Source organism: Azolla caroliniana, unplaced genomic scaffold, assembly GCF_043228905.1.
Source record: "Azolla caroliniana isolate FFs.n. ecotype wild unplaced genomic scaffold, voAzoCaro1.0.p SCAF_3, whole genome shotgun sequence".
Taxonomy (NCBI): Eukaryota; Viridiplantae; Streptophyta; class Polypodiopsida; order Salviniales; family Salviniaceae; genus Azolla; species Azolla caroliniana.
The window spans coordinates 7683414-7827592 of record NW_028230438.1 but is presented as its reverse complement, the minus strand read 5'-3'; the positions used below and the strand labels follow the sequence as shown (position 1 = coordinate 7827592).

The following is a 144179-nucleotide window of genomic DNA, read 5'->3' as shown; positions in this document are numbered from 1 at the left end:
GCTCTTAGAATTCCCAACAGAGGAACAAGCATTTTTCAGCAATTTTTCTTCATTAAAAACAACATCCCGGCTGCGTACAATTTTTCTGGACTGAGGTAACCAAATCCTATAGCCCATTTCACCTTCATCACCATAGCCCATAAAAATGCCCATGGTGGACTTAGCATCGAGCTTATTTCTCAGCTCACTTCTAATGTGTACAAACGCATCACAACCGAAAATTCGTAAATGGTCATATGAGGCTGGTTTGCCAGACCAAACCTCCTCAGGGATTCCATTTTTTAAGGACTTGTTGGGAGAACGATTACATATATGAACCGCGGTTTTTAATGCTTCTCCCCAAAATTCATGAGGGAGATTAGTTGTGGACAGCATGCATCGTACTCGCTCACACAAGGTCCTATTATACCTTTCTGCCACCCCATTTGATGAAGGGTTATATGGAACTGTAAGCTCTCTTTTAATACCATGTAAGTCACAATAAGACTTAAATTCTGCAGATGTAAACTCACCCCCATTATCTGTTCTGAGACATTTCAGTTTTGTCCCTTTTTGAGTAGTCACAAATGCATGAAAAGATTTAAATGCATCAAATGCATCACCTTTTCTTTTCATCAAGTACACCCAAATCTTCCTAGAATAATCATCGATAAAGGAAATAAAATATGCAGCACCGCCCAAGGATTTTACAGGCATGCTACATACATAAGAATGCACCAAATCTAGCACATTTGGTTTACGAGAGATACCAGAATAATAAGAATTTCTCACTTGTTTGCCAAATAGACAATCATTACAAAAACCCAGCTTTGATCCTTTAACATCAAATCTTTTTAAAGCAGAAAGGACTTCAAGTCCTTTTTGGCTCATATGTCCTAATCTCTTATGCCAAAGCTCTAAACGAGAGTTGAATTCAGCAATAGCAAGAAACTTTCCAGGTAAAGCTTTACATTGCAAATAGTACAAAGTGCCCTTTTTGCAACCTTTCACAATAACCATAGATCCTTTCTTTAGTTTCCATAATCCACCACTGAATGATGTGGTGTAACCATGCAAATCCATCTGTCCTACAAATAGCAAACTTTTCTTAATGCCAGGTACATACCTAACATCTTTGAGCACAAGCTCTTGACCATTATCCAAAGATAAGTGTATGGTTCCAATACCATCAATATTGCAAGCACTATTGTTACCAAGATAAACTTTTCCATAACTGCCTGCATCAAATGTGGTAAAGCACTCCAAACATGGAGTAACATGAAAAGAAGCCCCGGAGTCTACTATCCATGTCTATGTCAATCCATCATCGATTGACAATAAAGCATCAATAACATCTGTTTTGGTGATTTGCATGTCTTGAACATGAGCTATAAAGGCATCACCTATAATACAGAGTACATCACCATCTTCACCAGATAGGTCTTCAATGATAACATTTGAAGCCATATTAGCTTTCTCTGTTGTATTAAACTTATCATCTTTGTTTTTCTTCTCTCCTACATTCTTCTTCCTTTCTAGTTCCATCTTCCAATATCTACAATCAGGTTTCTTATGACCTTTACGGCCACAATGATAGCATGTGATATCTTGTTGTTTTCCTTTCCCTCTACTCTTACTTCTATTTCTTTGTCCTACATTTGGGTTCCTCTTATCATATCTCCCCCTAATATTGTATGTTGAACCACTACCTTCTCCGCTAGATTGTCTTCTAATCTCTTCACTGAGAATAGAGCCCCGCACACCATCGAAGGTCAAGGTGGGGCTATTAGATAGTAAAACAACTAATGTTTCCCACGAATCCGGTAAAGTCATAAGTAGGAAGATAGCTTTGAGCTTGTCATCAAAAGCTGGTAATCCTGAATCATGTAGTTGGGAGAGAGTACCTGTGAATAACGATAGATGCTCTGTTGCACCTTTCGACTCATCAAGCCTCATACTGACAAGTTTTCTCATCAAATGCACCTGATTCATAGGAGTAGTATTCTCGTAAGTTTTCTTAAGTTTCTCCCAAACTTGATGGGCAGTAGTCAAGCCCTTTACATCTACAAGAATTTCATCAGAAACAGCCATTTAATATATGTAATGGCTTTCTTATTCAGAGTGTTCCAAGCATCATTTTCCATGCTCTCTGGTTTCTTTTCGACGAGAGCATCTTTACAATCTCTTAGAAAGAGGATGCCCAGCATACGCTCTTTCCACAATTCGAAACCTTTTCCATCAAATCTCTTGATTTCAAAGAGGTTTTTCACTTCAGCTGAAGTGGAGGGCATTGCTCCCAAGATTTATGACAGATGCCTTCAGAAATTGAGCAGAATACCAATAGGAAAGGGTCTGACAGATTTTATTTTTTATTTTTTTAAATCTGTGTTTTCTGCTGATTCTGAATCTAAAGAAAAACAGCAAAGCAGAGAAAAGAGATTTGGCTCTGATACCAGTTAAAGGTAAAGAGGAATGTTTGACAGATCAGCTATTGAGAGATGACGTTCAGCAAACAGGACTGTAGTAGAGATGAGAGTAGAGACACGCAGATCTTTGGTGTACCCAACCGCCTTGATTGGTACACAAGAAAAAAAAAGGTTATTATATTAGTTAACCTTACAAAGAAAGTGGTGTGTTCACATTACAAAAGGAGGTGTCTTGTCCAGGTGAACAATGTGTTCACATATATGAATAATTACCTAATTTGTGAACTAAGGGCCTTTACACCTGACAGAGGGTGATAGAGAAGTTGGCATAGTGGAAGTTTGTAGCAAATCAGATTGTCAATCTAGCATGGTGTCTGTCCTTGTCAATAATGAGCTGAGCTCATTGGATGAGGCAATGACAGATCCATGGTGGAAAGAAGCTATGGAGTCTCAGCTGAAGACTATATCTGACAACCAGACTTGGGAGTTGTTGGATTGATGAAACAAGAAGATCATCAGATGAAGATGATTCTGGAAAACTATGTTCGTGTCTGATGGGTCTTTGGGTAAGTACAAAGCAAGACTCGTAGCAAAAGGGTATGTGCAGTGGAAGGAGCAGATCTTGAGGAAACATTTTCTCTAATTGTAAGGTAAAGAATGATTTGAGCGGTCGTCTGCAGCATAGAATTGGCGAGCATACCAGTTGGATGTCAAATCTCCTAGGTGGCTATCTGATGGATGTATTTTTGGAGCAGCCATCAGAGAGTAGATTGAGATGTCCAGCAGATGCTGCACTCTACATAAAACAGAAAGTGAGCAGACATTGATCTTTGTACTTTATGTGGATGATATGGTTCACACAAGCACTGCAAAAGAAGATTTCGATTGGATCAAGTGTGTTACGGGCATGACCATATAATATCCCGTGGTAAGTTTTACCGTAGTATTCAATACACGTGGATAAAGTGTGAGGGTTAAACGAGAGTGTAAAGAAGGGAAGGATTACTTTTAATCCTTGGGATTGAGACAACCCATTAGGCCAAGTGTGAACTTGCCTGGGGGCCTTAGGTCTGGCTATAAATATGAGGCCTAGCTACCCTCATATGATACCTTATCGACTATCTCGAGACTTCGTCTGTGTGGTGGGTCAACTCTTGTAGCGAGCGCCAGTACCAGGTACAACTTGATGCCACAACGGTGGTATTGGACGCCGATCGAGGCTCGAGTCCGTCTCAATCCCTTCACTCGGGGGTGGTCGGGTGGATCGGCACCCCTCTTTCTCTCTCTTCTCTTATTTTTCTATCTATATTATCCTTATCATATGCTTACATTAGTAGCTAGCTCTAACAAAGTGGAAGCTATTTTTTGAGTTGAAGATGATGGATCTGGGTCTTCTACACTTCTATCTAGGAGCAGAGTAGTATCAAATAAAAAAGGAGATATTTGTAACTCAAGACTAAGAATACCTGGCTAATTTGTAATACGTTTGGGATGGAAAACTCATTTGGATGTGAGAACTCATTGAGGTGTAAATTGAAATGTTGATTGAGGTGTTCCTTTAGAGGACCAAGAATATTGAGATTCAGTGTCACTTCATGTGAGAATTCATTTTGGATGAGGAGGTGACGTTGGAGTATTGAGAACAAGTGTGCAGATCTCTTTATGAAGGCTCTGGGATCTGAATTGATTAAGAAGATGCTGCAAATTTTTCAAGCAGTGAATACCAGACATGTAAAGGAAAAGGTCTAGCCGAATGATGTGGAGTTTGCAAAGAGGATGGAGCAAGAGGTTTCTATGCAAAAGCGAAGTCTGATGATGTAGGATTCCATGGTGGATGATATAGGTCACATGGGAATGTGTTATATAAGATAAAATGGACTTGTGATCAAATTGGATGATGTGGTTGTTATGGGTAAAGCACTTGTAAGGGAATGCCAATGTGAATAAGTGCCATCAATCTGCTCATGGGTGCTAAACAAAAGAAGGGGAGACTTTAATATAGTATAGGAGTTAATTCTTAGGTTAACAACCTATTTTACATAAGTCCTTTCTGGGTTAAGCCATTAGAAAATTCACCATCAAATTGTATTTATATTTGCTCATTTCTGAGCATATGACCTATAGCATTTGTGTCTTACTTCTTCATTGTATGCTCCATCAAATCAGTTGCTTGAGCACTTGTAATTTCCACAGTTAATATGTGTCGGAAAGGCCCCTTAGGGTGTGATCTTAACATCTGCCTCCCTACCTGTATGCATGGACATTATTCTCTTTGGAAGAGAAAAGCAACCCCTCTCAATGCTGATGTGCTCTGTTTAGTGGTTTCCTTTTATATGAACTTCTTTGGAAAGGCCTTATGTTCTCTGAACCCTAGATGTCTTTGTAATGACGATGTGTTTGTGAGAAAAGTTGCTAATAGCAGTAGTGGAACAGTTGTTAGAACAAAATAGACACAGCCAAGCTGTGAGAGTAGAAAAAATGGTTGCAAAGAGTGGAGACACAGCCAAAGAGTAGAGCTTGTTTTGTAACTAGCAACAGAAAATAATCTAGTTGCAAAAGAGGCTGGTAGCCTATTTATACAAAATTGGTAATGGTTGTTTGGTAGTTAAGAGACTCTTATCCTACCAAACAGGTACAATAAACTAGGAATAAAAGGGAATATCTTGGAAAAGATGGAAGATTAAGAAGGCATTTAAAGCTAGAGAGAGAAGACATTTAAAGAGTTGCAGATTCTGGAGAGAGAAGAATCTAGGAAGAGAGAATGTAAAAGAGAGATAATATTGATGAAAGAGAGTGCAGGTCTGGAGCTGGAGCTGATGGAAAATAATCGACACTTTCCAAACTTCACCTCTCGGCCACAACCAAGGAAACACACGAATCGTTGTTGCAGAAAATGGGAAATGCAAAAGTAAATAAGTGGACACACGATTTAACGTGGAAAACCCTGTACGGGAAAAACCACGGGAGTACAAGACTCCGAACCAAAACTATGCACAGAGAAATATACAATGGCGAGCTGCAAGGCGACGACCTTGAGCTCGCTGTCCTCGCCACAGGTGGCGGAATTACACAGAGGCGTCGACCTCTTCGTCTCTCACGCTCTATCTCTCTCACGGCTGCTCTCTCTTCACTCCTCTTGAGTGGAAAAACAGAAAAAAATGGGTAGCAACTTAAAACTGTTTGCCCTAAGTCATATTTATACACATATGACTTTAGGGCTATTTACAACTATAGCCTCAAGGGCCCTTGGCAAACATATTCACAGATATGTCCCCGCATCCGGATCTCTCTCCGGGTACATTCGTCATCCGGCTCCGAAGCCGAGGTCTTCATCATCCGGTTCCGAAACCGCAACCGGGCTTGTCGTCATTCATCTCCGGACATCCGACCATCCCATCCGGAGGGACCGTAATCCCAACAAACTCCCCCTTCACTTCGGCATGGGATGTCTCTCCAATCCGATCCTCTTCCGGCATGCTTCCAGCTTGTCGGGTGTGAGCACCTTGGTCAGCATATCCGACCCGTTCTCGTCCGTGTGGATCTTCGTCAGCACGAACTCCTTGTCTTCTATCCTTTCCCGGATCCAGTGATATCTTCGCTGGATGTGCTTCGTCCGGGAGTGATAGGCCGCGTTCTTCGCAAGGTGGATTGCACTCTGACTGTCGCAGTAGAGTCAGTACTCCTCCTGCCGGATACCGAGCTCTCTAATGAAGTCCTTCATCCATATTATTTCCTTGCCGGCTTCAACAGCCGCCATGTACTCCGCCTCCGTGGTTGACAACGCAACCGTCTTCTGCAGCCTCGACTGCCATGAAACAGCTCCCCCTGCATACGTCATCACATACCCTGATGTGGACCGGCTGGTATCTGCATCAGCCGACATATCCGAATCGGTGAAGCCGTCGAGTTCGGGCTTACCGGAGCCGAATCGGAGGCACACGTTTGCCGTGCCCTTCAGGTATCGGAGTATCCACTTGGCCGCGTTCCAATGCTCTTTGCCGGGATTGCTCATGTACCGGCTCACCACTCCGACTGCATATCCTATGTCCGGTCGGGTACACACCATTGCGTACATCAAGCTCCCGACGGCAGAGGCATATGGTACTTTCATCATGTCCTCCTTCTCAGCCTTTGTCTTGGGGCTCTGCTTGCTGGACAGCTTGCAGTTTGCCGGGAGTGTTGACCCGACCGGTCTTGCTTCCGACATGTTGAACCGGTGAAGCACCTTTGTCACGTACTTCTCCTGTGACAGCCACAACTGCTTCTTCTTCCGGTCCCGGATGATGTGCATCCCTAGTATTTGCCTCGCCGGACCCAGGTCCTTCATTGAGAAGGTTCAGTGAAGAGCCTTCTTCAGCATCCGTATCTTGACCTGGTCTCGTCCGACGATCAACATGTCGTCCACGTACAGGAGGAGTATTAGAAAGTCTTCTCCTTCGTACTTCTTCACAAACACGCAGTGATCGGACTGCGTTTTGTGGTACCCTTCGTCTGTCATGAAGGAGTCGAACTTTCGGTACCATTGCCGGGGAGCCTGCTTCAGACCGTAAAGGCTCTTCTTCAACCGGCATACCAGGTGCTCCTTCCCTTTCTTCTCGAATCCTTCCGGTTGCTGCATGTAGATCTCTTCTTCGAGGTCACCGTGAAGGAATGCCATCTTCACGTCCATCTGTTCTATCTCGAGGTCCATGCTTGCCGCTATGCTCAGCACCGTCCGGATGGAGGTCATCTTCACTACCGGGGCAAATATCTCGTCGAAGTCGACGCCCTTCTTCTGCTGAAACCCCTTCACCACGATCCTGGCTTTGTATCTCGGGGGGTTTCCGGCATCTCCCGGTTTCAGCTTGAACACCCACTTGTTACGGAGTGCCCGTTTTCCTTTCGGCAACTCCACAAGTTCATATGTGTGGTTCTCATGCAGGGAATCCATCTCCTCCTGCATGGCACTTAACCACCTGCGGCTATGGGTGTCATGTTTCGCTTCTTCAAAGCTCTCCGGCTCCCCCTCGTCGGTTAGCAGCACGTGCTCTGGTTCCGGAAATCTCCGGGGAGCCCTTCTCTCTCTTAGAGGATATCTCCGTTCCGGAGCTTCGGTAACCGGTTCTTTCGATTCTTCTTCATCCGAATCCATTTCGGGATCGGGGCCAGTTCCGGTATCATTTTCATCTTCTTCGGCCGGTTCTGTTTCTTCACCGTCTTCGGCCGGATCTTCGAGTGTTAACTGGTCCCTTGCCGGTCGGGACTGCTCCTCGTAGAGTTTATCCTCACCGGTCGACTTGGAGCTCTTCATCTTCTTCTCCGACTCCCAGTCGGCGAGTGTCTTGTTCTCCATGAAAATGATATCACGGCTCCGGAATATCTTCTTGTCGACCGGGTCCCATACTCGGTAGCCGAACTCGTCATCGCCGTAACCGAGGAATATGCATGGCCGGGTCTTTGGATCTAGCTTTCCTCTCCGGTCCTTTGCCACATGCACGTATGCGAGACACCCGGACACCTTCAGATGCCGGTAGGATACTTCCCTACCGGTCCACACTCTCTGCGGCGTGTCTCCGTCCAAAGGTACTGAGGGTGATCTGTTTATCACGTATGTCGCCGTTGACATCGCCTCAGCCCAAAACCCCTTGGGTAATTCCGCATGCGCCAGCATACTCCGGACCCTCTCCATTATGGTCCGGTTCATCCTCTCGGCCAGCCCGTTCAGTTCCGGCGTCTTCGGCACAGTAAACTCGAGCCGGATTCCCTTCGAGCGACAGTACTCCGCGAACTGCCCCCGGTATTCCCCTCCGTTATCCGCTCGTATCGCTTTCAGCTTCTTGCCGGATTCCCTTTCCACTCTCGCGTGGAGTTCTTTGAAGACGCACAACACTTGGTCCTTTGTCTTCAACGGTGCCGTCCACAGCTTCCGGCTGTGATCATCAATGAATGTTACGAAGTACTGGGCTCCGCCATGTGACTTCGTTTCTACCTGACACACATCAGTGTGCACCAACTCCAATGGTGCGCTACGTCTCGTCGGTGGCCTTGAGTGGAAGGAGGTTCGGTTCTGCTTACCGGCCAGGCAATCGGTGCACTTCTCCAGGTGCACATGCTTCACTGGAATAAGGTTGTCTTCTGCAAGCCTCTTCATCCCCTTCTCACTCATGTGGCACAGTCTCTTGTGCCACAGCTCACCGGCAGTGTCGGCTGCCACGTTCAACTCTTCCGGACACAACCAGGCATTCATAAGGTACAGTGTGTTGACTTTCCGGGCCCGAGCCACTATCAGGCTCCCCTTGCTGAACTTCATTACGCCGTTCCGGATGCTACCTGTGTAGCCTTCATCGTCTAGCCTCCCGGCCGAAATCAGGTTCAATCGAACCTCCGGAACGTGTCGGACATCCTTCAGCAGCATTTTGCATCCGGTCGAGGTTGTCGACCACACGTCTCCTATGCCGGCAATCCGGCACGTACCTTCATTTCCCATCCGAACACAGCCATGCTCACCGACTGTGTAGGATGAGAAGTATCTTCTCTCCGGGGTCAGGTGGAACGATGCTCCGGAATCGACCACCCAGGTCGTCTCATCGCCGGCAATGTTTAGTTCACCTTCTTCGGTGATGAGCATGATTTCTTCCTCACTTGCCGCGAGTGCCGTCGTTCCTTTCCGGTCCTGCCCTCGCCGATCCGGACCTCTCCGGTCCGTGGCTCCCCGGTATGCACCGTTTCTCTCCGGTGACTTCTTCGAATCGGTGTCGTCGGCTCCGTTGTCCTTTCGGTAATGCCGACAATTCTTCCGGAAGTGCCCCGGCTTCCCACAGTGGAAGCATGTGGGTCTTCCTCTTGACTGCGACCGGGTCCCCGACTTCTCCCGTCTTTGCGGACTCCGGTTCCATTGTCTTCCCCGTTCCGATTCGGTAAGCAACGCCTTCGAGTCGGAGGCCGGTTCTTTATCTCTCCGACGCGCTTCTTCGTTCAAAATACTTGTCTTTACCGTTTGTAGGGACAAGTTATCTTCCGTGCAGGAGGTTCTGAGAGTCACCACCAAGTTCTCCCAGCTTTCCGGCAATGTACACATCAGAATGATGGCTTGCATTGCATCCTCCAGCGGGAACTTGATCGCCGCAAGCTGGTTCACGAATCCCATGAACGTGCTTACGTGTTCCACCATACTCTTGCCGTCCCGGTACTTGAGGTTCACTATCTTCCTCATCAGGGAGGTCCGGTTCAACGCATTCTTCCTCTCGTAGAGGCCCGACAGCTTCCGCCACATCTCATATGCGTTGATGTCGTTCGCCACATGTTGTAGAACGCTCACGTCGACGTATTGCCGAATGGTTGCAACGGCTTTCCGGTTCAGAAGCCTCCATTCCGACTCAAGTACCCCCTTCGGTATTTCCGACCTGTCAATCGGTTCGTACAGGTCCCGAACAATCAGAAGATCCTCCATCTTGATCTTCCAGTCGGCGTAATTCTGCGCATTCAGCACCATCATCCCCGGCTGCCCGCTGCCGCCGCCTTCCATTTTCTGCAGCAACCTTGCTCTGATACCAAATTGATGGAAAATAATCGACACTTTCCAAACTTCACCTCTCGGCCACAACCAAGGAAACACACGAATCGTTGTTGCAGAAAATGGGAAATGCAAAAGTAAATAAGTGGACACACGATTTAACGTGGAAAACCCTGTACGGGAAAAACCACGGGAGTACAAGACTCCGAACCAAAACTATGCACAGAGAAATATATAATGGCGAGCTGCAAGGCGACGACCTTGAGCTCGCTGTCCTCGCCACAAGCGGCGGAATTACACAGAGGCGTCGACCTCTTCGTCTCTCACGCTCTATCTCTCTCACGGCTGCTCTCTCTTCACTCCTCTTGAGTGGAAAAACAGAAAAAAATGGGTAGCAACTTAAAACTGTTTGCCCTAAGTCATATTTAGGGCTATTTACAACTATAGCCTCAAGGGCCCTTGGCAAACATATTCACAGATATGTCCCCGCATCCGGATCTCTCTCCGGGTACATTCGTCATCCGGCTCCGAAGCCGGGGTCTTCATCATCCGGTTCCAAAACCGCAACCGGGCTTGTCGTCATTCATCTCCGGACATCCGACCATCCCATCCGGAGGGACCGTAATCCCAACAGGAGCTGGCACCCTCCAACAGTCTTGTCCTCTCACATTCTTCATGGATGTGTTGAAAATACTGAGTTGTAGGTCCAAATTACAATGTATAACATTTTTTTCTAGGTTCATACCTCTGAATGTGTATTTGAGAGGCATACATGACGTAACATCACAGGAGGCTGGTTTGGTCTTCTTATGAAGAAGCATTATACACTTACTCTATTAATTCGTGCATATATCTCATTGCATTTAAACTAATGATTGGGAGTTTAAGTCGGAGCATGTTGATGACATATTACAAGTGCATCAGCAGTTTCTGTGAGACAATCATACTTTACGAGGAAAGAAATGAGAAAGATTTTATATTGAGTATATCAGACAAAGACCCAATGTTCCTCGTTGTGCTGATTCCCTTGCCTTTGTTCCTCCTACTAGGAAAGAAATGAGAGAGATTGAGCCAGACTATCACACAAACACCCAATGTTCCTTCTTGCACCAATTCCTTTGCCTTTGTTCCTCCTAGTGGCAATTCCCCTGGTTTTGTACCATGTGACATGGTTCTCACTGTGAACATTTGGGGAATGATTGTTAAAGGTACAGACACAAGAGCAGGCTAGTCAAGCTCCGATAGTCATTACAGCACATTGGCAATCTGTGGTGTTTTGTTCGCATGCCTCCCCCTCATGTGGTGATGGCAGGTGCCCCTGCTCCTCTGTTCATGTGTTGAACATATATAATCTTGCTAGCCAATTTACTGATGCTCTTGCTCACCCATGCAAGGTTTCATAGCTGGCTTATTTCTCTGGGCTAATGCATGCTTTAAAAATCTTACAATGCTGTGATACTTATATTCCAATGCATGGGTCAGATGAGTAGGAAAGGCAGTGAATGCCAGCCTTGAGTTAATCAGAAGAATCATGTTTATGACCCTGTGCCAACATGAATTTAGAGAGATTGTATACCAATGTCCCTGTCAAGTTCTGGTACATATAGACTCTTATACTGCTGATGCAAACATTTATTGTATTATTTTCTTTGGGTTTCTTCTCCGTTTGTATTTGTTAGCAGTTTATCTCGTTTTGGGCATCATTGCTTCTCTATCATGTAATGATCACGTGACTTAAGAGTTTTACACTTTTATAACAGCTTTTTGTATAAAACAATTGTAGAATCTTTTGGGCTTCTTATCAGTATAGAAAGGTTAACTGTTATTCCATTTCAGGTATCATTGCCTATCTTTTAAGTATTGATAATGTGACCTGCTTTGCATTTTTGTAACAACTTTTTTTATAAAACAATCGAAAAATATTTGGGGTTCTTATCAGTTGATGGGTGCTAGCACTTATCTTGGTCTCCAAGAGTGGTCATGTGATCTAGTGCTGTGCATGTTCGTGGCAACTTTTGCTATTGTACATAATTCGCTGTAGTAGAGATAGGAAACTACAAAATCTCTTAAGAGTGCTACCATTGTTTCAGGTATCTTTGTGCATAAGACTTTTTTTAATAACTTTTTGTATTGTACATAATGTACTACAATACTTTCATGATAAAGCTAGAGAGAGAAAATAGATGTATTTTTTTGTTTTTGATAGGTTACATCCCCATATGGTAAAACAGTTTATTCTCAAGAACGGGTCAGCGAAGGGGAGTTTGCATTCAATGCCAACGAGGCAGGTGATTACACTGCGTGTTTCTGGATATCTGATGCATCAAGAGAAAGCAAAGCCACGGTTGAGTTAGATTGGAAAACGGGTATTGGAGCTAAAGATTGGGATAGTGTGGCTAAACGCGAGAAAATCGAGGTAAGATGTTTTGAATTGCTCTACTTTTAGCATTATTTCTTTTTTCCTTCCCCATTTTATAAGCATCCACAACATCATGGAGTAAGAAGAGTATTTGGGGTTTTATTAGTTTTTCATTGAAAGAACCATCACAAAGGAACTATTAACACACTATTTAGTAATGAATAATACTATTTCCAAGTATCAGTCAAAATCGAATTCCAATTCTAATTTATCAAGTAGTCGGATCAATTATGAATAACAATGCCGAAGTAAGAAATATGGCAACAACTTAATATATCAAGGTTTTGCCTAAACTGTTTGAGATGAGATTGACTAGGGCAAAAGTCAGATAAATTCATATTTTTGCTAATTGTATAGGGCGTGGAGCTCGAATTGTTGAGACTGGAAGATGCCGTGAAGAGTATTCATGACAATATGTTGTACCTGAGAGACAAGTAGTGTATTTGGAATTCTTACTAGTGTTTGTTTATGAAATAATGGTATTCTTAGTAGTGTTCCTTTATGAAATAGTATTCTTAGCAGTGTTTGTTTTCTGCTACTTGTGCCAGAGAGGAGAAGATGCGGCATGTTAATGAGCTCACAAACTCTCGAATGGCATGGTTCAGCATCTCTTCACTTTCTCTATGCTTAGTATTGGCGGCTTTGCAGCTATGGTATCTAAAGAGCTTTTTTGTCAGAAAGAAACTCTTGTAGTCTCATAAATATTATTATTCCTCGGCCTCATTATATTTGTAATATCGGCTTGCAAAAAGGTGAATTTCTGTTTTGACATTACTTTTTCTATGTGAAATGCTACACATGGAAAAACAGAGTAGTCTTCTTTTTAAGTAGTTATCACTCTCGTTTTACATCCATTGGTGGCAAAATTTCATCATGTTTCTGGACGATTTGTCATGAGATTGGACAATATGCTACTTGCTCAGTATTTGGAAAATTCCTTAGATCAGTATAATGCTACTTGATGCTTCTTGTGACTTAATGAGAGTTTAAAGAGGGATTGATGCACAATCAACAAGAATGCTATTTTTTTAATGCTTCCTAGGTGATAAACATGTATGTTTTGTATCCCTTTTTAGATTGTAGATCATGGAAAGTTTCTAATACCTACTCAACTCTTTAACAATATCAAAGTTTTTCTCATCCATTGAACACACCTTCTGAGCTTTGACATATTTTCCCTTCAAAGTTATGATATCCATGATGGCATGGAATTGTAGAACATAAGATGACTAGTTCTTGAATTGGTTCAAAACTTGAGCATGAACAGTCTTTAAGGTCAACCTCAAATGTAAGTGGTGACTTTGGCCAAATTGTATATGGCAATGGTCACATCTTCTCGTACTACATGTGGTTACAAAATGTCAAATTCAAATGGTCTTAGATAGCATTGAGAATGGTGAAACATGATTGTTTACTAATTAGGAGTAAATATTAGGATTTGGATAAGTAAAGTGCAAAATACAAACATTAGTAGAAATGACCTTAGTACTTCCCATCAAGCACTGGTGGTCTAGTGGTAGAATAGTACCCTGCCACGGTACAGACCCGGGTTCGATTCCCGGCCAGTGCATTCTATTTAAACATTGTTTTTATTACGGTCGTCGTAGGTTCTTTACTCTTAGAAAAACAAAAGGAACAATGTTTAAATAGAATGCACTGGCCGGGAATCGAACCCGGGTCTGTACCGTGGCAGGGTACTATTCTACCACTAGACCACCAGTGCTTGATGTAGATAATTGTCATAAAAATAAATTTATTTTATAAAATACTACTAAGGAAAGGTTTTTAATGATTCACGCTAATAGTTAATTGAAAATGTAGAATGTGACTTACATTAACTAATATTAGGGATTAAATTTGTAGCATTGCAATAACCAAGGCTCACCAAACTAGCATTTCGAAATTGAAAATTCTTGGCTCAAATCTAATAAACTGCACTCATTATTTGTTGTGACTCCATTGTTTTGTTTCGAAATGAAAAAAACCCCATTCATTTTTGGGCTTCTCCTTCATTCTAGAAGGTTTTGGAATGCACTTTGTGCAAGCAACCATGACACGTACACACGATGGTAGACTCAAGTGATCTATGCATATTGTTTGTCCTTTAAATTCAATTCTACTTAGTATATTGCGAATCCATGTCCATATTAGAACCAATTCTATGTTCATCAACAATCCTTGGATTCGATTTTACAAAAACAAATCACACATTCCTATATAAATCTAACACGTAATCATATATTGCCTTAACCACAATCACACTAGTTAAAACAATAATGATCTGGCAAAAATGTTTGCATGTTCACCTTCATGCTTAAACATTAAAGCATGAGCAATAGCTAGATTCTGCAAACATACATCCACATATTTTTATGGTGTTATCATTATGCACACGAAAAGATATGTTTTTCAAAAGCATATATGAGGTTGCTCCTTTTAAGGCGAGCTTTCAAAGCATTACTAAAACATTTTATTCTTGGTCTCATGTGTTATATTTGACCTACAAAGAATGAAAATAGAATCTCTCTTTTTTTCACAAAGTCCTTGCCTTAATATATGGGCGAGGTACATGAAACCTAGTTCACAATACCCTAAAGGCTATGATGTGCTACATAAATTATCAAGCCAAAGTTTTCCATACGATCAAATCAAACTTGAGACTTTCTTTTCCATCGAAACACAATATTTGTGCAGATGTGAGCACTTTTTTTAGTGGAGAATTGCTACATGTATGCACTTTGGCAATTGTAACTTTACCAATATCAAATTTCATTGGTAGGACAACACTAAATGTTGAACCATAATAGATTCAAATTGTAGACTCATTTGCACATGCATAGAAGAATTGTTGGCTGACAAAGTACAACAAATTAAGCAAGATAAAATTGCTTTACCTTTGCGATGTGAAATAGTAATGCTATATTGTCCATAAAATGAGAATGTCACTTAAATAGTGCACATTGCTATCTAAAAGAGGCAACCCCACAAACAAAAATAGGATTTCCTTTTCACTAATGATTGGTAGTGTAGTTTTTCATTAATTAGTGATGTGAAGAAGTTGTAGTTGACCAAAAACATACTTTGATTCCCAATATTATGCAAAGAATTACAATACATAATACCAACATGAGAAATTCCGCCTTCCACATCCTAAAATCACATAAACACATTCCAAATCCTAGTATTCAATATGCCACTCAATTAGGACCATTCCAGAAAGGGATGGGCTTTGAGAGATTAACAAAACTATTTATGACAATTTATGAAACATATATGTTAGAAACAAAAACATTACCTTAGCACCAATATACATAGAAACTATATAGAACCAATAGATAGAAAGTTTCTTCCTCTCCTTTCTTCCCCAAGACGAGAACCCCCAAAACAACTCTATAAGCACCATTTTTGTATGCAAAACGATTTCGTGCTCTTTTGCCATTCAACCCAGAGATATCGAGGCGAACACGTGTTTCTCCTTCGATTTCACACATACACACAAGTTCACAACCTTGGAAAAAAGACAATCACATTTGAATGGATTGTCCAGCTACCGATGAGTTTTGTCCGTATATGTGCTATCAAGGATTTCAAAAAGAGATACTACCACACATTAAGAGGGATTTTGTGATTCACAAGGAGTAGATAATTGCCATTGTCTTGGAAGGATGAGGATTCGGTCCTCCAAATATCGAGTACAAAAATAAAAATTTAACCTCGGGATGTTAACACATTGTCAATGCATCAATCAAATCATGTACAATTTGGGCCGACATCTTTGTAATAAATTTCGAGTACATCAATCATTCAGATTTTGAGGCTATATTTTACAGTTTTACAATGTACACTTGTCATTACTTCATACAGAAAACCCCGCTGAAAACCAAGGTATAACATATTATCACCAAGTGTTCTGAAAACATTCAAAGTTATCAGGTCCCCATCCTTTTACCATGAAGCATTAAGGAGCATAAAGAGAATGCATTTTGAAACTTTCAGAATTAATAAGGATAATTCATCCCTAAGTTCTAACTAAGCCGAGCCTTCATGAACGAATCAAAGCATACATATGCCCTACGTCTTAGGCTATAAACAGAACCCAAAAAAATTCATTGCTCGATTGATGTCGAGCGAGAACACTACATACATGTACAAGTGTTTAAGCATGTGTCCATGACATACAGAAATGCAAATGGCACGAAGGCTTACATAAATCAGAGCAACTCAACAAACATTTGTAACCAGTGTCTATGTTTTGGTGATAGCTAGTAAATGGAGGGAAGGGAGGGTTTTGCATCCAGGACAGGCATATATGGTTTACAAAAATGGAGGGAATTGGTAGAAGAATATTGACCAAGGGCCCTGAATTGAACACAGATCCTAGCTGTGATGGAGACAATGAGAAGAAGAAACACTACACCTCAACAATATAATGTTGAGAGCCTAAAGTGAGATGGTCAGGCCAACTGTTTGGAGACAATGAGATCATTTGCTTTGACACATTGATGTGGAAATTTAGTCAATCGGTAATATTTTGTGATCAAACATCCCATGTGGGGGGGTACGGATCTGAGCTCTCTAGCCTCCTCAACTGCATTGATAGATAGATAGGCTAGCAGCATAGCACCAAAAACATAAAGAGAATTACTTCTGGAGGGAGGGGAGACAAGAAGGAAGAAGACAACACAACAGAAAAGCAATCAATCAATCTTGTCTCTTTCTTTCCTTTATAATATCATAAACTCATTTGGCAGTTACAAAGTTGTCGAAATCCGTATGTATAAATATATATAATGTAAGATGGATACTACACAAGTAGTAGACAATGTTATCTTTGCATACACAAAACATTAGAGTAAGACAATGCATGGAAACATTGACAAAACACTTTAAATTTTGCAACTGAAAGACAGGGCCCAACAGACGTTTAGACATCATGCTGCTATTCTGTGTTTCATCCCCAAATACAAAGCAAGCCTGTAACATATTTGTTACAAGGAACTACATAATAATATAACATTAAACACACTATTGTTGTTCATTGCAAATGATCCAAAGTGTCATGTATGTATATATACAAGTCTGTGAAGAAAGATAGAACATCCCATCTTGCAAATCCTTATGACTGACTACCTTTTTCCAGACATACATACAGTGGACCTCAACCCTTCAACCTAAAACTAACCAGGGGACCTCATATATCTGTGGAGATCACACCTAGCTAGTAATGAAAACAACAATATGGCAGTTAATACCTATGTACATCTCACTACTCAGTGATCGCTCGTAAGGAAAAATGTCATCACTAATATCTCTGACAAAATACCTACATAAATGATACTACTACTACTACCTACTACTATTGCTTTTACTAATCTGGAGATGTGGCAAGCTTAGCACTCAGAAAAAAACCTATAGCTTGTAGGAGTTCACCTGAGATGATCAAAGGGAAAAAATAAGACACAAAAGATAAAGAATGAATTTGCTGGCAAAGTCGTATCAAATTGAACCTTAATTCTGTTGCAGTTGCAGAAAGAAGGAAGGCATGTGAGCTTCACTGTTCAGTGAAAGGACATCATTCTGCAGAATTCTTGGAAATCAACATAGCCATCACCATCTGTGTCTACCCCACGTATCATTCTGCCACAGTCTTCTATAGTACACACATCTCCAAGACGAATTAAGACGCGGTGAAGCTCCTGTGCAGAGATTTTTCCATCTGAATCTGCATCAAACACCTGAAATGCATCACGTAGACCCTGGTCGCTTTCCATCGAAGATGAAGAAGATGAAAAAGATGAGTTAAGAAAAACGAACTCCTCTAGATTGATAAATCCATCTCCATCTCTGTCTACTTCTTTCACCATGAGGAAGAGTTCCTCATCACTAGGGTTATCTCCTAATGATCTGAGCACAGACCCGAGTTCAGTAGCAGAAATTTTTCCATCACAGTTCACATCAAAGCGTTGAAACGCCTCCTTTAACTCCTGGTAAGGATCTTGCATCACAGCGATTCCATTCGTGATAAAAGTTTCAGTACTCGCATAGATGTGATCTGTACTCGAGGTCTTGGAAGAGACAGAGTTTGTCTGGGCCTCCTGGTGGAAGGAAGTGTTTGTCCAAGAGCTTGTATGAGAAGAAGGCACACTATTGTGTGCATCTGGGGACATAGTTGAGCTAAGAGACGAGGAAAGGTTAACACTCCCCGAGTTGGGAAGGGATCCAACCATGGCTTGCAAAGACGCAGACGAACGACTGGATCTCCTGCGCTGCATGAAGGCAGGGAGATGGATCTTCATGGCGTTGGGAGGGTTGATAAAGTCTCTGCTACCTATCCCTCTCTCTCTCTCTTTCTTCGGTAAACTGTAGGTGGAAACTTTCCTGCACAGGAAAAGACAATCATAACAAAAAGAATGGAGATTCTCTGCGAGAAAAAAACGTAAAAGGACAAGAAGAAAGGGAGGATGATTTTCCAAAGAAAAAATAGTGTGCCATGTTTTTTTATTAAAACATAGAATTTTTTTCCTACATATAAATGCAGGTAGAAGAAAGCTCGAGGAACGTCTGCAGAGAGAGCAAGGATTTTCCAGCAAAAGAAAGAAAGAGGATTTACCGGTATGAAAATTACAAGTAAAAAGAAAGAATGAGAATTTTCCTGCAAAAAGAAATGAGTGCATAAATCATCGACGATGGTTTCCTGAAGCAAACGGCAGAAAGAAGGAAGAAGGGGAAGGATTGTTTGCAGAGAAAGCTTATGAAAATCAAATGGACGCCAGAATCAAGGAGAGAGAGAGAGAGAGAGAGAGAGAAACACACACACACACGAACTCGTCTGTAACAGAAGGAAGTGATGTTAAAATTTAAGAAAACGAATGGCTAACTCCTACTAAGCAAGAGAAGCTGTGGTAGCACGTTAGATCCAGCGTTTGGAACAAGCTGAACATGGATGAAGACATGGATGCAAAAATCATGTAGGAGAGAGAGAGAGAGAGAGAGATTTACTTGCAGTAATAGAAAGAAGTAAAATGGAAGGAAAACTGGAAATTTCTCAGGAAGAAGAAGAAGAGAAGAACGCCATGGATACTTCCCGTGACTTACCAGTTCAGTTTACACAGATAGAGACTTACTTGCAGTAATCGAAAGAAGTACAATGGAAGGAAAACTGGAAATTTCTCAGGAAGAAGAAGAAGAGAAGAACGCCATGGATACTTAGCAGTTCAGTTTACAGAGAGAGAGAGAGTTACTTGTAGTAATCGAAAGAAGTAAAATGGAAGGAAAACTGGAAATTTCTTAGGAAAAAGAAGAAGAGAAGAACGCCATGGATACTTCCCGTGACTTACCAGTTCAGTTTATACACACACAGAGAGAATGAGAGAGAGACTTACTTGCAGTAATCGAAAGAAGTAAAATGGAAGGAAAACTGGAAATTTCTCAGGAAGAAGAAGAAGAGAAGAACGCCATGGATACTTCCCGTGACTTAACAGTTCAGTTTCCACACACACACACACAAAGAGAGAGAGAGAGAGAAAGGTACCTGTGTGGAAAATTAGGTCAACAGGAAGAAGCAGGCGCCATGGATTAGGATTGGGAAGCTTCTCGTGACTGTCAGTTCACAGTTCAGTTCAGTTCAGTTCAATTTGAGTTTCTTTTCGGTGGTGGTGTAACCTAAAGCAAGAGTTTTTATAATCTAACGTATGAATGTATGTATGTATGTATACGCGTATTTTGAATGCGTATACCGTATAGAATGGATGTATATACATGTACCGTAAACCGTATGTGCATATATGGATGGATGGATGGTATGTATGTATGCATGGCATGTGTGTATGTATGTATGTATGCATGGCATGTGTGTACGTATGTATGTATGTATGGATGCATGCATGTGATGTATGTAATTTAAAATAAAATAGAAAGGCTTGAACCGCTCATACACAACCACCGCTTTTAAAACTCGGATTGGGGGGGAACGCTTCTCTCTCTCTCTCTCTCTCTCTCTCTCTCTCTCTCTCTCTCTTAAAAGTCTCTAGTTTCTCTCTCTCTCTCTCTCTCTATAATCTCTACTTTCTCTCCCTCTCTCTCTTAATAGTCTCTAGTTTCTCTCTCTCTCTCTCTCTTAATAGTCTCTAGTTTTTCTCTCTCTCAAATAGTCTCTAGTTCCCTCTATCTCTCTCTCTCAATAACCTCTAGTTTCTCTCTCTCTCTCTCTCTCTCTCTCTCTCTCTCTCTTAATAGTCTCCGGTTCCTCTATCTTTCTCTCTCCTAAGAGTCTCTACTTTCACTCTCACTCTCTCTCTCTCTCTCTCTCTCTTAAGAGTGTCTATTTATCTTCTCACACACACACACACACACCGTCTCTCTCTCTCTCATCCTTCCCATGGATTTGGAAGTTGGGGTCCTTTCGTGTGGATTTGCCCGCCCGCCTGCCCGCCTGCCCGCCCGCGTGCTTCCATCTTTTCTTTCTATTTTACCCCCCCCCCTCACATTCACGTTCACGAGCATTTGCATCCCACACACCATGTTTGCCCATTCGTGTCGTGTCCCTAACCCTGCCTGCCTTGAGAAAAAAGAAGCAAAAAACAAAAGCTTTAAACCCAACTTCATTGATCAAATGCGTGCGCACAGACACACACATATGAATTTAGGTGTGTGCGTGTGTACGTGCGTGCATGCGCTTGCTCGATGTCTCTTTTTATTGTAATTAGTTTATACTAGTGGTAAGTCGTTACACTACTAGCACTACATCTTGGGTTCGAAACCCAAATTTCTGACCTCTTTATTACTCCATAAGTATCTCTTATTTCACTAGATGTCACTATGGAATGTAGGGGTTGAAACCATGACCACCTGGTCTCCATTGGGCAACCTTAACAACTAAGCTACATCCATATGGGCTCTCTCTTTCTCTCTATAAGACAAGGCATTGGGGCACAAGTGATGAGAGTAGTGGAGTATGCACTCTTTGCTCAAAACAAGTTCAGGAGTCTGAGTATCACATGCTTTCATACAATGCCCTCTGATTTTAATCACATTCAATTATGCTTTCCACATATCTTCCACCAAAACCAATCCTTACACAAATTTCTCACATTCACAATGTGCACTCTCAATTGCAACATTTCATTGGTAAAGTTCATGAACATTTCATTGGTAAAGTATGACGTGAAATATAATATTTTTTGTCTCATTGATCATATTTAACATTTGAATACGAAAATAAAGTCTCTCTCTTGTAACTAAGAGTCGACTCGGTTAACCGGTTTGGGCTTAGTTAGGGATGGCTCGAACCAAACATAATTGTTTTGGGCTAAACCTATTCTAGACCTGGTTAAGACTAATGGGTTTGGTTAAACCAGCTCTTAAACCGGTTTAGGAACTGGTTTGGTTCAAGTTTGAAAACTCCCAAAGTGGTTAACGCTTAACAAGTTTGGTTTAGACAATGCCAAACCAGTTAAGCTAAAATTGAACCAATGCGGATTCCTACTTGTAACGCTACGTATATCCTTTTACCAAGCTTTTCACATACTTGTGGTGTTGCTTATATCTATTCAAATTCCACACTCTACCACTTCAAATTTCACTTATGGACATCTATAATCACAACATGTTGATAAAGTGGTTTGTCATCAATCTAATCCTTTAATCTTCTGATCTCCATTAACTAGCATGTCATCCCAAAATCCATCCAATTTTACCAAGATTTATTAGGAAATGGCATTGTTTCCAATCCTTGGGTTGTGGAAAGTTATTTGTGGCAATTTATTAGTTGAACTAAGAAGTTAGACATAGAAACACAACCTCAAGGATGCAACACATATACTTCAGAGGTACTACCTTAATGGTATGGTTTGGGCATAGGCCTACATTTTGTGAGTGCATAAGGTGTTAACTATCGCCCAATTTGTATTTCATGCATTATTACCACACTCCAATTTATGGATCCACTCCATACTAGTGGCAATTTATGAATTGCTAATTGTATTTGCCCACAATGAACTCATGGTCATGTTATTGGGATAATATGGGATGTGTCCATGCCTCAAGTGGCATGTTAACAATTGAGGACTTGGGAAATCCTTTGTGGCTATGGAGAAAACTAGACTTGTACATGCCTTCTATCGATTAATCAAAGTTTCATAGGTGATATCCTTCATGTATGATTTGAATATTCCTTCATGTATAAATATTAGTTCATTACTAGTTGGGTTTTCCCATATAACCTTTCTACATGTTGCCTTTATTAGATACATCATTTCTTTGTCCTCAAAGATAAAAATGGCCTATGGGATTAAAGCAAACATTTTCAAATAATGTGTATCATGCATTCATTTATATTACAAATCAAACTAACGATGACCTAAGAGATTAAGGAGAAGAATGGATTGAGGTGCTTAACCACATTGACCACCCTTTGAGCCAAGGACATGAGATGAACATAAAACATCATTGATGTCCCATATCATTGAGTGTTACCTTATGTTATACCTTGGTTGTTGAATAATCGGTATAGAGAAGAGAGCTAAGCCTCACCAATAGAGTCTCAACAATGTCTCAAGATGTTGTAATGAAACAGGTAGCTAGACCCATTTATATGGCTCAATACCTAAGGCTCCAAAACTACCATGTGTTCCCACGTATCATAGGTCCACACGAGTTTCTCCCAAATCCTTGGATGACCAATTTCCCAAATATCCTACCATTATTCGATTACAATTAACTATAGAATTGGTTCAAAAGGTTATGCCTATAACAACTAGGAACTCAATATTGTGCTTCTATTTGTCGTTCAAACTCTTTATTTGCTTCTTAGGTAGTTTCCAAACATCAAATAAGCATCAAAGCATGTACTTTATAACCCTCTCAAGAGCATGATCTCAATTGGGAAGTGATTCTTGTCTCAAGAAGTAGTAGTATGATTTTGTATCTTCATGCAAAACAACTTCAAACGGATTCAAGTTTTTTTTATTGGAGTTAGAGATGATACAACCCATAGAGAAGCATCAACGTTAGAAAAAAGCAACAAAATATATTTATTGAGAAGCCAACATTTTGTTTTTTCTTCAAGTCCTCTTTATTGCTTTGAAGTGGTGGGTGCACATACACTTTATTTGTATTTCAGGATTCGAAAATTTCATAATTGATTGTAGTGTTTTATCTTTATTTTGAGTCTTCACAAACATGACTTTTGTTTTAGAGATATGGACACAACTTAAAACGCGTAAGCTTTTGTTTCGCATCGCCGAAGTATAACAAATTCATGATGAATGAAATTTCCATCATAATGGTTCAATGCCTTATCATTCACAGAGAAAATTGTCAACCATTTGTTCCAATCTATTAATGGATAAACCAAAGAGAGTTTGTGGGAGTGGACATCCTTATTAACACTAATAGTGACAGAGAAAAATTGCAACCATTCATTTGACTTTGATTACGAAGCAATGGAAGCATCATACAAAAAACTTTTGAGGTCTACGAAGCAACATATAATCCATTACCTTTTAAATGGTTATTGATCATTGGGATTGGAGCAATGACAATATGATCAATGGTGCTATGGTGATTTCAAAAACTTGTTTGTCCACATGCACTCCTTCCATCCTCTTTTACCCATGCACTTAACTTTACTTCCATTATGTATATAAAACTTCACTATAAGAGAACCAACCATTATTTTCTAGTTGTTTACATTATTTATATCTCCCTCTTTATATATAGGTTTTATCCAATTTGTACTCAAATAGTGAGACATACCATGTTGTAGTGCAGATTAAACAAATAACTTATCAAACATGTGTTCCTATTTCCATTAAAGCATTAATTCAACTTGAAACTTTAAGGATCTCTTGCCTTGTCAGTGGCCATTTTTGTAAGCCCTTTGCATATATCCTCAGTAATAAAGGTGTATATGGATTAATCTCAAGTTGTACAACATAATTGGTGTTCTTTATTTGCTATGGAGGGTTTCTAACTTTTAGATATCGTCATGCTTTTTGATGCCTCACTTCGGACACTTGAATACTACTTCAAAAGAATCAATATTGTGTTTATTTTCTTGCTAGCTCGATTCGTTTGCTTTACACATAATGTAATCGGGGAAATGTTTAAGGCTTGAATTAAAAGTCAATGAGCTCTTAAAACCAAAAACATGCCAATCGTAACCAATGCCCATGTTGGTTTTGATGGAATACATGTAAAATGCAAGATTAATGATAACTTTTTCTAGTTATATGCACTCACTGGTTTTTTTGTCTGCAATTATATGCATGTACATACATGTATAAATAAACAAATTATAACAACTATGTGGATGTGACTAAGGGTGAGGTGAATGGGAGGACATTATGTAGAAGGTGATGAAGGGGAAACAAATGGAGGAGATAGTCCTCTTTTGTTTAGGTCATATTGCCTCTTTAGATTTAGTTAATTTTCTTAAAGGTATTGGGCACCATTATAATATATATATATACATCCACGCATAGTATGATGCATACGTATCATTTGTGCATTCGCACTCGCGAACATTCTTATCATTCGCGTATGAAAAATACCCTTGAAGTATGGTAAATACCATACTTTTGCACTCATTATTTATTATAAGGTAAATTTTTTTTAGGGTTAGAAAGTTAAGGTAAAAAGTGTAAAAAAAAACACAAGAATGTTTTAATAACATACGCATTCGTTTGCAGATGTATGAAAACGAATGTTTGGGCTAACGGACACGAATATTACGTACTATGCATCCAAGTGTTCATATCCTCTTTAGACCATACTTTTGCACTCATTATTTATTATAAGGTAAATTTTTTTTAGGGTTAGAAAGTTAAGGTAAAAAGTGTAAAAAAAAAACACAAGAATGTTTTAATAACATACGCATTCGTTTGCAGATGTATGAAAACGAATGTTTGGGCTAACGGACACGAATATTACGTACTATGCATCCAAGTGTTCATATCCTCTTTAGACCCCATCAATACATGACGTAGTGGATTTATTTAAAAGAGATGATGACTCTCTAAATTATGTTTCACAAGTTAGAAATCTATTAGAAGATATTATGATTCAATTAGCTTTATTCATTCTAAATCATGTATACCTATAGAAACCTTCAATTTCCCTGGGTTTTAATAGAGGTTAACTAATCAAAAGTCTATGTTTTTTGTAATAGACTTTCCTAATATTTTAGCGTCTTTACTTATTTTATGTGAACTTAGTTGTTTGTATGACTTCATCTTACTTAGGTTTGATAATTTTTTTCCAATACATAATGTTATTCAAATATACTTGGGTGTTTTTGTTTTTGTTTTTTTTTTCCAAAAAAACACTACTTCGCATTAGTTAGCAAACAAAATTACATCATAGAACACCCAAAGTTCCTCTCACCAGCCCTCACTCTGGCCTTCCCACCAAAGTGGACATAGTCCCCACCTCATTTTCAACAAACGTATCCAAACAACTCCAATAACCTAATAATTTGTACCATATCTATACAGATTTACAACACCTAGACGCTGTTGGAAACCGGAAACAACCATCGGGGTGCTTGGTAGTTCCATTGAGGCCTTGATGATGATCTGCCCACCATAGGAGAATTACCCCATTTCAGCAAGAACTTTGATGTATATCGAATATGATTATGCTTTTAGAAGACAACATTGTCTCTTCACAAAAGGGTCATCTCGACATACTTACATCATAAATATATTCCCCTTGAATTTATTGGAGCTTTATTTTCTTGAATGTTTGGAAATGTCGCTCCTATCATAGATGCCATTATCAAAGTAAATCTTAGTAATTGGAAGGAGTTTGGTTTGGGGCCGAGCTGAATTGCAAAACCGCTCCTTCATGGCTTAACTTGTTCAATTTGATTTTCTTTCCATTTCAGAATTTAAGGAATTTATAATTCATTCAGTTTGGTTTGATTTGAGCATTTATCAACTTAATGGCTTAACGACTTAGATGAACTTAACAACTATGATGATAGGAATGGGTTAAATGAAATACGTGGCGCTTGCTAGGGAATATCACACAAATAATGTAGAAAGAAGGGCACTAAGAAACAAGACCACAATGGTGGTATGCTATTTTCTCTTGGAAGATGTTATATATCGATATGAGTGTGTAGGGAAGATAATAGTGGATACAAAGGAATTGAATGCCAATAAAGCTACGGAACTGTTCAACCATAGGCGTAGTTTGGATGTCCTTGGTACTCATCGCGTTCATCATCATGTCCTTCACATTGAGTTGCCATACTTTGGTCCTCGTCCTTTACATCGAGTAGGTCTTGTTCATTGTCATGCTTTCTACCCCTTCAAACTCGGCAAGTTGTGTACGTAGTCCAAGGCTCATTGAGCATTGTCGTAGCTTGTCAACTCCAAGTGCCTTAGTGAAAATGTCAACAGGCTGAATGCTAGTGTCGATATGTTAGAGATCAATGTCTCCTTCTATAATCAGTTCTAAGTTGGTGGTTATACATCTCAATGAGCTTAGTCTAGGCATGAAACATTGGATTCGTGCAAGTGGGATGCTACTGTGGTTGTCACAATAGATCATTCGTAGACCAATTCATTTAGATCCTTCAATAAAATCTTGAGCCAAATGACTTCACAAGTAGCTATGATTGCTCCCCTATATTGTGCTTTCGTGCTTGACAATGCAAATGTCAGTTGCTTCTTATTGCCCTAGGAAACTTCTTCGATTACAAGTGAAAACACAAATCTAGATGTCAATTTGCGATCCGTGGCGTTTCCGGCCCAATCCACATAAGTATACCCTTCGTGTCAAATAAACACGCCCTTCTTATAGAAGACTCCTTGATCAAGGGTGTTGTTGACCTATATAATACCCATTTTGCACAATTCAAGTGAACGTCACTTTGTGTCTGCATGAATTGGCTTAGAATTTTGACCATATAGCTCAAGTTGGACCACATGATAGTTAGATAGGTGAGACTTCTAATTATTTTCCTATATTGTGTAGGCTCGCATGTGTTGCTAGAGTCTTCATGCAATTTTAAGTTCTGATTAATGGGGTTAAAGATGGGCTTACACTTGGTCACGTTAAATTCAATAGGTTCAAAATGTAATGGCGTTGCATGAGTAAGATCCCATCGGGTCTTCAGAAGACCTCGATTCGTAGGAAGTAATGGAACTAGGTCATCAACTTACAAGATGATAAAAAGGGGGCCTTATCAAATATTCGTGAACATGTAGTGAGTTGTCAAATTTCAATTGTTTGAAGCCAATCCGGTGAAGATATTGTGTTATCTTTGAGTCCCATGCCCTTGGAGCTTGTTTCAAGCCATAGAGATAGGGATAGTTGATGGCTCGGCTCAAGCCTAAACTGGTTTAAAAGGGCTTAGCGGTTTAGAGGCTTGGTTCGGCTCGACTTAGGCTTGAGCTTAGCTAAACGGTTTGAGCTCAGTTTAGCTTGGCTTGAGCCTTGACAAACCGGTTAAGCCGTTTATGTGGTTTACTAGTTAGGTTAGAGGAAAATTTCAAATGTTAAACTTGAGACAGAGAGACAAAATCACCGAGAGGAAGCCATAGCCAAAGGCAACCACTATTGAATCAGAGACTACACAGACATGAGGGAGGGAGGGAGACTAGACAGGAGAGAGAGAGAGAGAGAGAGAGAGAGAGAGAGAGAGAGAGAGAGAGAGAGAGAGAGAGAGAGAGAGAGAGAGGGAATTGGGCACAAAGACAAGTGTTAGAAAGCCCTCGATTATAGCTTCGTAACGAGATATAACACATTAAATTTGGTGGTTTGTACGAGAAGTAGCAATGGAAATAAGGAATCTTGTGTTATCGGCATCCACATACTTAACACACATTGCGGGTCATCTATTGTCTTCATCATCTTCAACCTCTTCAATCGGTGAGTTCCGGTTGTCTCTCTGGTTCATGGAAATTTGTTTTTATCCTAGATCGATATCACCTCAAGAATAATGGATATAAACATGAATTCCTCACAAATTGTGGGGGACATCGATATGGAAACAATTGATTTGAAAATGAGTAATGTGATGGTTGAATGTAATCGTGAAAAGGAAGACATTGGAAGCCCTAAGAGGTTTAAGGGTGTTGAAGAAATTAATGAGAAAAAATTGATATATGCCGAAGTAATACATGTACATGAGGTTGACAAGGATCATTGTAATTGGGATAATTTATGGGGAATTGCCAATACCTTGTTGTCTGATATTGTGGAAGAAAATGAAAATGAAGCGAAAGAATGCATTGATGAGGATGTGCATGATGTGGAAATTGATGCTAAGGTAGTGTTGCAATCTTTTGATGTATTCTATGATCGTGCGGTTATATTATTTTTTACCGGGAAACTCCCATACATTAATTGGATTAAACAATGGTTGAACACAATTGTGTCACCAAATTGTGTTAAAAATATATATGCAGGACCACAAGGGTTTTATGATGTAGTGTTTCTGTTGAGAATCAAGCTCAACTTGGTCTAGTGTGTGAACTCACCTTGAGAGTGAATAGACACTCCAACGGTCAAGCGTCACCATTATGTCACCTCTTTGTATTCTAGCATTTAGTATGAGTCATAGAATCATATTCTATGACACATAACTTATGAGCTTTCACATTCCCCATGCTCCATGAGTCTTGTAGTTAATGAAGAGAGAGGGTGACTACATAAAGCACCCTCCGCCCACCTTGTATAATGTTTTTTTGAGTCTTTTTCCTTTGTTAATATAATTTACCTTGCGTATACTCTGTGTCTTACTCCTTGTCTCTCTCACTCACTCACTCACTCTCTCATACACACACACACACACACACACACACACACACACACACACACACACACACACACACACACACACAGAGTTCACACCTATTCCGCTACACAAGAATCATATCTGATTCTTTACATGGTATCAGAGCGATTTGGTAGCTTGATCTAGCCCATTCGCTTCATCGTGATCGTGTGTTGTGCTCCACATCGACGACCAAGAACCGGCTCATCGCTATTGTAGCTTCGCTACATAGTGTTGGGAGACAGGTCCCTCCGGATGGGAAGGGAGAAGAACAGTGCTGATGAGCAAACTCGGCCTCGGCCGAAACCGGATGAGGAGTACCCAGCTATGGAGAGCTGGATGGTGTAGACTCGGACAGAACCGGATGGGGAGAACCCGGCTACGGAGAGCTGGATGGTGCAGACCTGGTGAGAACCGGATGAGGAGAACCCAGCTACGGAGAGCCGGATGGTGCAGACCTAGTGAGAACCGGATAGCAAGTAGTCGGCAAGTGCCGGATGATGTAGGCCCGGTGAGCAGTGCTCACCGGATGAAGAGACATATTCATAAATATGTTTCTGAGAGTCCATCGAGGCTATATTTGTAAATAGCCGAAAAGTCGTATCAGTATAAATATGACTTAGGGCAAACTTATTGATTGTGTGTTGTTATTCTTGTTTGCGCAAGATCAGAGCGTGTAACTGTGTACAGAGAGAGAGAGAGGAAGAGGTCGTTGCCTCTGTTGTAACCGCCACCTGTGGCGAAGATAGAAAGCTCGAGGTTGTTGCCTTGGTGCTTTACTGTTGTACATTGTAACATAGTGATAGTTTGCAGCCTGTGGGCTGCCGTGGTTTTTCCCTAGTTTGGGTTTTCCACGTAAACATCTTGTGTGCTCTTCTCTCACTTTTGTGTCGTGCATTCATTCCCGTTTTCTGTGTTTGATTCTAAGCTCGGTTGTGGCCAAGCGTTGTTCATAGGGGAGCGTATAGTTCCTGTCACATAGCTCGCATTTGAAGAGAGAAGAAAAAGAAGAAGAATCGACACAATGAATACTCAAATGGGGAGTGCTGTCCCTACCGAGAAGTTGGATCGAAACAACTTCGCATCTTGGGAGTACAAGATGCGCCAATACCTTGTCAGACAAGGCTATTGGAGCTACATCAAAGGAGTGCATGAAGACCGACCCGCCGAAGCGGCTCCCGGATACGCGACATGGGATCAAGCCGCAAGCCGCAAGCCGCAAGCGCGTGATGTATTGCTTGGCGACATATGTTCACGATCACATGCTCGGCTACATTTGTGAAGCCAAGACGCCGAACGAGGCATGGGAAAATCTATGAAAGATTTTCGCGGGGAACACAACCGCAAGAAGGCTTCAACTCCGCCAAGAGTTGAACAACATTCAACAAAGGGACATGTCCATCACGACATACACCTCGAAGATCAAGGAGCTTTGCGATTCGCTCGGCTCAATAAATGTAAGTATCGATGATGATGAGATGGTGCAAATATGCCTCGGCGGCCTCGCACCATGGTTCAACGTGATGCGAACCGCCGTTCTAGCAAGGGAGAAATCTCCCTCCTTCTTCGAGCTCCAATCAATGCTATTGGTCGAAGAAAACCACATGCGTACAAGGAGCAATGAGTCGGAAGGCCACATGCTCTACACGCACTCAAACGAAGGAAGAGGATATGTACGAGCGAGAGGCCGATTCGGCCAAGGACAAGGCGGACGAGCTCCAACCTACGACAACAACTCCCAATTTCAGCCGCAAAACGGAAGCCAACGAGGAACCTTCGCAAGAAGGGGGAGCTTCCACTCTGGCCCGAGCCGTCAAAACGCAACTAAATGCGGATATTGCGGAAAGCTCGGCCACCACGAAGAAGAGTGCCGAAAGAAGATGCGTGAATCGGCTTCCACAAGCCGACAACTCACGAATTACGCGCACAATTCCAACTACGAAGAGTATATCGGAATGTACGGGCATAACTCCGACTACGAGGATCGTGGCGGAATGTACGCATACAACTCCGACCATGGCAGAATGTTCATGATGAAACATAGAGCAAACTCTATGTCGGCCTCTACCTCAACTAGTGCCCTCAATCCGGAGGACATATGGTTTGTTGACTCCGGATCCTCAAACCATATGACATCTCATAAAGAATGGTTTCTTGAACTTCGAGAGCCGGAGCGACCCGGTTATGTTGAAACCGGAGATGGCACTACACACCCAATTCGGCACATTGGCAATGTTCCGTTCGGAAAAGAAGGTAAGCAAAATTACATTAAAAATGTCTTGCATGTACCGACCATTACGAAGAATTTGGTCTCCGTCGGTCAAATTGTAGAGCAAGGGATGCAAGTTCGATTTAATCAAGGCAGTTGCTTCATCGAAAAAGAGGGCCGACTCATCGCACGTGGACGAAGAGAGGGCCGAATGTTCATTCTCGACTCACACGAGATGAAATCGGCCATGTTCGCAAAGGGCATGAAAGCCGACTCCGACATAGAGTTGTGGCACAAGTGAATTGGCCACATCAATCTCAACAAACTCAAAGCAATGAAATCGAAAGGAGTCGTCATCGGACTCCCAACATTCAAAGAGAAGGAGATTGAAGGTGTATGCGAAGCGTGCCAATTCGGCAAGCAACACCGACACCCATTCCCGAAAGAGCGGAACGTGAGCAAAGGTCTACTCGACATAGTTGATTCTGATGTATGGGGACTGGCGCAGACGGCTACATTCGACGGATGCCGATATTATGTGCTCTTCATCGATGACTTCTCCAGGCACACTTGGATCTACCCGATGCGGCAAAAGAGCGAAGTGTTCAGACACTTCCAAACATTCAAGAATGAAGTCGAGAAAGCCACATGCCGACATGTACGTTGTCTTCGATCGAATGGCGGCAAGGAGTACTTCTCGGATGATTTCACGGCGTATCTCCGAAAGGAAGGAAATCGGCGAGAATTCACGTGCCGACATACTCTGCAACAAAACGGAGTAGCCGAGTGCAAAAATCGGCACATCCTCAAAGTAGCGCGGGCCATTATGAACGAGAAGCATATGCCCAAGTCATATTGGGCCAAAGCTGCAAATACGGCCGTCTACCTAATGAACCGGTGCACAACATCCGGCGTGCACGAGGTCACTCCGCACGAAAAATACTTTGGAAAGAAGCCGAACTTATCGCACACCCGGATATTCGGCGCAATAGCGTATGTGCACATCCCCGATGAGAAGCGTCAAAAGCTTGACCCGAAGTCGGAGAAATGTATCCTCATAGGATACTCATTGGAGCAAAAGGGGTACAAGTGCTACAACCCCTCAACTTGAAAATCTCACATAAGTCAAGACATTGTTTTCGACGAGTCCGCATCCTGGTACGCACCAAAGACAACTCCGACACCGACTCCGCTCAACCCGGAATCCGCCGAACAAGAGCTAGAGGATGAAGATCGACTTACGCGTATATTCAAAGAAAGTCCGATCATGACCCGAATGAGTGGACCACAAGAGCCTTTGAACGATCAAAGCACATCATGGCCTAGCCCGAAGATGGACAAAGGCAAGGCGAAAATGGCGGAATACGCAGACGATCACTTCAACGACGATGACTCGACTCACTCACTAGACAGTGAGTTCGGCGGTTTCGAGGTACCAATTGGAGCTAAGAAAGCCCTCATCTTTGCAAATGAAAAGCTCCGCCGATCCACCCGTGAAAAGAACCCCGTAAGCCGATTCGGCAACAACGATTATATGGCGTACCATTACGGCTTTATGATGAAGGTGGCAACAATATGCGAGCCAGAAACATTTTCTGAAGCAACCAAGGATCTGCGATGGATCGAAGCCATGAACGAGGAGATGCAGGCACTACGCAAGAATGAGACGTGGGATCTTGTTCCCACCTCACTGCACAAAAAGGCGATCGGATGCAGATGGATTTACAAAGTGAAGTACAACGCCGATGGTTCCGTCAACCGCTACAAAGCGCGACTCGTAGTGAAAGGCTACGCCCAAACACACGGAGTTGACTACGAAGAGACCTTTGCCCCGGTGGCAAAGATGACGACGGTACGGACCGTAATTGTGCTTGCTGTGGCGAAAGGGTGGCACCTCCATCAAATGGACGTTAAGAACGCCTTTCTACAAGGTGAATTAGAAGAGGAGGTGTACATGATACAACCACCTGGCTTCAACTCGAGCACTCATCCGAAAGCTGTATGCCGATTCAAAAAGCCACTCTACGGCCTCAAGCAAGCACCGCATGCTTGGAATTTGAAGATAACTCAATATCTTCATCAAATCGGCTTCCGTATGTCAAAATCAGACAACTCCCTCCACATCCGAAGCGATTCCGCAAGTTTGATCGTCATCATCTTATATGTGGATGACCTAGTCATTGGAGGTGAACATCTCGTTGAAATCAATAAGGTCAAATCCCTCCTTTCCGACAAGTTCGAGATGACGGACATGAAGGAGCTCCACTACTTCCTCGGCATCGAGGTAATTTGGGCTCCGGCCGGAATCATTATCTCTCAATGACACTACATCCTCAACTTGTTATACAAGTTCGGGATGGCTGAGTGCAAATCCGCGGCAACCCCGCTCGATTGCAATCACAAACTGGATGCGAACTCCGGCACCAAAGCGTGTGAGCCGACTCAGTATCAACAACTCATCGGGAGTCTCATCTACCTCACGATCACACAACCCGATCTCAGTTATCCGGTCGGTCTCCTTAGCCAATTCATGCAAACACCGCGTGATACTCACTTGGATTGCACTAAGTGAGTTCTATGATACGTGAATGACACAATGGATTGCGGCATACTCTACAAAACCGCGATGCCAATACGTCTCGAGGGGCACACAGACGCCGATTGGGCCGGCTACAAAGCCGATAGAAGATCAACCTCCCGATTTGTTTTCTCCCTCGGCAGTGGAGCAATATCTTGGAGTAGCAAGAAGCAGCCTACCGTCGCTCTTTCGAGTTCGGAGGCGAAATACAAGGGTGCAACCGTAGTTGCGTGTGAAGCCGTATGCCTCAAGAGGATTTTGAAGGATCTGGGTGTACCCATCAAGGATCCGACTTCCCTTTACTGCGACAACATGAGTAGTATCTATCTGGCTCGGAACCCGGTGTTCCACGCGCGGACAAAGCACATCGAAGTACACTATCACTTCATCCGAGAGCGCGTTCTAGCTGGCGATGTCGACCTACAACACATTAGCACAAATCTTCAAACGGCCGACATCTTCACTAAAGCCTTAGGAGCCGACAAGCTGTGGCAATTCATGACCGATCTCGGATTGACGATCCCTGACCTACCAAGCTTGAGGGGGAGTACTGAAGACATTACGCAATAACGCGTGGATTTCGCAAACCGCGCACATTACGCAATAACATGTGGATTCCGCAAGCCGCACACACTACGCAACAACGCGTGGATTACGCAACCACGCAACGAAGCCGCGAATAGCCGATCTACCGCACAAAGCCGCGAAGAAAGACGCAAGACGAAGCACAAACTTCGCAACTACGCACAACGCAAGTTGGAGCACGGATTCCGCAACACCGCATAAATGTGAGTCGACGCGAGTTGAAGCGGATTTTGGATACCGTCTGAAACCGACCTGACTTGAGCTTGAGGGGGCGTGTTGAGAATCAAGCTCAACTTGGTCTAGTGTGTGAACTCACCTTGAGAGTGAATAGACACTCCAACGGTCAAGAGTCACCATTATGTCACCTCTTTGTATTCTAGCATTTAGTATGAGTCATAGAATCATATTCTATGACACATAACTTATGAGCTTTCACATTCCCCATGCTCCATGAGTCTTGTAGTTAATGAAGAGAGAGGGTGACTACATAAAGCACCCTCCGCCCACCTTTTATAATGTTTTTTTGAGTCTTTCTCCTTTGTTAATATAATTTACCTTGCGTATACTCTGTGTCTTACTCCTTGTCTCTCTCTCTCACTCACTCTCTCTCTCATACACACACACACACACACACACACACAGAGTTCACACCTGTTCCGCTACACAAGAATCATATCTGATTCTTTACAGTTTCGTTCACCAGAACATCGAAGTGCATTGTTGGCTAAAGTTCATGTGTTTTTTGATAAACGATTGGTGCATGTAATGCAATGGTCCCCCATTGTGGACTATCATGCTTTGTTAAAACAAGAATGCCCTGTTTAGGTAATAGTGGATTGTAAGCATGCTTTTTTATGGTCACTTTTACCAGAGTTGATGAGTCAAATGGGTAAGGTGTTGGTATCTCCACATGCAAATGGTACAAATAAGTGTAGATTTTGTGTGTTATGGGATACAAGCCGTAAGAGGCCAGGATGGGTGCATATGAACACACCTGGTATGAAAAGACTTTGTTTTAAGTTGAAGTGGGAGACATTTGCAGGTCATTGTTTTGGATGTGGTGAATGGGGCCACTTTATGGAGGAATGCCATCGTCATTGTCCTTCAGCTATAGAGGTTCCTAATGAAGGGAATGGCAAGGAAGGAGTTGGGAGAGATGTCATTCTAGCAAGATCCATAGTTCATTTACGTGGATATTCATCATTCTATGCAGGACATCTTAATAATCATTATTCAGGTGTGGTATTAATCGTGCGGGATAAATATTATCCTCAAGTGGTGCATAATGATCCTTATGGTTGGTTTTTGGTTCTCAATCTACGTCTGAACATTCAATCATGGATGATCTTGAGCAACTTGCTTGGGATGCATTGACTATGGAGGTTCTCAAGTTGGATGTTTGGACATGGTTGCATGGGAATGATCCAGGTTTTACTTTCCAATCCGCTGAACATAGACAAACATGGAGTCGGTTAGATAGAATGTATGTGATGCACAATGATTCTTTTTTACCGACATCACTTCGTATGAAAGTTCTACAAGATGTAGGAACTTCAGATCACTTTCCTATTTGTTTGGAGGTTTGTAATCATGCAATTGACATGTATAAATCCTTATTTGGAAAGTCTCCATTACGCTTTAACTCTTCTCTTTTGCTTCAACCTCACTTTAATTCTCTCATGGAGCAAATTTTGGTAAATTTTTCACAAGAAGTGAATCTTAAAGGAGTCAAAGCATGGGATATCACATTACGAAACATTAAGATCATTCATCGTATGTATGGAGTGACTAATGCTCAATGAAGAAGAGGTCTTCTTCGACAATTCTCACATGTTCTCTCCTGGTGTAATGCATTATTGATACATGCACCATTAGATGAGGAGCTTTTGGATATCCAAAGTCAATTGCATGTTATTATTTCTCCGTTGCAATGCCAAAGTTATTGTTATGCGAAGATGCGACAACTGAGGGATGGGCTCATAGATAATCAATGTCAATCTCATTTGTTTTTCCAAGCATTACATCCTACTTATGCTCGATCTAATGTGGTACATGTGAAACAAGGGGATGAATGGATAGTGGATCCTACTACAATAATTGATATATGTGTTTATTACTTTAAAGAGTTGATTGGCCCACAATTGTTAATGACAAATGAGGTGAGTAGAGCACGTCATGAGTTTTATGATGTGGTTGGATGTATTGTGCATGATCTCATTAGTCATGAATTGGATGCAGATTGCATTGAGGATGAGGTGGACACAGTTTTAAGGTATCTTCCTAATGGTAAGAGCCCTGTTGGGATGACTTGACCAATGAAGTTTTTAAGCGATATTTGAACATTTTAAAGGGGCCCTTAACTTTGATGTTTCAACATTCTTGGGATTCTGGTCGTATGCCTCAAGCTTGGAAGGTTGGTCTAATTAAATTAGTTCCAAAGGTGACATCTCCCGAGTCATTTAATCAATGGAGACCTATTTCTTTGATGGGGGGGTTGTATAAGATATTTACAAAGGTCTTGGCAAATAGATTACAAAAGTATTTGCCAAAGTTGATACATCCTGCCCAATATGGTTTTATTGCAGGTAGGAATATATTGCATAATGTGTTGAATGTTCAAATGGCCATGCATTATGCTCGAAACACTCATCAAGAATTGATTATTGTGCAATTAGATTTGGAGAAAGCTTATGATCATGTTAATTGGTCCTTTGTTTCTGGGTTAATGCATACAATGGACTTTGGACCTCGTATATCTCGCCTCATATTTTTATTAGGACAAGATGCGGTGTCTCGAGTAATGCTTAATGGGGGAGTGACATTGATATTGCCCTCACAAGATCCGTTCGTCAAAGATGCCCTCTTAGCCCATTGTTGTTTGCTATTGTTACTCATCCCTTGTTAGTGATGTTATCAAGGCTTGCAACAAATGGTGACATTGTGGGTCTACACCTTCCGTTTGGAGGGCAACTAGTAGCACAAGCTTTGGTTGATGATTCTTTCATGTTTTTACAAGCCTCACGGGAGAATCTTGAGAAGGGGATGCTTGTATGGAACCAATTTGCATTGGCTTCCGGATTACATATTAATTTGAGGAAGTCTAGTCTCATATCATGTACTGAAAGGGATTTGGAATGTTTAGGATGGCAAGGATCCGTGGTGAAGAAAGACTCTATTTTTTCGACACTTGGGCTATCCATTAGGAATGAATGTTACAAATGGTCAATTGATTGAATGGATGTCTAGTAAGTCGAGGGATAAGTTCATGTATTGGAAGTCACAATCTTGGCCATTTCATGTACGCTTTAAGGTTGTGCAATGTATTATGGAACCCATGATACTATATTACTTGTCATTGTTGCCATGGACAAAGAAGCTTTGCATTCTATTTTATAACCTCTTCAATATTTGTTGTGGAAGAAGAGGGATAAGATGGGAATCACTTGGGTTGCATGGAATCATCTAGCAACCCCTAAGCGCTTGGGGGGAGTTGGAACATTGAACTTATCTAAGCATATGATGGCTCGTAGATTTTCATTATTACAAGACATGTGTTCAAACTCACAACCATGGATATCTATTGTTCAATATTTCATTGAGAACAAGGGTTTAACACATGGGAGGACAACGATTAAGGCTTCATGGTGGCAATTACTGAATGGATGTATTTCACTTAGGATTCCAGGCGCAAGATGTGTTCAATACTTGGTTACCTCATGGCAAGAAGCACTCTTGTTATGTGTATGGAAACCATCACCTAGTAGAGAGCATTGTAATTCTTTGCAAAAAGAGTTGATTGTGTCTTCTCGATTATTATGTTGGCCAGGAAAGGACAGATTGCACTCTCAATTTAATCATTTGTTTCTTTTGGGGGTCAAAGAGGTGGGAGATATAGTTGAGGCTCCATCTCAAAGAATTTTGGAGTTTCTTGAAGCGCCCCAATTATTACGCATTCCACCTAATTATGGGTTTATTTGGGAACAACTACAAAATATTCCATTGATGCAAGGTCCCTTACCTCTACAAACAGGAGAACAACCGTGGATTGATTGGTGTTGAAAGGGTCAAACGTCGTTGTTACAAGGGACTACTAATCTTTTGTATCATTGCTCTGTCGATTCTCTTGGATGGTTACCATCTAAGGCTGAAGAAGAATGGGGAATACACAAATCTGATCATGGGTGGTGGCAGATCTTACAACGTAGTTGGCATTCTAAATTGCCACTTGTAGCAAAGGTCTTCATTTGGAGAGTTTTGATTGGAGGACTGCTGTTGGGATTAGCTCTAAAGTGTCGTGGACTAGCAGCAGGTAATTGCTTCTTTTGCACTGTTCAAATGGAAGATAGTACTCATCGATTTATACAATGCCTGATTGCTTGTCAGATTTGGAATTACATTTCTCAAATTTTGCGAGTCTTATCACGGTGTTATATGACACCTAGACAATGGGTGTTTGCACAATTTACATAGGTTGACCCAAAATCAGAAATGGAGATCGTTTTTCTATTTCTGAGATATTGGGGATTACGTCATAATTGGAATATGTGCAACGCTTTTATATTCGATGGTAGACATGGAGTGAAAGCATATCTACAAAAGTTGAATGGAGTACTAATGTGGCAATTTTCTTTATTGGAGCAAGTGGAAATTCTTTCCTCGGTGGAGTGTTCGTCTTGCCTATTGGCAATTCAACATGTTCCACTACCCATGTAGTGTAGTTAGTGGGTGACCATACTCCATTGTCACACCCATTGTAAGTAGTATTTTTACACACATTTATTAATATAATTGTGTGTTTTCACTAGAGAGAGAGAGAGAGAGAGAGAGAGAGAGATCATCTTAGGTTAGTTCTCTCAATCTCTATTAGGATGGTTGACACAACAATAGGAAGTGAGTTGATGATTGTTGATGGATGTGGTAGTAATGATGGTTGTGAAAAATGACAAGAGGCAAAAGTGTATCGATTCTATAGAACATGAGAAAACATCATATGCTGCTATTCTTGGTGGGAAAGATGTTATTGGAGATGATTATAATATTGATAGTCATTATGATTTTGTTAAGGCTTTGCTTTCCGATTTTATGGAAAAAAATGAGAAAGATTCTAAAGATTGTGTGGAGGAGGATGTTGTAGAGGTGGTGATGGAGACCAAGTCTATGTTAGCAACTTTTGACAAGTTTTATGATCGTGGTGTTATTTTGTATTTCACTAGCAAACATCCTTTGGTATCATGGATTAAACAGTGGTTGAATTCATTCATAATGCTTAATTATGTTGATGATGTCTATGTGGGTCCAAGAGGTTTCTATGATGTGTTTTTTTGATTGTCAGAACACCGTACGGCTTTGATGGCAAATGTACGAATCTTTTTTGATAGAAGATTAGTGCATGTGATGGAATGGGTTCCGGTGGTGGATTATAAAGATTTAGTAAAACAACAATGTCCAATTTGGGTGACTGTTGATTACAGTAACTCATTCTTTTGGGATTTACTACTAGGATTCATGTCTCAAATTGGTAAAGTTTTGGTTGCTCCTCATGTTAATTTGTTGAACAAATGTAGATTTTGCATGTTATGGGATACAAGTTGTAAACTTCCAAGATGATTGAGTATAGATACACCTCGATTTGGTCGATTTTGTTTTAAGCTTCAATGGGAGACTTTTGCAGGACATTGTTTTAAATGTGGTAAATTGGGGCATTTTATGGCTGAATGCCAATATCATGGTGAACTATCCCTAGAAAATAATGTCAAAGGGAAAAATAAGGAAGATGTTGAGAATGATATTGTCTCAATGGTTGATATGGTCATGGATGAGGGAACATCTCATGGGTTCATGGGTTATAACGAGATCCTAAAGTTCATGGTCATGTTAGAGGTGTTGGGGAGGAGAATGGAGCATGCATTAATGATGACCCAGACGTTGAAGATGGAGAGTGGCATCAAGTGAAGCATAAGATAAAAGGGAAGGGTGTTGCAATACAAAGGGACACAAAAAATACTAACGGTAAGGCATTACCAAAAGATAATTTGAGATTGAATGAGGGATTTAAGAAAAATCCTTGACAAAAACAAGTACGAAATCAAAGTTTGTCCAACCAATTAAAATTCGATTCTTCAGGAAGGGTGGTATGACCTCAATTAAATCAAGGACTTCGTTCTCGTGGAGCTAGACAACAAAACCTTAATATTGTTGGAGGGGATGTAGTACACACGAATCCTTATGCAGCTCTTGAACAAGTAGTTAGTACATTCATGAAGAGCAAGTTCTTACTAAAGGTTTTAAATGAAAGTGGTATCATGGAATGTGCGAAGGGCATCTTCTCCTCATAAGAAATATATATTATGGAAAACTTTATTTGATAAAGAATGGGATGTTTTATGTGCAGTTGAACATAAGTGTCATGATTTAGCAATATTTGTGTTACATTTGCGTGGATATTCCGCATATTATGTAGGATAGTTATCACATCATTACTCAGGGGTTTTCATGATTATTCGTGATTTGTTTTGTCCACATATAGTCTATAATGATCCATATGGACGTTTTTTGGTGATGGAAGTCAAGTATTTTGAGGATTTGATATGGTTGGTAGGAATCAATGCATTGAGTTATGGTCTTCAATGTATCCATGATTATTAGTGGGTTGTGTTGATGCCTATATGCAACAAATTTTTAGTATGTTTTTAGAACAAGTTATTTCAAAAGGATAGCATGCATGGGATACAACACTACAAAACATCAATGATATTCATCGTATGTAAGGTTGCCTAATGCTAAAAGACGTAAGAAATTGATTGATAAGTTTTCATATATTCTTACGCGATGCAATGTACTATTGATGAATAATCCGCATGATGAAGAGCTTTTGGATGTTCAAGTTCAAGTATAGGACATTGTGAAGAATTTGTTTTGTCAAAGTTATCAACAAACAAAACTACATCAATTAAAGGAGGGATTTATAGATAATCTATTAGAGATATGATCTAATGTAAACGTATGATATGGAGAAAAGAATGATAGATAGATAGAGATAGAAAGGAGAGAGAGAAAGAAGGGTGTTGATCCACTCGACCACCCCCGAGTGAAGGGATCAAGACGGACTCGAGCCTCGATCGGCATCCCATACCACCGCCGTGGCGTCGAGTCGTACTTGGTGTTGGCACGCTCGCTACAAGAGTTGAACCACCACGAAACAGAGTCTCGACGTAGTCAAAAGATGATGAAATGAGGGTAGCTAGGCCTCTTATTTATAGTGATACCCAAGGCCCCCAGGCAAGTTCACACTTGGCCTAATGGGTTGTCTCAATCCCGAGGATTAAAAGTAATCCTCCCCTTCTTTACACTCTCGTTTAACCCTCACACTTATCCATGTGTATAGAATACTACGGTAAATTCTCACATGGGGATATTATATGGTCATGCCTGTAACACAATCAATCATAATCTTATATGTTTTTTCAAGGATTAAGACCACCATAGGCTTGTTCAAATGTGGTACAGATTAAGATAGGGGATGACATTGTTGTAGACCCAATCAAGGTTATTGAGTTATATGCTATTGATTTTAAGAATTTGATTGGGCAAGAGTTGATTATTAATGAGGATGTGTTGAAAGCATGACAATAGTTTTATAATGTAATTGGGAGTGTCGTGAATACAAATATTTGTCAAGAATTGGGTGCTGATTTTGAAGAAGTTGAGGTGGAAAATGTATTGTTACATCTTCCAAATGGTAAAGCCCTTGGTTGGGATGGTGTTACAAATGAAGTTTTTATGAAGTATGTTGGCATGCTTAAGAGTCCATTCACACAAATGTTTCAACAATGTTGGGATTCTGGTTTCATGTTTGAGAGCTAGAAGGTGGGCTTAATCAAATTGATACCAAAGGTACCATCTCTGAAGTCATTTCATCAATGGAGGCCTATTTCATTGATGGGAGGGTTGTACAAAGTGTTTGCAAAGATATTATCCAACAGACTTCAGAAGTCTTACCTCAATCTCAATATGGTTTTATTACAGGTAGAAATATAATGCATAATGTTTTGAATGTTCAAATGGCTACAGATTATGCTCGACATACACATCAATAAATGGTTATGGTACAATTACATTTGGAAAAAGCATATGATCATGTTAATTGGTCTTTCCTCTCAGGTGTGATGTATAATATGGGGTTTGGTCCTCGTATGTGTCGACTTATCTTTTTGCTAGGGCAAAATGCAACCTCGTGTGTGATGCTTAATGACGGAGTTACCCTGAAAGAACATTTGTGTCAGTTGCTACATCTACTTTCAAGATGGGGCCCTCTAAACACGCAACAACATCAATAGTTTCCACACCGCTATCGGTCTTAGGAGCAATAGATTCAAACACCAACATATTCGCACTCACAAAGTAGCTAACAGTCTCACAAAACAACATAATGAACATGAAATAATCTACAACAAAATAATAATATTATCTTAATACCCATCATAGAGTTCCATTACATAATGTGGATCAAGCAACAACCAATCTGAGGTTTTACTTGTCCAAATAGATCATAGAAAAACTTCATAATTTTCTAGGAAATAGTTAACAATCATATCCCACACATCCAATTCAAGAGCCCCTTGACCGAGTAACTGGTCTTGTCCCCAATCATGGCCCCTTCTTCAACCTTTTTCTAGAAGGTTGCCCATTTGGCCCCCATTTAGCCTTGCTTCTTTCACCCATTGTGCAAGTGTGTCCTCCTCCAACAATCTTTCCATCGCCTCAACAACAGTTTGCACGCCAGCCGCGTCTTGCGCTAACTGTTCAAGTAGAGTGGGATCTAGTGGGACATCATCAACAATTGGGGCTCGGTGGGGTTCAATCAAGGTTTTGGGATTCGAAGAAATGTTGCATCGAGTGTACAAAAACATTGTTGTTATGAACCTAGATTTACATGTTGGGTCCAATATTTCATGGCTTTTCACAACGTTGCCTAATTCAGTGCAATCTTCCAAAAGAATAGGGTGGAACTGATCTGAAGGAGATGTGATAGTAGGACTCTTACTTTCAACCACGTTGCTAGGTATCTCCTCATCGGTTGCAACGTCATCGGCACCAGACACCTCATGCAACCTCCTTAATCCACGAGATTCTACAACATGTCAGGTAATTAGCGGCTTCTCTTTAGCCAGTACTTTTGGTAGTTAGGTGTAGCTACTTCGATGAAGTTATTTATCCACTACACTTGTGTTTTTCTACCACCTTAGCTGACAACTAAACATTGGCAGTAACTAGACTATAGATTGACAGTTGCTAATTAGCTACATGTTAGTTAATTAGCGGTCACTCTTGATATTGTTTGGTACTGCTAATTAGCTACCACTCTTGATACTGCTTAGCTAATTAGTTATGAGATGTAGCTAATTAGCTACTAGACTAATACTAGATCTATTCTCCTTAAGTATGGTAGTAGCTAATTAGCTACCACTCTTGATATTGCTTAGCTAATTAGCTATTCTACTGAAGTATGGCAGTAGCTAATTAGCTACCACTCTTGATATTGCTTAGCTAATTAGCTATGAGATGTAGCTAATTAGCTGCTACACTATAGATTGGCAGTAGCTGATTAGCTACATCTTAGCTAATTAGCTATTCTACTTGTGTAGGATCTATGTATCGACAGAGTTAACTCCTCGATGTCATTTGCGGAGCTCGGACCAGCGTATACCCTTTTGATGACGAATTGGGCGGAGATGGTTGTTGGACACCTCCGAGCCTCACACTCACTTAACGATTAATAGATGATTAAGCACGATATCTCCCTCACCCTCTCAAGCTCGCTCACATAGAAAATAGGGTAATGAATATAGACAATAAGAGTAATGAATATGTTTATTAACCCTCTTTGCTAAGAGTTCTAGCACCAACAAGGAAGAGAGATTAGTGTTCTCTAATGAAACACCTCACTAATCTCTCTTAAGCTTAAAGGTTACAAGAAAGAGGAGAGGAAGCTTGAGCTCTTAATCAATAGGGAGATCTTTACAAATGGAAGAACCCTTACAAAGCCACCACAATGTGGTTTATATAGCATTTACATTTAGGGTATGGCCCTTTCACACTTGGATGTCCCTTAGCCCTTTTTCCTCTTGCCATTTCTTCTTCATAGGTCCTTTAGCCATACTACGCCCTTGTTGATGCACTCTTCTGCATGACCGGATGTGGTGCAATCCAAGCGCTTAACATCCCCCCCAACCTAATGAGTGCACACCCCTGGGTGCAATGTGGGAGGGGAGCTTGGGACGTCAGGGGCGAGAAGGATAGAGTAGGGGGGTTCGTCGGCAGCGAAGATGGTGGCGAAGACGTCTGATGTTGAGGGGCGGTAAGCGGATTTCTTGCATTTGATCGGTTGTTGTGAAGAAGTCCTTCTTGGGGCCAACTATCCACATGGAGGTGTTGTAGCCGGGGAAGGGAGAGGGGGGGGGGGGGGGGGGGGGGTTTCTACCAAAACTGATGTAAGCGGGAAAGAAGCGTGTGTCTATCATGGTTTCAAAATCCCGTTTGTAGATGGCGGGTAGCACGCTGACACGGGTCCAGAGGCCAACCAATTGACGACGTGTGGGGCCGTTATTCAAATCAAACGCAAGACCCCACGTCGGGTGGTAGTATTGCTTGAACACAGGAGTCTCGTAAGGGCCAGAGTCGAGGAGAATGAGCAACAGTTGCAAAAAATGAAGGTTGTCTTGAATGTCGGGGTCAGGGACGTCAAGGTATGTATGGAGGAAACGCAGCATGACATGGATCATTCCAGCTTCGGTCGGAGATGTGCGAAGGGGTGGTGGAAACACGTGCCAGTTGAACTAGAGGGTGGGTAACCATTCCTGGGCTACCTGAAATTCATGCCACGATGTTATGGGCATGACCATATAATATCCCGTGGTGAGAATTTACCGTAGTATTCTATACACGTGGATAAGTGTGAGGGTTAAACGAGAGTGTGAAGAAGGCGGGGATTACTTTTAAATCCTCGGGATTGAGACAACCCATTAGGCCAAGTGTGAACATGGCTGGGAGCCTTGGGTATCGCTATAAATAGAGGCCTAGCTACCCTCATTTCATTATCTTGTTGACTACGTCGAGACTCTGTCTTGTGGTGGGCCAACTATTGTAGCGAGTGCACCAGCACCAGGTATGACTTGACGCCACGACGGTGGTATGGGATGCCGATCGAGGCTCGAGTCCATCTCGATCCCTTTGCTCGAGGGTGGTTGGGTGGATCGGCACCCTTCTTTCTCTCTCTCCTTTCTTTCTATCTACCGAGATCTATCCTTATCTAATGCTTACTTTAGTACATGTCTCTAATATTTGGTATCATAGCCTATGTACTAATGTTTCTTTTGTTGGTCTTATCTTCTTGATGGATGGCGATCGATCGTTGTGCGGTTGGCCTTCATGCAGACAAGGATCAACAAGGAACTTTGGTAATCTTTCTTGTTATTTTTTGTCTATTTAATCATGTGTATGGTTAATATGTAGATTATTTTCATTAATTAAATGATGTTGTAGTGATATTTAATTGGTTATCTAAAATGCTTACATGTGTGCACGAGGTCAATACCTCGTTTGACATATAAATAATATGTGATGAGTGTCGTATGCGTACGAGGTTAATACCTCAATTACGTATTACATTCATGAACATATGTTACGTTTGCGTATGAGGTCAACACCTCGATTTTATTGTAAATGATATGCGTTTGGTCTCGTATGCGTAAGAGGTCAATACCTCAATTGCGTATTACGTTGAACCCTTATTTTTGGATGTCTCGTGTGCGTAGAGTTATATGCCTCGATTACGTATCTCGATTATGTCATTTTTGGCTATTAAATATAACGATTTCTTTAATATAGGCATATGTGGTCACGTGTATACATAGTTGATCGTATATATGTGATAATATACATATGTGTATATAAGTTATTACGTGATTTTAAATCAAATGTTTTCTTTTACGGGGAAAGGTTCTTGGTGGCCGTCCTCACATTTTTGTGAGAATCGTGTTGTTACCGTCCCTTTTTTTCAAAAATTTTTATTGTTGAAATCCCCGTTGGTGACTTCGATATTTCGTTACATAAAGAAACACCAATAGCCATAATGATGTTGAGTACGTAGGGTTTGACCCACTTCATGTGAGGTCGCTCTTATGACACACGTATCCAACATCCCTCCCTCATTACATGGATACGATGCCACCATGAGATCATTCTTACGAGAGGCATTCGTAATGACGTGACCATGTGATGGGACACGTGGGCCTACTACAAAAAGAGGGCTCATTTGGCTTGACCATTAGGTTGCACTTTGGTGTATGCCATTGTAATTACGAGACTTGAGGTTAGGTAACGTACCAACATAGTTCTAGTAAATGATGGCGAAATAAGGACTCTTGACATATATGTTTCTTTTAAAAAAACATATATGGGCAAATGCCTTGCATATCTCTTATACGCATGAAACATTAAACATTCAAAAAGAGCAACTTACTTGGTTGGCTCAAATGTTTAATGCATTTGTTCTCGAGGTCTCGAGTTTAAATATGACCAAGACCATACACCATCGTTGATACATATGATTATAACACATGTTTAGACTTGAGGTCTAAGTGCAGTTCGGGGTCCTCGTAATAGGACTTAAAGAGCCGAAACCACATATGTGGGCAACGAAACATAGTTTATTGTTAACATTTTTTTCGTGTATAACTATTCATGACGCGAACATACATGGTTGAGCCTTGAGGAGCCGCCATGAAAAAATCGATATAGAGATCAGGGAAAGACATTAAATTGTCTTCACCATGGTTTTTAAAACACCTTTGTGTTACCATAGTAACCTGATCTTGAACCTTATCTCATACGTCTAGAGGGGTATTGACGTGAGATCATGATATCGATTAATGTTTGCCCATGATATGTTTACATCACGACATGATGTTATGACTATCTCTCTAACCTTATCCTATTTCTTTTCCAGAAATAATCATTTAATGGGTCAAAATAATGACCCGATGTCATCCGCTCAAGCGGAAGGAACTCAAGGGAATCCTCCTGGACAAATGTCCATTGAGATGTATTTTTCGCAAATAACCCAATACCTTAGTTTCACCGCTCAACAGATGACCGAACTTAGGCAATCTCAAAGTGCTCTCGAGGCACGTGTCATTAGTCTACAACGTGAGACTAATAGACCTGATGAGCGACAGGGTGAACCATCATTTGTCGTTAAGCCATTTATGGGAGACAAAAAGGAATGAACCGAAGAAGCAATCTACACGTGGCTGGGCCGATGGGAGTCTCATTTTGAGCTCTATCCCACGCTAGATAGTACGAAGATTGCATATGCCGGTCGAGAACTAGGGGGTAAGGCCGCCGCCTGGTGGTGTGGGCTCCATACTTTGGGGAAATTGCCCGATACCTGGACATATTTTGTCACAGTTTTCAAGGGCCAATTTCTCCAACCTCCCTCTTCAACCGAGGCAGCACAAGCTTTAATGAACCTCTCTAGCAGGAAGTTTTCCTCGCTAGAAGACTATGTTCACCATGCTAGAATCCAAATCCAAAAATCGGGTCTAGAAGGGGACAATTGGTTAATAACTTGTTTTGTCAATGTCATCCCCAATTCGGACTATCATTGGATAGTGCACGATAAGGATCCAAAATCCTTCGAAGAGGCCGTTGAAATAGTTCTTCGCTATCAACGCACTTCGAAGAAGGACCACAACAAACCCAACGAAGCGCCTGGGACTAAGCAGTCACAATTCGCTGGGAAACGTAAGACACCCAACGAATTCATGGATCGCGATTGTAAGCGACAACATCCTTTTTGCGTATTCTGCAAAAAGAAGGGTCATACAAAAGAGCAATGTCGAAAGCTCCAACGGAAAGAGCATGACAACAAAGCTAAGGCTGCAGACCATAAAGGTTAGATTCCTAATGTCCTTCAGGTCTATACACATCATTTAAGTAATTGTCAATGTTCTTTCTCTCACTATGTATTGGGTACCAATGATTTACTACGTGCAAATGGGTATATCAATGGATCCCCCATACAATTTTTATTTGATTCGGGAAGCTCACACAACTTTGTGAATGATCGTTTGGTTCAGATATGGGGAATCCAACCCACTATAAGTGAGCACACCTACACGGTGCACTTGGCTGATGGAAGAGTACAATACATCAACGACGCGATTCATTCATTAGGAATTTCTATTGACACTTATATAGAGGAAGTAGACTTCCATGTAATGAATCTTTGTACCACCGATGTAATACTGGGTTATCCCTAGTTTTATAATAAAAACTCTTCTTTATCTATTGATTGGGTTCATCATTCAATTACATTTGTACTGAACGATTGTACTCATTTTATTCAATGTTTAAAAAAACAATCCCTCTCGATTGTTTCCTCGTGTCCATCAATATCCGAGTTGTCTTGTTCTACTCTATTTTATTGTGTACTTGATCCGGACATTCACGTTTACAATATCGATAATGTCTCAGTTCAATTAACATATTTTCAACAACAACTTGATGATATCTTAAATGATTTTCGTGATGTTTTTCCGAGTGAACTACCAGATGGTTTACCTCCTAAACGTAATATAGACCATCGTATAGATATTGTACATGGTGTTGCACCAATAAGTGTACCTCCTTATCGCTTAAGTCGATCTGAAGAGTATGAGGTAGCTAAGCAACTCAAGGACTATTTACGAATGGGTTATATACGTTGTCGTGAAGAAAACCGGCCATAGGCGGAATCAGACAAAAAGGCGCATGAACCGGCTCTTACACGGATGGACGCGTGAATTGATATTTTGATATTGATTCATAAATGGATCGGCTGATGTAAATACTAAGTAGTACACATTTATTGGCTGATTGTGCGTATCTCTGTCAGAAGGGACAGGGAATAAAGCGATTTGACTAGGGAAACAGGGTACCCCCTTTTGGGAACTATTTAAGGAGAGGAGAGAAGGAAGAGAGGGGATCGCGCGTTGGCGAGGACGAAGTGCTGCTGCAGAACCGAGTGCCGAGCTCTCTCTCCTCTGATCGTCGTTCTCTGCGGGTGTCTGGAGTTCGCTGCATCTGCTTCATGGACAAGCCGTGTGCTTCCAACAGAGTCTCTCTCCTCCCCCTTTCCCCCTTCGTTTCTTCGAGTCGTGTGGCTGTCGTCGGTGTGCGTGAGTAGGACCCCGTGTCGGGTCCATTACCGGGTTGCCGGTTGTAAGCTATTGACTATAGTAATTGGATTCCTATTTTCCTTGCTCTTAATCTCTCTCTGTGTACTTCTCTCTCTCTCTCTCTCTCTCTCTTTTGGTCCGAGACCCTCGTGGTCCTGCCTCTTTATATACGCACACGTGTAATAACGCGACATATTTGGTGAACCCAACGTGAAAAGGCGGAAAAGGAGTCGAAAGATGAGGGGATCGGAGCTAGCAGAGGCAATGGCGGTAGCGGTCGACCGGCTGGTAAGCGCTCGTGAGGGGATGGGTACCCTCGACAGAGCCGTTGAATCGATCGTCGGCACTATAGGCCAGTTCGGAGGTAAAGACGCCACAAGTTATTTGGAGGCTTACCGGGCCGAAATGATCATGAGGGATATCCCGGTGGACAGGTGGCTGTCCGGATTCCCTCAGGTGGTGACGCTGAGCATCCACGCGGAGGTGCTCGAGGTGCTGGCCGAATGCTAGACTTGGGAGGAGTTCAAGCTGCGGCTCCTCGAGAAGTACGGGTTTGACGACTCGCTTCGGCTATTGAGGCGGGACTTCATGGCGTGGGTGGAAAGCCCCGGAAAAGGGAGGAACATGTCGGTGCTCCTCCAGGAGTTCGAAAAACGGTTCGCGCGGTTGTCGACGCTGGACCGGATAGTGCTCGAAACGAGTCGAGTACTATTGTTCGTCAAGTCGGTGGACGCGCTCGATAGGGAAAAGGTGGGTCCCCTATTGGAAACAGACAAAGGGCTCACGGCAGACGGCCGTGGTAAAACGGGTTTGCAGCCGTTTCGACAAACGGCGCGATTGGAGCGACAGAAGTGACAGGAACTGTACGCTCCTTATGCGCAATGCTTGGCCACAACCGAGCTTAGAATGATACATAGAAAATGGGAAATGAACACACGACACGGTGAAGAGAAGAGTACACAGGATGTTTACGTGGAAAACCCAAACTAGGGAAAAAACCACGGCAACCCATAGACTGCAAACTATCACTATGTTACAATGATTACAAAAGTGAGCTCACGGAGGCAACAACCTCGTGCTCACGATCTTCGCCACAGGCGGCGGTTACAACAGAGGCAACAACCTCTTTCTCTCTCTCTCTCTCTCTCTCTCTCTGTACACTGTTATGCGCTCACTCTTCTTGCACCAACAAGAATGACGACCTTACTATCACACTGTTTGCCCTAAGTCATATTTATACTAACATGACTTTTCGGCTATTTACAGATATAGCCTCGATGGACCCTCAGAAACATATTTACGAATATGTCCCTTCATCCGGTGAGCAGTTCTCACCGGGCCTTCACCATCCGGCTCTTGCCGGGTACTCCTCATCCGGTTCCCACTGGGTCTTCCGTAGCCGGGTACTCCTCATCCGGTTCACACCGGGTCTTCCGTTGCCGGGTCTTCCTCATCCAGTTCTCACCAGGTCTGCCGTAGCCGAGTACTCGTCTTCCGGTTCTCACCAGGTCTTCCTGACGGGAACTACAACGTTGGGAACTACAACACTCCCTCTACGCAACGCTCGGCCACAACCGAGCTTAGGATCATACACAGAAAACGGGAAATAAAGAACGACACAATGGAAGAGAAGAGTATGCAGGATGTTTACGTGGAAAACCGAAACTAAGGGAAAAAACCACGGCAGCCCACAGGCTCCAAACTATCACTATGTTAGAATGTACAAAACAGTGAGTTCACGGAGGCAACGACCTCGTGCTCACGATCTTCGCCATAGGCGGCGGTTACAACAGAGGCAACGACCTCGTGCTCACGATCTTCGCCATAGGCGGCGGTTACAACAGAGGCAACGACCTCTTTCTCCCTCTCTCTCTCTCTGTACACTGTTACGTGCTCTCTCTTCTTCTTCTTGCACCAACAAGAAAAATGACAACAACAGTAACTAAAAGTTTGCCCTAAGTCATATTTATACTAATATGACTTTTCGGTTATTTACAAATATAGCCTCGATGGACTCTCAGAAGCATATTTACGAATATGTCTCTTCATCCGGTTCTCACCGGGTCTGCACCATCCGGCTCTCCGTAGCCGGGTACTCCTCATCCGGTTCTCACCGGGTCTGCATCATCCGGCTCTCCGTAGCCGGGTACTCCTCATCCGGTTTCGGCCTCGGCCTATCGGCCTCGGCCGAGTTTGTTCATCGGCACTATTCTTCTATCTTCCCATCCAGAGGGACCTGTCTCCCAACACTTCCCATCCGGAGGGACCTGTTTCCTAACAAACTCCCCCTTCACTCCGGTATGGGATGTCTTACTAGTCCGATCCACTTCCGGCATGCATCCAGCTTGTCGGGTACCAGTACTTTGGTCAGCATACCTGACCCGTTCTCGGCCGTGTGGATCTTCGTCAGCGCGAACTCCTGGTCATCTACTCTTTCCCAGATCCAGTGATACCTTCGCTGGATATGCTTCGTCCGGGAATGGTAGGCCGCATTCTTAGCAAGGTGGATGGCACTTTGACTGTTGCAATAAAGCCGGTATTCATCTTGCCGGATACCAAGCTCTCCAATCAAGTCCTTCATCCATAATATTTCCTTGCCGACTTCCACAGCCGCCATGTACTCCGCTTCCGTGGTTGACAATGCAACCGTCTTCTGCAGCCTCTACTGCCACGAAACAGCTCCCCCTGCATATGTTATTACATACCCGGATGTAGACCGGTTGGTATCTACATCAGCCGACATGTCCGAATTGGTAAAACCGTCAAGTTGAGGTTTATCGGAGCCGAATCAGAGACACATGTTCGAAGTGCCCTTCAAGTACCGGAGTATCCATTTGACTGCGTTCCAGTGCTCCTTGCCGGGATTGCTCATAAACCGGCTCACCACTCCGACTGCATATCCTATATCCGGTCGGGTACACACCATTGCGTACATTAAGCTCCCGATGGCAGAGGCATATGGAACCTTCATCATATCCGCCTTCTCTGCTTTCGTCTTCGGGCTTTGCTTACTGGATAACCTACAGTTTGCCGGGAGTGTCGATCCAACCGGTTTCGCTTCTAACATGTTGAACCGTTGGAGCACCTTTGTCACGTATTTCTCCTGTGACAGCCACAACTGCTTCATTGGCCGGTTCCGGATGATATGTATCCCCAACATCTGTCTTGTTGGACCCAAGTCTTTCATTGAGAAGGTCTGGTTGGGAGCCTTCTTCAGCATCCGTATTTTGGCTTGGTCCCGTCCGACGATCAACATGTCATCCACGTATAGAAGGAGTATCAGGAAGTCGCCTCCTTCGAACTTCTTCACAAACACGCAGTGATCGGCTTGTGTTTTGTGGCACCTTTGATCGGTCATGAAGGAATCGAACTTCTGGTACCACTGCCGGGGAGCCTGCTTCAGTTCGTACAGGCTCTTCTTCAACCGACATACCAGGTGCTCCTTCCCTTTCTCCCCGAATCCTTCCGGTTGCTGCATGTAGATATCCTCTTTAAGGTCACCGTGAAGGAATGCCGTCTTCATGTCTAGCTGCTCTACCTCGAGGTCCATGCTTGCCGCTATACTCAGCACCGTCCAGATGGAGGTCATCTTTATTACTGGGGCAAATATCTCGTCGAAGTCCACGCCCTTCTTCTGTTGGAACACCTTCACCAACTTGTACACCCACTTGTTACAGAGTGCCCGCTTTCCTTTCAGCAACTCCACCAATTCGTACGTATGGCTCTCATGCAGGGAATCCATCTCATCCTGCATGACACTTAACCATTTGCGTCTGTGGGTGTCATCCTTTGCTTCTTCGAAGCTTTCTGGCTCCCCCTCATCGGTCAGTAGGACATGCTCTGCATCCATAAATCTACGGGGGGGCCTTCTCTCTCTGAGAGGATATCTCCGTCTTTGGGCTTCGGTAACCGGCTCCTCCACTTGCTCTTCATCTGAATCCGATTCGGGGTCTTGGCCAGTTCCGATTTCAGCTTCCTGTACTTCTTCTTCAGCCGGTTCGGTATCCTCACTGTAACCGGCTGGTTCCTCGAGTGCTAACCGGTCTCTTGCCGGTTGGGTCTGCTCATTGTAGAATCGATCCTTACCGATCGACTTAGAGTTCATTATCTTCTTCTCCGACTCCCAGTCGGCGAGCATCTGGTCCTCCATGAAGATAATATCTCGACTCCGGAATACCTTCTTGTCGAGCGGGTCCCACACTCGGTAGCCGAACTCATCGTCGCTGTAACCGAGGAATATGCATGGCCGGGTCTTCGGATCTAGCTTTCCTCTCCGGTCCTTAGCTACAGGCACATACGCAAGACACCCAAATACCTTCAGATGCCAGTAGGACACTTCCTCACCGGTCCGGACTCTTTGTGGCGTGCCTCCGTCCAAGGGTACTGAGGGTGATATGTTTATCACATATATCGTTGTCGACAGTGCCTCAACCCAAAACTTCTTGGGTAGTTTTGCATGCGCTACCATACTCCGGACCCTCTCCATTATGGTCCGGTTCATCCTCTCGGCCAACCCGTTTAGTTCCGGCGTCTTTGGCACGGTAAATTCGAGCCGTATTCCCTTCAAGCGACAATACTCCTCGAGCTGCCCCCGGTATTCACCTCCGTTATCTGCTCGAACCATCTTCAGCTTCCGTCCGGTTTCTCTTTCCACTCTCGTGTGGAGCTCTTTGAAGACAGATAGCACCTGATCCTTCGTCTTCAACGGTGTGGCCCACAACTTCCGGATATGGTCATCTATGAACGTCACGAAGTACTGCGATCCTGCATGTGACTTCGTGTCCACTTGACACACATCAATATGCACCAACTCCAGTGGTGCATTGCGTCTCATCGGTGGCCTTGGTCGGAAGGAGGTCCGGTTTTGCTTACCGGCCAAACAATCAGTGCACTTCTCCAAGTGCACGTTCTTCACTAGAATGAGGTTGTCGTCTACAAGCCTCTTCATCCCCTTCTCGCTCATGTGACACAACCTTTTGTGCCACAGCTCACCGACAATGTCAGATGCAATTTTCACTTCCTCCAGACATAACCGAGCATTCATCAGGTACAACGTGTTTACCTTCCGGGCCCGAGCCACAATCAGGCTCCCTTTGCTGAACTTCATAACACCGTTCCGGATGCTACCCGTGTAGCCTTCATCATCTAGCCGACCGACTGATATTAGGTTCAGACGAACCTCCGGAACGTGTCAAACATCCTTCAGCAGCAGCTTGCATCCGGTTGGTGTTGTCAACCACACGTCTCCTATGCCGACAATTCGGCATGTACCTTCATTCCCCATCCGGACAAAGCCGTGATCACTGGCTGAGTAGGATGAGAAGCATTTCCGGTCCGGGGTAAGGTGGAACGACACTCCGGAGTCGACCACCCAGGTCATCTCGTCGCCGGGCAAGGTTTAGCTCACTCTCCTCGGTGATGAGCATCAACTCTTCTTCACTTGCCGCGATTGCCGTCATTCCCTTCCGGTCCGTTCCCCTCTGGTCTTTACCATTTCGGTCCGGTGTCCGCTTCGAATCAGTACCGTCGGATTCCTTGTCTTTTCGGAAATGCCGACAGTTCTTCTGGAAGTGTCCCGGTTTGTCCCCCTTGACTTTGACCGTGTCCCCGACTTTTCCCGGTTCTGGAGGCTACGGTTCCTTTGTCTTCCACGTTCCGATTCGGTAAGGAGCGCTTTGGAGTCGGAGCTCGTATCCTTATCTTTCCGACGCGCCTCCTCATCTAGCAAGCTCGACTTCACTCTTGCTAGAAATAACTGTTTCCCTTCCGGCCCAGCGTTGCCCAAGGTGACAACCAACGTCTCCCAACTATCTGGGAGGGAACCGAGCAGGAGTAGTGCTAGTTGTTGGGGATGAGGTCGTCTATGCGGAAGATCAAGCAGCATTCGATTGCTGTTGAGTACCTGCGTATAACAGAATCATAGATCGTGCACAGAGAGAGAGAGAGAGAGAGGCACAAAAGAGTTTCTTATTGCACAACGTAATGATACAACACCCAACCTTACAAAAAGGTTGCAAGGTCACTATATATAGTGACCGACTTAGGGCAACTACCCTTTATGCTAATTACATAAATGGCCAAAACGAGATAGTGTGAATACGTCCATTATACACATGTATTCGACACTCCCCCGTAATGGGCGTATACATGGGTTATCTAAGATTACAGGTATAGACTTAGGTTCTCGGACATATCAGCTTTGTTCGAGTCGGCAGGGTCCGAAGGCAGAAGACCGAACTGGTCGGGTCGGAACGGTTGAAGCCGATCATTAAGGAACTGATGTCGGTTGTCGGGAACCATCCTGCTCTGTGTCCGGCTCTAACCGGACTGGTTTGTCGTTACGCCCATCTGATGCCGAAGAGACCGAAAACGGTCTGCCGAAAGACACTTGGTCATTCCATCTGCGACATTGTCGGTTGTGGATATTTTCTCTAGACCGATTATCCCTGAAATGACGCAGTCCCGAACGAAGTGATATCGAACGTCGATATGTTTGGAGGCGTTGTGGTGAACCGGATTTTTCGACAAGGCAACAACACCTTGACTGTCGCTGTAGACAACTGGAGCCGAGTCATGGTCGACTTGTCGAAACGTGTGCGCCAGCCAACCGAGCCACAAAGCTTCTTTTGCTGCGTCGGACGCAGCTACATATTCTGCTTCGGTCGTTGAGGTCGCTGTGCACTCCTGAAGTTTCGACTTCCACGAGATTGCTCCATTGCCGAATTTGAAGCAGTATCCGGTTGTTGATTTCCGACTGTCTATACAGCCGGCGAAGTCCGAGTCGGTGTAACCGACTACGCCTGAGGTTCGGTTCGGACCGAAAAGAATGCCATGGTCTTTTGTGCCAGCCAGATATCTAAACACATGCTTGACTGCGTTCCAATGCGATCGGCCAGGATTGTGCATAAATCTGCTAACGACTCCTACGGCATGAGAAATATCAGGCCGTGTCGCGACCATCAGGTACATAAGGGAGCCGACTGCCGGTGCATACGGTACCGACTTCATATCTTCCCCCTCCGGGCCGGATGTCGGGCAGTCTCGCTGAGAGAGCCGAAGATTCATTGGGAGCGGGGTTGAAGCAGATTTGGCTGATTGCATGTTGAAGCGTTCCAAGACACGTCCGATATAGTCGGTCTGAGACAAAAAAAGATGTCGTTTATCGCGATGCCGACTAATCTTCATGCCAAGGATGTGTCGTGCCGGACCGAGGTCCTTCATGGCAAACTTCAACCGCAGTTGCCGAACGAGATCGGCAAGTTCGCCCGCGTGGCGTCCAGAAATTAGCATGTCGTCCACGTAAATGATGAGGAAGATGGGTGATCCATCTTGAGCTGTGTTGGTGAAGAGACAATGGTCCTCATCGCTTTTGGAGAAGCCGATCGATTGGATGAAGTCGTCGAACTTCTTGTACCATTGTCGTGGTGCCTGTTTGAGGCCGTATAGACTCTTCCTGAGTCGGCAGACTAGATGTTCTTGGCCAGTTGCCACGAAGCCTTTTGGCTGCTCCATATAAATTTCCTCTTCAAGATCACCATGGAGGAAGGCTGTTTTGACATCTAGCTGAATCAGCTCCAAGTTGTCGGCTGCCACTACGCCGAGTAGGAAACGGAGGGTTGTCATTTTCACCACTGGTGAAAAAATCTCGTCGAAGTCGACGCCATATTCTTGTCGGAAGCCCTTCGCAACTAATCTGGCCTTGTACTTTGGGGTGGTCGAATCAGACGTCTCTTTTAGTCGATAAACCCACTTGCAAGGAAGAGCACGTCGGTTCCTAGGTAATTTGACCAGATCCCAAGTCTTGTTTGCCCGAATGGAGTGCATTTCCGACTCCATCGCCAGATGCCAGGTGGCGGAATCGACAGATGTCGATGCTTCTTCGTAAGACGTCGGTTCGCCGGCGTCGGTGAAGAAAATTCCAGGAGAATACCTCTCCGGAGGTTGCGACAGTCTCTCGGATCGTCGAGGTATGATTGGACTGGTCGCATCGGGTATCGAGGTCGGATGGTCCGAAAGCGGATTGTTCTGCTGTGCCGAGTCGGAGTTGTCCGAGTCGGTAGTGTAAGGTTCAGCTACCCGTGAAGCTGACCGTGTGTTGAGAGCGGGGCCTTCTTGAAGGGTCGGCACATCGGAAAATGTTACCCTTCGGACTTCGATCGGTTTTTCGACTGATGGAGTCATAGCCGACTCGTTGAACACAACGTCCGAACTTCGAACGATTTGTCTGCGTTCGGGGTCCCAGAGTCGGTATCCCATTTCGCCGTCGGATCCATATCCAAGGAAAATGCATTTCCTGGACCGAGGTGCAAGTTTTCGGCGATCATCTTTCGGAATAAGGGCGTACGCCTCGCATCCGAAGATCCTCAGCTTGTCGTAATTCGGCTTACTGCCGATCCATAGTTCCTGAGGAATTTGAAGTCCTAGAGGTCTACTTGGCGACATATTGATTATGTGTACTGCCGTGAGTAGAGCCTCTGCCCAGAAGCCATCCGACAGTCCGGAGTGTTGGAGCATGGAAACTATCCTTTCTTGGATTGTCCGATTCATTCGTTCTGCAATCCCGTTTTGCTCCGGACTGTGTGGTGCCGTAAATTCACGTCGGATGCCGCGTTGTCGGCAGAATTTGACGAATTCATCGGATTTGAACTCTCCCCCATTGTCGGTCCGAAGGCATTTCAGCTTTCGGTCGGTTTGATTTTCTACCATAGCGAGCCAATCGGTGAAGATCGAGAAGACACGATCTTTGGTGCGAATTGGATAAGCCCACACCTTTCGAGTCGAATCGTCAATAAAACTGACGAAGTAAGAGGCACCGCCAAGAGACTGATGCGGCATTGGGCCACAGACGTCCGAGTGGACTAAATCGAGAGGTCTCGTTTCTCTTGGTGCTGATGTCGGGTGTGATGCGGTTGCTTGTTTGCCATACTGGCAATGCTCGCAGAATTGATGGTCGGAGAAGAAGAGTTTGGGGATGTATCCGGCTCTAGATAGATGCGTGATGCCGGCCTTGCTGAGGTGTCCTAATCTTCTGTGCCATAGTGATGACACAGGAATATCCACCAAAAACAGGTTACCCTCTCTGAGCGTAACATGTAACGGATACAGGGAGTGTATCTTGGGTCCTCTAGCAAGCAGGAGGTTCCCCCAGTGGAGTGTCCACCCTCCCGAAGAAAAACCGGCACGAATGCCGTCTTCATCTAGTTGTCCGACTGAGATCAATGGCCTTGAGAGCTCGGGTACATGTCGGACATTGTGGAGTACAAGTGTAGAGCCACCTGCAAGGTTGAGCTCTACTGTGCCGATTCCGATGATGTCACAGTGTTGTGAGTTGCCGACTCGAACTGAGTCGGAGTGACGGATCGTATATTGCCGAAATTGGGATCTATGAGGAGTCACGTGAAATGACGCGCCCGAATCCAAGAGCCATGTGCTCGATTCTTCAGTCGTGAGCAGAACTTCTGATCCGACTGGATTTTCGATTGATAGTATATTCGGGTCGTCCGGTAGTACATCCGCTGAGAAGCTGACGTAATTGATCTCCTCATGCCGGCCACTCTTCTTGTTGTTCTTGTTGGGAATCAACGCTTGGATTCACCTTCACCACTCGGCCACAACCGATTAATCGCGGATCAATGTAGCAGAAAACAGGAAATACAGAGAAAGACGCGATACACAGGGATTAACGTGGAAAACCCTATACGGGAAAAACCACGGGAGTGCGAGACTCCGAACCAAACTATGCACAGAGAAATATACAATGACGAGCTCCAAGGCGACGACCTTGAGCTCGCTGTCCTCGCCACAGGCGGCGGAAATACACAGAGGCGTCTACCTCTTCCTCTCTCGCGCTCTATCTCTCTCTCTCTCTCACGGCTGCTCCCTCTTCACTCCTCTTGAGTGGAAAAACAGAAAAATGAGAAGCAACGAAAAAACTGTTTGCCCTAAGTCATATTTATACTTATATGACTTTGGGCTATTTACAACTATAGCCGTCCCTGCATCCGGATCGCTCTTCGGGTACATTCGTCATCCGGCACCGAAGCCGGGGTCTTCGTCATCCGGATCCGAAACCGAAACCGGGCTTGTCGGCATTCATCTCCGATATCCGACCATCCCATCCGAAGGGACCGTAATCCCAACAAACTCCCCCTTCACTTCGGCATGGGATGTCTCTCCAATCCGACCCTCTTTCGGCATGCTTCCAGCTTGTCGGGTGTGAGGACCTTGGTCAGCATATCCGACCCGTTCTCGTCCGTGTGGATCTTCGTCAGCACGAACTCCTTGTCCTCTATCCTTTCCCGGATCCAGTGGTATCTACGCTGGATGTGTTTCGTCCGGGAATGGTAGGCCGCGTTCTTCGCAAGGTGGATGGCACTCTGACTATCGCAGTAGAGTCGGTACTCCTCTTGCCGGATACCGAGCTCTCTAATGAAGTCCTTCATCCATATTATTTCCTTGCCGGCTTCAACAGCCGCCATGTACTCCGCCTCCGTGGTTGACAGCGCAACCGTCTTCTGCAGCCTCGACTGCCATGAAACAGCTCCCCCTGCATACGTCATCACATACCCTGATGTGGACCGGCTGGTATCTGCATCAGCCGACATATCAGAATCAGTAAAGCCTTCGAGTTCGGGCTTACCGGAGCCGAATCGGAGGCACACGTTTGCCGTGCCCTTCAGGTATCGGAGTATCCACTTGGCCGCGTTCCAATGCTCTTTGCCGGGATTGCTCATGTACCGGCTCACCACTCCGACTGCATATCCGATGTCCGGTCTCGTACACACCATGGCGTACATCAAGCTCCCGACAGCTGAGGCATACGGCACTTTCATCATATCCTCCTTTTCAGCCTTTGTCTTGGGACTTTGCTTGCTGGACAACTTGCAGTTTGCCGGTAGGGTTGATCCGACCGGTCTTGCTTCCGACATGTTGAACCGTTGAAGCACCTTTGTCACGTACTTCTCTTGTGACAGCCACAACTGCTTCTTGCTCCGGTCCCGGATGATGTGCATCCCTAGTATTTGCCTCGCCGGACCCAGGTCCTTCATTGAGAAGTTCGGTGAAGAGCCTTCTTCAGCATCCGTATCTTGACCTGGTCCCGTCCGACGATCAACATGTCGTCCACGTACAGGAGGAGTATTAGGGAGTCTCCTCCTTCGAACTTCTTCACAAACACGCAGTGGTCGGACTGCGTTTTGAGGTACCCTTCGTCGGTCATGAAGGAGTCGAACTTCCGGTACCATTGCCGGGGAGCCTGCTTCAGTCCGTAAAGGCTCTTCTTCAACCGGCATACCAGGTGCTCCTTCCCTTTCTTCTCGAATCCTTCCGGTTGCTGCATGTAGATCTCTTCTTCGAGGTCGCCGTGAAGGAATGCCGTCTTCACGTCCATCTGTTCTACCTCGAGGTCCATGCTTGCCGCTATGCTCAACACCGTCCGGATGGAGGTCATCTTCACTACCGGGGCAAATATCTCGTCGAAGTCGACGCCCTTCTTCTGCTGAAACCCCTTCACCACGATCCTGGCTTTGTATCTCGGGGGGTTTCCGGCATCTCCCGGTTTCAGCTTGAACACCCACTTGTTTCGCAGTGCCCGCTTTCCTTTCGGCAACTCCACAAGTTCATATGTGTGGTTCTCATGCAGGGAATCCATCTCGTCCTGCATGGCACTCAACCACCTGCGGCTCTGGGTGTCATGCTTTGCTTCTTCAAAGCTCTCCGGCTCCCCCTCGTCGGTTAGCAACACGTGCTCTGGTTCCGGAAATCTCCGGGGGGCCCTTCTCTCTCTTAGAGGGTATCTCCGTTCCGGAGCTTCGGTAACCGGTTCTTCCGATTCTTCTTCTTCATCCGAATCCATTTCGGGATCGGGGCCGGTTCCGGTATCATTTTCATCTTCTTCGGCCGGTTCTGTTTCTTCACCGTCTTCAGCTGGATCCTCGAGTGCTAACCGGTCCCTTGCCGGTCGGGACTGCTCCTCGTAGAGTTGATCCTCACCGATCGACTTGGAGCTCTTCATCTTCTTCTCCGACTCCCAGTCGGCGAGTGTCTTGTCCTCCATGAAGATGATGTCTCGACTCCTGAATATCTTCTTGTCGACCGGGTCCCATACTCGGTAGCCGAACTCGTCGTCGCCGTAACCGAGGAATATGCATGGCCGGGTCTTAGGATCTAGCTTTCCTCTCCGGTCCTTTGCCACATGCACGTATGCGAGACACCCGAACACCTTCAGATGCCGGTAGGACACTTCCTTACCGGTCCACACTCTCTGCGGCGTGTCTCCGTCCAAAGGAACTGAGGGTGATCTGTTTATCACATATGTCGCCGTCGACATTGCCTCAGCCCAAAACCCCTTGGGTAATTTCGCATGCGCCAGCATACTCCGGACCCGCTCCATTATGGTCCGGTTCATCCTCTCGGCCAGCCCGTTCAGTTCCGGCGTCTTCGGCACAGTAAACTCGAGTCGGATTCCCTTCGAGCGACAGTACTCCTGGAACTGCCCCCGGTATTCCCCTCCGTTATCCGCTCGTATCGCTTTCAGCTTCTTGCCGGATTCCCTTTCCACTCTCGCGTGGAGTTCTTTGAAGACGGACAACACTTGGTCCTTTGTCTTCATCGGTGCCGTCCACAGTTTTCGGCTATGATCATCGATGAATGTTACGAAGTACTGGGCTCCGCCATGTGACTTCGTCTCTACCTGACACACGTCAGTGTGCACCAACTCCAATGGTGCGCTACGTCTCGTCGGTGGCCTTGAGTGGAAGGAGGTTCGGTTTTGCTTACCGGCCAGGCAATCGGTGCACTTCTCCAGGTGCACGTGCTTCACTGGGATGAGGTTGTCTTCTGCAAGCCTCTTCATCCCCTTCTCACTCATGTGGCACAGTCTTTTGTGCCACAGCTCACCGGCAGTGTCGGCTGCCACATTCAGCTCTTCCGGACATAACCGGGCATTCATCAGGTACAGTGTGTTGACCTTCCGGGCCCGAGCCACTATCAGGCTCCCCTTGCTGAACTTCATGACACCGTCCCGGATGCTACCCGTGTAGCCTTCATCATCTAGCCTCCCGGCCGAGATCAGGTTCAATCGGACCTCCGGAACGTGTCGGACATTCTTCAGCAGCATTTTGCATCCGGTCGGGGTTGTCAACCACACGTCTCCTATGCCGGCAATCCGGCACGTACCTTCATTTCCCATCCGAACACAGCCATGCTCACCGGCTGTGTAGGATGAGAAGTATCTTCTCTCCGGGGTCAGGTGGAACGATGCTCCGGAATCGACCACCCAGGTCGTCTCATCGCCGGCAACGTTTAGCTCACCTTCTTCGGTGATGAGCATGATTTCTTCCTCACTTGCCGCGAGTGCCGTTGTTCCTTTCCGGTCCTGCCCTCGCCGATCCGAACCTCTCCGGTCCGTGGCTCCCCGGTATGCACCGTTTCTCTCCGGTGACTTCTTCGAGTCGGTGTCGTCGGCTCCGTTGTCTTTTCGGTAATGCCGACAGTTCTTCCGGAAGTGCCCCGGCTTCCCACAGTGGAAGCATGTGGGTCTTCCTCTTGACTGCGACCGGGTCCCCGACTTCTCCCGTCTTTGCGGACTCCGGTTCCATTGTCTTCCCCGATCCGATTCGGTAAACAGCATCTTCGGGTCGGAGGCCGGTTCCTTATCTCTCCGACGCGCTTCTTCATTCAGAATACTTGTCTTTACCGTTTGTAAGGACAAGTTATCTTCGGTGCACGAGGTGCTGAGAGTCACCACCAAGTTCTCCCAGCTTTCCGACAATGTACACATCAGGATGATGGCTTGCATTGCATCCTCCAACGGGAACTTGATCGCCGCAAGCTGATTCACGAATCCCATGAACGTGCTTACGTGTTCCACCATACTCTCGCCGTCCCGGTACTTGAGATTCACTATCTTCCTCATCAGGGAGGTCCGGTTCAACGCATTCTTCCTCTCATAGAGGCCCGACAGCTTCTTCCACATCTCGTATGCGTTGGTGTCGTTCGCCACATGTTGTAGGACGCTTACATCGACGTATTGTCGGATCGTCGCTACGGCTTTCCGGTTCAGGAGCTTCCACTCCGACTCAAGTACCCCTTTCGGTATTTCCGACCTGTCAATCGGTTCGTACAGGTCCCGAACAATCAGAAGATCCTCCATCTTGATCTTCCAGTCGGCGTAATTCTGTGCATTCAGCACCATCATCATCGGCTGCCCGCTGCCGCCGCCTTCCATTTTCTGCAACAGTCGCTCTGATACCAGTTTGTTGGGAATCAACGCTTGGATTCACCTTCACCACTCGGCCACAACCGATTAATCGCGGATCAATGTAGCAGAAAACAGGAAATACAGAGAAAGACGCGATACACAGGGATTAACGTGGAAAACCCTATACGGGAAAAACCACGGGAGTGCGAGACTCCGAACCAAACTATGCACAGAGAAATATACAATGACGAGCTCCAAGGCGACGACCTTGAGCTCGCTGTCCTCGCCACAGGCGGCGGAAATACACAGAGGCGTCTACCTCTTCCTCTCTCGCGCTCTATCTCTCTCTCTCTCTCACGGCTGCTCCCTCTTCACTCCTCTTGAGTGGAAAAACAGAAAAATGAGAAGCAACGAAAAAACTGTTTGCCCTAAGTCATATTTATACTTATATGACTTTGGGCTATTTACAACTATAGCCGTCCCTGCATCCGGATCGCTCTTCGGGTACATTCGTCATCCGGCACCGAAGCCGGGGTCTTCGTCATCCGGATCCGAAACCGAAACCGGGCTTGTCGGCATTCATCTCCGATATCCGACCATCCCATCCGAAGGGACCGTAATCCCAACAGTTCTTGTTCTTGAGTGCGCGGCAGTCGGCTTTGATGTGTCCGGGTTTCTTGCAATAGTTGCAGATTCGGTTATCCCGTGATTGGCTCCGTCTTCGCTGATTGTTCGGCGGCCGTGAGGAATCTCTTCCTCGTATGTTCGATCGGTCTGTCGAACCTTGTACTACGTAAGCGTCGTCTGTTGAGTCTTTGGCGAAAGACTTTCTCCGAGCTGCTTCGGTCAGGATTGCGCTCGTGACTTCGGAGTATTTAACAGCCGTGGTTGACGCGTTGCACACGGTTGTGACGAAAGTTTCCCATGATGAGGGAAGGCTACTCATGAGTATCATTGCTCTGAGTTCATCCTCGATTGCCGTCCCCTGTGACGAGATTTGGGAGCTTATGCTTTCGTACTCATTGAGGTGTGCTTGGACCGAATCGGATTCTTTCATCCGCAAGTTGTAGAGGCGCCGGATCAGAAACATCTTCGTTGCGGCGACCTTCTTTTCGTAAGTGTCCGACAGTGTTTTCCACAGTTCGAATGCTGTCGTACACGATTGCACCGTAAAGTATACCGATTCCGATAGGTGCATCCGAATCGTGGCGCGGACGATTCTGTCCAGCTTCTGCCACTCAATTGGTTTGTATCCTTCTGGAGGTTCTTCATTTTCGATGGGGTCGATTTGCCCCTTGACTATGAGATAGTCCTGCATTTGTTCCTTCCAGAAGTTGAAGTTCGATCCATCGAACTTTCGTAGACTCATTTCTGACGAGCCGGATGTTGACGCCATCAAATTTGGTTTCGGTTGACGAAGCTCGGTTCGGAGTTGACTACGAACCTTGTTGGAGTGCAGCCGGTTGGCTCACCCGATATCGTTCTAGTCGGATTTGAACCCGAGTCGGTTCGGCTTCGGAACTTGCTCGAATTGACTCCGGTAGCTTGAGGGACAGAACCGACTGGTCTTCCCGAATGTTGCCGAGTCGGAGTGAGCCCGGTTCGTTTCGGATATATATGCCGAATACCGATTATTGAAACCGATTATCTGGACCGATTCTGCTTCGGTTGACTGCAGCAACGAGAGAGACGGATCCAACTGATCCTCCCGAATGTCGATCAGCCAGATGAAGCACGAATTTGGGGTTGTTGTCTTGAGACCGATCTGCACCGAGTGGTTACAACGAGCAGCGTTTGATTACCTCTTCGGATGCCGTTTAACCGAATGGAGCACGATCGTGTCAATGATGCACAAGGGGATTTCACCTCGAGCGGTTACGATCACAAGGAATAGAGTACAACCTGATGGCTTACTCCAAGCAAGAGGATCTAACGCGATGAGGTGCAAACCTCGTTTTTGTTCTTCTTCTCTCTTTCTTCGAATGACGCGAATACTGTGCAGGCCGTGATGAAGTGAAGAACCGAATGCTGTGCAGGCGGTGATGACGGCCGAACCTCTGCTCTGATACCAGATGTTGGGGATGAGGTCGTCTATGCGGAAGATCAATCAGCATTCGATTGCTGTTGAGTACCTGCGTATAACAGAATCATAGATCGTGCACAGAGAGAGAGAGAGAGAGAGGCACAAAAGAGTTTCTTATTGCACAACGTAATGATACAACACCCAACCTTACAAAAAGGTTGCAAGGTCACTATATATAGTGACCGACTTAGGGCAACTACCCTTTATGCTAATTACATAAATGGCCAAAACGAGATAGTGTGAATACGTCCATTATACACATGTATTCGACACTAGTACCTCGTCGGCGAGAGGTACTTCCAATGATGTTGCCTGGTGGATCAGCCCCTGGAAGGCATTCGTGTGCTCCGCCATGCTGGAGCCATCTTGGTACCAGAGTCTTACTAGCTTCCGGAATACCGAAACCTAGTTAACAACATTTTTGTTTTGAAACATAATGGTGATCTTCTCCTAGAGCTCATGAGCCTTGCTCTCTTCATTGAAGTTGTTGTATAGGCTCATGTTGATGAAGCACCGTATGTACGCCGTTGTCTTCATGTGCATCACCTCCCATATCGCGGCGTCGATCTTGTCCGGTCTCTTGTCCCCGAATTGAACCGGCAACCAAAGATCTTTAACCACGAGCATGTCCCTCATCTTCGACTTCCACACCGAATAGTTGGAGCCGGTGAGCTTGAACATACCTCCCAACGATTCATCCATTTTCTGTGTCGTTTCGCTCTGATACCACTTTGACAGGAACTGCACGCTCCTTATGCGCAACGCTCGGCCACAACCGAGCTTAGAATCATACATAGAAAATGGGAAATGAACGCACGACACAGTGAAGAGAAGAGTACATAGGATGTTTACGTGGAAATCCCAAACTAGGGAAAAAACCACGGCAGCCCACAGGCTGCAAACTATCACTATGTTACAATGATTACAAAAGTGAGCTCACGGAGGCAACGACCTCGTGCTCACGATCTTCGCCACAGGTGGCAGTTACAACAGAGGCAACGACCTCTTTCTCTCTCTCTCTCTCTCTCTCTCTCTCTCTGTACACTGTTACGCGCTCACTCTTCTTGCACCAATAAGAATGACAACCTTACTATCACACTGTTTGCCCTAAGTCATATTTATACTAACATGACTTTTCGGCTATTTACAAATATAGCCTCGATGGACCCTCAAAAACATATCTACGAATATGTCCCTTCATCCGGTGAGAACTTCTCACCGGGCCTTCACCATCCGGCTCTTGCCGGGTACTCCTCATCCGGTTCCCACCGGGTCTTCCGTAGCCGGGTACTCCTCATCTGGTTCTCACCGGGTACTCCTCATCCAGTTCCCACCGGGTCTTCTGTTGCCGGGTCTTCCTCATCCGGTTCTCATTGGGTCTGTCGTAGCCAAGTACTTGTCTTCTGGTTCTCACCGAGTCTTCCCATCCAGAGGGACCTGTTTCCTGATAGGAAGCTCGTCGGGGTCAGGGCCGGTCCCGGGGAGGAGGCTCGAGGAGCCGGTATCGGTGCCGGCCGATAGGAAGGAAGAGACCCGAATCTGGCCAGAGTCGGGGTCGGCATCGAATGACGTGGTCAGAGGCCCATCCGGAGGAGCGGTTCTGGAGGAGTTGACACAAATGGTGCGCGACCTATAGATCACACAGGCCCAAAGAGACAGCGGCGAACAACCTCTCGACTGGAGGCCGCCGGCTGGGCAGCGGTGCATGTGGTGTGACGCAATTGGTCACATTCGGAGGGATTGCGCGGATTTCACCGACGCGCTCAGGACCAATGTGGTGTACCTCTGGAACTGGCGGGTGCACGCGAGCGAGACCCGGAGAGCCCTAGAACTGAATACGGGGTGCGGTGGAATGAAGAGGTTGATGGAAGAGGCCGCGGCACGACATGTTGAAGCCGTTAACTACTCAGTGTCGGCGGGAATTCGGGTCGGGGGTGATGAAACCCGGAAGGCGAAGGACTCTGGATTCTGGCCGCTAGTGCTAGAAGGCCTCTCCGGAGTTCGGCTGAAGAAGGAAGATGCGGACCGCGCAGAACAACGGGTCTAGGAGGTCACCGGTTGGGACGATCCGGTCGAAGAGAAAACGGGCTTCATAGAAGCCGCTTGCCAGAACTACGAGGTTCTGGTGGAAGACAAACGGGCAGGAAAGGCCGGAGGGATCGGTCCCCCACAGAGGTATGAGATCTGGTTCGGACCAAAATCGATCGGTGCCGACAACCCGGGCGCGCCGGACGGAAGAAGCAGGCGGGGTTTCGGTTGAGCACCGAAATCGAAAGGACCACAGACCTGCGAAAGGTCCTGGAGGAACGTATCCTCGACAACAAAGTGGAGCGGTCGCTGAGGGAAGTGCTCGGGATTGCCAAGAAGGAGTTCCACGACTCCATCGTAGACTTGGTGAAGAGGAAAAGGCTGTCGACGGAGCCGGAACCGGAGAAGCCGGTGGAGGTGCGGACCACGCTCTTGGAAGATGCGGCCCTAGCAGACGAGTTGGCAGAAAGCCATTACACGAAGCCGCATTGGGCCAGGGCAACTACGGAAACCCCTGTACGGATCGGCAATGTTCCGGAACCGGTGGTGGCCTTGGTAGACCATGGATCCAAAATCAACCTGGATTCCATGGATTTCTACAAGAGGGGTAAATGGCCGATCAACACCAAGCATGGCTGGAAAATACAGGCAGCGACGCGCACCATGGAAGAACTACATGGAGCGTACGGGTGAAAATCGGCGATGTCGAGATCGACCAACACTTCTTCATGCAGGAGACATCCTTGCATCCGGTTATACTAGGAGAGCCATACATCACGGCGGCACAGATGGAGACCAAGGTGCTAGACAACAGTTCAGCCTATGCAAGAGTCAAGAGTCAGGACGGGCGTCACTTGGTTCAGTTCTAAACCCCACAAATGTACAATACGGAAGAAGACCTATACCATAGGTATGAAATTTTGGTTCTCCGACAACGGCGGTTGTACTATGGCCGGCGTCAACGGCTGGGAAAGGAAGCGAGCAGAGGAGCGGCGCAGGGGATGCGGAGTCCTCTTCCCCGACGAAGACATCAGCGGCCCCGTGGAGGCGGTCTCTTTTGACGACACCTTGGCAAGTTGTGAAAGGTGATAGGTGAAGACCTTAGAGAAGACCGGACCGTTCCAGTAGGTTCGATGGGAATGTATGAAGTCATCGCGGACTTCGGGGAAAGGATCGGGTCGGATCGGACGATCCGCGTGGATACAAAGTACAAGACTGTGGACTGGAAGGTGAGGCCAGTCGTGGCACCCTTGCCGGAGGGCAGCAAGGAGCGGATAAAAGGGGTCGCGTCGGACCCGAGTTTATGGAATCCAGCTGGCATAGGGCACCGGTTCACCGACATAACGCTACGGGAGCTCAAGGTTGGTGGGGGTGGCTTTCTACTGCCGGCGGAGGAGAACAGGTTTCAGAGAATGCTCGGAAGGCATGGGAAAGCCTTCGCGTTCTCGCCGGAGCAGATCAGGTGCGTGGACCCGACGATCGTCGAACCGATGGTGACCTTCACGGTTCCGCATGTACCGTGTAATCTCAAACTGATTCCGGTGCCATGAGCTCACATCCCGAAGTTGATGGAGCTTCTAAAGCAAAAGGTAGAGATGGGCATCCTCGAACCGTCGAGTGCCCCGTATTCGAATCGGTGGTTTACGGTGCCGAAGAAGAACGGCACGCTGCACTTCATTCAGGACCTGCAACCGGTGAACAAGGTGACCATCCGTAACGCAGGAATCAGACCGACCATAGACGAGTTCGCGGAGGCCTTCGTTGGAAGGTCGATCTAGTCGGTTGGTGACTTATACTCGGGGTACGACCAGTTCCAGTTAGCCGTGGAAAGCAGGGATATCACGATGATGTGAACTCCTCTCGGCCTAGTACGGATGTGCATCCTACCACAAGGCGGGACAAATTTGGTGGCGCATATGGTGAACGCAATGAACAAGGTGCTAAGGGACTGCATCCCGGACTCACCATGTCATTCTTGGATGACATCCCGATAAAGGGGTGTTCGGTGAAGCACGCGGACGAAGCTGTCAGGCTAGACGAATGCTGGAGGTTCATCGTGAACCACATCAACGACTGCGAGAAGGTGCTGCAAAGGCTCAAAAACGCACGACTCACCTTCTCCGGAGAAAAATTGGCGTTCGGGCAGTCGGAGATCTTGGTGGTCGGACACCTGTGCGGGCCCTACGGTAGGAAACCGTCTCCGGCCAAGGTAAAGGCCATCTCAGCGATGAGGGACGATTGCGGGTCGGTCACGGAGGTCCGCAGATTCTTGGGAGCATGCGCGTTCTACCACATCTGGATTTCGCACTACGCGCATGTTGCGGAGTCTCTCTACGGGCTATTGAAGAAAGGGCGTGGGTTCGAGTGGAGGACGGAGCACACGGAGTCGGTCCGGAGACTAAAGGAGGCGCTTACGGTAGCACCGGCCCTCCGTAAAGCGGTTTACGGCAAGGGTGTCCCCATTTGCATGACGGTGGACACGAGCCCGACCGGGATCGGGTGGGTAATCAGTCAGGAGGACAAGGACAGAATACGATTCCTGATCCGGTTCGGGGCGAAGGTATTGAGCGAGTGGCAACGAGGATACGCCCAAGTTAAGCGCGAGCTTTGGGGTATCGTTTCGGCAGTCAAGGCTGACAAGGACTATCTGATCCGAACAGAGGTGATCATCGAGACGGACTGCTTGCCGATACTCGGCATGGTTTCCGGATGCACAACGCCGGACCTAGCAATGCTCCGGTGGATAGCATACATTAAGTCCCTGAACCCGGAGATACAACACATCTCCGGAAAGGACAATGCCATGGTCGACATGCTTTCGAGAGCGAGGTTCAACGACGAAGACGACATGGTTTCGGATGACGAAGAAGTCGGCGAGGACTTCTTCAGGTCGGCTAACGTAACACCGAGGAAAATGGACACTCCGGCGCTTAACGAATTTGACGAAAGCAGGTACGACGGGGAGTGGCTCCAAATCGGGAGGTTCCTATGGACGATGACGCCGGACGCATCATGGACGAGAGAAGAGGCGAGCCGGGTACGGAAGAAGACGTACTGATTCTTCCTGCGGGACGAGTGCATATGGAGGCACCCAAAGAAAAGAAACGGCGTCCCGCTCCAAGTAGTGGCAAAGAAAGAAGAACAGGAGGAACTACTGGCGGCATTTCACGAGAGTTCCTAGGCCTGGCACTACGGAACGAAGGCATACGGAGGACGGCGGAAGAGCCGGGGACAGCACCACTTCGACCAGTGGGTAGCATCGGCAAAGACCCACCGGGGTGCGACGAAGGCGTTCCGGGAATTCGAGCGAAGACTTGCTCGGCTCCCAGAGCGGGAACAAGGTTTGGTGGGGGCAGACAAAGTCCTTTTGTTCGTCAGGTCGATCGACCGGGCGGAACGGGAAGCCATCGGGATTGAGCTCGAAGACGATGATGGAGCGAATGGGCTTACGGAGGACTCGTCGAAGGTCGGAAGGGTGTGCCAAAGGCTAGACAACGAGCGAGCCGATAAGGCTAAGAGGAAGGTACGCGACGGCGTGCCATCACAGCGGGAAGAGGCTGAACGGCAAAGAGAGTCGGCAAGGGTCGGCGTTGGGGCCAGGATTGCGGAGGCGTACGTAGCGCTCAAAGCAATGCTCGAGGAAGAGGGGGGATCGAGGCCAGAAGCTGAGACCGAGGAGACGGACTTGCCTCGCGCGACGGTGGAAGATCGGTACCACGGTACCACGGGAGGGGGTGCGGGACGAGTCACCCTCTCGACATGCGGAGAAAGATCGACCGAGGACGAGGTCGAGGACGGTGAGGCGGCGATCGCCGATTTGAGCGGACATGAGGGAGGTCGGGCACGGAGGCCCGAAGCATCGAGCGGGGAGAAGACTTGCGGTGGTGCCGCGACCTTACGCACATCGGGCCTAGAGACTCCGGCAACCGGCCCGAGAGCCGGTGTGAGACCTAGAGTGACGGACGGTGGTGGCAGCAAAACGGGCGACCACGACGGCGACGATGTGGGAGAGGGTGTGGAGCGAGCGACCCTCTCGACTTGTGGAAAGAGGACGGCCAAGGACGAGGTCGAGATACAGATTGCGGAACCGGAACGTTGGGACCAGCGGTTTCGGGCGTGTCAGCCCGAGATCCCGGTCATTGGAGAATCAAGCCCAGACGGGGCTTGCGCGATCAGTAAGAAGACCGCCGCTGACCACGAAGAGTCGGTGGCTACGGACGGGTGATTCTTTGTGTCTTCCCACACTTTCTCCCAAGACGATGGCAGTCGGGCCCGAGTACCCACGTGAGTCCCAAGCAGAGGAAGGCGGCGGCGGAGGGCCAAGAATCACCGGCGAGACGATACGGGGAAGGAGCGGACGAAAGCCCACGGACCCGATTCCGGAGAACTCGGCATTCAGGCCCGTATGCCCATGGAAGACCGAGGAGATGGATGGCGGTACCGAGGAGTCCTAGCACGATGCCAGCGAAGTCGGATGGGAAACGTCCTGCGAGGAGGCCGAGGGCGGACGCGGCACGAGGCGATCGGCATTCCGATACAGGTGGAGCATGATCCGGTCGTGGATCGTTCGATCGGGGCCGGACTCGGCATGAAGGGGCCGATACGGAAGAGGGTGCGGGACGAGCCGCCCTCTTTTACATGGGGAGAAAGACCGACCGGGCGAAGGTCGAGATTAGGAATGAGAATGGAAGCCGGTCCTATGGGATTCCTTACACCGATCCGGCTGCAGGCCCGAGTGCCGGCGTGAGTCCTATAAGAGAGATCGGTGGTGACAGGAGAACGGGACTCGGCAATCCGGAGAAGGACGAACGGACCCGGACGAGAACCGGGCGGAGCGGACTCCCGGATGACCATTCCTGGAGGGAGGAAGAGAGCAGGCCTACGAAGAGGCCGAGGACACGGTACGTCGGTACCACGGGAGAGGGTGCGGAACAAAACGCCCTCTCGACATGCGGAAAAGGATGACCCGGGACAGGGTCAAGAAGGTGATGAACGCCCGAGGAGGATCCTTCACACCGGTTCTAGAGAGTTCGGCAGTCGGCAACGCGGTCGACGTAAGACCAAGATACTGACGGTGGCAGCGAGGTGACGAAGACAAGGGCTACGGAAGGGCGGTCTACGGAGGATCCTTCAAACCGGTTCTAGAGACTTCGGCAGTCGGCAACGCGGTCGACGTAAGACCAAGATACTGACGGTGGCGGCGAGGTGACGAAGACAATGGGCATAAGGAAGTCCGGTCCTACGGGATCCCCACACTTAACCAGAGACTCCGGCAATTCGGCCAACGTGGCAACATGAGACCGAGAGAGAAGGTTGGTGGCGGCGGGAAACGGGACCCGGCTACGCGGAAGGCACGAGGAGAGTCTGGGAGGGACTCAAACTAAAGACACCCGACTTTCGGCAAGCATAGAAACGGAGTCCGGCCCTATGGGACCCTCACACTGATCCGGAGACTCCGGCAGTTCGGCCAACGTGGCAACGTGAGACCGGGGGAGAAGGACGGTGGCAGCAGGGAACGAGACCCGACGACACGAGGTATCAGAAGGAGCCGATAGGGGCAAACATGGAGAGGTGTGTCAGGCCGGAAAGGCACACCTGGGACAGAACAAGAGTCTCGCAAGTGGCCATCGCGGGCCGGATCGAAGCGTGACTACGGGACGGTGTTCGGCGCGGGCAGGGCCGAACGGAGGAAGCAGAAGACGGCACAAGGGAGGTTCCGGGAACGAGGTGACCAAGTGCCTAGTGGACTGCACAAGGTCGGAGTCAGGGAATGGCAACAGAGGCCGGAGGAGGATCCTCCACACTCGCTTCGTAGATCTCGGTGGCTCCGTTGAAGTAGCAAAGACTGACACGGCAAGCCCGGGGTGACAAGTTGGTGGGGGCGAGGGGACGACGGCAAGCGGAGGACTCAAGACTTATCGTAGCAGCACGAAGATGGGAAGGGCCAAGCGGGCTACTACGGGGTGTTCCTCGGATGCAAAGGACACCGGTATGAGGGTAAACGACAATGCACGATCTGGCCAAAAAGGGGGCCGACGAGGCATGCAATAAACCGAGGTGCGACACGGGAGGTGCCAAACAACAGACGAGGGTAGGTGACACGGAGGTGCCGGAGCGGAAAGGCGAGCGCGGGGAAGGCCGGAAAGGGATCTTCCACACCGTTCCGGAGACCATGGCGGTTCGAGCCGACGCGGCGATATAAGACCATGGAGAAGGAAGGTGGTGGCAGAAGGACGAAGGCAACACGAAACACCATCAGGACATCACGATTCGACAACGGAGGCCAAGCGGGCTGCCACGGGCATTCCTCTAGCAGACGACATCGGGCATACGGCGGGAAGCGGGGCGTTCATACGGCCGAACAAGGGCCAACGGAAGAACGCATGCTATGGAGATCGCGACAGAGGACCCATCGACGGGTCGAACGAGCCTACGGGGAGGCGAGCGCGAAGGAAGAGTCGAAGCCGCCGGATCAAACTGGCAGCGAGCCGAGATGCGGATCACGGAAGACCGGTTTCTCACCGGCCGAAATCTCTCACCCTTCAACCAGATTTGGCACGTACCGGTGGACGTGCAGTTAGGTGGGGGCGGATGTCGTGAAGAATTTCGGCCATAGGCGAAAACCGGGAAACATTGTCTACATCGGCGGGGTGCAGCGTGTGTATGCACCCATGTACATTTGGTGTGAATATCGAGGGCGCCTTTATGGCGCCGAAGAGTAGTCAAGTTGGGATAGACAATCCCATGAAAGTCAGGATTTGTCCCACATTGTAACACGACCCTCTCCTTGTTCTATAAAAGGGAGGGAACGCCCTTTGTAAAAGGGTTGCCCATTTTGGATTAGAGGGTATACCGGTAGGTTTAGGGTTAGGTTTCTTCTGCTTCTTCTTCTTCCCCTTCGTGTTCGTTTAGGGTTGGCTGCAGCTTATCTCCTGTGCAAGACCCCGCTCGGTGCGACGAGCCCGAGAGCTCCCCAACGGCGGCTTGATAGCAGACGACTGTTGTAAACTATCCTGGTCCGGCTCGAAGCCGGGAGTGTATTCTTCTTATATATATATATATATATACGTTTGTCTGTGTATATTCGCGTCGTTGTTGGCGTCGGGTGCTTACCCTCTCCTACGTTTCTGTACATAAGGCGTGGGTCGGGTCCGGCTGTGTGTGCGTGTGTGTGCGTGTGTGTACGTGTGTGTGCGTAAGTCAGTGTTAAACACGCTCTCTCTCTCTCGCTCTCTCTCCCTTCGGTTGCTTCCGTTGTGTTTCTGAGATGCCCCAGTAACGGTGAAGCACGACTTCCTACACTCCATCACTCCCTAGTCCAAGACCCCCGTGGTCCCGCCTTTCTCCACGCACGCGTGTAACAATGCGACACCGTGGATACTTGCTTGAAGCCCGTCGATAGCTACCCAGTTGAAGGATGTCACTTGCAGTCCTTCTGAAATCCCCACAAATAGATTGCAAGATGGAGATATGAAACTCGTGAATCCCACGAGTATAATGTATTAATGGATACTTAGATTGTAAGAGAGAATTAGATGGTAAAATCGTGAATCCCACGAATATTTTGTATTAATCAATCCTTATAAAAAATCAACAACCCTATACATCTTTCTCTCTTCCTTATATAGTGTTGGAAGAGTCTAAGTTTATCACATGCAAGCATCATGCTTTTCCTAACTTTAGTTTTCATGCACACTACATGTGCATGATTAGCTTTCTATCCCATCTTTTCTTTTAACTCGAGTGTGCATGCATGAATACCTTTTTGTACCATGCATATCTAGAATATTTACATGGGATAAAGTTTAGTATAACTTTAAAATTCATAGTATGCTAGTATAGTAGTAAGGCTAGGGTTTATCTACGTGGAGGTACAGGGTTCTAATCCTGCCCTATGCATGCAATAAATATTTTTAATATTTTATTTTTATTTATTATACGTACTCTAAATCGGATATAGTGTTATACATATTTCACGTAGTGTGTGATTCACATTACGACATCGCTATAAATGAGATGCCTAGCTACCCTCATTTCATCATCTTTTGACTACGTCGAGACACTGTTTCGTGGTGGTTCAACTCTTGTAGCGAGCGCGCCAACACCAATTACGACTTGATGTCACGACGGTGGTATGGGACGCCGATCGAGGCTCGAGTCCATCTCGATCCCTTCGCTCGGGGGTGGTCGGGTGGATCGGCACCCTTCTTTTTCTCTCTCCTTTCTATCTATCATTCTTTTCTCCTTATCATATGCTTACATTAGATCATATTTGTAATACCATATATGTTGTTAAAGTCCTCCTTTGTTTCGCAATTTTTTTTCAAAGTTAAGGACTCTAGGATATGAAGGAACGAGCCACCTTAAATAAAAAAAGAATACATGTTACCTCTGCCCCACAAGATGACATATGTGTTAGAATCATAATTGGTAGGGAAGAATCAAAAATAAAAAATTAGCCACATTCACCCAAATCCTAAATCAAGTTTGGGGGAAGTTTGCAAACACACAAGCATTGAAATCAGAAATGTGAATTGGTGCAAAATTCCAACCCTAAATCTGAAATTTTCAACAGTAATAAAAAATCGACCGCTTAAAAAATCAAAAACCTTAATCAAAAACCCTAATAAAAAACATTAATCAAAAACCTTAATCAAAAACCCTAATCTAAAATATGAATGAAATCAACCCTAATCAGAATTTTTGTCAATCAGAAACACACTACTACTACACCTCAATCTTCGAGAAATCCTTGTTTGGGACTCCAACAACTTCGCCCTAATTGTTTTTTATAAAAGAAGAACATGCAAGACAATTACAGTTATCAGAAAGGACAAAGAAAGATTTTTTAATACATGTAATGTGCAACTGATACATACTTGGACGAGGATCGAAATTATTAGAGATATGATCTAAATTAAGCATATGATAAGGATAGAAGGTAGATAGATAGAAAAGAGAGAGAAAGAAGGGTGTTGATCCACCCGACCACCCCCGAGCGAAGGGATCGAGACAGACTCGAGCCTCGATCGACGTCCCATACCACCATTGTGGCGTCGAGTCGTACCTGGTGCTAGCGAGCTCGCTACAAGAGTTGACCCACCATAAGAACAGAGTCTTGACGTAGTCAAAAGATGATCAAATGAGGGTAGCTAGGCCTCTTATTTATAACAATACCCAAGGCCCCCAGGCAAATTCACACTTGGCCTAATGGGTTTTCTCAATCCCAAGGATTAAAAGTAATCCTCCCCTTCTTTACACTCTCGTTTAACCCTCACACTTATACACGTGTATAGAATACTATGGTAAATTCTCACCACAGGATATTATATGGTCATGACCGTAACATCCCCCTCTTTAAAACATTGCACACTTGCAATGGAAAGTTAGGGAAGTTAGTTCTGAGAGTATTTTCGCGTTCCCATGTGACATCTTTTATTGATTTATCCATCCATTTTATTTTAAATTCTCGGATTTCTTTAGTACGTAATTTTTTTGTTTTAACATTGAGAATTCTTTCTGGTAAATGTGGTTTAGAAGATAATTCTTCAGAAGTAACCAGAGTTTTAGTTGTAATTGTATTATCACAAGAACCTAGAAGTTCTTTTAGACGACTCACATGAAAAACTGGATGAATTTCAACACCATAGGGAAGAGCGAGACGATAGGCTGATGACCCAATGCGTTTGAGGACTGTAAAAGGTCCACAAAACCGTGGGGCTAACTTAGCGCACTTACCCTTAGACAATGTTTTAGAATTGTAAGGTTCCAAGGTTGAATACACAAGGTTGCCTATGATGATCGGCATAAAAACGTGCTCTATCTTGAGTTGTTTTAATATTATCTCGTGCAATATGCAAGATATCTTGCATATCCCGAGAAAGTTTTGCGTACTTCGCAACTCATCATGATGTATATTAACATCAATTGGGGCTCGTGGCTAAAAACCATACATCAACATAAAAGGACTATATCCCGTCGATATATGCTTGGAGGCGTTATAAGCAAACTCCAAAATTGGGAGATAACGTTCCCATTTTGTTGGTTTTGTAGCAACGTATGCTCGAAGCATGTCCTCAATAATTTGATTTACTCGTTCTGTCTGTCCATCGGATTGAGAATGATCCGTTGTCGTGATGTGGCGTGCTCGAGGGTGGGAAAAACCAGCGAAAGGGGGGGTCAAAAATGTGCATGTGCAATGTGTGTGCACACAAAAGCGATTAATTGTGCATATGCAAAATAAAAAGGAAAATAAAGGGTGAAAAGGAGGTATAGAAGCTCGTGCAAAAAGTAAGAGAGAGGAGAGATAAAAGGTAGAGGGGAGACAAGCTATAAATTTATAGAGATAGAATTATATATTGTATAAGAGAGAGTTAGTGGGCTAGTGGATAGTCACATTGACTACTAGCTAGAGGTGCACGGTTTGAATCTAGTCTTACAATGCAGCGTGATTTAACGAATTTTATTCCTTTTTCATTGAAGACAAATTTGGCGACCCCCCCTTCTTTTTTTCCTATAAAAGGAGGTCGAGGGGGGCTCATTGAGGAGGACGTTTTGGGAGGAGGAGACTATCGCCAATTTTCCTTCGAAGCTCTTCATCTCCTTATTCACCACTTCTCTTCATCTCATACCCCTTCATCCCCCCATAGCCACGTGCTCATCTTATTCACGTCGGCACTCGAAGTGCTCGTGAGCCCAAGCTTAGTTGGTTCGACGTTGCTCCGCCCCTTTCGTCGTTGCGAGCCCGTGTGCTCGCCGTTCGGGTGGTTGTGGTTTGTTGGGATTGGCATTTTGGTGGTGCTCGTGTGTTCATCTTCGTCGTGTTTGGTTTTGCCTTGTCTCTAAGGGCATTTAATATTTATGTTTTGATTGAGCTTGTGGTTAACTATAAGTTGCCATTGTAAACAAAACCCTATTTTATAAAGGGTCCTCTTGCGTTAGAATCGAACACGTATTTATCTCTTTGGTCAATATCATTCGTGTTTCTTTCTCTCCTTCTTTCTTTATTCGTGTCTTTCTTGTGCGTTCGGCCGTCTTGTGACGAGGGGACCGTTCGGGCTTGCCCATGCACCTCTCCTCCTCATAAAGGCGTACGAGCATTTTGTGCATGTGTTTTGTGTCTTCCTCGTACGAGACCTTGCTCGGGAAGGGGTCGGGAAGTAGTATTTTCATAAAGCAAACCTTGGGTCTTCTCTATCCCTTGAGTACTCCCTAGTCCAAGACCCCCGTGGTCCCGCCCAAGTAACACACGTGCGCGAAACTTCGCGACATAAATTGGTAGTCGTGATCAACGAGGGCCACCGGCCTCACAAACCAAAGGGCAACGAGACCTTGCTTGGGAAGGGGTCGTGAAGTAGTATTTTCATAAAGCAAACCTCGGGTCTTCTCTATCCCTTGAGTACTCCCTAGTCTGAGACCCCCGTGGTTCCGCCCAAGTAACACACGTGCGCGAAACTTCGCGAAACCGTGGAGCTCCTGCTCAATGTAGTTTCTAACTTCTTAAAGACTTGCGTCCAGAAGTCACTAGTAAACTTTGGATCTTGATCATTCATGATATCCATCAATAACCCATAAAAACGAAATAACTCGTCAACGAATTGGTAAGCCAATTTAGGAGCTGTTATCGTGGTTTTCGTAGCAATAAATCTGGCCATTTTAGTTAGTCTGTCAACCACAACCCAGATGGCATCATGGCCTTCTTGGGTGCGAGGAAGGCTAACAATAAAATCCATGGATATACTTTCCCACTTATTATTGGGAATGTCCATGGCCTTAAGTCGCTCGGCTTTGTTAACCTGACATTGGTGACATTTAGTCACATAGCTATGTATGTCAGGACGCATCTTAGGCCAATAAAATTGAGTCGAGATGAGAACGAGTGTACGATGTATTCCAGGGTGCCCCACAAAGGATGCATCATGGTATTAAAAAAGAATTCTCTTTTTGACCTCAGGCAAATCTAAAACACAAACCTTCCCATTACGGTAGAGCAGACCGTTAGCAATGTGGAAGTATTCCTTTGAGGATGTGGTGGTGTCTGTTCTAGACTCAACTCTTCCCAAGTATTTCGCAAAATAACTGTCATCAGGATACTTTCCTCGAAGGTGATCATAAAGATCTGATATTATTTCAGTGAAGCTAAGTGTCATGATATGGCAAGACATAAAACTCGTACCCATGACCTTATGTTATATGGGTCGAGCTCTTGACTATTACATTATCTATTGTAATATGTAGGATATTATTTTCATTTAAGTTTTACTATAGAAAATTAATTTATATTCCAGATTTCTCTAGAACATTCTAGAAGCTTCAGGACTACTCCTGAGAGCACTATAAAAGGAGGCACAAGGCATTATTTCGAACCAAATTGGTTCAACGCTAGTCTTAAGCCTCATAGCTATTTTGTACTTACTCTTCATATAATATATCATATGTTATCATCATCTCTCTCTCTCTCTCATCCTCGCTATCTCTATCTCTCTCTCCTTTCCTCTCTTCCTCTCTCGGGAGTCTTACGCAGTGTCGTCCTCTTAGTACTAATAGTACTTCCCTTCTCCAATACTAATTCTCTCTCTGTTTTAGTATTATTCCTAATAGTTTGAACCAATTTTTTTCCTCTAGTGTTCTTTTCAGTTTCCCTCATCCTCTTACCCCTTTTTTTTTCCAATACTATGGCTACTATTAGCACCCAAGAATATCAATCCGTTTTTTCCGAGCTAGAGGGTCTAAAAGAAAAAATCGTTGCATTGGAACAAGAAAACCAACGATTGTTAGGGGATCTTCAACAAATCGCTCTAGAAAAACAGCAAACGCAGCACCAACATGGGGAGTTAGCATTACGCAGCACCATCATAGCGTTGCAACAACAAGGATCAAGTCCCCAAGGATTTCATGAAGAGCCCAAGATTGGACTTCCTGTGAAAGTCGATGGAACCCAATCGCAATTCAAGGGATTCCTTAATCAGGTATGCTTAGTCATTCAAATGCATCCTTCACGATACCCCACTGATGCATCCCGAGTAGGCCTAATAGGCACGTTGCTTCGCGGCTCAGCCTTGGCATGGTTCGCTCCGCTTCTAGAAAAACAATCACCTTTGCTTAACAACTTTGAAGACTTTATTAGCAAGTTTAAAGCCTGCTTTGGAGATACCGACAACATCAGGACGGCGATCAACAAAATCCGACGATTGCGTAAAGGCGATCGTCCAGCCTCTGCCTACGCGGCGAATTTCCATCTACTCGCCTCAGATATTCCCTGGCATGATCAGGCACTAATGGAGCAGTTTCACTACAGCCTAGGAAACAATGTCAAAGATTTACTTTTAACCTTCCCCGAAGAACCAAAGTCTCTTACAGAGGCAATCAGTGGAGCGGACCAATGCAACAACCACCTTTTCGAACGACATTCAAAACGTCAATTACAAATCCCATGCCCTAGGCCAAAGCCCACATACACCTCAATCGCATCTAAACCGTTTGCACAAGATGTATCTCAGGCAAATACTCCGACACAGATTGAGATCGACACCATGCGTCGACGTGACCCGTTATCAGAAGAAGAAAAGCAACGACGACGTGCAAATCGATTATGTCTTTATTGCGGTGGACCAGGGCATATCGCAATCAACTGTCCCCATAGGCCAAGAAGACAAGTAAATCAAATCATAGCCTGTACTAAACCCAAGTCAATTCCCTTAGGAGTGTCTGATAGTATTAATAGTACTAATAGCCCAGGAATCTCAAACAAATTTGAAATCCTTAGTCAATTAGAAGAAGAATTAAACGACTGAGTGCAACCAAAATAGAAGCCATCTGGTTGGACAGCCCTACATTTGTGCAACCCATTAGTGGTTCCATTCCCTCTAAGCAAGTTAGCAATGTGTTCTTAGCCCAAAATCATGGTTAGTACTAAAAGTACCCCTCCAGTACACGTCTTAGCAGTTTTAGATTCCGAAGCCCAAGCTTCCAAGATATCCTTAAGAAAACTTCCTTGCCCCGCATCTGTAGTAGTCATTGATGGTCATCCCATTGCTTTCCGGGAATATTATAGAAGAGTCCGAACCCATTCAAGTTGTCCTAGGTACTTTTGTGTGTGTGGTATCATTTAAAATAATTAGTAGTCCAGAGCATCCCATTGACCTGGGATTACCTTGGTTTGAATTACATAATCCAGACATAGATTGGAGAACAAGAGAAGTGCGGTATCGAAAACCCCGAAAATCTACTCAATGAGTTTCAACCATTTCACTCCATCAATTACGCGAAGAAGGGCGCAAGGAGGCGATGTTTCTATTTGCAATATCCGTACATCCTTCCAACAATACTAAGAAGGAATCCTTAGTTCAACTTCCGATGAAATATCATCCTTATGCCGATGTATTTGACAAGGTAAAAGCCGATACTCTTCCTCATCATCGTCCCTACGATTGTCCCATCGATTTACAACCAGGAACAGAGCCACCATGGGGACCAATTTACAACTTGTCACCAACTGAGTTAGAAGTCCTTTAAGCCTACGTAGAAAAGAATTTCACAAGCGGGTTTATTCATCACTCGAAATCTCCGGTCGGTGCACCCATTTTCTTTGTCAAGAAGAAAGATGAATCACTTCGTCTCGTCGTTGATTACTGCGGCTTGAATAAGGTCACCATCAGGAATAGGTATACACTTCCCCTTATATCAAGTTTTTTACAGTCAGTAAATGTTGCCAAGTTTTAAACAAAAATTGACCTATGAGGAGCGTATAACCTCGTGCGGATCCGACCGGGAGACGAATGGAAGACCGCTTTTCGCACCCGATATGGGCACTTCGAGTATACCGTTATGCCATTCGGTTTAACCAATGCACTCGCAGTCTTCCAACACATGGAAAAGCAAATGCACTATCATGACGTTCATATCTTGCACCTCGTCTTGGTGATCAAGCATTTGATAATCAAAAGCAGGTAATCTTGGGACCAACATGTTTGCACACAACACGGATTTTTCACACTCCACTTAGAGATTCCCATATTATCGACACCATACGTGCCAACTTGAAGACAGACAATTTTGCTCAAGCCATTCTAGCACAAATTGATACCTCTCAGGCATCATGTTCCTAGTCTCAACAACCAGGTATGGACTACCGACAATTTGAATGTCATGATGGTTTGTTATTCTTTAAAAAGCTCGTATATGTTCCCGATTGCTCCTGTCGCCTTCAAATCGTCCAAAATTTTCATGACACCCATACAGCGGGACATTTCGGTAGTACTAAGACATTCAATCTAGTTCAACGATCTTTTTGGTAGCCCCATATGCAACGTTTTGTCGATGACTACGTTCGGACTTTGTTGCCAAGCAAAGATGCAGCAACATCATCCATATGGCTTGTTGGAATCCTTACCTAACCTTCGTCGATCGATATACTAAGATGGCACATTTTGTGCCTTGTACTAATGCCATCACAAGTGAAGAAACCGCCGCCCTTGTCATGTGTGAGGTATTTCGGCATCATGGCCTCCAAGACAGTATCATCAATGACCGAGGACCTCAATTTGTCTCCAAATTTTGGAAGCATCTCTTTAAGATGCTCAAGGTCTCTTGCAACCTCTCCTCCAACTACCATCCCCAGACCGATGGGAAGGGAACGAACAAATCAAACGTTGGAACAATACCTCTAGTGTTTTTTGAGTTATCAGCAGGACGATTGGGATGATATTCTCCACTTTGTGGAGTTTGCTTATAATAACGCTATTCACTCCTTGACTCCGCTCTCCCCATTTTACGCTTATACTAGTTCTCATCCTCGCTAGTCTGTGATCCACACCCTGGAGCTACCTACCAATCCTCATGCCGAGGATCATTTGGAGAGGCTACGCAAGATCCAGATGGATCTCTCTACTCATCTTCGTCATGCTCAACACACAGAGAAGACTTATGCAGATCGTCATCTGCTTCCCTCCTATTTTGCCATCGGAGATCGAGTATGGCTCTTACGTCGTTACATCAAGACTACTCGACCGTGTGACAAGTTGGATTATCGACGACTCAGTCCTTTCCATATTACCGATAAGGTTAATGATGTCACATTCCGCCTTGATGTTCCTCCGCATCTTCAGATACATCCGGTCTTCCATAGTTCTCTTCTTGAACCTTATAAAGCAAACACGATTCCCGATCGCGTTACACCATTGCCGCCCCCAATTGAGTTGGACGTCGGACAGGAGTATGTTGTTGTTGACCTTGACTCCAAGTTCGTTCGCAACAAACTTCATTATTTGGTCGATTGGCTCAGCTATAGTCCGAGCAAACGTACTTGGGAACCCGTCGAGCATGTCGCCAATGCTCAGGATCTTCTTGCTGATTGCTAATTTCCATCGATAGTATCCGGACAAACCCGATCCTCAATCAACGCCGACTCGTTACACTCATCGTCTTAAGGGAAGGATAGTGGCATGATATGGCAACACTCGTCATCTATTGTAATACGTAGGATATTATTTTCATTTAAGTTTTACTATAGAAAATTAATGTATATTCCAGATTTCTCTATAACATTGTAGAAGCTTCAGGACTACTCTTGAGAGCACTATAAAAGGAGGCACAAGGCATTATTTCGAACCAAATTGGTTCAACGCCAATCTTAAGCCTCATAGCTATTTTGTACTTACTCTTCATATAATATATCATCTGTTATCATCATGTCTCTCTCTCTCTCTCTCGTTCGTGCTATCTCTCTCTCTCTCCCCCCTTTTCTCTCTTCCTCTCTCAATAGTCTTACGCAGTCCCATCCTCTTAGTACTAATAGTACTTCCCTTCTCTAGTACTAATTCTCTCTCTGTTTAGGTACTATTCCTGACACTAAGTATTTTAACTTCACGGATTCGACTTAGTGCATCGGCGACAGTGTTCATGGAACCTTTACGATATCGTATGGAAAAATCAAAGTCCTGGATGAGATCAGCTCATCGTGCCTTACGACCTTCCAGGTCTTGTTGGTCACAAAAATATTTCAAGGACTCGTGGTTCGTAGTTACCACAAAACGATTTCCATAAAGATAATGGCGCCATGTTTTGAGCGCATGTATAACTACAAATAACTCCTTTTCTTGAACGGTATACCGACATTGAGCAGAATCAAGTTTCTTACTCTCGAATGCTATTGGTTTACCATCTTGATATAAGACAACACCTATAGCATAATCGCTTGCATCGGTTTCAACCTCAAAAGGTTTTGAAGGATCAAGTAAAAGAAGCAAAGGAGCCTTGCACACCAGGTCCATGAATTCCTTAAAGGCGAGGTCTAGTGTAGCATTCCACACAATAGGTTTTGTAGACTTGCGCGTTTGACCTTTTAGAAGATCAGTAAATGGTGTCGTCAAGTGGGAGTAATTACGAAGGGATTTTTGCAAAAACCTGACAAAACCAAGGAATGATCGAACTTCTCAAATATTCCGAAGAGTGGGCCAAAGCTTGATTTTCTCGATGCGAGAAGGATCAATTTCAACTCCTTGTTCGGTTATGAGATGTCTAGCAAAGCTAAAGTTGCAGACCATAAAGGTCAGATTCCTAATGTCCTTCAAGTCTATACACACCATTTAAGTAATTGTCAATGTTCTTTCCCTCACTATGTATTGGGTCCCAATGATTTACTACGTGCAAATGGGTATATCAATGGACCTCCCGTACAATTTTTGTTTGGTTCGGGAAGCTCACACAACTTTGTGAATGATCGTTTGGTTCAGATATGGGGAATCCAACCCACCGTAAGTTATCACACCTATACGGTGCACTCGCTGATGGAAGAGTACAATACATCAACAGGGCGATTCATTCATTAGGAATTTCTATTGATACATTTATAGAGGAAGTAGACTTATATTGAGCGGATGACATCGGGTCGTTATTTTGAGCCATTATTATTTCTGGCAAAGAAATAGGATAAGGTCAAACAAATAGTCATAACATCATGTCGTGATGTAAACATAACATGTGCAAACATTAATCGATATCATGATCGCACGTCAATACCCCTCTAGACGTATGAGATGAGGTTGAAGATCAGGTTACTATGGTAACACAAAGGTGTTTTAAAAACCATGGGAGTGACAAATTAATGGCTTTCCCTGATCTCTATATCGATTTTTTCATGGTGGCTCTCCGAGGCTCAACCATGTATGTTCGCGTCATGAATAGTTTATACACAAAAAAAATGTTAACAATAAACTATGTTTCAGTACCCACATATGTGGTTTCGGCTCTTTAAGTCCTATTATGAGGACCCCGAAGTGCACTTAGACCTCAATTCTAAACATGTGTTATAGTCATATGTATCAACGATGTTGTATGGTCTTGGTCATATTTGACCTCGAGACCTCGAGAACAAATGCATTAAACACTTGAGCCAACCAAGTAAATTGCTCTTCTTGATTGATTAATATTTAATGCGTATAAGAGATATGTGAGGCATTTGCCCATATGTGTTTTTTTAAAAGAAACATATATGTCAAGAGTCCTTATTTCCCCCTCGTTTACCACAAACTTTGTTGGTACGTTACCTAACCTCAAATCTCGTAATTACGATGGCATATGCCAAAGTGCAACCTAATGGTCAAGCCAAATGAGTCCTCTTTTCGTAGTAGGCCCACGTGGCCCATCACATGCTTACGTCATTATGAATGCCTTTCGTAAGAATGATCTCATGGTGGCATCGAATCCATGTAATGAGGGAGGGATGTTGGATATGTGTGTCATAAGAGCGACCTCACATCAAGTGGGTCAAGCCCTACGTTCTCAACACCATTGTGGCTAATATTGTTTCATTACGTAACGAAATCGACGTCACCAACGGGGATGTCAACAATAAAAATATGTTGAAAAAGGGATGGTGACAACGCCATTCTCACAAAAATGTGAGGATGGCCACCAAGATCCTTTCCCCGAAAAGGAAAACATTCGATATTGAAATCACGTAATAACTTATATACACATATGTATATTATCACATATATACGATCAAATACGTATACACGTGACCACATATGCATATATAAAAGAAATTGTAATATAAAATAGCCAAAAATTATGTAATACAGATACGTAAGCGAGGCATATACCCTCTATGCACACGAAACATCTAAAAATAAGGGTTAATCATAATACGCAATTGAGGTATTGACCTCATACGCATACGACACCAAACACATATCATTTACATACAAATCAAGGTAATGAACTCATACGCAAACGTAACATATGTTTGTGAACGTAATACGTAATTGAGGTATTAACCTTGTACACATACGACACTAATCACATATTAAATATATGTCAAATGAGATATTGACCTCGTGCACATATGTAAACGTTTTATATAACCAATTAATTACCACTACAACATCATTGAATTAATGAAAAAAAAATTACATATGACCACATACATGATTAGAAGGGAGAAGAAAAAATAGAGAAAAAAACAAGAAAGATTACCGAAGTTCCTGTGTTGATCGTTGTCTAGATCAAGGCTGATAGCACATGGATTGATCACCATCAATCAAGAAGACAAAAGACAACAAAAGAAACATTAGAACATGAGCTCTGATACCAACTATTAGAGATATGATCTAAAGTAAGCATATGATAAGGATAAAAGATAGATAGATAGAAAGGAAAGAGAGAAAGAAGGGTGTTGATCCACCCAACCACCCCCGTGCAAAGGGATCGAGACGGACTCGAGCCTCGATCGGTGTCCCATGCCACCATCGTGGCGTCGAGTCGTACCTGGTGTTGGCGCGCTTGCTACAAGAGTTGACCCACCACAAGAACAGAGTCTCGACATAGTCAAAAGATGATCAAATGAGAGTAGCTAGGCCTCTTATTTATAGTGATACCCAAGGCCCCCAGGCAAGTGCACACATGGCCTAATGGGTTGTCTCAATCCCGAAGACTAAAAGTAATCCCCCCCTTCTTTACACTCTCGTTTAACCCTCACACTTATCCACGTGTATAGAATACTACGGTAGATTCTCACCACGGGATATTATATGGTCATGCCCGTAACAGAATTGGTGGTGTGTTGGTGCTCTGAAGGTGCAATGTCGATATCAAAGTTTTTGTGTTGTTGCGGGATCTTCGTCTACGTTCGTGCTCAGAGTACTCCATCTATTTGGATTTCGAACTCAAACTCAGGATTAGCAAGATTTTGGTGACATTCAAGTTGTTTTTAAATGAGGGCACTATTCCCCAGGTTCCACTACGTCAGAAACCAAAGTTCAAATTTTTTGAGTATTCCCATAAATTACCTATTCGCCATAATAAATGACATGTATTTAAGTAATAAAGCATAAAATTTCGAAAAATGATCCTTATGATTTGCCCACAAAAAGTTAGCTAAAGAAATAGCTAAATAGCTATGGCCATTTTAGCAGCTAATTAGCTATAATAGTGTTTCCATTCCCATGCTTTTACCCAAACACAAGTGGAAAAAGGTTCATTCGATATCGACATCACAATAAGCACTATGGGCATTATATATTAACCACATTGAATGTGGTTGGTTAAGTCTTTGACTAGGCTTACACATGAGCACGATTTGTCATAAGAATATCTTAGTATTCTTTGACTGCATTGACTCTGAACAGCTAACTGGATATCAAATTTAGTTCCTCGTGTATCTACTTAGTTTATATGGTTTATAATAAAGTGTGCTTGCACACACTTCCATTTATATACATACACACACACACATGTTGAGTTGTCTCTAAACAAGTATGTTCACTAGTATTGCAAAGGGACTAATGTGAGTGCATACACTATCATGAACTTGACAACCAATAGATTGTGAGTCTTTTGGAAAAACAAATCTATTGAAGGTGGCTAGGAAGAATTATAAATATGAGGCCTATCTATCATCATAACACAAATTACATTGGCATGTTGAAGTCTCGAGACACTAGTGGTGCAAGCTAGGCTTTCGTCACAACAATCGTGTTACATCTTCCATGTTACTTGTTGTCCTAACATCCGTTGGTATGGGATGTTGGCGGTACATTAGCAATGTCTTCATCATAACTTGGGGATGGTAAGGAGGATCGAGTTCTTCTGTCCAATCTATTCACCTTTTTTCATCTTTAATTTGGCCTATTGATTAGCAAGAGATTTTAACTATTACCTTAGGGATTACATTAATGGCTAGATATGTTGAACATGGCTACCATGAGTATGCAATGAAAATATTTAAAGAAATGCAATTTAAGGGTCATTTTCCTAAGACATCCACATATGTGCATATAATGGAATGTAGTATAAGGGAATTAGGTGTTCAGAAAGCTGAAGAAACACATGTAGGGATGTGTTGATCTTGTTATATACATCATGGATTATCAAACAATGCACTTCATCTTTTCCACAAAATGCAATTTAAGAGTCCTGAGGTGGATAATATTGTTTTCATTTATGTTCTTATTTTGGAAAATTGTTCCATATATGTATCATCAATACTTGCAATGAGCCTGGTTTACCTGGAAAGCACTAGTACTTAAGATGCTTATGGAGGGCTTGAATAGTAGCCCAAGCATGATGTGCTTGCTTGGAGCGCCATGGTTGATGTATTTATCTACCAAGGAAAGCGCAACTAGAATGTATCAAATTGAACTCTATTACATTTCATCCACACTCATGGCTTGTTTTGACATTGTGGCACCTAATGCGGACAAACTCATCCATGATGCACTGAAAAATTATTAGGAGTTAGAAAAATGTGTTGCAAGTGCATTGAGGAACATCTTTGCTAGCTGTGATGGCCTCATGGATGCATTTAGACAGTTTGATAGACTATCAAGTAAAGATTATTTTTTATGGAACTTTATAATAGGTAGATTTGTTAAGCATAGTGATTTTGCATCAACTTCGAATTTGGAAGGGTATTATCCTTTCAATTAATTATGGACAAATCATGGTATAGAGAGCCCCATGGTTCATTACAATGGTAGAATTTATCTCCTTGGTCGATCAAGTTACCTAAAGCCATAGATATGCTATATATGATGTCACTTCAAGAGAATATTATTCTTTGGACAATGTTAATTAGTGGATGTCTGCTACATGATTATTGTGGAGAAGCGATCCAAAATTTTGCAAAGATGAAATCAATGGGTATTCTCCATGATGCAATAACATTTGGGTGCGCCTTGAAAGCATGTAGAGGTATCAAGGCCTTAAGAGAGGGCAAAGACATATATGTATAATATAGACCAAAGAGGGCCTTTGAAAGTTGAGCTTGTTGTTAATGCATTAGTTGATATATATGTCATGCGTGGATATCTTAGAAAGGCATTTCTAGTATTTGACTAGCTTTTCTAGTAGTCATACATATTCTAACATCGACTAGTGAGGTATGAAGCTTGGTTTAGTTAATCACATTGATAGAAGACACTGTAAGTAAAATTTTAAAAACTAATTAATAATATTAAATATTATTCTTATCGTCATTAATAGGGCCTAAGTAGCCTTGTGCCACTATTCCCTACATAGGGCAGTACAACCCCCCTCTTCCACCACTAGGTGGCATTTTCACTTGGGGTTATCCTTATCATTTATAAGGTTTGTCACATTCGGCGAACCCTAGCAAGTTTTTCCTACATTATTACAACTTACGAGGACCAAGAAGTCAATTGGGACTGCTTTGCAATCTAGCACCATCTACCTTAAATTGCAAGTAGCGAAACAAGGCTCAAGCATCCTACCTTCCCCAATGATTGATTGTCACTTCCCTATCGATGTTGCCAAAACAACTACATTAGTATCGCTACACACGTTAGCCATGACAAACACTTACAACCCCTTCATAGATTGGCCATTAGATTTGATGGAAGGCACCAATTAACCCGTCAACCAATGTCCCAATTAGGGCTACTCATTTAGGTTGTGGTACCTCAACACTCTTTGTATGAAAAAATGAGTAAGGGACACTAATTATATGCTTTGTTTTGTTCATGTTTTTTTTTCACTTTTCTATTATTTAAGAAATGCATGTGTATATTATCTAAAAGTTGGCCTTTCACCAACAAATATTTTATTTAGATGTTTGGTCACACTCAATTTGATTTCCCAATCCCACAACTTTTGAAATCTGGTTGTGAATTAATTGTGCACCACCACGTTGACTACTAGCTATCCACACCCAAGGGCAAACTCATCCTAGCTTGATGGGTTTGTTCCACCTTTAGGCATGTCCATCAATTGATGAAAGCCTATCCTCTTCTCTCGACATTACACTTTGACCCGTTATGTCCTGTCAAACTCTATCATTCATGAACATCTATACTAGTACACAAACGTACGACGGACTAAAGTATCATAGCTCTACATATCGGCATCCCACATCTAGGTTTGTCATATCTTTAGAATGTGAAAATTGATTGTGCTCAAGAGTACTGCACTCCAAAGATAAATATCATCGTATTCGGTTGACATGGGAAGGGGAAAAAACATGATCATAGATCCCAATGAGTGTAAATGGCAAACCATATCAGTGCAAGGAATGTTAGGTAAACAAATTCCATTTTTTCAATACTCGGTAATAATGGGTAGAGATTTGCTGAGGGGTATGGCTATTATGCCAGTAGCGTGTAAATTTTGAAGATCTGGTAATGTACAAGACTCTTGGTTGGATGCTTATTGGAAATGGCTATGGGGTCATGCAAATTCCTAAAAAAATTGTATTGTTTAGATTGTTGTTGGTACATTATGGCATTCCTGTGAAGTCATGATTGCGGGGGATTTGCCATGATTTAAAATGTGATAGTTGTGGTTTTCCCATTGAATCGGTTCACCATGTTTTATGGGTATGTCCTATTGTTGGAGCAGTTTGGAAAAGAACATTGAGAATTTTGTATGGACTATTTATGGTAAATAGGTGTATAGATAGGGTTTTGTGAGATGGGGAAGATTGGCTAAAGAAATACAGAAGTATGAAAAGGAGTATGTTGATTTTCTTCTTCGCTCCGATGGAAGACATGTATTAGAGGTCAATTATCCTACAACAATCTGTTGTTTGGAAGAGGACAAGATTTGATCTACAATACCTTCTTTAGTAGTTTGGGTATTGTGGAAGGCAAGATGTAAATGTATATTTCAAAAAGTCAAACAAAATTTGGTTGAGTTAGTCAAGGGCATCTCTAGGAGGTCAATATGAGACAGTAACTGGTGAGGCTAAGGTTGTGTTTTGAAAGCAACAACATTTCCGAGAAATTTGGAAAAAGGTAGAGGCCATCACCTCTTTTGGGGAGAGAATAAAGTGGAGATATGCTCTATCAAGATGATTTTTTCCCTGCCCCCGTCTTGGAAGGGCTTGCATGAGGGATTTTGCTACTCGACATGTTGGTCAATGTGGGTATGAGGGTTATATTTTATTGAATGAGTTCTTTGTAGCCATTGGGCATCTTTCCATTAATACCAAGGTGAAACCTTTTTCTGTTTCTTTTTTAACATGATCATGTAGTATTTTTTTTGTTCCAAAAAAAACACTACTTCGCATTAGTTAGCAAACGGAATACAACAAAGTTCAACTCGAATCCACAATGGGATTAGTATATACAACACGGAGGAACAACTCTAAAACCAACAAAAAAAAACAACAAAACTCATGTAACCCTTATCCCTAACAAAATTGAAACAAACCCCATTTTACATTCCATGTACATACTCATTTATCAACAATACATACATATTTACATCCCATGTACAATATTGGGAGCCGTCGACGAAAACAACCACCTAGGCGCCTAGTAGTTCCACTTAGGCCTCGTTGAAGATTTGACCATCATGGGAGAACCACCTCATTTTAGCAAGAACTTTGACCTTGCCCTTAAATCTACTTCATCCAATCCCCCCTTAATCGAGTCATACCGTCCATGCAACCAGGCCACTAGCTCAAACAAGATATTTAGCATCACCTCACCGCATGAGAGCTTTTGCCGCTGAAAAACAAACTTACAGCGCCTAGTCCAAATGTTGCATGCCACCATAAGCCAAATCTCCTCAAAAAAATCAGAATTTGTGCTAGGTCTCACCCCATCACATAGGAACACACTACCACTCTACACTATAAATCCATGTCCCTGTGGGTTTTAACTATTCCGCTCAGCCTTTGTCAGGAATAGTACTAAAACAGAGAGAGAATTAGTACTGGAAAAGGGAAGTACTATTAGTACTAAGAGGACGGGACTGTGTAAGACTCCCGAGAGAGAGGAAAGAGAAGCGGAGAGAGAGAGAGAGAGAGAGAGAGAGCGAGGACGAGAGAGAGAGAGAGAGAGATTAACATATGATATATTATATGAAGAGTAAGTACAAGATGGCTATGAGGCTTAAGGCTCGCGTTGAACCAATTTGGTTCAACATAATGCCTTGTGCCTCCTTTGATAGTTTTCTCAGGAGGAGTCCTGAAACTTCTAAAATGTTCCAGAGAAATTTGGAATATACAATGAAAATAATATCCTACGTATTACAATAGATGGTATAATGGTCAAGAGCTCGACCCATATAACGTAAGGTCATGGGTTCAAGTCTTGCCATATCATGACACTATCCCCCCCCTTAAGACGACGAATGTAACGAGTCGGCATTGATTGAGGACCGGGTTTGTCTGGATACTATCGGTAGAAATCAGCAAGAAGATCCTGAGCATTGGCGACATGCTCAACGAGTTCCCAAGTACGTTCACTCGGACTATAGCCAAGCCAATCAACCAAATAATGAAGTTTGTTGCGAACAAATTTGAAGTCGAAGACGGCAACAACTTCATACACCATGCCAACGTCTAACTCAAGCGGGGGCGGTGGTGGTATAACACGATCGGGAATCGTGTTTGCTTTATAAGGTTCAAGAAGAGAACTATGGAAGACCGGATGTATCTGAAGATGCGGAGGAACATCAAGGCGGAATGTGACATCATTAACCTTGCCAGTAATATGGAAAGGACCGAGTCGTCGATAATCCAACTTGTCACACAGTCGAGTAGTCTTGATGTGACGACGTAAGAGCCATACTCGATCTCCGATGGCAAAAGAGGAGGGAAGCCGATGACGATCCGCATAAGTCTTCTCTGTGTGTTGAGCATGACGAAGATGAGTAGAGAGATCCATCTAAATCTTGCGTAGCCTCTCCAAATGATCCTCGGCATGAGGATTGGTAGGTAGCTCCAGGGTGTCGATCACAGACTAGCGAGGATGAGAACTAGTATAAGCGTAAACTGGGGAGACCCGAGTTGAGGAGTGAATAGCGTTATTATAAGCAAACTCCACAAAGTGGAGAATATCATCCCAATCGTCCTGCTGATAACTCAAAAAACACCAAAGGTATTGTTCCAACGTTTGATTTGTTCGTTCCGCCTTCCCATCGGTTTGGGGATGGTAGCCGGAGGAGAGGTTACAAGAGACCTTGAGCATCTTGAAGATATGCTTCCGAAATTTGGAGACGAATTGAGGTCCTCGATCATTGATGATACTGTTTGGGAGGCCATGGTACCGAAATACCTCATGCATGATAAGGGCAGTAGTTTCCTCACTAGTGATGGCCTTAGTACATGGCACAAAATGTGTCATCTTAGTATATCAATCAACGACGGTTAAGATAGCATCGAAACCCTTCGAGACTGGTAGATCTTTGATAAAATCAAGACAAATAGACTGCCACTGCTTACTTGGAATCGGTAAGGGTTCCAACAAGCCATATGGATGATGTCATGGCATCTTTGCTCGGCAACAAGCATCACAGGTCCGAACGTAGTCGTCGACAAAACCTCACATATGGGGCCACCAAAAGGATCGTTGAACTAGATCCAACGTCTTCATACTACCAAAATGTCCCGTTGTATGGGGGTCGTGACAATTTTGGACGATTTGAAGGCGATAGGAGAAATCGGGAACATATACGAGCTTTTTAAAGAACAATAAACCATCATGATATTCAAATTGTCGGTAGTCCATACCTGGTTGTTGAGACTGGGAACAAGATGCCCGAAAGGTATCAATGTGCGCTAGAATGGCTTGAGCAAAAGTGTTCGTCTTCAAGTTAGCACGTATGGCATCGATAATCCGGGAATCTAGTGGAGTGTGAAAAATCCGCTTTGTGTGCAAACGTGTTGGTCCCAAGATTACCTGCTTTTGATTATCAAACGTTGGATCACCAAGACGAGGTGCAAGATATGAAAGCCTTGATAGTGCATCTGCTTTTCCTTGCTACTTCCCCGGTCGATATGTGATTTTGACGTCAAAACGAGTGAGGAATTGGGCCCACCGAGCTTGCCGTCGATTTAGTACACAAGCGTTCTGGAAATAAGCAAGATTTTTATGATCACTGAAGACGATGACCTGATGTGGAGAGCCCTCTAAGAAGTGCCGCCATTGCACAAATGAATCCACGATGGCTAATAACTCCTTGTCATGTATCTCATAGTTGATTTCCGCGGCATCAAATTTGCACGAATGGAAAGCCACAGGATGTAACTCTTCTTTATCGCCTTGTTAAGAAAGGATGCTACCGAGGGCGAAATCCGATGTGTCGGCCTCCGTGATTAATGGTTTATTAGTATCCACATGAGCTAGAATAGGAGCTGATGTAAAGGCTTTCTTAAGATGCCTAAAAGCCATGTCCGCTTCATTGGACCAAAGAAATGCTTGTCCCTTCTTCGTAAGTTGTGTGAGAGGTAAAATAATCTTCGAGTAATCTTGTATAAACTTGTGGTAGAAGTTAGCAAAACCTAGGAAACATTGTACATCTTGTAATGAACGTGGAGTTTGCCACTCTAGCACAGTTTTGACTTTAGCCGGATCCATGGAGATGCCCTTTGAGGAGATGACATAGCTTAGAAATTCCACTTGCTTGCAGTCAAAGCTACATTTTTCTAGTTTGGCATAAAGACCATTCTCTCGGACTCGTTTTAGTACTAAGAGTACATGAGAATCATGCTCTTCCTGGGTCTTTGAATAAATCAATAGATCATCCAAATAGATGATTAAACAGATATCCAAGAGGTCTCTGAATATATCATTTGCCATGTGCTGGAAGACTACGGACGCATTGGTTAGACCAAACGGCATAACGGTTGGTGACAAGTCGTAAATTGGTCCCCATGGTGGCTCTGTTCCTAGTTGCAAATCGATGGGACAATCGTAGGGACGATGATGAGGAAGAGTACCAACTTTTACCTTGTCAAATACATCGGCATAAGGATGATATTTTGCCGGAAGTTGCACTAAGGATTCCTTCTTGATATTGCTGAAAGGATGTACTGATATTGCAAATAGAAACATTGCCTCCTTGTGTCCTTCTTCGCGTAGTTGATGGAGTGAAATGGTCGAAACTCGATGAGTAGATTCTTGGGGTTGTCGATACCGGACTTCTCTTGTTCTCCAATCTATGTCTGGATTATGTAATTCAAACCAAGGTAATCCCAGGACAATGGGATGCTCTTGACTACTAATTATATTAAATGATACCACACACAAAAAACTACCTAGGACAACCTGAATGGGTTCTGACTCTTCTACAATATTCCCGGAAGCAATGGGAGGACCATCAATTACTACTACAGATGCGGGGCAAGGAAGTTTTCTTAAGGATATCTGAGAAGCTTGGGCAAAATTTCGATCTATGAAACAAGAATTGGCTCCAGAATCTAAAAGTGTTAGGACGTGTACTAGTAGAGGAGTACTTTTAGTACTAACCATGGCTTGGGCTAAGAACACATTGCTAACTTGCTTAGAGGGAATGGAACCACTAATGGGTTGTACAGATCTAGGGTTGTCCAACCAAACGGCTCCTATTTTGGGTGGACTCAGTCGTTTAACTCTTCTTCTAATTGACCAAGGATTTCAAATTTGTTTGAGATACTTGGGCTATTAGTACTATTAATATTATCAGACACTCCTAAGAGAAGAATTGATTCGGGTTTAGTACAGCCTACGATTTGATTTACCTGTCTTCTTGGCCTATGGGGACAGTTGATTGCGATATGCCCTGGTCCACCGCAATAAATACATAATCAATTTGCACATCGGCATTGGTTTTCTTCTTTCGATAACGGGCCACGTCGACACATGGTGTCGATCTCCATCGGTGTCGGAGTATTTTCTTGAGATACGTCTCGTGCAAACGGTTTAGCCGCAATTGAGGCATATGTGGGCTCCATCCTAAGGTGTGGTATTTGTAATTGACATTCCGAACGTTGTTCGAAAAGGCAGTTGTCGCATCAGACTGCTCAACTGATTGCCTCTGTAAGAGAATTTGGTTCTTCGGGGAATGTTAGGAGTAAATCTTTGACATTGTTTCGCAGGCCGTAGCGAAACTGCTCCATTAGTGCCTGATCATCCCAAGGGATATCTAAGGCGAGTAGACAGAAATCTGCCACATAAGCAAAGGCTGGATGATCACCTTGATGCAATCGTCGGATTTTGTTGATCGTCATCCTGATGTTGTATGTATCTCCAAAGCATGCTTTAAACTCGCTAATAAAGTCTTCAAAGTTATTAAGCAAGGGCGATTGTTTTTCTAGAAGCGGAGCGAACCATGCGAAGGCTTAGCCGCGAAGAAACATGCCTATTAGGCCAATTCGGGATGCATCAATGGGGTATCGTGAAGGATGCATTTGAATGACTAAGCGTACCTGATTAAGAAATCCCATGAATTGCGATCGCGTTCCATCGAATTTCACAGGAAGTCCAATCTTGGGCTCTTTATGAAATCCTTGGGGACTTGATCCTTGTTGTTGCAATGCTACAATGGTTGCTTCGAGTTGTTGTACACGTAACGCTAACTCCCCATGTTGTTGATGCGTTTGTTGTTTTTCTTGAGAGATTTGTTGAAGATCCCCTAACAATCGTTGGTTTTCTTGTTCCAAGGCAACAATTTTTTCTTTTAGACCCTATAACTCGGAGAAAACGGATTGATATTCTTGGGCACTAACAGTAGCCATAGTATTGGAAAAAAGGGGTAAGAGGATGAGGAAAACCGAAAAGAAGACTAGAGAAAAATTGGTTCAAACTGTTAGGAATAGTATTAAAACATAGAGAGAATTAGTACTGGAGAAGGGAAGTACTATCAGTACTAAGAGGACGGGACTGCGTAAGACTCCCGAGAGAGAGGAAAGAGAAGAGGAGAGAGAGAAGAGAGAGAGAGAGAGAGAGAGAGAGAGAGAGAGAGAGAGAGAGAGAGAGAGAGAGAGAGAGAGAGAGAGAGAGAGATAGCGAGGATGAGAGAGAGAGAGAGATGATGATAAGAGATGATATATTATATGAAGAGTAAATACAAGATGGCTATGAGGCTTAAGATTGGCGTTGCACCAATTTGGTTCAACATAATGCCTTGTGCCTCCTTTTATGGTGTTCTCAGGAGGAGTCCTGAAGCTTCTAGAATGTTCCAAAGAAATCTGGAATATACATTAATTTCCTATAATAAAACTTAAATGAAAATAATATCTTACGTATTACAATAGATGGTATAATGGTCAAGAGCTCGACTCATATAACATAAGGTCATGGGTTTGAGTCTTGCCATATCATGACACTCTTCCCCTTTTAGGGTTAGACCCTGTATGGAACCCCACGCAACATTCCCATTCACACTACAAGTTGCCACACTTCTTAGGCTTCTACTCCAAATGCTAATCGACTCTGTACAATTCTAGAAACTATGAGAGATTGATTCCAAAGCATGTCCACATAACTTACAACCAAGCTCACCACCACGGGAACTCAACCACTCCCCTACAAATACCGCCATGTGGCTAAGAAGCCACAACCAAACCTTTATTTTTTCTAGCATATCCAACGCCCATAACCTCCTCCAAAATGACTTCAGGAGATCATCTAATATGCCTTTATCCTTCGAGCTATTGTGAATCATTACATCACCCACTGATCTGGAGCCACTAATCATGTAGTATATTAATCAACCACCATACTAAAATTGATTTAGACAATCATTTATATTATTTGAGAGTTCACAATGGAAGGTGCTAGCTAATTACAACCCACATAAATTTTCTATTTTTAAGGACATAATGGTAAAATTTTAATTCCTCATCAATGATAGTATGATTTGTCAATGCCAAAAGGGTCGGAATATACGTTAATGGTTTTCACAAATTTTACATAGTGACCATAAACTATTATTAAAATGTATACAATTCAAGGTTTAGAACTTCAATATGTTACATTTAGATTTAATGGTCGATACATACATGTTAGATGTTATAGTATTCCTAACTTTTGAGATTGTTTGCTGCAATATATGTTTTTTAAGATAAGAACTGTTTAAATGGAGGAACTTGGTGGTAATCGGTGAGGTGGTTGATGCGGATTGAATGCAGCAAATTTTTTGTGTGATAAGGATGAGTGAAGATGGTGTGGGGGTCAAAGCCGATTATCATGAGTAGGTGAGGAAATTTTTAGACTCATTTTTTGTTGTTAGTACAGGATGTTGGTGGGCATCAGCGAGATGGCGAGCTGGTTGGCGAGATGGTTGATGTGGATTGAATGAAGAAAATGTTTTGGTGTTAAGGATGAGTGAAGATGGGGGTTGAAGCATATTTTCTTGAGGTGATGAGGTTACTACATCATTTTGTTATTATATGTACATGATTTGGGTGATAACCGTCGACATGGTTGATGTTATAAGGACAACTTTGCTTGGGGAAGATGTCCTTATATATGGAAAGAAAAAAAAAACTATTTAGTCCAAGTTTGTGGTAGAGATGGATGACGTTAATGGAGGACAAACCAATTCTAGGGTGTGACAGGGAGTAGTATTATGTGTTTACTTAATTTTCACATTTGGGAGTGCTTTTCTCTTTTCTTTGTTGTAGATGCGTGGAGGAAAATTGTGGAAATCTATATCACTTTGGTAGCAAGCTCTACATGTTGTTGTCATTGGCATACATCTTTTAACACCAACCATTGGAATTCATCGGCAAAGTTTCGATCAAATTGCAGGGATTTCTAAAGGTGGTATGCATGTTAGAGAGATGTAACCTATTTTGGTGAACCTTGGAAGCAGGGTTGAGGCGTGCTTTGGGGAAGCTGGCTAATCAAAATGATAGACGGAATGGTAAGTAATATATGTAGCATAGACTCCATTGATAAAGGCCAAAATCCATATTCAGCTTGGAAAAGAGGGGTTTTTTTTGTAACCAGTGTTATTGGTGGTAATTCCTTGCTTGATATGGATGTTAAATGTGGTTGGATTATTGTAGCTACATGATTGTTCAAGAGTTTTCTAGTTAAATACGTTGCAATATTCATTGTAATAGTGGATTATTTTGCATATTGCCTTTGGCCACTTTAAGTTTAATACCAATGGAGGATTTTTTTTGGAAAAGAAAAAAGAACTATATAAGATTGCCTAACGGAGACTAGAAGGCCATGCATTCAGCCCCTTCATTCTATAATGGCATCTAATGAGACTTGACCCAATTTCATGGGTACTATAGTAAAAGTGTTGCTTACTAGTAAAAGAGAGAGAGTGATTTATGTCAGAGGAAAAGAGAAGAGGCTAGCAAGCAAGAAAGTACACCTAATGGGAATTTTGAAATATTGGAGTAAACGTCACTCAAACATGATAGCTAAATTTCAATTATTCTTATGTGAAGCATTTATGAATGAATCCAATGACTCTATGTAAACGAAATGATTTCCCGTTATAACATGCGCCCCTTTATCACATATGCACAGCTTCACACTAGTTGTTATTTGATAAGTCAAATATTTACAATGTCGCATTGAAGCACTCAAAATTTGAAAATTTCGCATGTCATGGATATTCACGACATTTAAACACCTCTCTTCCAATTTGCACGGCTGTGATTTTACATTTTCCAGCCATATTGTAATGGTGTTTTATTAGTATTGCCTTTTGAAGTCTTGTGTGATTCTTTTTGCTCATTTTATTGTGGAGAAATGCCATTGATGACATTGCAAAGCTATTGTTAAGGAGCAAATTACTCATGTGTGATGAACTCGAGTAAAAATGAGGAATTAGGCACAGATTGCTTACAGACACAAGAATACACGCTAGTATGCGTAATGAACTTGAATAAATGCTAGAATATTTGTACTAACAAACAAGTGGGTTGTTAATCATGGATTAATAATGTTCTTATTTATATGCATGTAACGATCAATAAGAGTTATCAAGGTTGTTGATAGTCTCATTTCTAATTTTACAAGTATGTTGAGGCATAAGCAGACACGTACATAACTTGGTGGAATGTGATATGAGTAATTATGTGTTATAATGTGCATCATCTGGATTGGTCGGATCAATGCTTGAGAGGGGATATTTACAAAACTATTATTTCATATATCTTAAAACTCTTTTAACAAACACCGAAGTTCATGGGTGAATTATTGTCCATTAACACTTGCCTTTTCAACCACAATGCTATCTTTTCATTTCTTGGGTTGTGGGGAAATAGATAATTGCCAAATGGTAAAAACAATATTTGTTTAATAAGTGGTGCATGTAAATGACCACAAACTTGACATTACAACACTTGGACCCACATTTACCACTAATGTTATGAATCGCATGCTTTACAACTAAGAGTATCATGTTTATATATTTTAACGATAGATTTTTTATTAGAAACTGTAATAATTGTGTAAGCAATACTTTATGTCAACATTTAGGTTTAGATGTAATGGTAGCTTAACACTTAATATCTCGTGGATACTGGGTGTTGTCTATTGGCAATCTAGGGTTCACATTATTAAAATGTATTTGATGTGAAATCAAATTCTTATTATATATTTATAACAAGACATGAAGGGCTAATGTGCAAACTTTGAGCTTAATATTTGCTTTGAATGTGATTAATAGATGATTATGAGCATGACTAGTGATTGATTATGTGCATGTCTAATAACATACATGATGACTATGGTTAAATTAGACTTATGATGAGAATCATGACTAATTAAATAGTGAGAATGGTTTTCTCAAATTAGGGAACTATTCTAGCATTTGCACATGTTTGTGGACATCGGCATCTCAAGAAATGCTTTTAATGGAACTACACAATTGGCTTGAGAGTTTCCCACCATTAGCAACCTTGGCAAGAGAATGCACAAATTCTAATCCAGAAGAGAAGGGATGAATCTCCTTTTCAAACAATGACCTTTTATTGAAATAGGGCTACAATTTGCAGCCCAAAACAACCATGTCTTATAGTAATTCTAGATATGTTAGGTTGGCCTTGCTTAACTCATGCTAACACTCCCTTCATCATAACCCTATGTGATCAGGATTGTCACCTTAACCATGTGGACACAAGTTTTTTGCACAAATTCCACCCATCTTATTGGTATCTAATGGATGTTGACATAATATTGGACGACTAGCACTATTGTTGATGTTGGTGATGAAGGGGTGAGTGAAGGGGAGAGTCCATGTGAATGTATGGACATCCTAATGTCTACATGCTAGACATGCCTTCCAACCAAATCTTTCAACCAATAGATCCCAATTGTAGTAGTTTTGGTATTCAAACCGTGTAGCTTGGTTCCTCATATGAGTTAATCCATTAAACTACAATGCATAAAAATGTAAATACTAATATTTAATTCCTTTATTTTTCATGAAAGAGGAAAATCAATTTTCCCTAAAAGAGGAGATGAAAAGTGGAGAATGGTGGGGAATTTGAGTTGCATGATTGAAATAAGCTCATAGAAACTATGAGATTTTTTTGTTATATTTGTCGTCATATCCAGTGCATACACATACTTGATTGATTAAAGAGAGATATAAAAACCTTGGTTGAATGAATGTATATCCCCCAAACCTTGAGAGTATAAGAAGTAGCTTCCCTTGGATGATTGACATGAAATAATATATTATTGATATTATCAGAATTTCCTAGACAAATATGGGTAAAGTTCCCTAAACAAGAACCTTTACTCCATGCCCAACAAAAGCAAGAAACCAAAGCACAATACAACAAAGAGGGGAACTCCAAAGAAGCCTCCGGTTATTCCATAAACACCCGAAATCAACCCTCCCTGAACTATGTGGGTTACTTCGTGCATTTGTACGAGTAAGCGAGCACTTCCTTTTTTTGTGTCTAAGTAACAAAGGGTATTTAGGGTGGGGTTGTTTGAGGTAAGGAAAACTTGGGCATTGGGGGGAATAAAGAAATTTTAATAATATAGATATAGGGAACCAAGTACATAGTAGCAACATACATTAATACACGCATATAGTGTAATAGAGAGAGACAGAGAGAGATGTCTCTTGTCCCTGCCAAGGTGGTGATCCCTTACGTTTTGGGTTCCTTTGCCATCTCCTACATCGTATGGGACCTCACTAGGCAAAGGAAAATCTTTGGAGGTATTCATTGAATCCTTTACTTGTTCAAACACAACATGGAGGTATTTACTAAATTCTTTACTATTTGTTCAAACATAACATGGAATTTGCCCTATGTTTGTTACGACCATGACCATATAATATCCCATGGTGAGAATTTACCATAGTATTCTATACACGTGGATAAGTGTGAGGGTTAAACAAGAGTGTAAAGAAGGGGAGGATTACTTTTAATCCGCGGGATTGAGACAACCCATTAGGCCAAGTGTGAACTTGTCTGGGGGCCTTGGGTCTCGCTATAAATATGAGGTGTTGGTTGGTCCATGCAATTCTAGATCTCCACGCATAGACACAAATTGATTGTTGATTGTTTGTTTGTTTTTCCCTGAACTTTTATGGAGTTTTAATCATATGCTTTTTTCTCGCTTCAATCTCTTATCAATATGCATGCATGATGATTGGTTTTATATAGCTATCTACTTGTGTGGTTGTATTTTGTTTTCTATCCCACATGTAGGAAATCATGTGGTATACATATGAATGTATAATGTTTGCTATGTCATATGCAATCATGCATGACCATATGTGTATTTGAATCATAATTTTCTAATGTAAAAGCCGTATTATTGAATTGCACCGTATTCACATGTTGCTTGCACATTCAATAACAAGTATTTTATCTACATTTTGTCAATCCAAACCTAACCATGGACATCTCCTGTTTTGTCCTAATTAAATCACATGTCTCAGTTAGATCCTATATTGCAAAGCTTTTTGAAAAGATCTGAATCTAACATTGTAAGTTTCTCATTGTTGCAATTTATGAAAGTATTTATGAAACCTAATCATGGACATCTCATGTTTTCTCCAGATTAAATCACATGTCTAAGTAAGCTTCTATTTTACAAAGCTTTTTGAAAGGATTTCAATCTAACGTTGTAAGCTTCTCTTTGGGAGAAGGTTTCAGTCGTAGGATTGGCTCCATGATAAGAGGTTGTTTGTATATGATTTTTAGTTGTTGGCTTGGCTCATAGGTACAAATGAAGTAAAGTAGTTGTTAGATAACCATAACAGGAGAACAAAAACACCACCTCCCATTGACAATATGAAGAGAAGTTGCAACTAGAGGGTTTCAAGAAGAAGAAAAACAAGATGTGGAAAAACAACAAGAGTAGATGGTTCAAGAAAATAAATTTATAGAGAAATCATATGACAATTGTGTTTTTTATTTCCTTTTTAGCCATGTGTTTCACTATGGGTTGGAACTTGGCATGATTGTAGTTACTAGTGTTCCAAGTTTACTTATCGATGTCATAAGTTGTGCTCATGGTACCAACAATATCCTTGAATGATCAATAATGTACTACCATATTAGATTGCCTATATGTTTGTATTATCTTGGCACAAGAATAATTCATTGTTGAGTTTGGTTCTCATGTCACTCACTTTTTGGAAAAGCCTCAAAATTCGACGTGCTTTTTAACGTTACGTAGAGAAGAAAATTTGTGCTTAACATTTTCAAATTTATATATATCATGCATTAGGACAATAAAGATGCAAAAGCTCTTTGGAACCGATATGTAAGGGTAACAACCCAATGTTTGAGTAGTCGGCATATGAATTGTGGAAGTAGATTCTAATTATGTGTCTCATCATACACTTGCATCTTTATTGCTAATTACAAGATGAATTATCTAATTAGCACACACCAACAATAGGACCTTGTTGTGCCATATCTTGATTCTATTGTGATAATTTATAATAGGTACAGTTCCATGAACTCTAACGAAAGAATGGGAGCAAGAAACACAAAGAAAGTTTGATGCAGGTTGGCCTCAAGTTGTTGGACCCCTGTTGCGAGGAACCCCCAAAGAAGACAAAACTACATAGTGTTGATCAAGGCAAAGGAATAGATGGATGAGGATATTTAAATAAAGCTTTAAGTTCTATGTACAATTATAGATGATAGGTGTGTTTGGTCACAATATGCATAGTATTTTTTGTACAAAGGGAAAATGAATGGTTAAGTGTGTTTATCCAGTCTTGTTGGCTAATGCTAAAAAAGTGTGTATTGATAATATATATATTATGCTAGATACACAATCATACAATATGTTAACCATATAATCATCTGGATTGGCGTCATAAGAAAGAGTTGGTTTACAATAAGAGGCCTACTCATTTTGACCTAGCAAAGTTTTATCCTTCTCTTTTCAAATTTCATCACGTTTCATGGTGTAAGTACCTTGGAGCCCGTGTTCATGTTAAAATATTTCTTGTGGCTATATGGTATTATGGGGCTTTTGGTTTTAACTATTCTCTTATTGTGGATGTGTTTCAATTTCAAGAGGCCCATTATGACTGCTTAGATAGTTACTCGTAAATTATTTAATGTGGATTGGGAAGTACATCCAATTTAGTCAGTCATATAGTATTGTATATACTATAAAGCATCATGTAGAATGCAATGTTCTTATATAGTATTGTTTTTCTCCTTGTAAATTGGCTTATACTTTGAGAATTTCATTTATGTTATACCAATGTGATAATGAATGTAAGCTTCAAAGGAGATCGATTCGTACACAACAAATATATCATCATTGCAAGGACTAATTTCAAGATGAGAAGAACAAATACCAAATACGAATCAATATTGCATTTTAAAATTGCACTGGTAAGAGCAAATTTATTGTATGTCGCCCGTGCAACGTTTATTATCACATTGTGTATGTCAATACATAATACGGATTGAACTTCCAAATGCCTTTGATTGAATGCATCCACATGAAAAGCTTATATTCTTGGATAGATCGATTAAAATGAGCATGAAGCTCAATACTATTTCAAGGAACCAACACATGGGGCATATAGGATTCGAATTGTGAATTAAAACCTGTACTAGACTTTAAATAATGGCAATGGGACTCGTAGTTCGTCCGGCCTTGACCAAGTTTTTAGAACTTTTTTGTCGAAGACTCTCTTTCATAGTTAGGCGGGAAAACGCATAATTTTCAAAAGGGCATTGATTATTGTAAACATTGAGCAAAATGGGGTTTAGTACAACTTAGGGATTTGATAACGTGGTTTAGTACCACATTATTACCGAAATCAAGGCACCAAATGATGGCCCTTGCGGATCAATCTCTACCATGTTAAACACTTTGATCGAATCTCTACCATGGGAAATGTTTCAATTGATCTCTACCATGCTAAAACACTTCGATTCGATCGTTACCATGGGAAATGCTTCGATTGATCTCTTACCAAGGTAAACACTTCGATTGATCTCTACAATGGGAAATCCTTCAATTGATCTCTACCATGCTAAAACACTTCGATCGATCTCTATCATGAGAAATGCTTCAATTGATCTTTACCATGCTAACCACTTCGATCAATGTCGACCATGGGAAATGCTTCGATTGATCTCTTACCATGCTAGAACACTTTGACTCGATGTATACCATGGGAAATCCTTCAATTGATCTCTACCATGCCAAACACCTCGATCCATCTCTATCTACCATGGGAAATCCTTCAATTGATTTTACCATGCTAAAACACTTCGACCAATGTCTATCTACCATGGGAAATCCTTCAATTGATCTCTACCATGCTAAACACTTTGATCGAATCTCTATCCACCATGGGAAATGCTTGAATTGATCTCTACCATGCTAAAACACTTCGATCGATCTTGACCATGGGAAATGCTTCAATGGATCTCATACCATGCTAAATACTTCGATGGATCTCTACCATGGGAAATCCTTCAATTGATCTCTGCCGTGACACGGCGGCGGCGATACCGGCTACGGGGGAGAAAATGACGGCAATGCCACCAATACGGATGGGCGGCGGTGGCGGCCTTGGGGCCATCCATGGCCATGTTAACATGGCTACTACATTCATTATCAGAAGTGGTACTAGATCTACTCATGTTAAAACTGGCTGCTTTCTTGAGTCCATTCATTAAATGATCTATGGTACACATCACCAGTTGAGAAGCCCCCGATGATTGCCTATGCCGCCATTCTCGCCTCATTTGAGAGCTATGCTCATTGTTCGATAGAGCCGAAACAATGATGCCTCTTACATCATCACCACTACTACAACAACTACTACTACTACTATTACTACATGAGATACCATGGTATTCGAGGCCGGCTTCACCCCCTTCATGACAATGTTGGCTCTTTACATGTGTTATACCTTCATTGTGGTGGCTATCCACATCATGATCAGTGTCATCGGAGTGCTCGATGTGCCATGGCATGTCACATTCGATATGCGTAATGCCATGGCTATCATTCTCACCCTCCGATGCATAGGCCGACACATCACATGGCAAATGGTGTTGGGAACCACCACATATGATCCTTGACCTCCTGTCAAGCCGGTGCGAGGAGGATCTATGCCGAGCCGAACTGTTATATCGAGCATCCAGCTCATAGTCATGGCTATCGAGAGGCCGCCAGTGGACAAGAGACGAAGAAGAAGAAGAAGGCGAAGAAGAAGAAGTAGTGCATTGTTGATCGCTACCGCCACAAATAGTGGTTACAACAAAATCAAGCTTACTTCCACCAGGTTCGGATGGCCGGGATAGAGGGGTTCTAAGTGTGGAAGGTGAAGAGATTCTCGGGTTGGCCGAGAGGCAACATGTAAGCCGGCCATCGATGCGTACCACCACCACTTGATGGGCCGGATCTTTCGATTCCGGAGGAGAAAACATGTCATTGAATTGGTCATGATTCATGTCAATCTCATCCACAATTTCGCTAAATATATCGGTAGTAGGAGGCATATTAGCGGAGGCATCGGCCAAATGATGATGAATTGTCGCGAGTGCCTCGAGCTTGAATCGGGACTCCTTTCTTGTCCGGTGGCCATGGCCGGCCAGCCATGATTCCGGCACATTCGGACATCTCTCTCGGTCCATGGACAAAGAAGAAAGAGAACTGGGAAGATCATTACAGTTATTATTATACCAGTTCCCATTTCCTCGCATGTACCACAACCACGCGGCCGCCTTGCCGACCATCTCCGAGTGCTCTGTCTTTGGAGCCACATGGTGGCCATGGCTGGACCTTAATTGAACACCATAGCTCTCATCTCTCACCTTACTATGGCTAGTTCCGGCATCATGTTTTGCATGAGCTCGATTCCTCGCCGATCCGGAAGTGCTACATTCCGAAGTCTTCAGAAAATCATCATCACCATCACCATCATCAACAACAACATGATTGTGAGAGACATAGCTCCTAACTGTTCTGATCAGGCCCTTGATGCCCCTCATCTACAGCTCCTAGGAGGAAAGCTCATGAGGAGACAAAGAGACAAGAGAGAGTAAATTCTAAGTTTTAGGAGAAAGGTAGTTGTTAGATGATGTGTGTTGGATTCTTCTTTAGACACAAAAGAAAGGAAGGAAGAGTAGGATTTGAACCCATGACCTACCAAACATGTGTGGAGTCTTCTTTAGACCCATGACCTACCAAACAAGGAAAAGTGGGTGTGTAGGATTCGAACCATGACCTACCCAACATGTGTGTCGATGATAAAAGCCTAATATTAGCTTTTTACGAGGGCGACAAGAGGGAGAAAGAAAGAAAGAAAGATATATTAACGTCTTATAAGACCAAATTTGGCCCATGAGACAATTGGTTTACAACAAAATGGGGTGTGCACTCTGTCAAAATGGGGTGTGCACTCTGTACCCAATCATTCAAAATAAAAAGAAAAGAAAAGAGAACTTAGATAAAAGAGAGAGAGTGAGAGTGTGTACCCAAATTCCAACCCCTTTTTTTATGAAGTGCAATAATTCTCTCTCTGTCTACCCCCATGTATTTTGCATGCAATGGGCTTCTGTCTCTCCTTTTCACAAATCATGTTTGTATTTGTACTTTTGTGTCGTTTTGTTCCTTTCTGGATTTGGTTTCCTTTGTTTGTTTTTCTTTTTTTTTTGGGGGGGGGGGGGGGGGGGGGAGTGGGGGGCGAACGAGGGAGAAGGGAAGATTGGGTAGCAAATTGTTCTCTTCCAATTCCCCACATCGCTTTTGCTCGAAAACTTAGATGTTTGTCTCCACTTCTTGATTGCCTACCATGTGAGTGAATAAGACCTGACAAATTATATACACTTCTCCTTGCTAAGCACACTACGATGATGGATAATGAGGATATCAAAGTTAGCTTAGAACTCTCGATATTGAGAGTGAGAGATAGATAGATAGATATTATCATTGTCCTTGTATGTCGAATTTGACCATTAGTACCAAACTGGAACATTTTCAAGTAGTGTGTGTGGAGTTGGTACGCAATCTAGCATTGTTTAAGAATTTTATAGATGAAATTGCAATTCAAAATGAGAGAGACATTCATTTGGGGATAGGTCATGCTTGAATAGGTAGGTAGAGAAAGCAAACTCAAACACAATTGAAGTTAGAGCATTGCAATAAAGTGTAATGTAGAAACTCATAACCTTGTTTGGGGGAAAGTATACATAGTTGACGAGTCTTTTTATTGGTGGTGGCCTAATGGCCATGTCTCACATTGAATAAAATGCACATTCAATCATTATTAAAGCAGTGATGTTGATTGTGGACCATGGGGTGGGTTCTAGCATGTAAGGGAAACCACATTTTGCCCCGTCATAGGAGAATATGGTTGTGTAGTTTGGTGCAATATATGTAAAATTAATTGTGAAGTGTGAGCCTCCACAAATTAGTGAAGCAATGAGTGATCCCAAGTCATGCAACACCTCGCAAAGTGTTCTCCATACACTAATCCCACATTGCATCCTTAATGGGAATCGTCAAAAGCATAACCTTTGCTTTGGAGCTATTGAAATGAAACTTTCTTTATGTGTGAAAGTTTAAAATACTCATATTAAGATTCTACATATTTGTTAAAAACATATCATCTACATATAATAAAGCAATGATTATTACATTCTCAATGATGTTTCTCCCCTAGACTTAATGATTTTGGTTTTTAAGTGAGCATCCTAACCAACAACCTTGAATAATAATATAGCTTCCTAGGAAAGACTCTTTCAAGAAGGCTCTAGAATTACCAAACACACACACAAAGAGTAGGGTAATTTTAAATTGTGTAGAAGTAAATCGATGAAATGGACATCATGTTATGTTCATTGGATTTTCAAAGTTGTGAGAGTCAAATGGAAGAATAGGTTGGGTAAGCAATAGGAAATGGCATTGTGGAAGGTCATCTAGAGTATAAGCGAGTAATTGTTAAAGAAACTCAAGGAATGGTTGCTCTCTTGGCCATTCTTAGCAATAATGAAAGGCTTGAAATGTTGCACATGGGTGAGTATATAGCATTTCTAATAACATGGTATAATGGTAAGGGGAACTTTGGTATCTGATTTTAGTATCATTGTTACGCAATGCACCATAGAAAGACAATTTGTTGTAGATGATATAACAGATTATTTGTATCCATTATGAGTACTTGTAGACGTATATGTAATCAACATAGAGTAAGATATAAGTTCATTTGCCCGCAACTCTTGGAATATTATAGAAGCAAGGGTGCAACAAATCCATGGGGAGAATAGTGGTTAACGATATTGTATTTCTAGGAATATTTTCTGTTGGGAAAATGAGTACAAAAACTTCCGTTGAGTGTGGTAATAATCAATGAGTTGTCTAATCTAGGGAGGGGGTGTGGGATACAATAGCTAAAGCAAAAGGATCTATGGCGAAGAAGTGGGGCACAACAAACCATAAAAACTTAGCCCTTCATTGCACCTACTAGATTATTATACAAAGCCCAATGTGGCGGTTAAAGTCACGCGACACTATTCATCAAACACGAGACAAACCTTTCCGCAACCAGAATTTCTTATCATTGTTGTATTTGCATATGCTATATGATCCTTGATGTTTACAACAATTCATGTTTTTCCTCACTCTCTCCAATGTTCTCTTTGAAATGCCTCTACACACTTTACAATTTGTTTGATATTAATGAGATCAAGACGTGTTTTGTTTTGGGATGATGTTCAAGGATAATTCATAGTTCTATGCTTAAATGAACTCCAAAGCTTCAATTGTGTTTGTTACAACTTTAGGAGGAAAAATATATAGCAATACAAATGGGAATGAGTATTGTAGAACAAGGGGTAACTAAAATAGCATAGTTGAGCCAAGCCTTGATATAGGTGAGGTTCAACATTGGAATATTTTTATTTATTTATTAAGGTTGTTTCGTACAAAAGGAACAAAAAATATTGTACTTGAACAATGGAAAGTGATGATGATTGTAATTGGACCAACCATTACTCCATGGAGGAATTTTCTAAGCAATGCAACTATTAAGAGATATGGTGTTCTAATGTATTGTACTTCCTAATTCGTCAATGAGAATTTTATAGTGACTTCAACTTTTAGCAATGCACAAAGGGAACAAACTAATGTGGGATTCAAAGATTTGTTGTAGGAAAGTAAAGAAGTAAGTGGAGACTCATCAGGGAATGAGTTGGAAGTGATATCCTAGAGCAGTTGTATGTTTACTCCTATCACGAGGTTATGAAACTTCAATTGTAAGAATAAATCTCTACAAGCATAACTATATAGTAGTTTTTATGAAGCTTTTGCATATCCTGCGCTAGATTGACCAACGTCTATTACAATTCATAATGTGAATAAACTTGTTCTAATAGTGATTTTCATTTGGTATGGTTCCTTTCCGTGCATGCACCAAAGGGGTAGTAATGTACTAATGTTTGAGATAATTCAATTATTCAGATCCCTAACCTTTGAATGTGCTAATTGAAAGCCACTCTTAAATAGGAAAACTAAAGCTTTATGGAAAGAAAGAGAAAATATATTGTCATGAAAAAAATGTTACTAGATCCTTTAGAAACACGTAGATGTGAGGATAATCTACAAATTCAAATTTCATTAAATTAAAACAACAATTCCAATCATTCACCATCATTAAAATAAACAAAGGACATCACTATAGTTAATAAACTTACAAATTTAATAGTCTTTCAATATGCAATCATATGATATTATATTCATGCATTACAACGAGGTCATAATTTGGATGTCGGGACTACCTTCCACATTGAATCGAAGTTAGGGTCATGCATTATATAAAGGAATATGCGACAGTTATAGAGTGAGTATTGAAGGTTCCTAGTGCATAAAAGTTTGTGTCTTTACAAACTTCCTTATGAAAATCTTGGGAGAACCCATGAGTCATGGCCCATGAGTGTATACTAATGGTTGATGTTTTCAAGGCCCATCAAACCAATGTCCCTAGTAAGCATACCTTCTCATTGTTTTATGAGATTGTACAACTTGAAATGAGTTACCATGTGGAATTGCAAGAATCTACAAATTCTCATGATCCAAAAACCATTATAAAACAATGCACATGGACAAAATAATTGAAGTTCTTGAGTATGTGTCTTATTGTATAAAATAGGTTGTTTGAGAGATATAAAACATGTTATGATCCTAGAAACTATTTAAAGTTTACCATGATCAAACATAACATATCGCAGATACACTCTCATGTACAATTATGGTTTAAACCCATTGTTTTTTTCCATGAAATTGTTCTGGATATAAAGTGTCGCATCAAAAAGTTGATTTCGATGACCTTTTTTTATGAGTAGGAAATGGCAATGCTTGCTTAATAACCCAAGTTATAAACTTGTATTAGAGATCATGAGATTGTTCAAAAAATATGGATACTTTCACATGAATCATGGGATGGTGCTTGTTAGGGGTGTAGTCGAGAATAAGAATAGTATTAAGAGAATAAGAAAGAAGAGGAAAATATATTTATATTAACAAAAAGAACAACATTACAAGTATATGTCAAAGATGGGCGTTGAACTAGAATGGTTCATCAATCACTAAAGCAATTGCTTATAGAGCATGTTTGGGCCCATGCATGCTCGCCACGTCACATTCATGCAAACGTGTCATTTAGTGATCATGCATTAGCTTGTGCGAGGTGACAGTGTCTCATAATATTATGAGATTATCTATGAAAAGTTATGCCCTCGATAAGTAGATTGATCGTTTCGTGTTCTTTGCAATAAATATTTTGTGTTAATCTTTTGATTAAAGCTTTGATATATACTCACAATAAAAGTCTTGGGTTTAAGTCTTATTATGACCTTCTTATGATGACTAAGGCATTATATATGCATGTGGTTTTGTAAACATGTTCATGATAGTGCTTGTTGCTCCATTGCATTTTGTTTTCTACCTTGCGATGGATGCGTTCATTCACTCTAAAATGTGTACTTGATAATCTCATATAGTTTCTTTACATGTAACTTCAATAGTCATTGACTCTTCATGCAATCCATAAAGCAATAAAAAAAGTGTTGTCAGATGTTTTGATTAGTGATTGTTTGGCATTTTGTTTTAAACCAAGATACAAGCGCAAAGCTAGATGTCCCAACTAACAATTGACAACGGTTCGGTTTGAACCGAACCAAACTACGAAATTATGACTTAATGGTTAAAACAGGTTCGGTTCTGTTTGGTTCAAGTTGAAGTTTTTGTAAATTGTTTGGTTTGGTTTAGGGTTTTACCGATTCAATTCGGCTTGGTTTGAGCCTTTGTCGGTTTAACAGTTTAGGTTTGCCACTCAATAATTTTCTTATATATGTTTTTGAACATTTTAAGAAAAATATTTAAGTTTTGAAATATTGAAAAATTTTCAAATTTTCAAATTAAAATGTGCAAAAATTGAAATTTGACCTAACTTGTAAACCAAAACCGAACCATGAAACCGTGGTTTTAATGATTTAACGGATTAAAGGTTTGAAAGTCTCTAAAACCGTTTGGCTTGAGCTTGAATTTTTTTTGTAATGATTCGGTTTAAATGGTTTCGTGGGGAGAGGGGGGCATTTTTGGAGATTTTCCAAAGAAAAGCTAAGGGGTATTCCAGAGATTTCCCAAAAATCATCGTTTAATCATATGTCCCCACAGCATAGCCACTTGGGATTAGCTGCAAAGCTCTGAAGCTATGGAACAGGGTAGAGCCGCAGTAGCGGCAGCAGAAGATGAAGAAGGAGGAGGAGAAGAAGAAGAAGAGGAGGAAGACCACGTTCTTTGAGAAAATGGTGCCCTGATGAGATTAAAGGGAATGATGCAGATGCCGAAACTGAATGCGATAAATGCGGAAAAAGAAAGCAAAGAAAGGCATGATAATGTCAAGGAATGCATCCAACTTGTCAGATTTCTCAAAGCTTGTGGAGAGAGTAAGGATTTGGTGAAAGGAAGTAGAATACATGTTGATATTGTTAACAAAGGTTTACTTGAAACAATCCCTCACGTAGGGGGCATATTAGTTAGTATGTATGCAAAGTGTGGCGCTCTTGGTAAGTCTCGAGAAGTTCTTACTGGACTTAATCTGAGAAATGTTGCTACTTGGAATGCACTAATTTCAGGGTATGTTAAGCAAAAACAAGGAAAAGAGGCATTGAATTGCTTCGAATGTATGCAAAGTGAAGGCATCTCCCCAAATTCTATAACTTTTGTTTGCATATTGAAAGCATGTGGTAGCATAAGAGATGTTGTGAAAGGGGATCAAATCTATGATGAGATTGTTGAAAAAGGTTTTTTGGGAAAAGATATCATACTTGGTAATGCTTTGGTTGATATGTATGCCAAATGTGGCGAGTTGAAAAAGGCAGAGAAAATGCTCGAAAAACTTGTCATTAGAAATGTGGTTTCCTGGAATACTATCATAACAGGTTACACCCAACAAGGACAAGGTTCAGAAGCTTTGGACTGTTTTGAACGGATGCAAAGAGAGGGGATTTTGCCAAACTCCATCACGTTCATCTGTGTATCAAAAGCATGCGCTAGCATTAAGGCTGTTGAGAAAGGAAAGAAAATCCATGATGAGATCATGTGTAAGGGATTGCTAGGAGGGGATGTTGTTCTTGGAACTGCTTTGGTAGATATGTATGCGAAATTCGGTGCAATGGAAAGAGCAAAAGAAGTGTTTGATGAACTTGTCATCCCCAACATTGTGTCTTGGAATGCACTTATTGTGGGTTATGTACAACACGGACAGGGTGAGGAAGCATTGAACTGTTTCAAAGAAATGAAAAGCAAGGGGCTTTCTCCAGATGCCATTACCTTCAGTTCTATCTTGAAAGCTTGTGCTAACACTGGTGCACTTATGAAGGGCAAACAAATTCATGATGATATAGTCAGAAATGGGTTGCTAGGAGAAGATATAGTGCTTGATACTGCATTGGTGGATATGTATGCTAAATGTGGTGCATTGAGAAATGCCGAGCAAGTATTTAGAAAACTCCGTGCTCGGAATCTAGTCTTGTGGAATACAATCATCGCAGGATACTCTCAACAAGGGCATGGTGAAGCAGCACTAAATTGTTTCAATTATATGCAACGTGAGGGCTTCACACCAGATATCATCACCTATGTTTGCATTGCGAGAGCATGTGGAAGCATAGGTTCTGCTGATAAGTGTAAACAAATTCATGAGGAGATTGTGAATAAGGGGTTTCTTCAGAAAGATATTATTCTTGGCAATGCTTTGGTGGACATGTATGCAAAATGTGGTTTGTTGGAGAAAGCGCAAAGAGTACTTTATGAGCTCCCCATTAGAGATGAAGTCTCATGGAATGCACTTATCACAGGATATACTCAGAAGGGGCAAGGTAAGGAAGCACTAGAATGCTTCAGGTGTATGCGAAATGAGGGTCTCTCTCCTGATGGCATCACCTTCATCTCTGTCTTGAAGGCATGTGGCAGCACAGGGTTGGTTGATTTTGGCAAAGTAATCCATGAAGAGATACTTAGAAAGGGATTGCTTGCAAAAGATGTTGTACTTGGCAATGCCTTGGTGGATATGTATGCAAAATGTGGTGTTTTTGAAAAATCACAAGAAGTTTTTTGTGAATTGCCAGGTCGAGACATAGTTTCTTGCAATGCTCTTATTGCAGGATATGTCCAACATGGACGAAGTGAGGATGCATTGAGCTATTTCGAAAAACTACAAACCGAGGGCCTCTCACCAGATTCTGTGACATATATTTGCATCTTAAAAGCTTGTGGAAATACAGGTTTCCTTGATAAAGGAAAAGAAATCCACAATGTGATTCTCGATAAGGGATTTCTAGGCAAAGATGTTTTTCTTGGCACTGCCCTACTGGATATGTATGTGAAATGTGGTTCATTGGAAAGTGCAGAGCAAGTTTTTGATGAGGTTTTTCTTCGAGATGTAGTCTTATGGAATGCACTCATTGCAGGATATGCCCAACAAGGGCAAGGTGAAGAAGCGTTGAAATGTTTCAACCTCATGCAAATTGAAGGTCTCCCACCAGATGCTATCACCTTTGGCTGCATCTTGAAAGCTTGTGGCAGTGCAGGGGCTTTTGGCAAGGGTAAACAAATTCATGATGAGATTCTATATAAGGGGCTGTTGGAAAAAGATACCATGCTTACCACTACTTTGGTGGATATGTATGCAAAATGTGGTGTAATGGAGAAAGCAGAGCAGGTGTTTGATGAGATTTGTGTCCACGATGTGGCATCTTGGAATTCATTGATTGCTGGATATGCCCTAAAGGGGCAAGTTGAGGAAGCAGTGGATTGTTTCAAGAGGATGCAAACTAAGGGACTCTCCCCGGATGCAGTCAACTTTCTTTGTGTTATGAATGCATGCAGTCATTCAGGTCTAGTGGATGAGGGGGAAATGTGCTTTATACTTATGTATAGAAAATATGGTATCATACCTGATTTAGATCATTACACTTGTATGGTTGATTTATTTGGTCGTGCTGGACGTTTTGGTAAGGCAGTGGAAGTGATTGTGAAAATGCCATCTTCTCATTACTTCCTAGTTTGGGATGCTTTATTGGGTGCATGCCAAAAATGGGGCAATGTGCAGCTTGGGAGATTTGCCTTTGAACAAAAAGTACAGCTAGACCCTAACAATGGTGCAGCTTATGTATTGATGTCCAATATTTATGTTGCTGCTGCCTTAAAAGAAGATGCAGAAAACAATATTTATATAAACTATGCTGCTCAAAGCAATTTATGGTGCACCAAGTTCATGGATGGATATGAATAGAAATGGCTCACCCATTTTCTGTTGAGAATTTAAACAAATGCGCAACATAGAGCTATCTATATGAAGTGTCAAGATGTTTTGCTTAAAAAAAACATCAAAGCTTTTAGTTTTCCTCATAGGAGAGATGATGCAGTTGTGGGTATTTAATGAATGCCATTAGATTGGTGATGGCGGCTCATCTCTACTCGATTCATTATCCTCTAAGAAGCTCGTCATCATTCTTGCCTTTTCACAGCCATGGCAAGAATTATGCAATATAACATGCCAAAATGAGAACTAGAGAAGGCATACCTAACATGAGCCTCACAAATTGGTATTGACAAGATTTAGGGAAGGGCTCATAGCGCACTAGGGCTGGGGAAATTAGGAAGTTAAAGCTAAAGGATGTTCAGAATCTTCCAGATTATTGACAGAAGTGATGACATTGTAGCCCACTAGACTATTGACATAAGTAATGACATGTAGTGGGCTTGTAGCTTACTAGATCTGCTGAGATTGGCAACTTGGTAAGTAAAATGCAAGTATATTCAAGGATTTTCCAGATTATTGACATAATTGATGACATTGTTGATGCCATTAACTGATGATGCAACCAATGATGATGATGGATGGACAAGTGTTGATTTAAGCAATGATTTATCTCCACCTTGAGCAGTCTGTACCAAGAAGGTTAGTTGAGAAACCTGGCCTAGACTTTGGCTTGAAAGGATGTTGTTTAGGGAATTCACCAACTTTAAGAAGGATCCGCGATCACATTGGAAATTGGAACTGAATTCTCACATGCATTCATCGACCTTCCAACATTTGAGGAATAAATTCCTCTTTATTGTTGGCTTAAGAAGAGTTGTTTTGTAACTCATTATTGATTTGTTGTTTGAAGTGGGGTTGGTATTGCATGAAACTACCCATCTTGTCGCACTATGAACATTAATGGTTTGAGCTTCATCCGGCGGAATATAGATTAATTGATTGCTAATTAAATGAGTTAAGAGTGATGAAATTGCCACATTGATTTGACATTTACATGCATGGAGTTGTACTTACATACATTATGAAAACATTGGAACCAAGTTCAAACTAGAGAAGACTAAGTGCATGGCACAATAGGATGGATGATCGGAGGTGAGGATGACTGGATTTAGAGGAGTGAAAGTGGAAGATGTGAGAGAGCCAGGTGCAACCCAAGAGCTTGATATGTGTGGTGACAAAAAACACAAGGGGAGATCAAAGTAAGATACAAATGATGAACAATAGTTAATGTCTCAAGATTGACGAGTGGGATCAAACCACTTTTATGCAGTACATGTACATGTATGAGCTATGCATATGGCCTCTCAACAATTTATCCCCACACAATCCTCAAGACTTTTAAACCTCATAACCAAAACAACCTCACAATGTTGACAACCTTTTTGTTCTCAAAGGAAAATAATGTGCAAAGAAAAAGGTGTTGTGGACGAAGATGCATCACAATTCACAATGTGTCGATGCTACAAAGGTGATCAGCCAGGTACTCTATTGTGATCCACTGAATAATGATGCAATAGGCACTTTGAAGAGACTAGCAGAGATGGCCACATGGACCATATATAGTGGCAATGATGACCATTGCATCGTAACGAATGGTTGACATCACCAAGTGCATATCCTAACCCAACCCAATGGGTGGGATTGTGGCTATCATGTGATGCAGACCATTCAGATGCTAGTGGAGGAGTTCATCCACGGCTTCGAATCACACAATTTTGTAAGTATGGCATGACATGTGGATTGCACGGAACTTTTATAAGTAATGGGTTGGTTCTTATAGTGGCACATTTTGTACATGGTATAGAGAACTAGTTCGGATGCGAGGACGTAAATCTCTTTTGGAGAAACATGGCAAAATGGGCTTGAAGGATTTTGAGATTTTCGATTTCATAGCTATGGGAATTTCTGTATATGGCACATTTTGTATGTTTTGTAGAGAGAACATTTTGTATATGTCTTCATATGTATATGAATCTACCACTTTTGTAGAGAGAACAATTTGTATACGCCTTCATATATATATGAAGGCCTCATTTTGTATAATCTTGATCATGTATATGAATATACTCTTTTGCACATTTTTTATATAAATAAGCCATTTTGCAATTGGCCCATTCTGTATATGAATACACTCTTTGGCACATTTTGTATATCATAAAGATTTGTAGTATATGAATGGATGACCAAGTTTTACTAAATGCTTTGCAACATATGGTATTAAAATACATGCTCAAATCCAATTCATATGATTGCAACATATGTTGAATGCTCTGTGAAACCAAATGAAGTCACTTGGCTTTGGGCAATCATATGGTAAATATGTACCACGAATGGGGTGACATAGATCATGCACAACACACATGTATGAAAAAATGTAGTATCTTGGAGATTGAAATCACTTAATCCCAGCTAATTTTAGACGCCCTACTAATTTCAAATGGCTAGCTAAAATCAAATGCCCTACTGATCGTGGTCAACTATCTGTAATGATGGTTTCCAACGATCAAATTAACATCCAGATAAATAGCTTGATCAACACTCCAACTCCTATATTCACACTCATTTTCCTAATTGAGCACAGAATAATCACACAATAATCTGAGAAAATTACATACCAGCTTCCTAATTTGAAAGTTATCAATTTTGAGTTTAATCATATAGTACTTGGCGGGAAGATTTCCTTCTTGCCGTCATGATGAACAGTGAAGTTGTCTCAATCTTTGCAAAATGTCAAAGGATGATTCTGATCATGCCGTCTTCATACTCCACTACATCTGAGGACGACAATGACCATGGGACCATGGCCATTTCAATAGATGGACCAGATGACCATTTCAATAGTGGTCATGTATCAGGTAGTAGACCAGATGTGTACCATTTGCCAACACACCCAAATGTCATAAATTGTTGCAAAGATAAAGCTATTTGATGTTAGAGTGTGCAAGGCATGTTTGCATGAATGAGCATGCATAAAGAGGCATATCACAAGTGCAAGGCTAGTCCACTAGAACTTGTTAGTTATAGGCATAGATTGACACATGCGTGATATTCGTGATATTCTCCATGCGCAATATTCTCAATATTCGAGAATACAAAATGGCCCCAAGAATATTAAAAAACCATTCGTTTTGTAAAATAAATATAAAAAATTATTTATTTATTTAAATAAATGTATTTCACCAAAAAAACAATTATTCATTAATAGATTATAGTGTTAAGAGAGTTTATGAAACTTATTTTAATTAATTAATTTTTTTAAAACGAATATTTTTATATTTATTATACAAATATGATTAGTATGAACTTTGAAGATATGATTAGTATGAACTTTGAAGATATGATTAGTATGAACTTTGAAGATATGATTGGTTTGAAGTACCATTTTTAATGTCAAGATAAAAATATCCATAAATTTTGAGGAAATAAAAAGTGAGAAATTAATGAGCCTTTATTTTATTTTATTTATTTATTAAAAATAAAACGACTATACATTTATTATAAAAATTTAGTAGTGTCAAGTCCCCAAAGTCCCTCTTTTATTATTCCTATTTTTTTGGGGGGGGGGTAGGGTGTAAAACGAATACTTGACTACCCATTCGCATTCGCATTCGTTTACATTCGAATGGGAAACTCCACGAATGCGAATATGTCAATCTATGGTTATAGGTTTTTTATGATACCAAAGGAGGTTCATAACATGGCAAATGCCTTAAAAATCGAGAGTTTCATGTCATATGTTGATCGGTCATTGATGATGCAAGATGCATATGCACTCCGAGATCTTGGAAAAAGTGGCTCATGTCCAACCCTACTTGCTTGGTGAACCATGATTTCCCATTAGGCAACCATTTAATTATGATCCTTACAGATAAATGGATGTTGGAAATGTGTGAGTTGTTGCTGCAAAACAACTCTTGGGCAATCGACTCAACGATTAAAACAAACCAATTCAGGCTACCATTATATGCTACGGTTGCCCTAAATGCCATAGGGATTGGGATCCCATTATGGTACATGATATGAAGTTTTGATAAGGGGTGAGACCATGAGCAAATTGAACTCGAAACTTGCTTGTGAGTCATATTCACAAGGATGCCCAAGGGGAGGCCAAATGCAATAGTGATCGATAAATGTTGGACATCATTTAATGCCATATCTAATGTGGTTGCTCAAGACCGTCAATCTTGGATTGTTGCAAATGTGCGACGGTCGCAAACACATTGTCACTTTTTGTTGTGTCAGTTCCATGCAAAAAAATCATGGGTGGAAAACTTGTTGCCCAAACTAAGTGTTGCCGAGAGAAACTATATTTATCGACGGATGTGCCAACTCATGCATTGCATAACAGAATTGGCGTTCAATGTGATGTGTGAGGAGTTAAATATAGAGTATGTGGACAAACCCAATGTTTAGCAATATATCAAAGGAGGATGGTGTGGCTTCACATGTGTGTAGAGGAAACTATGGCCCAAGTTTGGTAGATTATTCAACTACGGACATGCTAACACTACCAATATTGTAGAGAGACATTGGCAATTTATCAAGTATCCCACCTTGAGAGGGAGAATAAACCAATCTATTACCAATCTAGTGCATATCTTGATCGGGGATAGTGAAACCAACACTTGCATCAAAGGAACCGTCATAGAATGGTACATGCAATGACAAGAAATATGTGATAGAGGTAGGTTTGGGCCTCGTGCAAATTGTAGGGATCAAAGGACAAGACTTAAAGAGGCTGAGAAGATACTATAAAGATATGTGTTAGATACCAACACATTGCATATTGTGGATGAGGCCCGATATTGGTTTAAAATATTGAGCATGACCATTGAATTCCAATCTATGGTATATAATGTCTCGCTCCCAATCTCATATCGTGATTGCCAAGACCTAGCAAGTAAATTAAAGCATTTACTTAGAATTCGAATGATCATTGAGAGGCATATGCCATCCCTATGTGGGTCGTTACTATAGATCATGTGGCCCAAATGTGAATGCGAGATATCACAACCACAGAAGTGGAGATAGAGGTAGAGCCAGAAACAGACGTGGAGACAAAGCTTGAACAAAGAGACATGGAATCATGCAAGTCTCAAATTCAATTAACCGAGGAAGCTGTTGGATGGCTCAAGCAAGGGTTAGGATCCATCGAATGAACAACACTTGAGGTTTGTCTGCAACAAATGGCAGATCTGCGGCAAAAGATGTATAGTTTCGCTGCACCAAATACAATTAACAAAGGAGCAGTATCCATAAGTTGGAAGCAATAAATTGGTGCGAAAAGAGGAGCGACGATCGACATCTCACAATAAATTATTGGAAGCTCCCCAAATACTTCCACATCCCACACCGGAAGACTAAAGAGAGGTGCAAGTCGGGCTAGGATGCGGTTGCCAATATGTGAGATTGAGAAGCTTCAATGTTTGCATCATAGTACGTAAACGGTAATATACTCGAATGCATTGGCAAACATTCTTTTTCATACGAATGAGTATGTTATCAAAACATTCTCATGTTTTTTTTTTATACTTTTTACGTTAACTTTCTTACCTTAAAGTTTTTTTTATCTTATAATAAATAATGAATACAAAAGTATGGTATTTACCATACTTCAAGGGTGTTTAGTATTTACCATACTCGAATGATTGAAACATTCTCAAGGGACTCGAATGTTGATTGCTGCAAAATTTGTGGTTGCATTTTTCCATCATCCCCACATGAGCTATGATCGTGTCTTACGTTGGACTCAGTTTTCATCCTTAAGGTTTTGGACTTCGATTGCGAACATGAAGTAAAGTTAGATATTGGACATTTTGTGATTATATATTTTGTAACTTGAAGTTTTTATGTATTATGTTTTGTGTAATTGGAAGATTGAGGTTTTTTCTTGGAATTATGGTGTAACATTTTGATGTCGATTTTATGTTTTTACCCTCAGAAACTGTGATTAGCTTGCCAACCCTCTTTATGATTTGGTAGCAGTTAGACATGAGTTACTCACACACACACACACACACACACACACACACACACACACACACACACACACACACACACACACACACACACACATACACACACACACACATGCACATACACACACACATACATACATACATACATACATACATACATACATACATACATACATACATACATACTCACACACACACACACACACACACATACATACATACATACATACACATGCATAATCACACACACACACACACACACATACACACACACACACATACATACGTACATTTACATACATACATACATACATACATACATACATACATACATAAATTTATACATACATAAATGTATGTAAGTTTGTATGTGTGTATATATGTACATACATACATACATACTCACCACATACAAACAAACATACATACATACTCACACATACATACATACATAAATTTATACATGTATGTATGTATGTATCATAATGTATGTATGTATGTAAATGTATGTATGTATAGGTATTAGGAAAGATGTATGCGTGCATGCCTGTATCCATATAATCCTCTGCATTTCCCATTCCCCTGTTTTCTGTATCGATATAATCTCTGCATTTCCCATCCCCTGTCCCTTCTTTCCGTGAATCCAAATCGAATCCAATCTAGCAGAACGGCCATGGCCTGGTTTTTCTGGCGACCCAACGACAACGGCTATGGATTCTCTTCTTCGTCCACTGCAGAGGAGGTCAGCCGTGGCATTGATGCTTCCAACCTCACCGCCATTGTCACAGGTGGGGGTATCCTTCACCTCGCATGAAATGCTTTATTTTTGACAAAATTTATAGTTACTTTCACTGTTACATTACAACTGAATACTTTCTTGCCTAAAACCAAGTCCCTTCTTCTGTTCTTGCTTCGGCGGCTACCATTATACTCAGCCTCAGAACTAAACAATGAAATTATAGATTGTAGGAAATGCTTCAATGAAATCAATGCTCCACCCAATTTGGATCATAGCCAGCTATTGATTTTCTATTATCTAGATCTCCCTCATAATTAGAATCAACATTTGCAACTACATTACTCAAAGTTAAAATTTGGTCACACAACAAATCCATAATCAATTGTTCTTGCAATATACCTGAAAGTCCAAATCATTGCATTCCAAATGTTGCTTTCCTAGATTCGTCTATGCTGACTGCAATAATTATGGATTTATCACTACAGTATCTGCATGTGAAATGTAGTCTCATACACACACCATTGCATACATTATATGTCCTGTAGCATTTGGCACACAACTCTCGAGCCATGCACTTCACCTCATCTTTTATGACCTCATTGTACATGAGGACTGGGGTGATCATGGAGTTGAATAACCATACTTTGGTACTGGGATCTTCAAAGTATGTTGGTGTCATTATCGTTCTAGCATGGTTAGAGGTGCATATCCTTAAGTGAGTGGATCTTTGGTGGCTTGGATCATAGAGAAACTCCTATTCTTGGATGATAGAGAAACTTTGTAAATGTAAATCCTAGATATTCATAGGAATTCATAGGAACTCTTGATGGGATGAAGATAGCTTTTTGGCAAGTTGGCACAGATGTATGGAAGATAATGGAAATGGTCTTTCCGTGGTTCATGGTAAACGTTTTTTCTCATCAAAGACCATCAATGGCATTGAGATGATGTTGTGGAACCTGTATGAGATTCAGAGAACAAGATTATGCAGTAGCACAAAGAAGAATATGAAGAGGGGCTACCTAAAATATTGATTTAGTTGCCAACTCCTTGCGTGATGTAGTTTGCTACCTTGCCAAAGAGGGTACGTGAGAGTAGACATCCTTGCATCAAACCAATGGTGATTGTGATTACCTCTGATAGGTCTGCTGGACACCTAACTCTTCCCAATACTTGCTCATAAATTGCATATATTGCCCACATCATGTCAGTTGCAATTTTGTTTGTACGGAGTTTTTATAGGAGACGTTGCCTGGGTACAAGATCAAATGCCTTCTGGAAATGTACAAAACATCCATACAATTGCTTCTTTTACGCTTTTGTTTTGTTCACCAAGCAATGTAATGCAAGGACGTGCTTGGTGATAGAGAAGGCTCTTTGAAATGCCACTTGGCAGGGGGTTTGTATCTCTTTGACCTCCTGATTGTAAGCCTTGAGTTCTGTATCATCCACTATGCCATACAATTTTGGCCTGTGTATGGTCAATCATCATGCTTTGATAGTTTCCTGGTTGGAGGGGCTCTTCTAAATTATGGATAGGCACAATCGTGTGCATGGTCCATGTGATGGGCCGACACTCTACCAACGCCCTATTGAACATGCGTGCAAGGATAGTGGAAACAGTGCTTAACTCGTATATGAGGTGTTAGTCTTGTAGTCCTGTGTGGTCAAGACACTCATCCATGTTGAAGGCAGTGGATGGACTTCTTAACATTGTATGAGGTTCGCACCCACTTCCTCTGAGTGAGTGGGAAATATATAAGGTCACTAGAATGTGTGTTTATCCAGTTGTGGATGACTAGGTGATGTTGAGACCCTAACTCTAAATTGAGGTTTTCCATATCCTATGTTATTTGGTCCTATATGTCCTTGAGTCCTCCAAAAATATCGGCTGCATCATCTCTGGGACTTCCACATCATAGCTATCATACTGTCTATTTTGCAATCTGACGGTAAATTCTATCGTGAGGAATACTTCATGTAGACTTGAGCATTACATAACCCTCTTGGGTAGGATAAGGGAGAGACATTCAGTTTCTTGACTCCTTGATTTTTGTTGTTTTACCTTGGGACATGTGGTTCCCCGAGGGCAGAAGTAATGTAGCACACAAATTGATCAACTTGCATCTTGCCTTTGCATACCATTTCACTATCTGTATGTGTGGATTCAAGGTTCATCAGAAGAGAAGTGCTATCCTGCCTGATGCGCGTGATATAGTTTGTCTAGTAGTTTGCTTGTATGCAGAGCACCATTTGAAAGTTCTCCGCTCGAGGTAGATATTTCTCTAGGCTGTGGTGTGTCTCTGCAATGTGGAGCATGTCTCTTCCCATCATGACCTCTTCCATTCTTCCCAAGTCTGTCCAAAATCCTTCATTGAAGTACCAAACTGCAATGTGTAGCTCAGATTCTGTTGTATCATAGGCCATGAATTCCTATTGGATGGCCTTGCTGATGATACTGACTAGACATTCCCAACAAACAGCCTTAATGAATTCCTTGCATGCTTATATGATCTGTGGCATATATTGTTTTCTATGGTCAATTTGAATCTCCGCTCGGTTGTCCTTAAGGAAGATAAGGGAACCATCCAAGCCTCATACACATCACTCTCTTTTTAAGGATGACAATTCTTCCTACTTCTTTTGGAAATTGTGATATTAGTGCTCAAACTTTTTAGTGGGGTTGTTTCTGAGTCTCCAAGATTTGGTGAATCCAATGCTTTTTCTCACTCGAGCTTGGTACAAATTGTCTTTCCTTCTTGGCTGAGGTGGCATTTAGTGACTTGGGGATATCCCTGACTCGTTCATTGAGGCGTCTTGCATGCCTCATCCACTCTTTTTCAATTGTAGTCCGGACAAGTTTGATTCTTGTTTTTGCACCTAGTTTTTAGCTACCTCCGCCAATCCAGATTTGTTTACATCAATTTCCATTTGAATTCATCAAATTACAAAGTGTTTTCTCAAGGTTCATTAAACGTCCATCTATCTTCTCAAGTCTTATCACATGTTTGGTGTTGTCTTTTGGTGGTTGGGTCAATGGTTGCCGAGAAGGAAAGAGATATGGTCATTTGTGCATTAGACAAAGAAAAGGAACAATAATAACTTCCATGCGAGTCTTATAAAAATGTCCGGTAGAATACAAAACTAAACTAAATTGTACCTAGAACACCAAGTAACTATGTTATAATCAAAGTACAATGATATATATAGGGACATAAAGAGATTTGTTTTGCTTATTTATTTGTGTTAGTATTTACATTGTATATAAGGTGCGGGTAGTGGATTGGGAGCAGAAACAGCACGAGTACTAGCTTTGCAAGGTGCTCAGGTTGTGATGGCTGTAAGGTCAATCTCCTCTGGGCAAGCGGTTAAGGATGAGATCCTCAAGGAGATTGGAGATGCGCGCCTACATGTTCTTCAAGTGGACCTCAGCTCGATGTCGTCAGTTCGAAACTTTGCCTACGAGTTCAAATCTCTCAATCTTCCTCTCAACATTTTAATGTAGGTCATGTGAGAACTTTTTTTCTCTTCTCTCTCTAGCTCTCTAGACACATGCTCATGCAATTCTACATGCCCATCTGCACACCTGCACATGCTGGGCGACCTGCACAAACACACACAGGAAAATACCAACGAGCATGTGCACATACATAGATACATGTGTATATAGATATATGCAAAGTTGCATCCAACTGAAGTTTGGACGGACTCTAAACATGCATGCAAATCACACATTTGGACTGTATCAAGAATTATCTTAAGCTATCATATAATATATTCTCTTTTGCTTAATTGTTTGAAGATTTGGCTAGCTTTGCATATTTTCCAAGCTTATTCAAACCATTTTGTTAGGATGCAGTAGGGTACATATTGAACTTTACATATGATGTTGCCTTGTATATATGTAAATAAAATAGTTATGTCACATTTTTACATACATTGACTTGTGAGCTAGTTTTCTGTAGTGGTTTTAGAATGATCATCGCGATAAGGTTTAGTTTGATTTTCGAGTAATTGGAGCTCTCTCAACATATCAATGTATGTAATATTTGAATGGTATATATAATTATATTTAGATATGTTTGATTTGGTGTAATTGGATATACTTTCATGTTCAAACTTTTCCTTTCAACAATATAACATGGGCCATGTGATGTTCCATCCTACAACTTCACATATTCATTGATACACATTTAATTACATTGGACATATAAATGTATATACTTTCAATATGTCACCATCCTATGAACATATTAATGTAGGTCACGTGAGATTCTGTACAACTTTATATAATCAGCGTCAGTACATATTTGCTAATGATGAAGTCATGCATATATTTTCATTTTGTCATCCTCTGAACATTTTAGTGCAGGTCTTGTGAGCTTCTCTACAACTTCAAATATAAGCAGACCTACTCATGCTTGATTTGATATTGGAGTAATTTTATGTGCTTTTAATGTGTAGCAACAATGCAGCTGTTATGGCATGCCCTTACCAATTATCATCCGATGGCATTGAGCTGCAATTCGCTACCAATCACATTGGTTTGTATTATAGTTCTCCCATGTATCTACTACAAATATATCTCCTAATCAAGAGATCCAACATTGATCAGTCATTAATTAGTGAAATTAATAAATTAAGGTTCCCGACATACTGAGCCAACCAACCAATTGAACTTTGGCTTTGCCATTGCAGGTCATTTCCTTCTCACAAAGCTTCTTCTTGATGACATGAAAAGAACTGCCAAGGAAACTGGTATTCAGGGCAGAATTGTGAATGTATCATCTCTAGCACACAAATATTCATACAGTGGGGGTATTCGGTTTAACAACCTCAATGAAGAATCTGGGTCTGATATACTATTCTCCTTTGTAGTAGAAAAATATTTGTTGAACCTTGCCAAGTAATTTATGGCTTCTTGTTAAGAAATCATCCATAACCCTTTTCAGGTATATATCTTGGTTAGCCTATGGTCAATCAAAACTGGCTAATATTTTGCATGCAGTGGAGCTTTCTCGGAGACTTCAGGTATTGCACAATAGAAAATATTATCAATGCACAAACGATCTTAATAGCATATGGTAACTCGATATTTGATTAAGGCATTGTGAACTGGATCTGGAGAATGTGGCTATATGAATCTGAACGCTGACATTGATGCTGTTTGATTTTAGGAGGAAGGCGTGAATATAACTGCCAATGCCCTTCATCCTGGTTCCATTATGACTAACCTTCAGAGGCATCACAAATATTTACGTAAGTAAAACATCGTGCTCATCAGAAATGGTTTGGTACATCTTCTCCATCTCATGCGATTGCATTTGCATCTGTACAATTTGCCAAGGACCAGTTCTGATGAGGATGATTTTTTTTCCCATCTCATACACGCTTGTATATTTTGTATGTGTGTGCACATGTGTATGAAATGTAAATGTATTCGGGCTTGACTAAATGTTCGGGTTTTAGAGAGAAATGGTGGAAGGACCAATTCTGTTGAGAATGTATTTTATGATATAACACACATTTATACTTTGTATAATGTATATTCCCATTGTGTGATGAGGCTTGGAAACATCAATGTTAGTGCAAGAGGCCACTGGTCCTCTTTCTTTGATAGTTTAGAGGAGATGTTGTGAGAGCTTGATGCAGCAAAGTTGGGTTTGAGTAAGAGATCAGCAAATGCTGAAAGTGTCACCGTGTATGAGGATTTTTTTTGATGGGGTCTACACATGGACAACCCACTTTGGATGATCTAGACAGACATTCACTAAGTAGTGGTTTACTTGCCCTCCATATGCAGGCGCTAGCGCAGTAGATTATATTCTAGCTCCCACATCAGTGTCTTGTATGTATGTGCTGTTGGTGTCATCCAGCCCATTAGTGTAGCAGTGGATCAAGTCCTTTACAGTGGACTTTAGCAACAGTAAATTGTTTAACTCACAGAATACAAACCACTGTAATGAGGTATGCTTCCTAGAGGTAAACAGATAGGGTTGTATGGAAGACATCTACAAACTCCTCAGGAGAGTGGACTTACCCTTGTAACTCATGAGGGAACACTCTCAATTCACTTATAATCTCTCCAGATATATGGGGGAGTATGAAACTAGCAACTACTTTGTATGATGTAGCAGAGGAGCCACGACTTCCAGATCCATTTGTAACTTTGTTCCCTGTCCTGCCATTGTTAATTTCTTCACTGCAGGGATGATGGAGTGTATGGATAGATTGGGCAAGATCATGATGGTATGGTTACAGAGGATTTTATACTAGCTCAAGATATGATTGCAGTGCTGTTGGTCTGATGTTCAATAGAGATGCGTTTTTCGTGAGACTTTGGTGAACCACCACAAATGTGCCTAGACTCAATTTCGTGACTCTGCTTTGATGATTTGTCACTCTTGGCCAAGCTCATGTGTTGTGCAGAAGGAGATCCTCTATTCGGGATCATATATTTGTCCTAAGAACCTACAACCTTCACCTTATGAGCCTCAAAGCTTACCATTTACTATCATTGAAGGTGGTAGAGCCCGTAACAAACAGATTTACTGCACGTTTGGGAATCTCCTCAACTGTTTGATGCAGTCCCTATGGCTAGAATACAAGATTTCTAATGAGGGATCATGGAACTTTATCAGAAATTATCAGGCAGAATACAGATGTCAGATAGACTTTCAAAGCTCGGCATTCCTCTATTGGAGTTACACAGGGCTTCCTGTCTTGCCGGCACTTTTTGGGTTCTATGTGGATTAGAGCTCACAATGTTGTGAGAGTAAAGCCTGTCATGATAGTACAGTAGCGAGAAAGCTCATACTTGTTTCCGTGGATGTAAGTGGTGGCTGATACAATCAATGTTGTTGCCGTTCTCTGGTGGAACTCTCCATATTAGCTTGATTCTGCAATATACATATATGCTCCCGAGTGGAAAGCAAGGCCCATTTGACCTTACTCAATTTCTTTTCATAAATAATAGGATTGTGTTTTTTACCCAAAACAAGAACAGAGATCTCTATTTAGTGCAACGCCATATCTGCTCTCATGTGATATTTGGAAGCAATGTGTAATCTAGTGAATCTGAATTCCATAGTATCATATTGTACAATATCTTTATGAACAGAGATGGTTATATTGTAATGTTTGTGGAAGGTGAGAAATAAAAGAGCCTTCTCTGCTGGTGCAGAAGGTTTAACCACATCTAATTCGTGTATTTTCATAAGGTCATTCCTATGTCTTAATAGAGAGTATGCATCTATGACTAAGAGGCAGAGATTGGTGCATTATATTGAAGATTTTTGTTTTCAAATTTTGTGCAGATAATTTCAAATTGTTTGCAAAATTCATCTGGAAGACAGTTCCTCAGGTTGGTTATCTTTTATGGATCTTGATTATTATTTAATGGTGCGGATTCTGTAATTTTAAAGAGACGACAGAGAACTATGAATATTTACTTGGGGCCTAAGTTGAGTCATTGAGATTGTATAGATATAAAAATAAATCCAACCTGGCTAGAGCACACGCAACACCTGGTAGTCTACTACTAAGGTTAACCACTAGACTATAGAGCTACATGCACATAAGAACCATGTGCGACCAAGGATACAACCATGATATATTATATAATACAATAATGTCGTCGAGGCTGTCATCGATGGTAGGTTTGGTCTTCATCTATGTCATAATCAATTAGTGAATGTTGGGTTATTATTTCTTGTTGCAATAATGTATTTGGATAAACTTGATTTAATGTGTTTGCTTGTTTATGTGCAGTTCCTTACTAACAAAATATGTTTATATTGATTTAGGGTGCATCAACACAGTGCTTATTGGCTCTTCATCCTGCGTTGGAGGGAGTTAGTGGCAAGTATTTTTCCAATTGCAGTGTATCAAATCCTAGTGGTTATGTCAAGGACTTGAAGCTTGGACAGACCCTGTGGGAATTTAGCGAGAAGATAATATCTGAACAGTAGAACAGGAACTGTTGGTATAATTGTGTTTGCACAGCAGGGGGATGCATGATTATTGTAATCATATCTGGTTTTGTTTATTGTTTGGATTTTGTGGACAAAGACAAGGAATGCTTAAAAGTAAATTCATTCGAGCAGAAAGAGGTGGAGTGCATGACAAACATAGACAGTCAAATGAAAAGGACAATGCATGAAGTGAAAAGGGACAACAATGAGACAATGGATCTCAAAGTTAAGTTCATATCACCAGAATTTTTTAGGAATTAAATTTATATTCTCTTTTGTAATCTACAGAATAGCAATTCAATGCAAAAGCTTGATGCATCATTGATGCTGGTTTCAATAGTTCCATGTGGATGACAGTTAATAATATTTAAGGTTTGTGTAAGAGAGGAGTCTCTTGGGAGAGGTCTTGGTGAAGTTTTAGAGAATTCCCAACCTCTTTCTGCTCGAATGAAGAATATGTTTGCATGACAGAAAATCCTGTATGTTTTGGAAGTACCAGTGTTTGTAGAGGAGATTCTACTTAATGGGTAGTGTATGTCTCTTTTGCTATACCAAATTTTAGGGCTGTCATCAACATAAGCATTCACTGTTTCTTAAATTCTTAAATAAGAAAGAAAAGATTACAAAGATGCATATCCTTGCAAAGCCATCTGAGTTCTACATTATATACAGAAGTAACCTATTTAAACCTCTCTTTAACAATCGGCAATGGTTCGGATCAGTTTGAGAGGGTCCAAACCGAACCGTTTAAAAATTTTGAAACCTTAACCGAACCATGAAACCGTTAAACTGATCCGGTAATCATTTTTCAAACCGTTAAATCATTAAACCGTAAAAACTGTAATTTCGTGGTTCTGTTTCGGTTTTCAACATAGGTCAAATTTTTAATTTTTAAAAATTTATAATATTTCACTTTTTTAAAATTTTAAAATTTTAAAGATGTTCCTAAAATGTGAGAATAAGGTCTAAAAATGAAAAGATAGTTTAAAAACAATTTTTTAAATTTTTTAGAAATTTTTTAGAATTTTAAAATTAAAAAAAAATACCGTTAAACCGTTTAAATCGTGGGTTTTGACTGTTCAAACCGAACCGAACCGTTGAAACCGTTAAACTGCAGTTTCACGGTTCCATTGCCGATTGTTACCTCTCTTTTCGAAAAAGTCAAGCTCCACATGGATCAGCAGCTGTGGTTTTGTATTCTTGTTTTTGAATGATTTAGGGGTATATCTAGTTAATGTTGTGTTCAAATATCTGATGGGGATATATAGTTAAGCATGAAACATTCTGCTAGAAATGAAGAGTGTCAATACATTTTCTTGATAAATTACGTTCATTTGAATGATATATATGATTAAGAGCGTTATTGCATTCATTTAACATGTAGTATCCAACAGTTTGCTTGTGTACTTAAAAAATCAATGAAAAAGCTTAGAAAACCCTTGAAACAAATTGAGAAAGCTTAATAACGTCTGTAGAAAGAAATGACAGATTTTAATGAACAATTGTATCTTGACATTCTTCCTCGAATTAGAATTTGATTAGTGCTTGATTTTTCGCTGAGTTACTTTTTTTTGTACAGAGATAAAACTTTGCCTCAATCGTAATAAAGAAATCGTCAATCATAATAAAGAATCGACAGATTAAACAGATTTGTTCTGTTAACTGCTCAAATGATTCCTGAGATTTTGGGTCGACATGGGGCCTCCACAAACCAAATCGATGGTCTCTTCCAGGGAAAAAGAAGGCAATGAGAAATCATGGAAGCTCGAAAAGAAGTGTGTGAAATTCTGATGCACAGTATAGTTTCTGAAATCATCAGGATATGGCCCTGATACTGGAACCGCTTCTGCTGTCTTAGGTCTGTTTGCGAGCCCATCTCCTCAGCCTAGCCACCATAGCCGGCGAGAAAGACTGCAAGACAGAAAAGGAACGAGATCGCGACAATTGGAACAGGTATGCCGAACTGAAGATATAGGCTTGATCTTCTTCGCCTTCTTGCTGTGGATCAGCAGAGTGTGCGGAGAGGGGCGATGAGAAGTAGAAGAAGATGAAGAAGACAAGGGTCTGGACTGCGAGGAAGATCAATGGCGTCTTCCACTCCGCCAGAACAGTCTGGATCTGGTCCATAAAACAAGCAGAATCCCGAAAAAAGGAAGGATTCTAGAAGTTTACAGAAAACCCTAATTTAACTTGTATTGAGTGGATGAAGAAGCAGCCCAAAAAACAAAAACAAAAAAACAACCCTAATTTAACTTGTATTGAGTGGATGAAGAAGCAGCCCAAAAAACAAAAACAAAAAAAAAACCCTAATTTAACTTTGTATTGAGTGGATGAAGAAGCAGCCCAAAAACAAAAACAAAAAAAAAACCCTAATTTAACTTTGTATTGAGTGGATGAAGAAGCAGCCCAAAAACAAAAACAAAAAAAAAACCCTAATTTAACTTGTATTGAGTGGATGAAGAAGCAGCCCAAAAAACAAAACAAGAAACCTTCTGTAGAGAGTTCTAGGTTCGATGGAGAAAAACCCTAATTTAGATGTGAGTAGATTTGTTGGATTGGGGGAGGGGGGGGGGAACCCTAACTAAATATGGTGAGTACTAACTGAGAAGCCCTGTTTTTCTTTTTATCAGGAAAAACATATGACTCTGTTTTTACTCAGTCAAAAACAGAGGACTTCTTCTTCTTCTTCTTCTTTCTTCTTCTTTCCTTTTGCCAATTATTTGTCCATTATGTCTCTTGTTTTTACTCAGTCAAAAACAGAGGACTTCTTCTTCTTCTTCTTCTTCTTTTGGCCCACTTGGCTCACATTATTTGCCAATTATGAGATGCTTTTTATTCGTGTTTTTTTTATCATGACAAATTTTAGCAATGCGCCCGGTTTCGGCTCAAACCGAACGGGACCATTAAGCCATGGTTTAAAGGTTTATAAGTTCCAAAATAATTAAATGGTTTGGTTTTGGTTTTGGTTTTAATTATTAGTAAACGGTTTGGTTCTGAAATTGGGGTTTATCGGTTTATAGGATTAAGTGGTTTGGTTTAAAGGTTTATAAGTTTTTGGGCTAACTTTTTTTATCCCTTAAATGTTTATGTAATTCAATGGTTTAATTAATGTTTTTTATTGATATAATTCACTTAACTTAAATGTTTATTTAATCTAATGGCTTAGTTAATGCTTATTTACTTACTTAATTAATTAAACATAAATACTTATTTAATTTTTTAATTAGATTGGTTTAAATGTGGTTAGGTTTTAACTTTTTATTAAATGGCTCGGTTTGGTTTCAACTTTTCCCTAAACGGTTTTGATTTAAATAGTTTGGTTTACCTTTTCTTAAATGGTTTGGTTTAATGGGTTGAAAGTTCATAAACGGTTTGGTTTGGTTTTTGTTTTATATAAATGGTTTGGTTCATTTTTTGTTCTAAACTAATCAAAGTTACGTTGTCAAGCAGGAAAATAATGTCATATTTGTTTTAGTTCTTAAGCTAATATCTAGATTATCAAAGTCCTAGCACAAAATGTATTTGAGAAAACAAGTAAAGCATGTATGGCCATTACTCTAGGTAACAATGGCTAATGGCAGATGGGCTTGTCATGTGAAAGGGACAGTTCCGACTTTCTGACTTGTCTATAAAAGCACAAGAGTTATCCTTTTCACTTTAGGGTTTCTAACTTGTATATAAAAGGGCAAGAGCTCTTAGGTACAAGAAGGTCCTTGGGCGCTACCCAACTTTGGGGCTGCTTAATTTGGTGCCCATATACATACATGCATCCATACATTCATACCATGCATGCATATCATACATACCGACATGCACCTTTGCATCCACCGCGCATGTTTCTTATTTGATAATTGTCTGGTTAATTAAGACTAACGTGTTTTTCGGTTCATATAGTGATTAGGTATGTGTTTATTATAGGTTAACTTAAGAAGCCTCGAGGCTTCCACGATTGCATAGAGTGAAGAGCTAAGTGTTTTTATGTGTTGATGTATGACGTGGTTTTTGCGATTGGAAAGTAACTTCCCTAATCCCTCGGTTAGCCCATTGTGCAAAAAGGGGACTTTTTGGGACTTGGTAGTGACCCTTCCAAGGAAAACTTGATTCAATATTGATAAAATCCAAAGTAATTGGAACTATAGACTTAACACTTTATTAAGCTTTGGTGCCATTCATTGAGGTGCTAATTGATTTGTCACTAAGATCATCTCCTTCGTTTATCCTTTCATTGTCCTTTGATAATACCATCAACTTCCTTGTCATCTTCTTAAGAATAAAACTTCCTATTCTAGGCTTTAAGTAATAATGATATTGAGAAGGACGTTCGTCAAACTACCCAACATAATTGGTCTTCCTCTCGCATTTTAGTTCTTCCCTTGGTTTATTCCTTGATATCTTCATTCCTCTTTACATCATCTTCGTCCTTATCTAGGAACGTCTCATACATTTCTCCTAAAACTTGGGCGGTCGTCTTCATACCATCGACCAAATCATCTTAGCATATTTATGTCTGAGTCTCCAAGATTGATAATAACATACCTCCAACTTATTCTTTGTTTTCCTTGGTCATTTGTCCAACATTTCCGTCCTCAACAATCATCCAACTTATCAAGGATCTTCTCTTCATGTAACTTTACCTTCTTCTCCCCTTCCTTCCATATGTGGAGGCTTGGGGTTGAAGGAGAGAGATGAGATGAAGTGGGACCAATGTGGGAAGGGAGTGGAGAGGGATGTGGTGAATGAAAAGATTCGTAGAAATGCGTGAATTATTTGCTCAAGATGAAGGACGAGTTAGGTGAGGGTGTGATAAGGTGTAAGGGAAACTAGAACTTCTAGAAGCATGATCGTGATTTAGAGGAACTAGGATATCTCTAACAATCCATGAGATAATCATCAGGTCTGAGCCTATTGCAAGACTACCTCTAGTCTATGCACACACTTTTGCAAAACTCTATTGCTCCAAATATAAAAAACAAGACATGCAAATATGCACATAACATTGATGCTCACATCATCCCTCTAATATACATACACTTACACTATACTTATTGCATATATGCATGTAAAAATTTAGCAAGAAAGGTGCAACTAAACATGCCTATACCATTACGATAAATAGGATATTCCCAAAGTTACATTTACACACTTCTTTACATACACGTACCAATTCCCGCATATATATTTGATTCTTGTAGACACTGAAGTCAGGATCAATATGTCAAGAGCATATTCACACATAAACACCCAAACATGACTACCATACAGACACACCTTAGAGCAGGAAAAATTAAGACCTATGTACCCATCTACACATTAGAAGGAGAAACAACCTTCAAAATATGACTTCAACAAACTATAAAGAAATGATCTTCAACCCCGTTTTTTCTAGTTTAGAACCTGTGTGGTCCTGCTCACATTTCACATACATGCACATATTTTCACAATGTCATTAGCAACTCGGCATGAAAGAGTAGTAGGGGGAAATGGCTACAATGCAAAATGATGATTGTGTGATGATGACAACAAGGATGATGAATCAAATGATGCAAGATAAGGATAATATTGAGACCACACGAGGTGCCATAGAAAGAGTAGCCAAGATTGTCAGACAATTACAAGGGACCACATCTCAAGAAATTTTTGGGATCTAAGAGAGCAAAGGAACAAGTGGGATGCATCAAGAAAAGGAAGGAAGAGCTTCACTATGGTGCTCGCAAAATATGCACATCGTTTGCCCAACTCTCAAGACCAAAGATTGCTTTGGATTAATGAAGTTCAATTTTATTGACTTTAATTGATTAGGATGATAGGATGAAGTTTGGCATTCTACTAGAGGATGGCGGAGAGTGCACTTGTCTATTTAAAGATTGGGAAGAAGTTTGAAGAGCATGTTGCCAATACTATAAAAAGAAAATGAGGATCTCGTGGGGTGTTACAATCTTATCCAAGGCAAAAAACCGTGTGTATCACAATAAGGAGCATGATTTATGAAAAAAAGATGAAAGGTAGTCATGACACGAAAATAATGGTTGCTAAACCAAAGACTGTGGATCGGCAAGTTGGCACAACATGATCCTAGATCACATTAATGAAAGGACAAAAAACTAGGTGCACCCTTGCATACCACCTTGAACATATGATTGGAACAAACTCTAAAGACATAATCTTCAACATTGCCTTCCATAGTTTAGGACCTGGATGGTCAACTCATATTTCACACAAATGCAGATTTTCATGACACTAATACATTGATCCATCTGATCCAACAACTACGTTACAAGGCGAGCAATATATATATATAAGGTTCTTGTTTGGGTTATTGCATGAAATCATAAGAAGATTCCCTAAATTTGTCTCCTATCCATGATAGTCAACATGAGAAGTAAATCCATGTCACAAATTGAATGCAAAAATAGTGGTAATAGATGAATCTCAATCAACCCTATTTATCTCTCCAAAGGCTAATCAATGTTTGTGATCCTCGAATGATTATTGATGGACCAATGTAACAAGACTGAGCACAAGAAAGAGAAATAAAAGTTTCCATGTGACTCCAAAATTAAGTAAAGTTTTAAAACTTTTAATATCAGCTCATCAAGCGCTTTGATTCTAGATGAGTACAAAGAAAGCTACAAAATCACTTTCCACCTTTGATCCAAAAGTACACAAGGTATGATCTTTCTTAAGAAGCATTTTTGAGCTTTACATGTCTCCTGATGTAAAAAGCATCAATAATACAAGAAGCAAGAGGCCTCCTATCAACAGATAATTTTTATGATCCTTTCTTGTGTCACGAAACACATATCTCAAGGATGTCCTACTCTATGGAGGGATGGATGAAGACAAGAGTGACTAAGTGGCACTCAATCCCCAATGCGTGCTACATTTTGTATGCTAATGAAACCAAAAACTCGTACCAACTTGTACTAACCTCCATGATTATATCAATATCTATTATGGAGCTTTATTGTAAACTTCTACTCGTGCAAATGCCATTCATGCTCATGATGTAGCAAGGCTATACAAATAATGCAAAATGGGTAAGAGTTGGCAAACAATGATGGTCTTGGGATCCTTATCAATTTTTTTAAAAAGGACACCTTTAGAACAATATCTATTTTTCAACGTCCATCTATTTTCTCATTATTGGAGACGGGCATTAACTTATTACATGATGGCCTTAATTAAGTTATTTTCTTTGTTATGGAGATGATTCCATTTATAGTACCCATGGTCTTGTGGAAGAAGTGAGTCATGACTCTCCAAGAAGAAAGAGTGACTTTTTTGTCATTGCCACCTCAATTTTGTCGTATAAGAACCAACCAATATGAAAGAAGCGTGATCCTCCCCCCATATTCACAATCGTTTTTAGCAAAGAAGGAATTATATCTCATTATAACTCCAAATTGAAATAAAACATTGTGGTCTATTCACAATTCCAAATGTACATATATCTTTGAAATATTTCTAAAAATAATTGAAGGATTCTATGCAATGCTTGACATCTAGAAAAAAGTAAGAAAATCCACAAGAGTTGGAATATTGGGAGAGCAGTGTTCTCATCCTCACACTAGGTCTCGCAATACATACCCTCTACCTCTCCATATCATGGGTTTTCACATAGAAGAGATGTTATTGTTCTCTTCTTGGGCAATACTTACAATTAGTTTCACTAAAAATGTTGCTATCCTTTACAAGCACTTTATGCTTATTAGATTTAGCCTTTTAATGATCTTAAAGAACTATTGGGTAGCACCAACCATATTCTATCATCTTCCAATCGTCCATATCCTCTTTTGCTCTAGTTGTTGCCGTGTTTTCATTTTCCATAATGATAAATTGGAAGCATAAAAAAGTGTATCGGTCATTGATTTCATCACCACTCTTCTAATATTTTGTAATTCCAAGCATTCTCAATGTTTTTTACCTCATTCTTGTAATTTCCCCCGAAAAGGGGCATTGTGGAGTTTATTCCTTTTTAGATCTTCCCTATCAAACATACAAACATCAAACATGAAATGAACCTTCTTTTCTATTTTTCATTTGGGTTGTGCTAAGCCATGTTTGTGTTTAGATATTCATTGGCCTCTTTTCTTCAAATTAGCTCTACAGTTTTGGCATTGAAATTGTTGGTTTGCTCCTCTATATTTACCTAACCGTCATTTATAGTTATGTGCATGAAGTCATGCAATTATGGGTAAGATGAAATTCATTTGCAATCGCCATTGTCAAGCTTTAGAAGAAATTTCACCTAGGCAAATTGCAAAGTAAATAAGAAGGGTCTTGAGAAACTTGGATTAATTTCACCCTAGAATAGAGAGGATAAATAGTCCAACAATTTCCTTTCAATATCAAAGTGAGGACACCTAGATAATAGGACAAGATACACTAGACAAGAAGTTGTTAGCCAAATCTTGCCACTTAGTTACAACAACATGAAGCATGCCATAATAAGTTAGATTGACATAAGTTTTATGAGGATCACTTTGAACCCATTAAAACTCCCCCCCCCCCCCCCCCCCCCCCCTTCTAAGGACGATTTAAAATGGTATCAAAGTTTAGCACGTGGAAAACCAAAGTGCCCCAAAAGAGATGGTATGCAAAAAGAGGAGTAGGTTCATCATTGGTAGGTACATTCAAGACTACCTAAAAGTTGTTTTGAACAACATTTTTGAACCACCACTTATAGCAGCAATCAAGGGTCAAGGGCACTTGGACGTTATAATATTTAACCTATTATTTTACTGAAAATATGAGTACCAAGGGAGAATACTACAAATTAACACGCCTTTCTTATTTCCCATACATGGCATGCATAGAAATTCCTTAATTTGTTTTTGATGAAAAGGACACTTTTATGCCAAATGTCTAGAGGCATTACATACATAGATGATTGGTGGTATCCGTTATGGTACTTTTTGTTTGTATTCGATAAATGATAGGATACAATGTGTTTGTAAGCTAACACTCATAACAAAGTGAAAATGATATTGAGTTCAATTGAAAGAACACAACACCAAGTTGATTATTCATTGCATATGCTAAAACAAGTGGTAAACTATTTTTTATCTATACTTGCAATCTTTTTTCCGGCGATAATTTATTGTCGTCAATAATTGTAATACCAAAGTCTATGCTTTACTAATTATCAACCTGTACAATAATACTATGGTATATACTATAAACTAAAAAATGTATAAATATACTTATTATAATCATGCTAGTATGCTGAACTTTACAAGAAGGTTTTGTGGCAACATGCAGGAAATACAACTATAATGTAAACTCGATTTGATGACCTTTTTTTTCGAAAACAAACTCCTTTCATTAGTTATAAAAATTTATAGTTGTCAATGTTATATACAAGCCACATAAGGGACTCAATAGTTCCATCTTATGTGGACTCCATCGGATCTGCCTATGATGCCATCGTATTGGCTCTTTAATGTGGCTACAACTTCCTTCCATATGTCCTGCAATAATGTTGCCTAGTGCACATTTTGACTGGAGAAAGAAAACCCGCCTACATTGTTGTTTCGAGATAGTCTAGAATCCATAGTGTTATTGGACTTAACCAATTCCAACACGACTTGATCTTTGGCATGGATGTGCGTTAAGTTAACATTGTTGGTGGTGGAAAACGAGATCTCTTGTGCCTTTATCGCCAACATCATCCACTCCTCTCCTATGAATCGGGGCTTGCCATGATAACCAACATACATTCCCCCACTTAATTGAGATTTGAATGACTATTACATCGCTAGTTATGGGAGCCTTAAAAATAATGTTACTTAGTTTAGTGTTATAAGAAAAAGAAAACCTAATCGAGAGAAATTAGAAATGTGCCATGTAGAAATAGAAACTCAAACCACGATATTGTTGATGTGTCAATTCAAACACCAATACTCTTATATTTTCCTTGTTTCTATTGTCTCATTTATATTCAATTGAGACAAATATGAGGAAATTGATCAAGTTGTTCACATGCCTTATCGATACAAGCGTTAAATATCGTATATTGTCTTGTTCAAGCTAGGTCTTGCTCACAAGGTCCAAATAAAGTGGAATTACTCTAAATATAATCTTCTCTAAAGCCATGTTGTTATTAGTTCACCATCCCCAAATAGATTGATTATTTACATATGGATTTTTTAGAGGATTTTATATGTGTGCATCAACCGTTCAAAACTTTGTAGACATATTTCTTCCCTCCTTGTGTGAGCTTATATGGGAAAAAGGTCTAAGATGGGTATTTGGAGCCTAAATACAAAATCTTTCCCACATAAATTGAAGAACCACATTTCGTACATTCATACAACAAAACTATGTGAACCCCCATGATCACATATAGGGCTTACCATTAGCTTATAATATAAAATTATTCTATGCTATCAATATTTCTATATACTTTCAAGATTTAATAATACAATCACCCCAAAATCATACCTCGTTTAACATGTTAAAACAATGGGAAACATTTGACCTTCTACTAATCTTGCTAAGTATGAAAACCTTTTTTACCAACAAAAGTTACTAATCAAGAAAGTGTTTTTTGATGCCACAATTTAACACGAAGTTATTATGGAAAATTTGAAAGACTATTGTAGACATACACAATCTCGAAAATCTCCCTCACAATGTTTTTGTCAAATGGGCCGTAAGATGTAGCTCTAGTTCCCTTTATACCATAAAGTTCCCTTTGAAATAATACGCTAGCAAACCATTGTATCCATGACAATATCACCTTTTTGTATTGCATTTTGTGGGCTTTTCGAACGAGCTGAATTTAATTCCAATACATGAAAAATTTGATATTATTTCTTATTTAAAATAACTAGACAAATGCATCTTAGCAAGCCACAACAACAACGCAATCTCGAAGGGGAAATTTATGTAGTGGGTATAATGGCAATGCTAGAAAACAATCATGATGGAATTCAATCCTTGTTAGCAAAATGGCCGGGCAACTTGTGAATGTGAGTTGAAACTAGGAAGGTAACTTAGCCCAATGTAATCGGTTATACAAGAAAGAACATGTAAAACTAAATGAATGAAAGGATATTGGCTATGTACCTTTAAAGAAAGTCACGAATCACATACCCAAATGTGGCGAGAGAACCCGATTGTGTTATTAAACTCCAATTATTGTCCTTGATAGCTAATTATTAATATTGTGTGAGCAAGCATCCAAACCCGTGTTTGGATAGTTGTGGTCTTATATGAATTTGTTTTTTAGTTACATGAGATGGAAAGATATGGTTCTTTTAGATATACCATCATATTCATGTCATTATTTCGGTGGCCGACCACTCTCCATTTCTTTCAGTCACATGATGGAATTCTCAACTGCAATATGTCTTGGTAGAATAATATTTGTGCAAGTCCAAAAAAGTTTACATTTTGCTATTTTTGTTGACCGTTGGATATTTTAAGTTATTGGTGTGAAGTATGATGGCATTGGCCTTATAAAGTTTGCAGTAAAGATGTTCCATCGAAGAATGAATCCATACCCATAATAAGGCTAGAATCCTAGATTACTAACACAAGAATGGCATATTCTAGTTCATCAATGGGCATGTTCCATGGCAATGATGTTAGTATCTAGGAATGAGCTTTTTGATGAAACATGTATTAGGTCATCAAACCCATGACAGGGATGATGTGAGCCATGATGAAAAAGGTTAGAAATTCATGTCCTAAACCTATCCCACCAAGAAAGGGAGCGTAATACAATATCATTTAGCATTGCAATGTAGAATAAATTAGGTTATTTTCTTTCTAGATCCCACTTCATCAAACAAGCACCCTAAAAGTATTACATAACAATATCTAAACCATTGTTTTTTCCTATGATTAAGTACATTTGTTATTTGGCCTTGTTATGTTGTAAACAATTGTTTTCCTCACCGAGAAGGGTAAGTTCTTAGAGTTTGGCAACACTTGGAAATAATATAGCATTAATCAAATGTTTTTGAAGGCCCACCTAACCATTTCCTTCATTGACACATTTAGA

General features: G+C 41.9%; 5 protein-coding genes, 1 long non-coding RNA gene and 2 other non-coding genes across 8 annotated transcripts in view; 5 read left to right on the top strand and 3 right to left on the bottom strand.

Moving 5' to 3' along the window:
* LOC147866130 (transmembrane emp24 domain-containing protein p24delta3-like) overlaps positions 1-13262 on the top strand; it is a 16856-nt gene extending 3594 nt beyond the window's left edge. The window contains exons 2-4 of the mRNA XM_087316500.1: positions 12104-12313; positions 12674-12750; positions 12865-13262. Coding sequence (XP_087172626.1) covers positions 12104-12313; positions 12674-12750; positions 12865-13009 — 432 coding nt within the window. The 3' untranslated portion in view covers positions 13010-13262. The remainder of the gene's footprint in view (positions 1-12103; positions 12314-12673; positions 12751-12864) is intronic.
* Positions 13263-13815: 553 nt separating this feature from the next.
* On the top strand, positions 13816-13886 carry TRNAG-GCC (transfer RNA glycine (anticodon GCC)). Its single transcript has one exon. It is a non-coding gene; the product is annotated as a tRNA-Gly (tRNA).
* An 82-nt stretch (positions 13887-13968) lies between these two features.
* On the bottom strand, positions 13969-14039 carry TRNAG-GCC (transfer RNA glycine (anticodon GCC)). Its single transcript has one exon. It is a non-coding gene; the product is annotated as a tRNA-Gly (tRNA).
* A 3144-nt stretch (positions 14040-17183) lies between these two features.
* LOC147866127 (uncharacterized) lies at positions 17184-18692 on the bottom strand. The gene has a single exon (XM_087316499.1). The coding sequence runs from the start codon at positions 18610-18612 to the stop codon at positions 17875-17877; it is 738 nt and encodes a 245-aa protein (XP_087172625.1). The 5' UTR covers positions 18613-18692; the 3' UTR covers positions 17184-17874.
* A 10399-nt stretch (positions 18693-29091) lies between these two features.
* LOC147866124 (uncharacterized) lies at positions 29092-123600 on the top strand. Its single transcript, XR_015529467.1, has 2 exons — positions 29092-29171; positions 123469-123600. It is a non-coding gene; the product is annotated as an uncharacterized LOC147866124 (long non-coding RNA).
* Positions 106152-108720, bottom strand: LOC147866126 (uncharacterized). The gene is made up of 2 exons (XM_087316495.1): positions 106974-108720; positions 106152-106853 (listed from the first exon to the last, which is right to left on the bottom strand). Exon 1 carries the CDS (start codon positions 108643-108645, stop codon positions 107122-107124), a length of 1524 nt encoding a protein of 507 aa, XP_087172621.1. The 5' UTR covers positions 108646-108720; the 3' UTR covers positions 106152-106853; positions 106974-107121.
* Positions 114329-119349, top strand: LOC147866125 (pentatricopeptide repeat-containing protein At2g39620-like). The gene has a single exon (XM_087316496.1). The coding sequence runs from the start codon at positions 114471-114473 to the stop codon at positions 117447-117449; it is 2979 nt and encodes a 992-aa protein (XP_087172622.1). The 5' UTR covers positions 114329-114470; the 3' UTR covers positions 117450-119349.
* Positions 123601-124028: 428 nt separating the features above from the next.
* On the top strand, positions 124029-132487 carry LOC147866123 (short-chain dehydrogenase TIC 32, chloroplastic-like). Its single transcript, XM_087316497.1, has 8 exons — positions 124029-124245; positions 127466-127697; positions 128661-128740; positions 128895-129048; positions 129149-129227; positions 129374-129455; positions 131513-131559; positions 132002-132487. Exons 1-8 carry the CDS (start codon positions 124131-124133, stop codon positions 132164-132166), a joined length of 954 nt encoding a protein of 317 aa, XP_087172623.1. The 5' UTR covers positions 124029-124130; the 3' UTR covers positions 132167-132487.
* The last annotated feature ends 11692 nt before the right edge of the window (positions 132488-144179 follow it).

Bases quoted from the DNA above. Each gene is read 5' to 3' on its own strand.
- LOC147866127 (XM_087316499.1), bottom strand. From the start codon at position 18,612: ATGAAGATCCATCTCCCTGCCTTCATGCAGCGCAGGAGATCCAGTCGT.
- LOC147866126 (XM_087316495.1), bottom strand. From the start codon at position 108,645: ATGAGGGGCATCAAGGGCCTGATCAGAACAGTTAGGAGCTATGTCTCT.
- LOC147866125 (XM_087316496.1), top strand. From the start codon at position 114,471: ATGAGATTAAAGGGAATGATGCAGATGCCGAAACTGAATGCGATAAAT.
- LOC147866123 (XM_087316497.1), top strand. From the start codon at position 124,131: ATGGCCTGGTTTTTCTGGCGACCCAACGACAACGGCTATGGATTCTCT. The intron at 129,049-129,148 runs GTCTGATATACT...AACCCTTTTCAG, and splicing joins AACCTCAATGAAGAATCTGG to GTATATATCTTGGTTAGCCT. The intron at 131,560-132,001 runs GTTGGTTATCTT...ATATTGATTTAG, and splicing joins TCTGGAAGACAGTTCCTCAG to GGTGCATCAACACAGTGCTT.